The 113,594-nt window shown below is 40.2% G+C and overlaps 3 protein-coding genes across 3 annotated transcripts; 1 reads left to right on the forward strand and 2 right to left on the reverse strand.

Annotated features, from left to right (window-relative positions):
- Positions 1 to 2,948: 2,948 nt before the first annotated feature.
- LOC102107826 (nephrocan-like) lies at positions 2,949 to 12,560 on the reverse strand. Its single transcript, XM_005518306.2, has 3 exons — positions 12,375 to 12,560; positions 6,522 to 7,423; positions 2,949 to 3,396 (listed from the first exon to the last, which is right to left on the reverse strand). The coding sequence occupies exons 1-3, from the start codon at positions 12,558 to 12,560 to the stop codon at positions 2,949 to 2,951; spliced, it is 1,536 nt and encodes a 511-aa protein (XP_005518363.2).
- Positions 12,561 to 22,699: 10,139 nt separating this feature from the next.
- GOPC (golgi associated PDZ and coiled-coil motif containing) lies at positions 22,700 to 49,525 on the forward strand. The gene is made up of 9 exons (XM_005518304.3): positions 22,700 to 22,972; positions 36,135 to 36,299; positions 38,564 to 38,587; positions 41,894 to 42,069; positions 42,355 to 42,520; positions 43,737 to 43,832; positions 44,595 to 44,759; positions 45,434 to 45,614; positions 46,139 to 49,525. Exons 1-9 carry the CDS (start codon positions 22,700 to 22,702, stop codon positions 46,255 to 46,257), a joined length of 1,365 nt encoding a protein of 454 aa, XP_005518361.1. The 3' UTR covers positions 46,258 to 49,525.
- An 8,953-nt stretch (positions 49,526 to 58,478) lies between these two features.
- DCBLD1 (discoidin, CUB and LCCL domain containing 1) lies at positions 58,479 to 105,429 on the reverse strand. The gene is given in 16 exon segments (XM_005518619.3): positions 58,479 to 60,892; positions 63,407 to 63,526; positions 65,054 to 65,103; positions 66,125 to 66,215; positions 67,673 to 67,789; positions 67,870 to 68,017; positions 68,956 to 69,080; positions 70,142 to 70,357; positions 71,615 to 71,655; positions 75,646 to 75,779; positions 77,445 to 77,517; positions 78,253 to 78,304; positions 78,871 to 79,008; positions 89,130 to 89,342; positions 105,008 to 105,320; positions 105,322 to 105,429. Coding segments are annotated over 16 exon segments (2,457 nt in total). The 3' UTR covers positions 58,479 to 60,374.
- Positions 105,430 to 113,594: the final 8,165 nt, after the last annotated feature.

Genomic DNA, 113,594 nt, shown 5'->3' on the forward strand with positions numbered 1-113,594 from the left:
ACGTGGCGCGAGAGAAGGGGAGGGCGGGGCTAGGGCAGGAGGCGGGGCTGGGAACGGTGAGGGGCGGGGCTGCGCCCCCTGGCGGCCGCTGCTGGCGATGGCCCTGCGGGGCCGGGGCGGGAGGGCTCCGGGGCGGGGCCGGGGCGGGAGCTGCACCCAGCCAAGCTCTGCCCATCATCCCCGCTTCTTTCGGGAACCCGTCTGCAGACGCTACCTTGCCTATCCCAGCCCTGCTCTGCCTGGTGCCCGCAACGCCTCCTTCACGCTGGTGTGTGAAGCAGATATTGGGGGGGAGGAAGCATCTGAACAGAAGCAGCTGAGCCTCAGGGGTGATTTCAGTGAAATGCAGGTTTCACCCTCAGAGCGCGCTGCGAGTGCTCACCGGGCGGTTCCGAGAGGCTCGGGGACGGGGGCAGCGCAGCCCCCGACCCGCGGCGAGACAGCGCGGCCTGGGGCCGCACACCCCCATGTGCAGCCTTCCACAAGAGCCGCGGCTGTGGCTACCTTGGCTTGTAACGGGTCCGAAGATGGAAACACCGCTGTCAGAGAGATTGGCACGGAGATGTTTAAAGCATTCTGTTAAAAGAATCTGCCGATATAAAATTGAATGAAGAATTTTGTATCACGAAAATATTTCTGTTGCTCAGAAAATAACTGCTTTCCTGGCTTCTAATACAAACCAGCATTAGCCAGCAAAAACAACACAGTCGAGTTGCAAGGAAGGATTGTGCTATTTCAAAAATATCTAACTCTTTAGCTATCAAAAATTTGGGTGACTGACCTTAAAATCATAGAATCATTAAGGTTGGAAAAGACCTCTAAGATCAATTCCCACTGTCAGCCCAGCACTGCCAAGTCCTCTGCTTAACCCATGTCCTTAAGTGCCAAATCCACATATTTTGAACGCATCCAGGGTTGTGACTCCACCACTTCCCTGGGAAGTCTGTGCCAACGCTTGACAATGCTTTCCATGAAGAAATTTTTCATAGTATCCAATTTGAACCTCCCCTGGTGCAGCTTGAGGCCATCTCCTCTGGTCCTGTCACTTGTTTCCTGAGACTGACCCCAATCTTGCTACCACCTCCTTTCTGGGAGTTGCAGAGAATGATCCGGTCCCCCTGGAGTCTCCTCCAGGCTAAAGAACCCCAGCTCCCTCAGCTGGGACTCACTCTCCAGGCCCTTCACCAGCTCCATTGCCCCTCTCTGGACACACTCCAGCATCTCAATGTCTTTTCTTGTAGTGAGGGGCCCAAAACTGAGTGCAGTATTCAAGGTGCCAAGTACAGAGGGACAATTGCTTCCCTGGTCCTGCTGGCCACACCATTGCTGATACAGACCAGATTCCATCAGCCTTCTTGGCCACCTGGGCACACGCTGGCTCCTACCCAGCCAGCTGTTGACCAGCATCCCCAGGTCCTTTTAAGCTGGGCAACTTTCCAGCCCCTCTGCCGCAGCCTGTAGAGCTGCAGGGGGTTGTTGTGACCCAAGGGCATGGCATGCCACCTGGCCCTGCTCAAATTCACACATTTCGCCTCAGCCCATTGATCCAACCCATGCAGATCCCTCTGCAGAGTCTGACGACAAGGGAATGTAAAGAAAAATGAGCTCAAGTCTCTGTGCATTAAGCTGTCCAATTTCATAGCCCCCAATGTGCTGGGGGACCTAAGAAATGCGTTTGCACAGGAGACATAAGCAAATAGGTGCACTCCGACACCTGACAAATCATCCTCAGTGGAGATGAGTGATTACTGAGTTACTGAATGCCAATATAAGATAAAAAATAACAGAAACTGTTTGCTTTGAAAAGTAATTTGCTGATGTAATTACTCATCAGTTATCACCTAAGATCATGAACTAACTTAAGTGACTGTAAGTCAGTGGTTTTAGTGGTCTCACTAATCCAGTTTTGTTTAGTTTTCAAGCACTTTGGGAACTGCTTGATAAAATTTGTACATACATTAGAGTTAATGCATTAATTATATAGCATTTAGTAATTTTTTGTGTGTATGTGCACAAAAGTCTGGAAAGTTCTAGGCTAGTGAAGGGGGACACTTGCAGTGTGTACTTGCACATTAAGTATACCTAACCTAAAAGTATACACATGGTATCTTGAGCTATATTCTAGTAAATTAGCTATTCAGTTACCAAAATAAACTCTTACAAAAGCTTCACCTCACCTCATCTTATCCTAATATTTGCCAGGATCTATTTCCTGAGAAACTCCCTTCTTTTGTTTACAACACCAGAAACAGGTCAACTTGACGCCAGTGTTTTCATTCCTCACTCTTAATTAAGAACTACTATTAAATCTCATTAACCAGGACACTGATTCTTCTGTTTATTTCACTTACTGTGATGAAGATAAGCCTTCTGTGTTTTCCCTACAGCTCAGCTAATTTAGTCTAACAACATTTAAAATAGTCTAAAATAAACAAATAAGGGAAATGTTTCAGGAAAACTGAAATCAATTTCTCAAAAACAAGAATTTCTGAACAATCCCAAGAAATTGCTCACATCAATGTAACTCTCCATGTCAACCTGCAGACCCATGAGTTTAAGTGTGCTGAATGCCAGTGCTAGTAATAGGGTCTTGTGGTATTGTAGAATTTTATTTGTGGGGGTTTTATGCAACTATAAGAAATGTTCTACTATAAAAAGGTCCATACAGAGTCACAGACTGCTTTCCTAAGAGACAGTAATTGTATTCTTCCTTCCCTCAAACTACATAGTACTAATGGTATAGAGAAACAAATTATTTTTTTTTTACAATATTCAGTTCACAATGGCACCCTTATTGTAGCCCTTCTGTCACTGGCTATTACTTCTTGTAGTACAAATAGGGCAGGAAAAGCTAATGACAGATGAGAGGACTGCTTGTCAGTAGAGACACTGGTGTCAGTGGGCAGCTCCAGACAGCTTTAAGGTTCACTACAGATGGAACCGTGACATTAATCTAATTCATAATCGTAGTAATCCTCATCTGTGTTCACTCCAATGCTGGAGGCTTCGTTTGGTTTCATTTTCTTTCTGTCCTCTTTGCCTCTTTCCATGGAAGACAGATTGTCTTCACACTGCTGCAGAATCTTTTTGGAAGACATCCAACTTTCTCCTCGGCTTTGTGCTGGCGCTGCACACTGCCCTCCCCGGACATCCGTCCCTTTGGCCACCAGTGCTCTTCTGGTTCTGAGAAGGTCACAGGTGCAGTTCCAAGGGTTTCCATCTAAATACAGGTAACGAAGACGAGGTAAATACTCCAAGACTTTGCGATCCAATACAGATATCTTGTTATTCCGTAAATTTAAAACCTGAAGCTGTTTCAAGTCCTTCAGCTCTTGTTCTCCAACATCCTCTATGTCGTTTCCTTTTAGATCCAACCTAGCAAGGGTGTCTGGAAGTCTGAACAAAAATAAAACAATACAAAGGTGTTATGTTCATCATACTGTTTCTGTAAGCGGTATTTCATGGTGGATATTTGTCCAGGCACATCTGATGTACTAAAATAAAGTTATCACTATAAATGCAATCTTATGCAAAAGCAGATGTTCATATTGGGTTTGGGTTGGATTTATTTGTTTGCTTGCTTGTTTGTTCTTTGTTTTTGCATTATAGGTGTACTGTCTGTGCACCCTTGAACTGTTTTCCCAAATTGCTGCAGTTCTGACCTGTATTGACTGTTCATGCAGCTGAACTGAAAAGCAGTCCTGTGCTGTGCTATGAAGAAAACTAGCTGTTTAATTGACTGTCAAGTTTAAAAACAGTTTTTGTACTCTTCAATGCCAATGACCAAACTATAGGACCATGAAACATCAAAAGTTTAGACAATCATGGCAACACTGCTCCTTCAACTACTTCTATATATGATTTGTTTAAAAACATTATTTAGTTTTTAAAGAATTAGAGTTTTTCCATTTTGTTCTCCTGCTCCCATCAGACTCAAACTTTAATCATCACAGCAGTAATCCATCTGATGATAAGCTGTTAAGAAATCAGTAACAGGGAAAATATAAATGCTTTTAAAATAGTACTTTTGAGACTTAGAGCTGGTTACATTTAGAAGAAGAGAAAAAGCCGATAATCTCTGGATATGATACTAGACAGGTCAGTATAATTCTTATTTTCATATAAATTGCAAGTTTATATGAAAGGACCTTAATTTCAAAAGTCTTGCTAATTTATGATTTTTTTAATCTCCCTCTGATATAGTTAGAGGCAAGTGCATCACAGAAAACATAGACATTGAATATCTTTAATAAAATTAATTTGAAAGTATCTTTAAAATCACCTTACTATGGTAGTAGGCAAGGTGATGAAATTAAGAGTCAAGATTACAGATTTTAAGGAAACTTGACTGAAACTCTCAGGGAAATGATAATCATATTACCAAGATCTATTTAGAATAGAACATCAGTATACCACAACTGGTAAAGTTATGGGTTAGTCAGTGACTCTCCCTCACTGTTTTTTGTGAAGCCGAGTTTGAACATCTTAAGCTGAAAGATGGTTTCCACATTTGCGAAAACCTGGCAAGTTCAGTGTTACTATTTCAAGAGTAGGGCAGTTCTGTATTGTGCTATTTTTCTTGGGGAGATGAGAATTTCACGTATTTATATGGTGATTCACTTCTCGAAATCTGACCTTACTAAATGTTTGTAACTGCAATAAATCAGTTTTGAAACTTAACCACAGACAATTATAGTTGTCATATAGTTATAATGTCAGAAGGGTACTCTGGGGTAAAACCCTAGTGCCACTGATGTCAAAGGCAGTGGGAAATCACCTGAGAAGTTTGTCCATACTGATTGCAGTCCAAAGACTGACCAGCAAGTCCTTAAACCTGTGAAGACTCTTATTGTACTGATGTTAAACTTAAACTTTATGGCTATATTGTTTAACTTCAAGCTGTGTTGATCTACAGAAAATAATACCATGAGTGAGTGCCCTGCAGCTGGAAGAGGAGCCGAGCTCACATAGGAGCTGACCATGGCAGTCACACTGCACTACTGCCACTCTAAGGAATATCATCAGATTCTTCCCTGCATTTTCACCACACCCTGCAGATTTTATGAAGTACAGCTCTTCTCCAAAAGTCCTGAAAATACTTGGACTTGTGGATTATCTTCTTTTCAGAAAAGAAGAGAAAGGAGCTTTCTTTCTCCTCATTTCTGCCAAAAACCTGCTAAGACCTATTCACTTTAGCGTATTAGTCATATCTTTTAACCGTTACACCTGACAAGAGTTCTCAGATAAAAGTCAAAAGTAATTTTTTTTTCTATATATCTATGCACCTGGCCATAATCAGACAAATTAAGTACATAAATTTTATTTCTTGTCATTTTTTTCATCTCTTTTATGTTTACAGCCCTCACTGGAAATTTTTGTTTACTGTTGGAATGAAAGGTCCCCAATATCTCCTTAGAAGTCATACTTTAAAGGCTAGAAGAGAACTCCTTCCTGTTAATTCTCTTGACTATGAGGGTTGTAAAATAAGATGGATTAGACAATACTAAAGTAACTACAAAGCATTAAACATTCCTGTCAAGCTGTACTGAAATCAAATATTTATACACTACTAAATCACTTTCTGATTATAAAGCTGTTGCAAAATAGATTAAAATGCTAAATTAATTGAAATTTTACTGTGTTATTTATTTAGGCTAGTTAAACCTGTCTACAAGCCATAAAAATAAAGTTTAACAGTCCAGTTTTGTTAAAGAAGTTGATGTTAATGTAATTACTTCACTATTTTTATGCCATCTTATTGCGCAGCCTCTTGCAATAATAAAATTGCCACTTTGTATCAGAGCAGCCTCCATTTGGCTTAATATGCCATCTCTGATAATGGCCAGTTCCAGCACTCAGATGAATGTGAGAGATCCTCTAAGCAGATCATTAATGAATACAATGTGCCCAAGGGATGTTTCTCCTCTGCTCTGTTGACTGGAATTTTTCTTATAGCCTAAAACTGGAGACTTTATATGCATTCCAAATACCTTGTAATGTGTGAATTTAATGAAGTTGGGAATGCCAATATCACTGAAAAAGCACGTTCAGATGATCAGATTCAGCTCCCGAAATCTTAATATTTTAATAATAATAATAAACTTGGTGTGACTTGGTAGAAACATCAGCTTTAAAATTGTTATCTATCCTTTTTATCAAATGCTCTATTATTTTTCTTTTGTGGGGAAGGTAAATCTAAGTAGCAGTATAACCTTGATAGTAAGTCTGTTGCATTCTCCTAGCAGGCTCTTCTTATTGGTGTGCTAATTAAACAAAGTGGTCTCACTGGCAGGGACAGATGCAAAATGAGCAGATTCAGTGGGGCCAGAGATGTAATAAAAGCAGCTCTACTCTGAGACTGTTAACAGGAGCACTAATTAGTGTTAGTTACAGGGATGGGTTTGTGGTATGGAAAGACTTCTACTACGACTGGGTCTGAATACCAATTTTTGGCTCTCATTCTCATAATGCAGGTAAGGAGAGATGACACATTGGAACCAGCTGTCCTGAGATTCACTTGCCTCAGTGGAATAGAACTGAGGAGATTCTGTTCCAGTGCCAGATTGGAAAGCTGCGCACACTGCTGGAGAGCTCCCGCCTCGAACGTGCTGACAGCGTTGTTGTCGAGAAACAAGTGCTTCAGGTCTTGGAGTCCTTGAAAGTCCTGTGCTGTCACCCTTTGAATCAGGTTATTGCTGCAGTCAAGTTTTTGCAGCCTGCTGGGCAGCCTGAGGGGCACAGTGTGGAGCTGGTTCTTAGAGAGCTCCAGTGTTGTTAAGTTAGGAAGAAGCTGGGCACCATCTATTGATGTCAGCTGATTTTCTGACAGAAGGAACTCAGACAGATTTTCTAGGTGTTTCACATCTCGTAGTCTCACAATTTTAAGTTGGTTTTTCTCTAATTTTAGAGACAGCAAGGATTTAGGTAGGTCAAGGGGCACTTTTGTCAGAAAGTTACCACTTAAGCTGAGAAAATGTAGACTTTGGAAAGATGCAAAGAAGTTGGTTGGGAACGAATTCAATTTATTATCAGCCATGCTCAGATGTATCAGCCTGGGAAGCCTAAGTGGTGCAGTCACAGATTCCATGTTGTTTCCATCCAGGATCAGACTTTGTAAGTTGTAAAGCGAAGAAAATGCACTCGGAGGCAGAGTTGCAATCAAGTTGTTCCGAAGATCGAGCACCCTTAGTTTCATCAAACCTGCAAAATCAGATGCATGCAGAGCATTGATAGAGTTGTCAGCGAGTTTTAAAATTTCAAGGCCAGATGGGAGAAAGGTGGGTATTTGCTTTAGCTGATTTTTGCAGAGTTCCAGGGACTTCAAGGTGCTCAGAGCTTTGAAGGTGTTGTTTTCTATTGATTCTGTGCCACTGCATGACAGGACCAGCTCTTCAAGGACTGACATTCTCCTGAAGTCAGTAAACTTAAAAAGAAAAAAAAAAATTAATGTGGTAGTACATTTATAGGTATCCTCACTGGTTACTCCTTCTGGATGCTTCGACAATTGCTAGCATATGCTGAAAAACAATATATTTAGAATATAGTATAAAAATAAATGGTAATGGTACAGATATTACTATGGGTACCTGTGGTTTGCCAGTATTTATTTACATTTCTGGAATTTTGTGGTTTAAGTCTATGCTGTGTCAGGTTTTGAGCAAACACATACATTTGAAGAAGGAATATTCCTTTAATTTCCTCCTGGTGGATAGCCTACATAAAGTGGAAAGCTACTATCACCAGTGGCAGAAATATTTGCAGAGAGTGGATGGTTGTTAATGCTCATTGTGCTCAATGGTGCTTGCTAGAGCACTTTTGAGTTCATGATACAGCCATTTCCATATATCAACAGTACTGTCACTGCAATGTGTATTCCCCAGAGGGAGTACACATGGGTGTCTTTACCTCTTGCTACTGTTTTGGCAGAAAACAAAAATTCAACACTTTTCCCTCCCTCTACTTCCTTTTTTAATTTTTTTAAAATTTTTTAATTTTTTTTTTTAAATAAAAACCTCACATAGTAATGTGATCAAACCAAAAGTGTCAGATCAGCCTGGCCTGAAAAATCACCTCTGTGGAACAGAGTGTTTTCACAGAAACCTGGTTTTTATTAGTTGGTAATAAACAGATGCTTTGCAGTGGTAAATGGTACTTAGATGTTGACTGTGACTATAATATCAAGAGGCACGCAATTGTTTCATTATTTTTCTGCTCTGTTGGAAAGTGCTTGCATACAAAGCTTGCCATCGTGTGTCTCAAGCAGCAAACCTAAGTGAATCTGACAGCTTTCTCTAAATTGAGATAGGAGGAAGCATTCAATGAGGGTGAGCCAGGGAGTTCTCCAAGCACGCCAGTTGCTAAAACACTGGTTTTCTGAAATTATCAGATATGCTTCCCATTGACCTTGGTGACTGAGCCTTCAAAAATCATTTATATGGGAATACCCATATAAATGGGGATAAATAAAAAAGCAAGATGAGCAAGTGTTCTGCACAGGAGTGGTGGGAAGGAGTGTCCTTATCTGTTTTCCCTTCCCTTTCCCAAAACCATCTCACTGCAGGTCTTAGGGGTACCACACCAGTTAGAGACTCTAAAGCAACGCTGTGTTCTTCACACTATTTCCCTCTGGGCTTGGTAGCTCCCAGCACATTTTATTCTCAGTGGGGGAAGCTATACAGCCTGTTCCACAGCATAACCCCTCATTCCAGTCAAGGAATCTGCGTGGAGGGCACTACAAGTCCATTTGCAGTACAGATTCTGGTTAGTAATTTTGTTCCATGGTCCTGCTTGGATACATTTGACTATCATACTTGTGTAAGTGAAATCAGCTCATAAAGATGACGGTTAAAAGATGTCTTACAGCTTCATTTTCCCAACTCTTGCATATTTTTGGGCTGTATCTCTTTATCTTTGCTACAAACTCTGCATTTTAGCTTCTGTTAAAATTAAAGCCTGCACAGCTGTGAAAGACAAGCCATTTAATTTCATTTTGCTGTGGTATCCTTACTTTATTTTTCTGATTAACTTTATTCTGTCTTGCAAAGCAACTTCTGAATTGCAAAATTTGATACCATTACTGAGAAAGTATAGATATGGAACCTCTATTGATGCAGGTTTCTCCATCAATTATATTTAAATTCAATGAGGGAATGTACCTCCATTAAAAACCTTATATACTCAACAGTAAACAACAAAGCTGTCCAAATGATATAATTTTATTTTTCTATAATGCAGTGCTTTGTGTATATATAGCTATATAGTAATAACAGAACTGGTGATGTCCAGTTTTAATCATGATTAGGAAGGTGATCTTGTACATAGAAATGACCTGCATTAGACAAGAGCACAAAAACATAATCACATGTAATTATAAAACCATCTTATGGATATTGAAACAATTATGAATGTTCACAATTCAACACATTTTCTCCTATAAATTCAAAAGCAATGTTTTCTGCTTTTCCTTAGTTGATTTCTGTATGTCTCTAAGAGGCTTAATTTTCATCTTATTAAGTGACAAAGAGCTATGTGAAGGTCAATGGACAGACATTTGCTTAGTAATGATGTTAGGCTTCTTAATGTGGATTATTATAATTTCTATTTTCCACCTATTTGGTATGCTTTTGCTAAGCTTTGTGACCATGCTGTTTTGAGACTTAAACATATATCTATTCATGCTTTCATAAACCAGCCAGTCTTTCTAATACCAATCAAAACATATTTGAAAGCCCGCCAGCTCTTTCTTTGCTAGGAAGCAGTGTTTTATCCTCTAACTGGATCATCTGTAAAATGATACTATTATAGTTTTCTATTTTAAAGCATTGATCTCCTGTAAGTGGATCTAATGTGCTCTTATTTAATACAAATATTTTAAGGAATTTGTCATTTTAATTACTTGTTTGTTGGTTTTTGTTTTTTTTTTTTTGCTTTTTGAGTTGCTGTACCTGGGATATGTTATAAGCAGTTGTTTTTAAAACAGTCCCTTATCCTGGAGGCAAGGTAGATGATTTTCTTTTAGCATATATAACCTGACTTATTAATATAGTTAGAAATAAAATAAATTTTAAATTGAGAGTAAACAGGTTATAGCTGATCTTAAAATCAAGGAGGAAGAGAAAATATTGAAAAAAGATGTTGAAATTAATCTAGTTTTGTTATTATAAAATTACTAAAAGCAAAAATCCCAGCTGAAGTTTTTAATGCTGATCAGCCCAGTCAGAACAAATACAAAATTAACCTGGGTAAAAAAGAAGTTCTACTATTTTACTTTGTTGTTTGTTTGGGTTTCTTTAAACATACTGGATTTAGCATAAAAACATATATTCTTTTTTAAATTATTATTTCTTCACAATTTTAATAATAATCAATGCAAATTAAGGTGCAGAAGTATTTGAAATAATATTTTTTTTATTGTTCTGAGGCAGCTAATTACCAAACATAATATTTATGAATGCTTACACATGAAAGTCTCTTGGAGGTCAACTGTGGGAACTCTAGGCTTCCATTCAACTTTTTTAGGAAAGTATGGCATTTTCTCTATAAGTAGGTAAATAAAGGAACTTTAAAAACCAAGCAAATAAAAAAACCAAATCAAACCAGCCAAATGAACAAAAATCCCACAATAAAACCCTAAAATCCTATAGAGTTATTTCAGAGCTTGCAGACATGTACTTTACAAGCAGAAATGTTTCCCTAAGCGCTATAATATGTGCCGGTGGAATTGCTCAGCTGTGTAAAATTAAGCATAGGTATTTATGATGTCAAGACCTCAGAAGTATAATTTGTTGCATGGGGGAAAAAAAAGTGAAAAACATATCCAAAGACCCAGTATAATCTCAAGGAAACAGCTCTCGTAACTACAAGGACATAGTGTGAAAGGCTTTCCTTTGAGTGCAAAGTCAGCACTAGCAGTACGGCAAACTCATAGCCAGTGGAAATAATGTATAAAATGAAAAACTCTCTTCTGAGATTCACATACCATTCGTTTTGATCAGTCATAAAACATTTATCCCACCACTCCATTCACTTATATCCAGCATTTAGATGCTTTATGACACCTGTCTTTTTCTCTAGTCAGAACCTAAGGCCACTTGTAACTGAGGAGTTGCTGACAGGTATGGACAACTAGCTTAAGAAATGGAAAATGGCTCATCTTACTTATCTTGGAAAGAAAATAACGGGGAGGAGGAGGGAAGAGTTTGCGCAGAAAAGGTATTTCCTAATACAGAATTCATTTGGCAAATCTTTTGTTTACCCTGAGTATAGCTAAATCACACCAATGTTTGACTCTTGTGGGTGTGTGAGATAAAACAAGAAAACCAGAGATATTAGTAGCAGCTAAAAGAGTAAACTTTCTCAGAGGAAAACTGTACAATCACTGACTAATTCTCAGTGGGCAACAGATATTCTAGATGCTGCTCTAAGCTGCCTTCCAGCCTATTTCATTTAGTCCTGAGAGCAAAATCAGAGGCATTTCAGAGCAGTTAGATTCTTTGTAAGAGAAAATGTATCTCATTTGAATTGCACATCTCTTATTATTTGTAGTAAATTGATGCACAGCAAGCATGTGTACTACAGGTGGTTATATTTCCCTTGTGTCTATCTATACAAGGTGAATTTATTATATAAAGATATTTCAGGGTAGGAAACAAAGAAGCACCGTTCCGGAGTGCAGTACAAGATGAGCATAAGCCTTTAGTAATGTGAACCAGTGGTGCTTCAAGAAACCCAGAATAAATCTTTTCAGTAGAACAAATAGCTGGTATCTTTGGTTAGAAGCTGCTCTCACTTATGTGGGTTATCAGATAGGCCTGGCCTTGCTCTTAGAAACATCTCATGCTGTGCCTTAGACTCAAACTTACTTCCTCTGCCATTTCTAATATCAGTTTACCTGACATTTGCAGCTTCAGAGGGGAAAAAGAGCTTCAATTTCATTAATTAGGGAAACTATTTTAATGGCATACACCCTTTCAATTTTCTGTGAAAAAGTATTATATTGTATCAAAAACAGAAAAAGCTTTTAACAGGTTAAAAAATTACTCTGAAACTCTGAAAGTCAATGCTTATTTGACCATACATAAAACAAGTCAACCTTTGGTTGCTAGTTGTAAAATACTATTTTTTTGAGTTTCATACAAAATATCATTGTGACAGTGTGAACTAGTGCTTGGAGACTGTGGGAGCATGGAAACACTACAGGAATATATTTACATATCCTTAAAGAGTAAGTAAAAATAAAACCAGATCTGGCAGCACTTCATCAGTTTTTAGGACATGGAATAAGATTCTCTCCTCACTAGATGCCATCACCATCTGGGAAGTCCAACTTTCAGTTATGGTGCACTGCAAAAAGTACTTTTTCTGGGTTTTCTTACCTGGAGTTGTTTAATTTTGCTGTGGCTGATGTAGAGTCTTCTGGTGGTAAAAGGAATCTCTCTGGGGATCTCTGTAGCTCTGTAGCATTGCACTGACTGGGCAGGGTCACAGCTGCATCTTCTCGGGCAAGTGGTACTTAGAGTGCTGTGAAAAGACAAGGCAACTAAAAGGTAAGACAAATACATCTTCCAAAACAGGAACTCTGGAACTGCCTCAGCAACATACAGCTTGAATTAAGCACCAAAGCCCTTTTATACCATGAAATCTGATAAAAGGATATTATGACTGTGTATTTTATCCCAGTAAAAAAACAGCAAAAACAATACTGTAATTTGCCTGGGTTAAAATGTTGGCAGGCATTACAAAGAGTGAGAAACTTAAACAGTGATAAGGTGCCTTTGCATTTGTAGGTATGTGAAATTAGTGTAATTTATTACCTGACAGCTAATCTGCAAACATCCATATTATCTTCAGTTTCCTTGTTTTGTTAAATGTGACACCACAGAATTAGCAGAGAAAAGATAAAGAACTGTTTTATAGTGGGGCTGTAAAACCTTTGTATCTTCTGTGACCCAGTATTAGAAACAGTAAAAACACAACTACAGCCAGCACTGAAGCCTTTTTGCTCTTCCTCTTGCATTACTCAGACTACCACCCAAAACCTCAAAACTCAGGCTGCTATTATTTTAAAGCTAAGACATTCTATTAGTTTTCTTAACATCTGTGGTACAGCTGAGTGCTGCTGATTTTGCAAAAAATCACCTCTTCTTGTGTAATTCCCATAAATCAAAATGTAATTATTCTTGTATTTGAAAATTATAAATGGGAAATGCTTGAAAGCATTTAGTGTAAATCAAGTGGTAGATAATCAATAAGACCTATTTACTCCATGACAGATGGACAGAAAGATTTCCCCTAGAGTTTTCTCTGTGCTTATTAGTGCTTCTCTGATATATCTGATAGCTGTGCCAGCTGGAGATGTAAAGTTTTGAAAGGCATACAGTTTTGGTTGTGATCACTTTCCTTTGCACTCAAGCAGTTTACAACATACAAACCAGTGTGCTTTTGAAACCTTTGTATCTTATCACACTGATCTGCTTTGCACTGTTACCTGCTTGCCTCCATTGTCTCCATTATATCTTCAGAAGCAGGTAATCCTATTCCTTAGGTGTACACTAGGCTAGTTATTTTTCCAAGCAGAAGATAATGTCAAGTAGATTTGACAAATGGATAACAGACCTGGGGGTAGTCCTTGATGGGAATGCCTATTGGATGCAGCTGGGCTTACACTGGACAATTGCCATATTCCTTCCTGAAGATCCTTCTGTCTCCTTAATCCTCTATACTGTGAGTGCAGAACTGCAAACCAGCATCTGCTAAACTAAGCAGCAAGAGCAGAAACCTTTTCCAAAAGCAGTCTGTGAAACTGGCATGTTTAACAAGCTATGCAGAAAAATCCTGCCTGACTTATGCCATAGTGATCACTTGAGCAAAAATGAGTGAGTGAGCAGCTTTAGCAACTGCGCATTAAAAGAAGTGTTTTAATGTATCTCCGTCTCAGGGTTTGATACTTGGCTTGTGGCTTTGACTTTTTCTTTTTCCCCCTGCAAGAGTCAAAGTATTCAGACAAAAGTGTAAATCCTTTCTGCATACTGACAGCTACTTGTGGTATTTTCTTTGTTTCCACCTTTCCACTGACTTGGGTTTACATTCTGATGCAAGTAAGACAGTAATTCCCAGCATCCTATGTAGGAATTTGTCTTCTTTAAAAATGTCATCAAAAACAATTGCTTTCTCTTCCTGGACGATCAAAGGAAATGAAGATCCAACCCTGTGGTTTGGAGTTGAGAGCTCTAGAGTACTGCAGTCTCTGAAAACCCCTGTAAGAACCATAGATTGCATCCTTCCCTATTTTGTAAATTTTAGGTCAGTCAGCTGATGTCAGAATTCCCAGATGTGGTTAGAAGGTAATTACACCATAGTAAGGTGCAATAATCTTGGCTCTTGGCATTTTTATGTAATGTCTTTATCCTTGGTCTTTTCAAACTAATGAAAGGAAATGTTATTGGTTTAATAGTTCATTTCCATTATACTTGCAACAATTATTTAATCGAGAATGATGTTATGTATCCATTAATTTCTCATATATGTCTGCTTTTGGCAGCTAGGTAATTTAAAGCAATAGCTATAAAAGATGATGTCCTATTAAACCTATATCGTACAAATTCTCACACGAGAGCTGATGACTGTGCTTTTGCATAAAATTATGACCTGCAGGCATTTTATTGACTTTAGGAGACCTGATGGTAACAGAATAGACAAAGAGTCCCAAGGACCGTATGAGCTTAAGCTTAGCAGGCAGTTGTGAGCTATGCAACAATTAAAAAAACAAACAAACCCCCCACAAACCCAAACAAACAAAAAAACACCACCAAAAAACCAAAACAAACTTTCCCCCAAAAAAACATTTATAAACATTCCAGAATCTCTGTACTGGACGTAGCACTGCTGACCCATGAGTTCCACAACCTCACCGCACACTATTAGGAAGGTGAATCAGTGGCCATTCCCTGCCAGCAGTTCTTATGCAAACTCTCCCCTGCTTTTGATGGGGACTCCTGTGCAGGACTAAGGGCATGATATAGCACTCCATCACTTCTGTGTCAGAAAGAATGAGTAATAGCACCCAAACCTTCCCGTGTGAGAAGTCCCAGGGACATCCTACATGGTGTATGCTTTAACCAAGGGTAAACACTTCTGATCAAAACCTGCAAATCCCAGGTCTGTGTCAGACATTGTCTTGCTGGCACCTAATAAGGATATTGATTAAATATATTGGACAAATGTGGATAAAGCATAAGCTTGATTTACTGGAATTTAGATATTTCAGGATTACTGCTTTTATTTCACATTTGAAGTAGGGCTCATAAAGGACTGTAAAGTTTGGTGGATTTTTTCCAAATATATCAGTTAGCCAAATAAAAATATGCTATTTTTCTGCCAGCCTTGCCTCACACAATATTTCAGCAGTAGTAGTGAATGGGCCTTTTCATCACCAAAGTCATAGGTTTGACAAAAGCATACATATTTAGGTCAAGACATAACTTTTTAACCTAAGACGCAGAAAATGACATAAAAGTAAGATGACATTAAGATGGAAGGAATGGGAAAAGGGAAGAATGAACCTGCAAAACTCTTGTCATGGAGTGTTTAGAAATGTCTGAAGAGAGCCCTTAAAACCTGCAGGTGGATCCCTTGTAATGGACTTGATGGCACAGACCATGCAAAAGAAGATGCTGTCTTATCACAAAAGACCTGGAGAAGCTGAGTTCTTGTAGTTGGAGTGTCCCTTGCCTATGGAAAGGAAAAACTGCAGCAAAAGACCAGCTTAGGGCTTGCACAGGGCACGGACAGGAGCTTGATCCCTGAGGGATGTCACAAGCAGAAGGAGTTTGGCAAGTAGGAACTGCTAAGTGATGGCGTATGCTCTAAAGAATCCTTGGCATATTTAGGTGCCATATGCTATCAAGTGCCTGCCACTGAGTACATGTGAATTTATAATTATTTTTTTTGCTGGAGGTTTTTAATTTGGATTTGGACCAGTTTTTCATAGGGACAGCAAATGGCATTTTGTCTGCTGCAAAGGTTACCTCCAATCAAGCACAACTCTTCAGAGTGGATCAAGCTGCTAAAGGAAACAATCATAACATTGTTTTTCAAAACGTTTTGCTTCCCTTAATCATCTATTGAAATATCCTGAAATGCTTTACCGAAATGTTTCCTAAACAAAGAGCCTCAGAGCCTTACAATGAAACAAGAATGTCAGCAAATTGATTCTAAGTCAATTAATAAGACTTAATTAATGTACAGGTTATAAATTTATTAAAAATTATTTTGTGTTTTAATCCTACAAAGCAGAGTTTCACAAGAACAATCAGAGACCTGTCTGGAAAAAAAAATTCTCAATTTTCTTAAGCCAAGAATTTTGTAGAACTATTTCTATCCATTTTCATAGTATGTGGAGAAGGTGTGTTCTAACTCCAGGCAAGGTCATCTTCGTACACTGGAAACAGCTGCTGGATGAGCTAAAGCAGATTTTTCTTCCACACAAAAAGATTTCCTTTTCTCCCTCCATGCTGGCAACATAGAGGAGATGCAAGTGATAACCCCTTAGGAATTTCTCACATTTCACTTGTCCAGGGCACATTTGCATTCCAGAGGAACTAGCACGGTGAAACAGATTGAAAGGGATGAAATTTTGTTAAATGGCAATTCACATATTGAGGAGTTTTACTCATTGCCAGTTTTATGAGTGCTAAGGGATTCTAGTCCAGATCAGATGCATCTGGGGCAGGCACTCCACAAGAAACAACCCACCTGGAGGAGGTCAATTTAAATAATTTCATACACATATGCCACTAATAATGCTGTAACTGGTCTTCAAATGTTGTAGGCAATAGCATCCACTTGATGGAGTAAATGTTTGTCATTAATTGCACCACAGAGAGCTCTGCCCATGAAACAAGAGATTAGGGTATGGTATAATGACAGTTTCCTATAAATGACATTACAAGTAATTCCCAAAAAGGAAAGGTAGATCTGATGGCTGAGTCTGTCCTCAGCCTAGAATTAAACACAGACGTCTTTTGTATGTGAACAGTTCTGAAAGTAAAGTACCAGGGAAGGATTATCCAGTCAATAAGGGAACCAAAAAATCTACGGAACTTTGCTAGTCCTGTAGGAAACAAGTTAGTTCTGGCCTTTCTATTTCCTGTGAATATCTCTAGCTTTTAAGGCAGCCTGCTTGTAACTGCGTGTCCAACAGAATCAGAATGGAGCTTAAACTGTAAAAATTGTCTGCTGTTCAAACTGCAAGGCGCAGCACTCTGAAACAGCAGTTTTCCAAATTATACACACTGTGTGCATGGAAAGAGGGTTTTGTTCTTGTGTGCTGTAAAGCTGAACATTTTTGGCATGTCTTTTATTCATTTCTTAAAACAAAACAAAAACTCAGAATGAAAATAGCTAATCATAAGTGTATATATAGAAATAAGCATGAGACTAAGATCACAATAGCACTCTAACAAAGGAAAGCTGATCTGAAAAAAGACCAATACAGAATGAATATTCAGAATAGTCGGCAGTAAACTGTTGCACCCATGGACTCATCCATGGAGCGTAAAATGCAGCCAACTCTGAACTAGCTAGGCCTTCAAGGCAGAAATCACCTAAAATATAAAAACTAAAATCTCTGGGGTTTGTCAGCAGAAATTTTCTGGAATGACAACTGAAAATGTATGACCCTTCGAGTATCAATGCAGATGGCCAACTCCTTCCTCTCTTTCAGAAAGGTGTGTGCTCCAGACAGGCACATTCTAATCATCTTTAATTCCTTCTTTTAGAACATGAAAATTTTGCAGTACCATCTCTTGTTTTCTCCCACACTTTGATAGTGTTAGATATTACCCATTTTCTCTCCATTTCCCCTTTGGTGCCCCCACTTGTGACTGCACAAGCTCCCAGGCAATCAAACCACACAAGGTGCTTCAGCACAAACCACACAGGAGGTGGCCTTGATGCTGCAGCCTGGCACGCACAGCTGGGCAGCTGCAATTACAGAGGGTGAGTTGACCCTTGTGTGCAAACACATGTGTTTATATTGTAAATTCTTTGTGCGGAGGCTGGGGCTAACCAAAGGTTTGCATTGTATCTCGCACAACACTTTTTCAGTCTAGGCATGGACACTAGATATGAAATCTACAGCAGTGGAGATGTCAATCCAAGTAATTTATTTTTAAATTTTGACTCAAGTATTACTTTAGATTTTTTTTTTGTCTGAAAATATACCCTCCTCATGCTTAAGGTCATTTGCTCTTTAAGCTCAAAGCAAGTTTTCAGATGATTAATTAGGTACTCCAGCGATCAGTTAAAGTATGCAGGTTTAAATTTATGAAGGACTGTTTGTACTTAAATGTACTTAATAGCAGTGTAATGAGGAGATCTCATGTTCTCTATACCTTGTCTAAAATAACTGAAATTATGTACATAAATTACATGTGGAGGAATTATCTGGTGATTAGCTTCACCAACTCTATCACTTCATACATAAGGTCAAAGGAGCAGATCACAAAGCTTTCAGTGAAATCTCTGACATTAAAGGCAGCAAATCCAAAATCTTTTTGACATATAACTTGCTTCAACTATTTGATTGTTTAAAATGTGCCTTGTAGAAATGATTCTTACTGCTAGACCAGCTGACTCAGAATACTGCTGTTCTTTAGATGTTATCAGGGTGCTGTATGCTACAGTTTACTCTAAATTTATTTAATCTAATTGAAGGCCAAAATACTAGCCTTTCTTAGGTTCAATTCCATAATTGCTGCAAAGCTTCTTTACAGAGCAGAGCTACAGTTGCTCTAGGGGATTTTGGGAGGCATTTTAAGGGTACCTGGAATTTATCAGAATTTTCTAGGGGACCTGCAAGCATAGTTTTGAGATAACTAAATTCTTCATGTGTTTACTCTTAAAAGCAAGTGATGCTTGGTTTGCTTTCAACCCCTCTTTTACACAGTATTTCTGGTGAGGAATATGAATAGTAACTAATGATAGCTACATTTACTGATTTTTCTTAAAATATAAAGCATTTCTTCTCATTTATCCATAAGCCAGCAAGTATTAGACAGATATTATGTTGCAGGTAAACTTCTAAAAGGATTGTATTTGTGAAGCTAATCTTTGAGTGGAGTAAGTAGAGACAAAACCTTGTTTGCGTGGTGAGATGTAAGGACATGCAAAGCAACAGCAGCACTGATAAGGGATGAAAGAATTAAAAGTAATGACCACAGAACTCTGATAGCATTGTAGGTAAAGACAATTAAAGACAGAGTGGGACTAACCCCTAAGCTAAAGGAAAAGGACACTAAAAAACTGAGAATAAGTATATCTTTTAAAAGAAGCAGTCATACATAAACTACATTTCTAAGTTCTTGAAGGCAGCATTTGCTATAGATATGTTGCATAGTAACTATGGGAAACTTCTCTGTCAGGATAAGGAGATACTGTTCAAATGAATGACAGAGATATATGAGCAGAAACTGCCAATTTTTGGCTAAGTGATACATTACTGTTCCACTGTAAAAAGGCAAAACACGTAACAGAATTCTATAGGTACTTCTCCAGTGCAGTACCAGACTCCAAGTCAAAGCTAACATAAAAACTGGTAATCCTGAAATAATTAATTCTCTTGTGTGGCTGAACTAATTTAAACAATAAAATTAGTTTGGCTTTTGATCCAGCAAATACTTTGATTTTCTGTTGGGTGCTGTTGTGCAAAAAAGACAGTTGATACAGCTGTGAAGAATGAAAATCAGGATGAAGGTCAGGCAAATTCTCTGTGCAGCTGGACTCCCTCTAAAGCACTTACAGACTTTTCTCAGCTCCGGTTCTGAATACTCTTATTTGCAAAGCCAGAATGTTTTCTGTAGGTTTATGTAAAAGTGTCTGTAGCTTTTGTTTCCACCATGGATGTGCTTAACAGTAAGAGAATCCCCCATTAGCTGCCCATTTTGTTACCTTCACCTACCACCTTCCTTCAATTGCAGTGCAGACAATTTGAGTGGTGCGCTAGTTTTGTCTGGGCTAATTTTCTTCACAGATGTTAGTGTGGGGCTGTGTTTTGGATTTGTGCTGAGCACGGAGTTGATAATGAAGAAATGGTTTTGTTATTGCTGAGCAGGGCTTACACATAGCCAAGGCTTTCTCTGCTTTTTGTACTGCCATGTTGGCAAGGAAATTTGGGAGTACATGGGAAGCTGGGAGGAGACACAACCAGGACAGGTGACCCCAACTGATCAAAGGCATATTCCAGGCCATATGACATCATGCTCAGTATATCAGTGGAGGGAAGAAGGAGAAAGTGGGGGATGTTTGGAGTGATGCTGTTTGTTTTCCCAAGTAACCATTGTACATGATGGGGCCCTGCTCTTCTGGAGATGGCTGAACACCTGTCTGCCCATGGAAAACAGTGAATTAATTTTTTGTTTGCTTACTCAGCTTTTGCTTTCCCTATTTTTAAACTATCTTTGTCTCAACCCACAAGCTCTCTACCTTTTACCCTCCTTCTGTCCCTAGTCTTGCTGGTGGGGCAGTGAGCAAGTGGCTGCATGGGGCTGTGGTGAAACCACAAAAAACGGTAAAGGGCAAGTGAATGGGTTTGTAACAACACTGTCAGCTCCTTGTCAGAGCTACAACAGCAGGTCCCAGAGGAAATGCGATACCTACTGATGGTGGTGAGGTTTGCATTTATCAAGCTCTTCTGAAAGCATAGATTGATGGAAGTACAATTCCTTCCTGCTCTGACATATCTCTTTGTATTCCAGGTGACTGGTCTAAGCACTAAGCTATAAGTGGTATCTTTCTGTCAATCTGCGTTCCAATCAACTATTTATGTAAAGTGGAGCAAGGAAAGAAGCTCATCCCGGGATGCCTTTCAGCCCCAGAGCTATGTGTGAAGGGTGCTGGTGTCCTCACTGTTATTTTGGTATCACCTCCGCTGACTGGAGGGTCCCTGTGCTCCCCCTCTCTGGTGCTGGCAGAGCAGTTTGTGTAGGCAGGATTAGGGCCCTGGTCTGGGTTGAAGTGATCTGCTTTCTCTTTTGAGGTGGAATTACAACTTCAGTGCAATGAAAACAGCCTGCATGTGTTCTCCACAAGAGAAATAAACGTAATAAAGCTCCCACTGAAATCAACATCAGAGCTGCAGCATTTCAAGGGAAATGAGCTGTAACCAAGGAGAGTGCCTTGGAGAAAGCACCCATGTGCTTATTCCCTGGAATTTGTTTTCATTTTCAGAACCATGATGAGCTAAAAAAGCAAATACGTTTCATGTGGTTACAATTGCATTCATTGGTGCTTCTAGAGATGCGATGGTGCTGGCAGCAGTCCATTTGGGACTAGGTTAGATATTAAGAAGGAATTCTTTACTCTGGTAAATGGTTGATGAGGCACTGGGACAGGTTGTGCAGAGAAGTTGTGCCCCATCCCTGGCAGTGTTCAAGGCCAGGCATGATAAGATCTTGAGCAACCTGTTTAAGTGGGAGCTGTCCCTGCACATGGCAGGAGGCATAGGGCTAGATGATATTTAAGGTCCCTTCCAACCCTTAATGAACATTACTTCTATGATTTCATACAATACTTGCAAACTTGCATCTTTTCTGAGCACAAGCAATGGATGTGTCACTGCAAATCCTGCTGTGTGGTTTGCACATGCTCAGCACATTGGTGAATACAGTAGTGCAGACTTCTCTTTCCTCTCCCCCTCCCTTATACATAAAAATGACTATATATACTAAAAAATGACCCAGCTTTCCAACTCAGCGTGACTCCACTCAAAGTCTTCATGTCTGGGCAATGTGAAAGTCATAGATATCTTTTATACCTATTAGCTCAAGTGAAACTCTTGTCCATATCGCAGAAGTTACTGCTATGATAGCTCAGAAAATGAAAAAGCTTTTCCCAAAACTAAACCCATCGTCATTATTTTATCTAATGATGCCATCTCTCAGTTTGCCCCTCACTCCCCTGCAACTGCTTTCCCTATCAGTAGTAGAGGCCGTTTCCTGTCACCATGCTAAGTCCCACTTTCTGCAGTTTTCTGTTTCTGTGTGTTCTCCCTCATGCTTTAGATCTTTGAAGGTTGCAGTATTGCCATCTTCTAGTGCCTCATTCAAGCGGTGATACTTCTGAACAAAGCTGTGCTTTTAGCATGGCATCTGCTTCCTGTTGCACACTTCTGTGCACAGATATATCTGTAATTGTACTTCGCTGTTATTCTTCCTTGCCTTGATGTACTTATATGGTAAGTTGTTCAGGGGAAGGCCCGCACTACGTACATATTCTTTACTATGTACCAACTTAGCGTATGTCTGTATGGACTATATGTCAACATAAAAACGGCTGTAAGTACAATAACGCGCCCGAGGACACTCCCAGTGACCGGGACGGGGCCGCAGGAAGGACAGGGGGACACGGCGGGGACACGGCGGGGACACGGGGACAGCCCCGATCCCCCCGGCCAGGACGAGCCGCCCCATCCCATCACAGCCAGCTCGTGCCGGCCCGCAGCGCCCCCTGCCGGCGCGGGCGGTGCGCTCGGCGGCTCGGCGCTCGGCCGGCGCTGCCTGCCACAACACCAGGCGGCCCCGCGGCCGCCGCGCACGCGCGTCCCCGCGCTCCCTGCGTGGCTGCCCCGGGAGCGGGGCCGGGAGCGGCGCGGGAGCGGCGCGGGCAGTGCCGTGTGAGGGGAGCGGGCGGCAGCGGCGGCACCATGTCGGCGGCGGGCGGTGGTCCCTGCGGTCCGGGCGCGGCCGGCCCGGCGGCGGCGGCGGGCGGCGGCGTGTCCATGTTCCGCTGGCTGGAGGTGCTGGAGAAGGAGTTCGACAAGGCGTTCGTGGACGTGGACCTGCTGCTGGGCGAGATCGACCCCGACCAGGCCGACATCACGTACGAGGGGCGGCAGAAGATGACGAGCCTGAGCTCGTGCTTCGCCCAGCTCTGCCACAAGGCTCAGACCGTGTCCCAGATCAACCACAAGCTGGAGGTGAGGGGCTGCCGTGGCACCGGGCGGGGCCGGGCCGGGGTTGCATCCCCGGACATGCCGGGGTGGCCGTGCCCTGCCCCGGGGATACCAGGAGCTCCCCCGGGTTTCTTCCTGCTCGTTCCCTGCCCCAAAACAGCTACGGAAGATTCACCAGGCCCCGCGTTTTAGGATTCGGGCCTGGCCGCGGCCATCCTCCCTCTGGGTTTGGTAATTCCAGCTCTGGCATGGAGCGGTGCGTGCCAAAGGAGTTCTCTGTGATGGTGAAAGCAGGAATCTTGGGCAAGAGATGCTGCTGACTGATCTTCTCTTTTCAGTGAGTCAGGACGAGAGGACAGACTGAAGCTTAATATGCGCCGGGGGGGGTTTAGGCTGGACATTAGGAAGAAGTCCTTCCCAGAAAGGCTGGTTGGACATCGAAATGGGCTGTCGAGGGTGGTGATGGAGTCACCGTCCCTGGAGGTGTTTAAGGAAAGAGTCTGGTTGCCATGGTGGTGTTTGGTCACAGGTTGGACTTGATGATACCAGAGTTCTTTTTGAGCCTAATTGATTCCTAGATTCCCTGATTTTGGAAAAGCTTGTAAAAGAAAGGACAAAGACAAGATCGAAGTGCTTAAAGCTTAGAGTCAGTAGTCAAAATGAGGATATTGTTCCTCCTTACAAGTAAAGGAAACAGAAAAGTGGGTTTGGGATGGACTTTGACAGGTCTTCTTGTTTCTTCACACTTCAAAGCAGATCAAATAGCTCTCTGCCGAGCTTAGAAACTGAAAATAATAGCAGGGGTCACACATTCTGTGAGGAGAATAATAACTGGCCTTCCTTTTGGAAGGTTTTCTTCATGCCTGTTACAGAGTTTCAGTCAGTGGGAGAAAAAAAGCCAGAGCCTGGTCCTGATGTTGCCGAGAGGCAGGGCTGCAGGTCCTTTGGCCTGTGAAAAAACTGGAGTGCTGTGGAAGGAGGTTCTGGAGAACTTCATGGTCATTTTGTATCTATCGAACCCGAGTGTCTTTGGTTTAATGGGTTATTTGGGGTGTCCTCGGCAGGTGTGAATGTAAGCTGCCTCTTGTCTTTTAATCACAATTAGAAGGCTTTTGATGTTTCTTCCTCAGTTACCTTTTGACTGGACTAAAGCCTTCCATTTTCTTCATTGTCTCTTGTAGGCCATACTTTTTAGACTTATATTGCTTGTTCTTTTAAATTTTAAGGGTAGAGGAGTAAGAAGGGAAATTCTGAGACACCATGAAAATATGGGCTTTGTAAGAGCTTCAATAGACAGAATTCCCTTCTTTCAGTCCTCTGTGTTACACTTATTATAATAAAAGAATTTTAGAGTCTTCTAGCAGCAATGTGCTCTTCTGAAGGTGTGCCTTTCAGTAGGAAGTAAAGTAAGTAGATTGTCTTTCATTTTAATCAGGTTTCTTCCTGGTATGAAGACATTGTTATGGGAAAGAACCCATGGAATTTTACAGAGGAGTAGGATTTTTCAGAGTAGAACAAAAATTTCATTAGACTAGGAGTTTTTTGCATCTCATTCTTTATTTCACCAGAATGCTTACTGTAGTGGTGTTTGTGTTCCTCTATGTGTTTGTGTTGATATGTTGTCTTACATGAGATATATACATATATATATATATTTACACACACATACACACACACACATATACAGTACCAACCTATAAAGTAGACTTCATGAAGTATAGTAAAAGGAGGTTTATGAGTTTATGGTAGATAACCAGAATTTATTGCATATTGCACAGGCATGGTGGGTTGTTGTGTAGAGGCCTGTAAGCCAAGGGAATTTTCAGGTTATTTTAAGAGAATGGATTTGGATTTCTTTGAAAGGTCATTTCAAGCTTTAATATTTTGAAAGGAAGTTATATAACTCAGATCCTGAAAGGTTTTTTGTATCTAATTAAAATCATCAGGAGCACCTAAAGAACTGAAGATTTGTGCCTAATCTCTTAGGAGTTGAAGAGCCAAAAGCCCAGTTAGCAGTTGTTAATAATTAGCATATTTATTGTGTATATCTACATGATTGAGGTTGTTTGATAAAAATGATGTTGATAATGTAGAGTGAGTGGTTTGGAAGTGAATAAAAAGTCTTCCTTTGTAAAGTATTTTTATTACTCTGAGTAGTATTAGGCCTCATACATATAAAGGCATTTTTATCTTTCAAATAGACCTTTAGAAGACTTTAGTATTGCCTTGAATGTTGTTCATTTGAGGACCTCATGTTTATTGGAGTCATAAACTTGAAATGAAAACTGCCATTTAAAATCTCCAAAAGATGGAGCTGCTCTGTTGAAAATGAGTGTCTTGTCTTCTTACGTGCACAGATTTCTAGTCAAAAGCCCCAGTGACCAATATGAAGAGTACAATTACATATTTTGGAAGAAATCACTAACATCAATATGGCATTTAGGATGTGATTGGTGGTTTTACTTAGTTTTTATAATGCGAGTTACTGTACTTCATATAACTTTTAAGATTGCAATAATTTCCTAATAACTCACCATTGTAACTTAATACTGCTTGTGCATTTTAATACAAAGCTTTTGTCGCAGTCACAAAAATGTGCTCTGTAATAGTTTACTTATGTACACTTATTCAAGCCAATAAACTAGATCTATCTTGAGAAATACTAAGATACTACAAATAAATCCTTTATTTGGATTGAAATAATACTTGGACTGAATCTAAATTTGTCTAAGGTTACTCCTGCAGCTGCATTTGACTGAATTTGTCGTACTGAATAAGTGATAAATTTTCATAAAGGAAAAGAACAAAAAGTTATTAATATCATTCTGTTGTTTGTGGATACCGTTTCCTCAACCAAAATTGATGAGTCTTATTATAACACTGAAGGCAAGAATAAAGAAACGCAGTTCAGACTTTGGTTTATCCACTTTATCAGCTTAATACACATTCTCTGATGGGTACAACCGCTTTTAAGAGGCACAGCTTGAGGTATGGTGGATGGAAGCTCCTGCTGTAGGACTCCCCAAAAAAATTTTTGCCATCTTTCTGTATATCTACTTCTAGAGAGAGGAATTTAGGTAAAATACTGCACGAAGGATGTTCCTGGATAGTGAAAGAAGTGTTCCAGGAAGACAATAGTTTCCAAAGAGGCAGCTATATGTTGGTAATTCTGGGCCAGGTTATTTTTAGAAGGACCCTGAAGGTATTTCAGATGCAAGGGGATGTATGCAAATAAATTTACTTGTGCTTAGCGTGGTGAAAGTTTATAAATTTACTACTGTGCTAATAATATTTGCAGTCTTAAATTAAACTAATCATATGTGGAGGGTAGGATTTATTTTCATAATTTTCCTGCTGGTCACAGTAGGACAGAGTTGAATTAAGTAGCTTGTCAAAGAGGAGGAAAAAAAAGTCTTTGGCATTACAATCCATTGTATTTTCTGAGATCAGCTTAATTTCATTTTGAACAAATGGAGAAGTGTATCTTGTTAGTAGGATAGTAAGGCTCTCAGTCTTTTAGAACTGGTGACAGACATTTAAAGGGGATTTTTTGTGATTCTGTATTGGAAAACTGTATAAATCAGCAGATGCAGGCTGTGGTCAGTGTGTGAGACTTCAGAAAACGTTTAACTGAGAAGCAGTTCATAGGTTTTGTTTTTCCTGTTTGACTGTTACTTGACTATGACATTGTCTAAATGTCCATTCAAAAAATAAAAGTTCTGTGTATCTGCAGTTTTGTAGAAACAGAAGAAGTAGGTCAATGTGCCAGTGAAAACTGAGCTTGACTTTGACTGCCAATCTGATTCTGCAATTTTAAATGAACAAGCTAGAAAGGAATGTTTGGTGAAGCACACCCTGTATCTTGGCAGATGTGTTAAGCCTGTGTATATGCTGAAGCTAAGGAAAACATGTATGTCTGAGAAGTTAAATGTTGTTTTATGTCTCCGATTAAATTGGAATAAGCGTGTTCAGAGGAACATGTTTCTATAAGCTGAATTCTTCTGTAGGTAACTAGTAACGTATTCAGTTAAAGCACATATAGAATTATGTGGGTAATATGGAGATATATATCTAAAAACCCCAGCTGCAGTCTGGAAAAGCTAAATGTAGGTGGCTTTATGTGTGGTGACTTTCCATAAGCATTTAAGTCCATCTTATGGGACACACTGCTGAGGTATAGTCCTGCTCTGTTGTTAGGCAGTATTTTAATCAAGGTAGGACTATACACCTTCTTAGGAAGGTCTCTCTGGATTTTTTTTTCTGCCTCTCTCCTTTATTTTGTAGTGAGAACTTGTTGATGACCAAGGTATTTTTTTTGTCGATGTGAGATATGTATCTACATACATATAGAATAGTTGCAATAGCTTATTTACTTTTTTTTCAAATGTCATTAGTATTTCCAGTAGTTACTGAGGTATTATTTTATTAATTGGACTTCTAATACTTTTTCTCTTTTGGAATAGAGATCTGTTGGTATTAGATGGAGTATACTTTTTTTGAAATATCAGTGGAGTGAAATTTGGTCCAGCTAACTTGATATCTTAAAATGTGAGCATTTTTCACATATTAAGGAAATACAGTTTTACATACATTTTTCCAGTCAGCTTATATACTAAGTTGTCATTAGTGTGATACATCAACTGTATCATCAACTGATAGTGTAACTTCTATCAGATTCATTATGCCCTTTCTAATTACAATTATGCCTATACTTAATTCATGTTTTCCTGTATCAGAAGCCTATATGCCTCTATACAAATTTAACTAGCCTACTTAATTTTCAGTATGTGGTAAAGTGTTTTCCTTTTCTGTCTCATTTGTTGGGAGCTGCCAAAGAGAAAGTGAGAGGAAACCAGTATGCTAGTTTATATTTCTTAGGTTTTTTTACTGAGTTATGTTGCATAGGTAGTATAGATTTCAAAATAATGATAATAGTAAAACTATTGATATGACTTCTAAGAACAGATTTGTGTCTTCCCGATAAACAACTAGAAGCATGAGCAACCTGACAAAAATAGTCATTGTGAGGAAGTCAGAAATTTCTCCCTGTCAGTAAAGTGATTTTACAAAAAAGTGATTTGTTCTTCTGTGAAGGTGTAAACATAATAAAACAGTCAAGCACAAAGTAAAACAGTAGCAAGAAACAGTAGCCAGTATTTTAATGATAGAGCTGAAAAAGATCAGTCACAGGCATAAAATTGTTGGTGGATGTATCCATTTATGTAAATGGAAACCAAATTTTTAAGATGCTTTATTTAAGATGTGGTATTATTATTTATAGTTTAATTGTTGGGAGGAAAAATGTGCAGATAATTATATGTCCAGAATGGTCTTCAGCATCATACACTGCATTTTTACCAAGACTACTTACATAGCTACACTACCATACTGTGTATTTACGGAGTCATTAGTCATAAATTTTGTTGTTCATGTTCTTATTAGCTGCATGATAAAGACTGTTTTGTTAAATTTAGTGTTAGCTAAAAATTGAAGTCACAAAGGTCCTTTTTGGAGTCACAATAATAATGAAATAAAGGCTTTTAATATAATCTAATAATCTGTCAGTACAGTCTTTTCCAATATCTTGAAACATTTTTATTTTTGACAAGTGGTAAACACTGTGGTGAAATTGGGGGGTTATCATAAAAAATACGGTTTCCAAGTGTATCATCTAATCAGAAACTCATTTTGTGCAGTGCTGTCACATTGTTTGGTTTTGCAAGGAGCGCTATGAGATGAAACAGGGCTCTGCACTGTTCCATGGTTTCTCATTCAAAGCAGTCCATTAAACTTAATAGGGTTGTGTGACAAATTGCACCAAGTGCTGCTTAGTAGACTGGAATAATCAAATAGTCAAGACTGAGGAAGAGTAGAGTGTTCTTGTCTTTTGGAGAGCTGTAGGCAAAGTGGTGAAGTGATATTGGTGAGATATGGAGCCAATCCTTTCTTCAAGGAATTAGAGAAAGGTAATAATTAGGAGCTCCGACTACCTTCACATCAAGGGGTTGATGCAAAGTCAGGGGACCCCATGAAAAATTGGCAGTATGTGGGCTGTGCAGGCCAGGCTCTGTCGTTGTTATCTGGTGTCTGAATGTGTATCTGCAGGGTGTAGGAGCTGCAGCTGTCATGTTGTGAAAAATTGTTTTCTGCCCTGCACTTGTGTAATGTTATGGGAACACTAAGGAATAATGTTTTCTTTGTTTGTAAAGCATAATTAAAGATTTTTATTTTTTTTACCAGCATTTACCTTCAAATGACGTTTCTGTCTTCCGAAAAATCCCGCCAGAATGAAATGATAAGCGAATATGCTAGTGTCATATATTGATATTTATACTGCTTTTTTGTGCATATGCTAGGACAGAAGCCATGGAGTAATTGTAGCATTGTAGTGTGTGCTCTGTTGTGTTTCATGATCCTGGGTCCTGCAGCCTTTAAATCAGAAGGTTAATAATTCTGATCAGGAGTGAATGTTGAAATACATAAATGCATATGTTGGTAAACTTTATGGAGTCTAGTGTAAATTACATAAGGACATGCTGCTGAGGAAATAAAAGCACCTCATAAACTTGATTTGTCTGTGAATTTTGGTTTGATCCCATAATAAGATACATAAGGACCTGTCCTTTAAAATTAGCTATTAAATATATGTAGGTACAGCAGAGGTGTTTTATTAGTAACAGAATCAATGGAGCTTGGAAATCATGTGATTTGTGGGGAATGGAAGTGTTGGGTGCTTTCTCAAATCACTAAGACCTCCTGATTCAGTCAGTTCTTGTTCTCTTGGAAACTCTTGGGAGTTTCCACATCACAGCATCCTTTCCTTTGCCTTTTTGTCTCTACATTTTTTGGTTAGTTGGCTGGACACAAGACAGCAGCTCAGTCTTTAGCTCAGAGCTGCATGTGTGCTGCCTGTATACCAGGCTGTCAGCTTCTGTCTATGTATGGGTTAAGCAAATTAGCTAAAGACTCTTTTCTCCCTCTGAAAGGGCACTAATCTGTCACTACTAGCTGTTTAGTGCAAAAGTTGTATGTTGTAGGAACTTTAAGGATACACACCTTTACCCTTTTAATAGATTCATTTGTATCTTAAAATTTATTCAGTTCAAATCAACAGGGAAGGAAGGTGAAATAGGGAGAAATGTAGACACACAGATGAAAAGATGGCACTAGATGGCCTTGCTTAGGTAACTAAAAAATTCTGAAATGTACTCCTAGTTTCTGGCAATCGGAGATTATATGGTGGAAAAAATAATCTTCAGAAAGACAGTTTTCAGACCTTTATAAGTTTAGAAGGCTTGATATAAGAATGAATTAGGTGTACCCTAAAGACCTGAAATTAAACAAAAACTAAAGGCATTTGATGAGTGCTTGGCTTATGACTTTTAGTCATGCGAGGCTGGTAATGGATACTCTTGTATGTATCTGTCTTCCCTTTGCTGAAAAATCTGTGAGCTTCTACTATGTTTGAATTATGCTTAGACTTTTTTTGAGCTAGAAATTCATATACCATGAAGCGCATTCATTACACTTTGAGATAATTCAGGTCTTCCTCTCATTTTTACTTGGTGTGGTGAATAATGCCAGTCTTGCTCTAGTATTATGCAGGCCTATGACCCAGCTTCCCAATACAGCTTGGCTCCACTTTGAGTGCTCATGTCTGGACTATGTGTAAGTCATAGATATCTTTTATATCTATTAGCTCAAGTGAAACTCTTGTCCATATTGCGGAAGTTACTGCAATGATAGTTCAGAAAATGTAAAAGCTTATCCCAAAGCTAAACCCATCATTATTATTTTATCTAACGATGCCATCTCAGTTTGCCCCTCACTCCCCTGCAGCTGCATTCCCTATCAGCAGTGGAGGTTGTTTCCTGTCACTGTGGTATGTAAATCACCATCATCCCACTTTCTGCAGTTTTCTCAGTTTCTGTGTGTTCTCCCTCATGCTTTAGATCTTCAGAGGTTTCAGTATTGCCATCTTCTAGTGCCTCATTCAAGCAGTGATGCTTCTGAGCAGTCATACATAACTTGTGGTTTTAGCATGTCTGCTTCCTTTTGTGCACTTCTATGCACAGATACCTCTGTAATTGTACTTCTCTGTTACATTTATTCGTCCTTTCCTTGATGTCTTTACATTGTTAGCTGTTCCAGGTAGGGTCTACATTCTTGTTCTTTACAACGTATAAACTTAGTAAAAGATCTTTGAGTATATCTCTGAGATCTAATAGAAATAAATTCTTTTTGGGTAGTTACTCTAAATATTCTGGTAGAATAAGTAATGGTCACTTCTCTGTGAAAAATGTGCAGATGAGAGTACAGACCATCATATGAAAAATGTGATATTAATTAATTGAAAGAGGCTTAAATGCTAATATTTTGTTCTAAGACTCCTGATGCAAAACGCTAGTTAGGACTTTAGGAGCTCCACGACTATAAATGCAGTTAACCCCAACATTTAAGATGGCATTTATTTTATTGCCAGGTTAAAATACATATTCATTATAAGATAATTGTAACAAACTCAATTTTTTGATAATTTGTAACTGCTTGAACAGGAAATAAGAACTGTTGATTTCAAAGAGGACATTGTCTGGGCTCTTTTGCCTAGAGTTTTGTTGGTTTTTTTTTAATTTTTGACATGTTCTGTGGAATAAATATGAATTTCTTAATGCCATTATTTCTTTTATCTCATATGAGAATAGAAAGAGTAGTTTATAAATTCTTGAGTTATTTCAGTTGAAATTGGCATTTAATTTTCATAGCTGTAAGATCTTTGAGAAATACAAAATACCTGGGAAAGGGCAAAATATGTCCCAAAACTGACTAAATGTTTAGGTAGCCTTTCTAAACTATTTTTCTGGTATCATCTGAATCAAAGGGTTAAAAGAACTTAGAAGCTAGGAATGTAGCTAGCAAGGCAGAGGCAATATATTTTGTTTAAGAGGGGTAGTCAAAACAATGCAAAGGATTAATAATTATTAGATGGACCTAATTGAGATAGGGCAATATATTACCTGCTTGACTTAGTTGTGTTTATAGGAGACAAGAAAGATGAGCCATTGTGAAGATGAAGAAACTACAACTGCACCTGGGCCTAGAAACCAGACAGAACCAGGATAGGGAGGCCTGGATTATGGCCAAAGGACTAGAGAGCCCGCCCACAAAACAAAGGTGAAAAGTTTAACTTGAGGAAGAGGTTCCTGACCTCTTAGAAGACCACTGACCCTTTTCAAGACCCACCAACTCAATTAGAAAGAAACACTACACAGGCACTGGAGGACTTTGAGCTCATTTTAATATGAAGTGGGGCTAGGTGGAGTTAGGAAATGTATATGTATAGGCATAGTAAATGATTACCTGAATATGCAAGATTTCGGTAGATAAAAGAGGGCAAGAGCTTTGTGGTGTTGCGCACACAATTTTAGGAGGATACTCCTCGTGCTGCCTGACACTGTAATAAACATACCACTTTCTAACTTTAATTAGCTGGAGAGGCTTTTGTCTGTGTATCACATCTGGATGTTAGATTGTGTGGAAGATAAATGCTGAGTTTTGCTATTTGGTGAATTTGACCAAGATCTCCAGTTTACTTGAATTGTAGACTTGTATTTAGAATTTAGAATAGCCTGTGGTGATAATCTGAAGCAGTAGCTTCATGTCCTGCCTGCTTGATTCATGTACGTCTAGGTGTAGGTTTTCATGATTAAATACTACTTCCATGACCACAGTTTGGTCATGCTGTTTGCTGTGCATTGGCTGGGGCAGAGACACAAATGAGGGAGCAGAGAGAAACCAAGGTGTAACCTTGCAGCATGGTACTTGCTAATGTGTGGTAATTGCTGATCTGTATAGTTGTATTCTGCCCAGAAGGGTTCTTTTTTTGGCTGAATCAGCAAGTTACAGTTAAGAGGAGGTTATGAAAGTGAACACACTACCTTCTCTTCAACCTCTGCCCCTCATTGTTCCCTGCTGTTCAAAGTTTCTGTTCCGTTTTTGTTGTTTGGTGGCTCTTCCTGGCCTCATCTAACCATGAAGCTCAATGGTCTCCTGTGGCTGGATGTTTGTAACTTCTGCCCCCAGGTGACTTCTCTGCAAATTTTAGGGTAGTTGCAAGTGACCACCAAAATACATGGCATCTCTCTTTGACAGTCTTGTTGGAGAGTACATCCAAATTAAAGGATTAGTAAAGTTGCTTGTGCAGCATTAGTTTATCCTTGTGTTTATCCTATTATGTTTATAGAAATTGAAATGTAACATTATCTGGCACCATCTTTTTGTGCTGCAGAGCCCTTGCCTCATTCAGTGAATGCTGCTCTGGGAAGGAATGGCCTTACTGAGAGTCCTTGTTTGTGCTCATGATTTCATCTGCTGTCTCTGCCCCATTCTTGGTTTTTACTGAGTAGCTTCCAAAATTGAAGATAGGTTAAATTTCTAACAGTCTTTTCATATGTTTTCTTTATAATAAATTGAGGGATTTTGGATTTTAAAAAGTGCTATTAAGAGTAATATAAAGGAAAATTAATTGAGCCGGCCAAGCTGAGCATGGTAGGACTTCTGTGAAGTAATATAAAGATTTGTCAGTCTTCATAGAAGTAGATCACAGGATATGAAAGCAGCTTGTTTTGTTTGCATTTTGGTGTGACTCTTGTGCCTGCATCTGTTCCTGGGGATAGATTTATAATTTTCCTAATGTGTTAAACAGATTAATTCCATCATACATGCATTTCTCATTTTTCTTTTTTTATTTTGTGCTCTTCATTTATCCTAGCCTTACAGTACCTGGAGGGAGGTGACAAGAAAGATGGGAGAGGGACTTTTTACAAGAGCATGTAATGACAGAGCAGGCAGTGGTTTCACACTGAGAGTGCTTTGAGATTGGATAATAGGAAAAAATTATTGTGAGGGTGGTGATGCACTGGAGCAGGTTGTCCCAAGTACCCCATTCCTGGAAGTGTTCAAGGCCAGGTTGAATGGAGCTCTGAGCATCCTGGTCTAGTGCAAGGTATCCCTGTCCATAGCAGGGGGGTTGGAACCAGGTCTTTAAGGTCCCTCTCAACCCAGGCCATTCTGTGATTCAATGATTCTATGATTAAAACAGCAGGATATCAATTTAAATGTTAGGTTATATGTGGGGTACTATTTTTAATTTTTGTTAGTTTGACAGTCTTTTTGTGATACTTTTGGGGCATCATTTACCCTGCAAAGCTGGTGGTCATCATTCTTGCTGCTTTGTTAATTGCAAAGGGAAGTAAATTCAATTTTTTCTTCTCATCAGAACTCCAATTGCCCTTCTTCATTAGGTGAGGCTGGACAATATAAAATCGGTCTAATTTAGCTGTTCTGCCACTTTGCCATTCTACGGGTCTTTTGAATTAGAGTAGATGAGAGAGCATGTGTGTGTGTATAAAAAAACAGTGAAAGTCAGCATGTTAGCTGTTAGAAAGGAGCAAGACAGTAGTGGTCTTATTTTTCTTTTAAGTAGGCTTAATATATACAGTATGTCATAATAACAAAATATTGTTATTATGTGAAATTGTGATTGGGTCAAACTGTGCCTTCATTATTAAGGTCTTTGTTATCTGCTCTGTACTGAATCATCAGCTTTTATGCTGGTGATATTTTAATTTTCTGGGTTAGTTCAGGTGTGTGTCTGCTTTTGTTAGAAAGTAGGTAGACCACAGCAGAGAGACTTTAACTGTGGCTGGTCACTGGGGACAACAATGCAGCTTTGTAAGTAGCTAATTTCTGTGAAATTACTTGGCTTTGTAGTATTTTAAATATCATCTTACTGCAAAAGGCAGTTTCTGCTTTAGAGTTCTGCAAGGGTTTGCAAATTTTTCAAGATTTTTTTCCTATTCTGGCAGTTGGAAGGTGAAAATGCATGCAGCTCCATTTCTTTGGCAAGAAGTAAGTGCTGGCCTGATCTGCTGAGGCTCTGCCTCAAGGGACAGGGAGGTAGTTCTGCTCTCTTCAGTCCTAGAGATGTGAGACTAAAGGGCATAGCCAAGAGGCAGGAAGGGAGATTGTTCTTGGCAGCCACACGCTGATCCATCTCATCAGATGCACTCTGGGTGCTCTGGATCACCTCTGGAAGTGCCTACTTACCTCTGAATTACTCTGGGAGCTTGAGGAGGCTGTCTGTCTAAATGATATACCTGATTTTAGACCCAGTAAACCCTCCCCACTGATAGTCAAATCCTTCCTGCTTTTTTTTCATTAACAAGTACAGACGTTTTTTACCAAGCTGCCTTGCAACTTAAGTTTCACTATTAATTTGGATGCTAGTACAGTGTTGTTAAAATACTCTGCTTTAATATGAGAGGACATTTTTTAAGAATTAGTCACTTTTTCATTTTGGTCTTTAGTTCCAAATCTTTTGGATGCAAAAACATACTCTGGGAATTTACCTAAAAATACCCTGAAATTCTGCGGGGTCTTTTTTGGCAAATAGTAGCTTTAAAACTTATCTAAATGTAGCTTATCTTTTAAAATAGTGCTTGAACTTGGATAACAAGTAACTTTGTAAACATGTTAGTATTTGTTCTTTCATTACAGATTTATACATGAAAATGGTTTTTGAAATGTTTCAAAACCACTTTTTTCTAGAGTTAATAGCTATTTCTTGTTTTCTACATCTGCATTTTAGGGGCATTTCCTGGCTTCTGATTTACCCAACTAATTTGCTATTTCATTTAATCTGTTGATAATAGACCAGCTGTAAATAGGATTATTTTACTTCAGCATTGGAGAAATAATTGTCATTTTTACTTTGAGCACCTTTTTTCAATAAGATTTAGTAATTTTACAATTTAAAATTGTGTTTACATTGCTATGGGTGTAAATCCTACATAGTTTTAATGCCATTGCCTTGATTTGGAGTGGACAACAGTGTCACATGCCATTGTCTAAATGAGGGAAAGCTCAGCTGTTGTTACTCTTGGCAGTATGGTCATTTGGTGCTAGTTCTGTGGTTGCATGAATTTTGTGGCAAGAAGCTGGGGAGAAAATCCTGCAAATGATCCAGTGTTAAAGCTGGGCTACAGAGGAATGTGTGACAGCAGGTATTCTTAACCTGTGTTCCACTGTGTACAGCATCCATGGACCAGCAAATGCTGTTATGTGTCACAGTTCTGGTGACCTCATTTAATCCTTGTTCTCATTACTATGACGGATTGTATCTTCACAGGCACAGTTGGTTGATCTGAAGTCTGAACTGACAGAAACACAGGCAGAGAAAGCAGTGTTGGAAAAGGAAGTGCATGATCAGCTTTTGCAGCTGCACGCTGTTCAGCTTCAGTTACATGCCAAGACTGGTCAGAATGTTGACTCCGGGGCTATTAAAGCGAAACTGGTGAGTATGGAATTGAATGTGGCATTGTATTATTCTTCCTCTCCTGGCTGAAGTTCTTCCTTGGAAGGTGTGAATAAGTGGATTACAAATTTTTATGTTAAAAATATTAACTTTTATGCTTTTAAGTAACACTTATAGTTGCTTGTTAGCAACCATTAAAAGAAGATGAATAATATCAGAATAAAGAATAAGGATTTGAGAAGGTTTTTTTAAATAAACCATTTTTAGTATTTTCTGAAAGTAAAAAAAAGGAAATGTCTTTGTGATTTATAAAGCTTTTCTGAAGTCTGAAGTTGCGAAAGGTAATACAAGACTGTAATAGGAGCACTCAGTAAACTACATGTTTTTTTAAAACTCAGACCTTTACAAAGTCCACCAAAGGTTAACAACAATTAATCTGTGCAGTGAGTTGACATTGACTGATAGCCTGAGCATAGACTGCCTTGTTACTAGCCACACCACTGATTCGGGCTCTAATACTATGACTTTGAAAATTAAAAGGTAGAGTTGTGATTTCTAACTGTTGGTATGAATCAAAGTCTATCTCTGAACTTTCTACAACTGCTTCACAGTTTTGTTGCAAATACCTACTCCCAACATAGGTTGAACATCAGATTAGTCTCTTTTGCTATTTTGTCCTGTTAATTAATATACGATCAAACACAGTAGTAATCTTTAAGTTTTAAAGGATGTCTAGGCTAATCACTGGACAGCAGGAGTAACTTTATGTTTCAAATTCAAAAGCTGTAATTGATTAGAGCTGTCTTCCTAGGGCTACATAGTTGTATATTCAGTATAAGAGCAACATTTTCTGGATTGTCCACGCATAATTTATTCTGTACTGAATTATGGCTGCAGTATGGTGAAGTTTATTTAGAGTTTTGAATAATTCTCATAGCTTTTAAATAAGCATTAGTTAAATATCACCAGCATTTTGTAAGTGTTAAACAGCAGGTTTACACGTAGAAAATTTTTTAAGTTTTTAAATTTAACGCATCACTGTGAGAGATTTTGGTCCCCATATTTTCTTAGGCTTAACTTCTGACTAACACAGAGACTAATACTTCTAAGCTTCTTGTTTCTCATTACCTGGTTATAAATGATTTCTAAAGATATATTAAATTCCCATGCTATTGACAACAGTCTTTTTCCCACAGATGACAATAAATACATTTTAGATACATTGGTTCAGGTTTATGTATGTTGAAATTGAACTTTATTAACAGCTTAAATTGATATTCTCTGCTTAATTTCCTTTAGTTTTTCCTTTTTATAAATATGACAACTAGTGTTTTGAGTTTGTTTTACTTTGCCTTTAGGGATTCATAGCTTTAATGGACAGAAGCTCAACTTTAAACTCTTCTAGATAAAGAAAGCTATGAAATTTCACAAAGCTAGAACAAGCAAAACTGAGGCTGCTTAAATGACAATAAAATGGGACCTCTGATGTTTGGTAAATGAAACTGTTGTGTGGACCTTCTGGCAGTCAGAAAGTGTCTGAGGACAAAGAGGAACTGTGTCAACAGAATGTGCAATGGGGAAATAAAGTTCTACTAATTGACTTCCTGCTTTCTTGAGGGACAGACACTTGTTTTGTATGTAGACTCTTTAGACTTTTACCATAAATGTATCTTCTGTAATCTGTAAAACTGTACATAGTGATGAGCTAGGACATTTTAAAATATTTAGATTGCTAAGCAGTTGATAATTGTGTAGGTCAGGCCAAATCTGTTTTTAGGAGTCGGGAATCTTCATAGTCCAATCATAATAACTCTGTGAGAAAGAATATGAAGTTGCCTAGTTGAATTTTTTTTTTTTGTGTTTTTGCACTTGATGCCTTTTTTGATACTTCTGCCTGTCCTTTATGTCCCTCTTGTAACTCATATTATGTTGTTCTTTCTGAAAAGAAAAAAAAATCTATTACCTGTATAACATTATATTACAGGATGGATTTTCTGTGTTTATTTCATGTATATTGTATTATCTTGCTATTCTTTATAGAGATTCTTGGTATTTTAGGAAAAGGTATTGTTTTCAATACTATGCTAAAGCTAAGTTTTTAATAAGATTTTTAGTAAATTTCACTGCAAAATACCAAAATAGTTGCTAAATAGAATTGTAGCAGTGTGCTTGTTCTTTATGCCAGTTAATGAAATACATAGTCTGCTGGTGAAGTCCTTTTGGAGTAATGTATATTTTTGCATTTTCTTGAAGTACCTATTGCCTGTTTCTCTAATTATAGAACTCTTTTCTTCTGTCTTAAGTCTGTCCTTTCTGTGGATGAAATGGTAAGTATGCTGATTGCCTTTTTTTTATGTTTAAGCAGTGCTTTTTGTTTTGTGCAACAACTTATATCTGTGTTGGCCTCAGAAACTGGCAAAACAGATCTGGCTTTTTCCTTCTTCCCCACAGTTAGCATGATGCTGTGTAAAGAATTTCCTTTGCATTTTAATTTTTCTTTTCTAGATGTGGAGCCCTCTTTTCTAATTCTGTATGTATTCTGTTTATTATTGCTACAGCTAGTTTGGGGTGATATCTGGCAACTTGACATTCTGAAAGATTGTTCTGGCAGTGTCTCAAAAAATGTTAAACTGTTACACAATTGCTAAATCTTAAACACTGTACACATCTATGAGTGTAATATGAAGTATTCTGCATGTTGTATTTTTAAAAAATCCTGTCAACTCCACCTTTTTTCCTCCTTATTTTTTTCATGGACATGATTTAATGTGGTTTACACTGGCTGTTGTAACAGCTAAAAGCATATGAACTCAATAATACATAGATATAAAGAAAAAGTGAAGCAAACTTGACTTTTATCTTTTCACAGTGATAAACTTGAAAGGTTTTTAAACAGCTTTTCTGCTTTTGTTACATGCTTTGTTATTATTACTCAGTATTTGGTTTTTTGGAAAGCCACAGGATAGCTGGTAACTTTAAACTTTAGTCTTCAACCTTGCTGTAACTTTTATTTTTTTTACATTACCAACAGAAAATACATTTTCTGTTTTCAGAACCTATGCCTTACTATGAACACTGGAAAACATGAAACTGTTCTATAACTTAACTTTCTTGATTTTTTTTTAACATTTTTGAGACTTTTGTCAGATCTTTTGACAAAAGTTGTCGTTTTGTCATTCCAAACAGGACATGCTCTTTCAAGACATCTTCAGAGATTCTGTATTGAAAACCTTTTAATTTTTTTTTTTTTTTTTTTAAATTCATGTGGTGATCAGTTGGAGACAGTCCATAGAAGACTGGATTCTGGGTGTAATTTTGCACCTCTGTCACAAAAGAGTAGTCATAATAATGGAGAAAATAAGAAGAAGACATTTCTAGCATGTTTTACAATACAAGGCTTTTGCCTTGTATTTTTGGTGTAACATTTAAAATGCATGACTAAAAGTGATCCTACTTAGAAATTTAACATTTGGCTTCCTGTTTAATTTAAACAACAAATCAAATTCAGAGAAAATCAGTGGTCAATCTGAGTCTGGATGAGGGTATTTAAGCTGGCTAATTTGTATAAATACTGTAAAATGTGCTGCATGAAATTCACTGGTATAATAAAGAATCTTTGATCACTTCAACAATTCACTTTTCTGAGGGAAGTTGGAATATGCCTATCTTAAATTCTAGTCTTTGTATTTGTCAAATAAAAGATGTTCTAAAAGTAGACAAATAGGGAGCCTATACTACTATTTAGATCACCTTAATACAATATTGACAGTAGGAACAGAGCTAACAGGAACACTGTATTTGTATGTGGACTTTGTAGCTGCTGTAAAACTGGTGTTAAGTCTGAACTGTGACTGTTCTTACTCCTCAAGTGGCACTTGGTGGCACTCTTGAATTCTTGTACTGAAAAGAGCCCAAGACCAAAATAATAATAGAAAGAGCTGGTATAATCTTAGAAACTCCTGTTCCTAAAATGTAGATTAGTCAAAATTCTTGGCTTAAGAGTGATCCTGCAATTCAGAAAGAGATTTGCTGCAGAGTCATTTTCACAAGACAACTCCAACCCAAAGGCCAGAGACCAGAAGTGGCTTTGTGTAACATGTTTTCTAACATGCCTATGGAGCCAAACTTGATCTGAAAGTGGGTCATCATGGGAATTGCAGGAAGTGAAATGCTAGTGATTTCAAGCAATCCTTGAGCTGCTCCTGCTGAGCACTGTGCTGGGCAATTCTTGACCAACATGTACTCTCTTCTTCTAAACTAATAGAAATTTTTAACAGATGAGAGAGGTAGTAGAGTCTATCAAGTTCAGAGTTGACTTTCTGGCAAAATCAGTAAATACTTTGATATATCTGTTGTGAAAATAACTCCATTTGGAAGGACCAACCTTTTGTAATTTCTCAAATGTGGCAAAATTGATCATATTAATGGTTTTATATCCAGGCTTGGAATAGTGAATAGCATATGCACAATTTGATAACAGATTTGTCTTGCCAGTTCTGTAAAATTTTGTATCTGTCCTGTTGCTTCTTTAGTAGCAAAACTTCCTGGTTTTATTTAACAGAGTAATTGGTACATCTACAGAGAGGAGGTTTTTTTGGGTATTCCAGATGTCTTCAAAAATGCATTATGGTGAACTTAGTTTTTATTGCTGTTTCAGTTGACAGCCATTTTTGAAAGGAAACAGTATTAGACCCTGTGTCTTTACTATTTTCCTGGGTTTTGGTGGGGGGTTTCCCCCACTTGGTGAAAGGGATGCTGAGCAAGATATAAAAGATACAAGTTATCTATCAAGCATGCTCTCCTTAAAGTAGATTTTGTAGATTAGCAATCTAATTCCTTTTGCAGCAGTACCGTGGGTATTAGAAAATGTAATAACTATGCAGTCTCTTTACATTTGGGATGGAGCAATGTGGGACTAATTTATATTTCCATAAAACCTTTTTCAGGGGGTGAGGTATGGGTAGATAGCTTGCTTCAAGTGTGGTTTTAGTGTGGGTTTTGTTTTTGTTTTGTTTGGCTGTTGTTTGGTTTGGGTTTTTTTAACAGAGCTATTTTGCGCTAATTTTCTTCCAATTTTGAGACGGTGGACTTTGTGTGTAGAATCCTTGGCTTTATTTATGTGGTCTTCAGACTCTAATCTGGAAATGTCTCTGGCTGGACATTTCTTGGTTGTTTGCATGAAAATAATTTTAATTTTAAGGACATATGGGCTTATGTTTCCATATCATCATCATCATCATAATAGTTAAAGAATTTAGGTAAATTGAAATATTTAGTAGCTTTGTAGTTACTCTTTAATTTTAAAAACAGTATTGATTAACTTTGAATGTCCTATTTGCAAGACAAGAAAATGTAAGCATGATATTCAGGCTACTTAAATTTTACCACCTTTGTGTAGCATAGTATGCAAACCACTAGCTGTAGTGCCAGAGTCCCTGTTTACTTTTATCTTTTTTTTTAATTTCTCTTCCTGCATGCATGTCTTGTACAAAGGAAAATAATTTCAGATTGTGTATGCAGAAACAGTAAGTGTTCTTTCATTATTAACTTGGATAAAAGCTTTTTAACATTCTTTTCTTGTTTTTTTTTGTTTGTTTGTTTGTTTGTTTGGTTTTTTTGTTGTCATTGTAAAGGAGAGAGAACTTGAAGCTAACAAGAAGGAAAAAGTGAAAGAAGCTCAGCTGGAAGCTGAGGTGAAGTTGTTGAGGAAGGAGAATGAAGCCCTTCGTAGACACATAGCTGTGCTCCAGGCTGAGGTTTATGGAGCAAGATTGGCAGCCAAGTATTTAGATAAGGAGCTAGCTGGAAGGTATGTGAAGTCAATCCATGTCCCCTAGCATAAGATGTTTGTTGTTGTTTCCTTCCTTTGCATCCCCAAAGGCAGGTTCAAGGTTAATACTAAGTAGGAAAAGCCTCACGTTTCCACTTAATTAACAAAAGGAAGAGCAGCAAAAATCCCCAGGGCTCTTGCACCAGGTTGCTGCATGACCATCTGCTGTAGCCACATGAGGCTTATTGAGGTGTAGGAGTCATGCAGTGCCTTGCTTTTCCAGCTGTAATGCAGCGTTGTTTTACTCTCTTTGTCACTATGTAGGGTCCAGCAGATTCAGTTACTGGGCCGGGATATGAAAGGACCTGCTCACGACAAGCTGTGGAATCAGCTGGAAGCAGAAATACACCTTCACCGCCACAAAACTGTTATTAGAGCTTGTCGAGGTCGGAATGACCTCAAACGACCAATGCAAGCACCACCAGGACATGTGAGTTGAAAAGATGAGCCATTCCTCCATGATTTCCAGACATGAGTTACTTCTTCATCTTTGTGATTGTTTTCATTTCAGTGTTGTGTTTTTTTCATATGTCACTTGTAAATATGTTGTTCTTTTGTATGCTAAAGGACAGTTCTTTGCTGAATAGCATATCCCTCTAAATGGCCACGGAAAATGATACAATTCCTTTGATTTACCTAGGAGCACTCAGTCCTTTTGAAAACTGAGCCTCTGATATATATATATATATTTATGTGTATATTAACAGCAGAATTTTGTAAAGTAGGTTTCAAAATGGTGGATCTAACTTATTTGCAAACCAAGAATAAAGTTTTTAGCATTAGATTGAACTGAAATAGATTTTAATTTCTTTTCTTAAAAGGCCAGATAAATTGACACTGTAAAAGAATTATTTGTAGGCTTTTGTTTTTGTTCTTCCTAAAGGTACTTTTTGAAACAAAACTTTTAAACAGCATTTCACTACAGGTATATTTGGTAGAACTCACCCAACTTGGCACGTCTTGTTAATCATCCCAGTCTTCAGTGCCTAAATCCAGACATTTTCAGCAAAGTGCTTTGCTTTGATGTGTTCTAAATACCTTAGTTGGTCAGATGGGTCTTACTGCTTATGTTGCTAATTGCATATAAAACATTGGTGGACAAATACATGTATTTGTGATTTTAAAGGTATGCATAATGGCATCAGTGACTTAACAAAAAGAAAAAACAAACCTTGATTTATTTAGTCTCTCTTTTGGATTTGTGTTCAATGGCTTTTGGTGTGGTTTATTTTTATTATAATAAAAATAAACTCAAGCAAGCAACCTCTTCCTTGGGAGTATATTACATCATCTTCTGCCATTTGGTTACTTTTAGGATGAGTTTACATCATATAACATGTCATGTAGTGCCTTACTAATTTGTGGCTGATTTCCTTCTTTTGAAGTTAAGTTCTGGGTTGTGCATTAATCAGCAGTGAAGTAATTTAAATAATTATTCTCATCAGGGGTGCATAATGAGGAATCTTTTCTGATTTCATTCCCTTTCTGTAAAGGGGCACTGTAAATTTGTTCTGCCTGGAGCTAGTCTGACACTGTTGCTCATAACACTGCCTGTATATAATTGCAAAAACCCAAAATGCTGAAATGCATCAGTTTTTGGGTCACACGTTTATGTTTGTGCTGTGGTTTTTTTTTTATCAAATTAGGATCCTGATACCTTAAAGAAGAGTCAAGGTGTTGGTCCAATCAGGAAAGTTTTGCTAGTTAAAGAAGACCATGAAGGACTAGGAATTTCAATCACAGTAAATATTTGTATTTATTTTCTTTGACACAGAAGCAGCAATTCAAGTTTGTATTCCTACTTCTGTTAAATATGGATCAGTAAATGTATGGTTAGAACAAATGAAAAAGCATACACAAATCCGTAACTATGATCACAGAACTTTAAGACTCATTTTGATAGATTAGGAAACAGATAATTGCTACTTTATGTTAAACTTAGTATTTTGGCTTAATGTGTAGGTATAGACACTTTAGCAGATTAGCCAGTGGTGATTCCAGGTGTAAGTATTAGAAAAGCAGAGACAATCTGAGACCTGACTTCCAAAGTTTAGCTGTTGTGATTATAACTTTTTTTAAAGTACCTGTATTGGCATCTCTCACCTAACAAAGGCTATGTAAACTTTTTGCAACAAATTTGGAAAATTTTGACTATTATACTTTTATTTTAAATATGAATACTGTTTCTTGCAAGTCAATATGGTGCCTGATACGCTTTTTTTAGTGAGGTTTTCTGCTTTTCATTAGTTTATATATGATTTTATAGCTTTATTAGTATTCAGAATGGCGTGCTTTGACTTTGAGTACATATTAGAAATTTTCCATTCTGTGGAGAGAAGAATTAAGGAAAGCAGCTCACACATTCTTAAACATTCTTTGTTTGAAGAATGATTTCTAAATTTCTAAAATAGAAATTGAAATAAGCACTTTAGGAACTATATCTGAATGTCAATTTTATGTTAAAAGGCATCTCAGTTAATTAAAATTTGCTTTTTTTTTAATAGGGTGGGAAGGAGCATGGTGTTCCAATACTGATCTCTGAAATCCATCCTGGGCAGCCTGCTGATCGATGTGGAGGACTGCATGTTGGTGATGCTATTCTGGCAGTAAATGGAGTTAATCTAAGAGATGCCAAACATAAAGAAGCTGTAACTATTCTTTCCCAGCAGGTCAGTTTGGACCTCTTATCCATAGGCATGTTTAGGTGCTTCATGTGTTCTGCCTGCTGAATCACCTCAAATTTTAATGTTTCCTGTTAAGTACAGTGTAATCCTAAGCTACAGTGATTCTTGAGGCTCTATCACCTTACACTTAATTCTCTTATGTTTTGCAATTTAAGGAGAAAAAAGCTAGGTCAGTAGTGGTTCAGTTAAACATGTATTGGCTAATCATTATTCAGTAAGGCTGATGAGAATCAATTTATTACATTGCACAACAGAAATAACTTATTTAGTGACATATATTTTACTCTTATGACTGAACAGCACCAGCCAAACTATATTTCTCATATGCTTTGTGGTCTAGAATCTTCCTGATTTGCTTCCCATTTTCAGACAGTTAACAGGTGTGTTTAAATGATCAGAAAACTTCCTCTTTAGAAATCACTGTTTGAAATGTACTGGCAGATAAGAAATATGGGTAGTTTTGGTAAAGCTTAGCTATAGAGCTGTTCTACTTTAGTTGGTAAAAACTCAAATTCCTATCCAAAATATTCAACACAACTGTTTAAAATATGTGTTTACAACAGTAAGATGTATTTGTTTTACTAACCTAGCTCATCTTGGTAATCCTGCTGGGTAGCTGTGTGGTAGTAAGTAAATTTGTATTTTTGGCTGTATTTTAGAGAGGTGAAATTGAATTTGAAGTAGTGTATGTTGCTCCAGAAGTTGATTCAGATGATGAAAATGTAGAATATGAGGATGAGAGTGGACACCGTTACCGTTTATATCTTGATGAATTGGAAGAAGGTGCAAATTCAAGTTCTAATAGGAAAGATGCAAATGTGGATGTCAAACCCTCACAAGGTAAACCTTCTAAAATGTGTTAAAATGCAGTTTAATTCTGAAGTCTCAATATGTAAACCAATTTGTGGAAAAATACTGTTTTTATATTCATTTTAAAATTAATCTGCTGTCAATTCAATTAACCTACTAATAGACTGTCAATTCATCTGGTTGGTCCCTCACTGTTTGGCCTGGTTTACTTAGATACAGCTGAATTAACTGAATTAACTTATGAACTTTTTTCATGGGCATCTTTTCCCAAAGGTTGAAATTCAAATTTATTCTTATCTTTTCCTACCTCTGACTCGGAGTTGTTAATTCCCCTTAACACTTCATGTTGGTGGCTTTTTCAGATACATTTTTTAAATCAGAAAAGCAAAGAAACAGTTCCTATTTTCCTGCCATACTGTGTTCTGCTAAAAACCTGTCAGCTTTAATTTTAGTAGTCATTTCAGCAAACATTCCAGCTTTTGAAACAAGGATCACTGATCTGTCCTTCCCAAGATTGCTTCTTTCCTTAAATCGATTTTCTTTTTAACTTGCAGTGTTTGATAAGAAGCCAAGTATTGATGGACATGAAAATGGAGACCTGGGGAATTCAGTGGAAGCTTCATTAGAAGACACTGCACCCAAATTAGCCCGTTCTGCTGAGTCTTTATCCTAAAAACAAACAATCAAAAAAAAAAAAAAAAATCCTGGACAGATCCCATCTTTGGGAACAATTGATAATCAATATTGACTGCTTAAAGTTGCATATACTAGTGTAGGTTGTAAAAGGATGATTAAATGTCAAAAGGAACTGTATTACTGTTGCCTGGAAAAAAGGCAGTTACCTCAGGGCTTCATTGTGAGCAATTCTAAATGTGGAAAACTGTCTTTTGCGTGACACACAGTAGTTACTGAACACACAGCATGTAAAATGAATTTCTTTTAGTAATAAAAGAGTAGTCCCACCAAAGCGTGGGATTTTTAAAGTGGATAACCTCAGTACTTCCACTTTTAATCTCATGGATGTCCCTAAGGAAGCAGAATAACGTGTGACCAGCCTCATTTTGACCCTTGGATGTTTTAAAGGCACAACTGATGTTCACTTTGGTGTGAAACATGCTTTAACCCTAGACAGATGGGGGTGGGGGGATGGACACTTGTTCCATTGCATCCATTTGTTTTGTATTTAGGATTTTTGAACTATAACTTTAAAAAACACTTCTTTTTTTTTTCTCGGAATAGTAAAGATGAGAGCTTTTATTTGAGCAGACTATCAAAACCCACATAAGCAGTGGTGTGCTTGCTAATCCTGATCATTCAGCCCGTGGCAATTTTATGAGTGAAGTTTTTTGATTTGCTGTTTTTATTTAAATTCACCACCATTTCTTCCATTTAAAACTTGCTGCAAAAGTAGTTAAACAGAGTAGTATGGGGTTTTAAAAGTGAAATTAGTGGAAAAATTACTCACAATTAATGTGAGCCCTTTGGTATTTTTTTCTGAGCATCATCAATTTAGCGTTTGTTTTTGAATGGATATGGTTACTGCTAATGTAGAGTTGTTTGAGTTGGTCATCATTAGCTTGACCTTATGAAATGATGAGTGCTTTTGATGCGTACTGAACATACTCATTTCACTTTAAAATAATCCTTAAAGAAGTAGAAGTTGAGTGCACAATACTTTACAGGAGGTTCTCAGAATCATACGGTGCCTGGCCCTATCTGTGTTGTTATGGCAGTCCTGTTAACCTATAATTGTCTTACTGTTGAAGCAAAATGTTACTCCCTTTGTGAGAGCAGTGTATCTTAAAATAGTTTTTTATTGGTGTACATCTAAAGGCCCCTGGCATGGCTGCAGATGGGGAAGTTGAGGATGGTGTCTCGAACAGTTTCTCATGCTCCATTTGTAGCTCTCTTGGTGAAGTGCAGCACACTCCACAAGCAAACTCTACATCGTCTTCGCACTTACAATTTCAGCATGCAGTGCCATCATTCCTGTTCACTGCAGGCTGTTGAACTGTAACGTAAAATGGTTTTGTACATTGAAAGAGGAACTAATGTGAAAAGACATCTTTGCAAGTGTTAAGTGTAGAGTATAAATACATAAGAAAAAATCTCAAAGGCCTTTAGAGTAACATCAATTAATCTTATGTTCTAAGTTGTGATGTAGAACACAGTTACCTTGTCTCTCCTAGGAGCACTATATATATATGTTTATAGAAAAAGCCTAAAAATGTATATACTTTATTCAGAGATTTTGCTATTTATGAATCCCTTAACTTTGCTATGTACACGATCATTTTGTGTGTGTGTGTGTGCGTGCGTGCGTGCGTGAGTTCCACTTACTCAGTGGAGTAACATTATTTGGTTCATTTTTTGTACTAGTGTTTGTCGTACAGCATACTGTTGAAGGTTTTTAAAATAGTCAAGGCTGTACAGTTTTCACCGAACAGAAACTAGTATTTAAAAATAAAGCTGTGTGAAGAAGAAACAGGTCCCCAGGCATGTTTCTTTTTCTGAAGCTTCAGAAACTTGAGGACACATTGGCTCTGTGTTAGCAGATGAATCCACTGCCAGAACTTTTGCATACAGATTTGTGTTTTTCCCACAGCTACTCAAGCAGAGTGCCCTCTGAATCTGTCTGTGGCCTGGAACAGTCAGTGTCCTCTCTGTCAGGAAGGGACAGTTCAAAGCTAAGTTGTGGTCATCTTGTCTTTGAAAATCATTGCTGTGTGAAATCTTCCTGCAGTTCATAGAAATTTGTCCAACTAGTCTTGTAACTTTTTAAAAAGACATTCAATTTTCCTGTATAGTTTCCCTTTATTTGAGGGAAAGGTGAAATTTTTTATTTATTTTTTCTTCCTTACTTTATGGCACACTGTATTTTCTGTTCAATGGATTTGATCAGTTTTAGCCTGAAGTGGAAGAATGTTTCTAGAGTTATTTTCCTAACATTCCTAATCTGCCAGTTTCACATGATGCTGTGCTCTCTTCTTCCTCTGCTGGACCTTTTCTCTTTATTTTTATCTCTGTATGAGATCAACAGAAGGAACAATTGCTGAGGAAAATGACTGGGAGTAGACATATCAGGTAGCAGTAAATTATCACCAGATTTTCTTCCCAGCAGTTTTTATAGTCCTTGCTTAGGAAGCTGTGGATGGGAGGATTTTGCTCAGACACTGCAGTCTGTCTCCATGTACACTGTACTTGTTAGCAGTACAGATTTAATATACTGGTTTATTTGCAATCATACTGAAATGCTTAGAGATTAATATTTAAACTGAGAAGTTTTGCAAGTTGAGGTTTCCAGATTCAATGGACAAATGTGTATTCTCCCCTTTGTCAGTAACTGGAAGACTCAGTCCTGCTGAATCCCAGAGGCTGAATGAGTTAGACTTGGAAAAATTTCTAAGGAAAGTCAGTGTTCAGACTTCATTTTTATTTTTTCAAGTGTAAAACAGTTTACTTGTGTGTGTATATATATTTTTACTTAAAAAAATAAAATAATATTCTAAAGATGATTTTGCAATTTTTTTGGTATATAATTCCTTTCCTATTAAAATCTTCAGTAAGACAATTGTATTTTACGCTAAGGGTGGACAGTGTTTGTTGGCATCTGGGACCAATGTTAATTAAAAGCATGTAAGATAAGGAAAGTGTTTTACGGCAATAAATTTAACTCTGATTTAAGGTTGTATCTAGTATTTCCTTTGTAGAAGTGTATTCTTGGTGGTGAAGAGGGTTTGTATCCATCTCAATATATGTTAATCCACAGTTGTATCAAACAAAATATAGGTATTTATTGTATTTGTCCAAACATAATTACATCATGGGTTACTCTCATTTCTGTAGCAGATAGAACATTTTGCAAAACATGTATACACCTGGCTAAGCTGAATATATTTTTATTAGCCTGTAAATAAATATACTCTTCTGCATTGCACTGATTTCTGAACCTAATTCAGAGTTGTATTTCATTTTCTTCTCTTTTTATATATAAAGAAGACCTAATCCTGTGTGTTTTTTGTCTGTTGAGCATGTAGTCCACACCTGGCCAAAAAGCTAATATGGGGGAAGCCAAAACAGCATAATGTGAAGTTTGACTCTAATCTAGTCTTGGCTGGCAATAGTTAAGAGCAAAATACATTTTTTGAAAGACACAGTTACAGGACATGTCTCAAATTTCGTTGAGATGCATTTTCTGCTGAATGTTTTTTAGTTAAAAAACAAAATAAATTTGCAGTATCTGACTGTATAACAATACCATAAATATTCTGAAGCCCTTGACTAGGAAGAGCTACAAAGACCCAGACCTGTCAAAGGGTTAAGTCATTTAGCAAAATGTGTAGGAACTGCCCTTTCTCTCTCTTTGTTTTGGTTGATGTTTGTTTTCAATGCATTTTGAAATATTCTAAGTTTTTCCACTGAATTTACAAAACACTTCCCTTTTAAGTTACAACTTTTAGTCCTCATTTAAGTCCTTTTGTTCAGACTGTCTGTTTTGTGTTTTAAATTATATTTTAAAAGAAATAATCTCTCACCTATACTTGAGTGGTCAACTCACCCTAAAGCATGAAGTTCCTCTGAATGAGCAGAGAGCTCAAGTGAAAAGCAATGGTGTGGTAACTGGTAGTACTATAATTATGGTAGTGCTTAAGGATTTATTGGGAGTGTGTAAGCAGAGGGCAGAAAACTGTGAGCGTAGGAACTGTCTCAATAGACAAGGCTGAGTCATGTTGGATGAAAAGATGTAGAATGTACAATTGGTGAGGGCTGAAACTGTTAGCTATTTATTTTTTAGCTCTAAATTTTTTAGGAGGCTTTAGATATGGGTGACTTCAGCAGATGGAAGGAAGAGGGAAAGCAGAGAAATCTAGCTCGAGTTGTAAAACAAGCAGAGGACTAGAGGCAGCTATGAATGAAGATGATAGAAAGAGAAGAAACAAAATTACTTTGTTACCTGAGGTCAAAGAAGATGATTCAAAATTTCTTTGTGTTCCAGTGTCCTGCTGAAGGAGCTCAGAGGCTGCTTCCAGTGACTGTGGTCATTGAATAGTCCTCTGCATGTTTTTTTTCCAGAGACCCATGTGACAGAAGAGAAACACGTCCTGACTTAGGATGTGTAAGAAGTCTGTTTTTGCTGATTAAAACCTCAGCTTAATGACCTGAAAAAAATGGGCTAACATATTTCAAGCTTGCCTTTATAAGCTTGAACTTACACTACAATAATTGGAAAATATTATCACCTTGTCCAGTGTGTCTTTTCCAACAGGACGCAGTTTCCAATTCTTTAGGAGTTTCACAGTTGTAAGGGAACCGAGGAGTTGAGAAGTGGAAAACATGCTGACTTTGAAAGAGAAATACTCGATTTCTTTGGATTTTCTTTTCTCATAGATTTTCTGTTCTCATGTTGCTTTTAATGCTTCAGAGTAGCCTTGTCCTAGCTACTCTGTTCACCTGATATTCCCTTCCCTCAGAAGTACTTTGGAATCTGCTTATGATGCCTGCTGCTGTGCAGGATGTGTTGCTTCTGAGTCAAATGGAAAAAGACCAAGTAGTATTTTTCAAGGATTTTCAATTCCTAGGTGAAAACTTGAAGTCACTTGGGTAAATTTTCCATGCTCTGTACAATAGTGTTTGATTCAATCAGCTGCCCAAGTTATTTGGTGTCTCTTTGTCAGCCTTCTGCTTCGTGTGCTAAGGTTTGTGTTTCCCAGCTCTACCTAGGTAAGCATTGGAGCTGCCAATGTTTTGAAGGCTCTGCAGGGCTATGCTCTTCAGTCCCCTGTGAGAGGTATGTTAGAAGTCCACCTATTGATCCCAGGAGACCTGGCTACAGTTTTACTTTGTAACTTTTTACTGGGAATTGCGATCATAGTTCAGTTTTTGGCACTCTGTATTTCTTAAAATTTCCTTTTTGAAGTGCAAAAGTACTGCAGTCTTAGCTGGCTCCTCAGCTTCCCCTGCACCTGTTGTGGGGTCATCAGCTCTCTGCTGCCTGGTTTTCAATGGCTAGGTCTCAATTAGGAGGTTAGGAAAATGTAAATACAAGTGAAAGTACAGGCATTCACAGACATGTTTTGATTGCCTGTAGTGCTGAAAGTCAGGGGTGCTTTGGAGACAGCTGGTAATTTTTCTGTTAAAACTGCAAGTCTTCAAATATATTTGTAAATCTCTGTACAGCCTGTTGATTAAATCTTAATTTGCCTATGAACTGTCTAAATATTTGCATAGCTATTACTTCTGTCAAATGAAGTAAGTCAGATTCCCATGAAAATATTTTTTCTAATATTACTTTACTTGCTGTTGTCCAAGTGTTTGTCTGTCATCAAATTCTTTAGGGGAATGTAAGCAATAAAATGCTACTGAACTGGAATACTTACATATTTGGTCCCCTGGGCATACACTGCTGGGAATGTCCTTGACATGAATGCTTTCCCTTCCAATAATAAATTGAGTGTCCCTATTCAATCCCTGCTGGAACAACCTGTAGAGAGTTTGCCACTGTTGACTCTTCTTCTGCTAAAGGTTGGGGAAGAAGGTTTCTATAGGTTGGCAGTGCTGATCCTCTCATAGAAGTGAGGCCTTTGAGTTACGTCCGTAAATGGCACCAGTTCCTCTTGGTTCAATTTATAATTTGCATGGTAGTTTGTGGTTCTGTGAGAAGGGATTCCTTATGGGTGCTACAATTTAAGCCCTGCAGTGGTTACCTTCAGCTTCTGAGGGTGGCAGGTTTGGGCTTGGAACCGAGAAATTGTATAGCTGTGAATTGAGTGCTGCTGCAGGCTTTCCTGTTTATTTGATCTTCCTTTTTTATCCAGTGTGGCAGTTTAGGTGTTCTCCTAATTTGTGAGAGATGTGAGGTGTTTTAAGGCAATTCAGGAGGCCAGCAGAATTAGGGTGCTCCTTTAAGTATTATTTGAAGTGTTATTTTAAATCCAGGTCCCATATTACTAACTTCTATTTTAAAATGAAAGACATGACGATTCTATGTATTACGACCCCCACATCTTACTAAGTTAATGGGGTTGAGTGGTCTGGGTAAGTAGGCAAGTGTACTTGGGGCCGTGTCAGTTTTATGCAGTTTTCCGTGTCCAAACTTGTTTATTACTTAGTAATTGCAATTTGTGACCAGAATCTTCTTTTTCCTGCAAAGTATCTGCATTTGTATGTGGTGCCAACAGGGGGCAGCAGCTTCCTTCCAATATTCAGCATTAACGTACCTTTGAGAAACAGAACCTATTGTTTCATGGGTTCATTTTTTTGTGGTTTAGTTGGTTGGTTGTGGTTTTTAATTAAAAAAAAATAGAAAAACTTCATTCATTAGAACTATTTCTAGAAACATGTAATCTTAAAATAATTGACATCCAGTCTAATTGACATCCTGTAGCAAGTAGTTTGCAGATGGCACATATTACAGTTAAAAATTGTCCTCTATATATCAGTGAAGCATATGTCCAAACACATATAAACACAGACATACATAATTACATACAGATCTGCACTCATGACTTGCTAAAAAACACTTGATTATCCCCATCAATTACTTTAAAAAATGAGTGCTCTGCTTTCTTACAAGCTCAGAGACAAGCAGTGAAATGTTTTATCTCTTTGTGGATGTTTAATCTGTTTGTGGATGGGTTAAGGCTTTCCAAAAGAAGGGACAGAATGCACTGATAAAATGTGAAGTGAGATGGCCAGGTAGGTTCGTAAATACTCCTGCCTGTGCTTCACTGGTGCCCTTCAACCATGATACAGAACCAGCCCTGTCACATTCCTGGAATCTTTGCTGGAACAGAGACTGCCCATGGTCATGTCAGATGAGAAGAAATGGGAAAAAAAGATGTGTTTTGCTCTAGTCCAGGTTCAGACAGAAGCCTCTTTGGTTGGAGAAAGAAGAAGGTCAGTTCATGTTGACTCACCTTTGTCTTTTCTCTCCTGGTGCTCCTTTCCAGAGACCACCAAATGATAGTCCAGTCCACAAACCTTGTTTGTTGTCATTAACCAGGTGATCAATAGAGCTGTCAGCAGAGACATATTTATGTCCTTGGTGCTGGTCCTTGTACAGTGATGTGGTTGTATTATAAAAAGGAGAAGAGGGACCATGACTTCATATGTTAAAAAGTTACCTATATACATGAATACTTACCTTAAAGGAGTATGAATGCCAAGTGCAAGGTCTTTATAAGATAGTAGAAAACTTATTGCAGCATTGTTATCAAAAGTCTTGCTTTGTGTTGTGGCATGTCAGAAAAGGCTTGTGTGGCCTTTTATGATGAGATGCTGAAAGCGCTTGATGCACGAACCATCCACAACCTTTCCACATCCATGTATGACACCGACATTTCCATATAACAGGCATGCTTTATCCAGGTCACCTTATTCAAATTTTATAAAACTGTCTGTCAGAACAGATGGTGTCACTTAAGGATAAAAAGCTTAGCCATAGATGTGAAGAAAAGCTGCCTCTTCAAGTGAGGTCTGCTAGCTCGTCTTAGTCTTTATCGCCCCTGTCTTTCTTTCCCTCCTCAACAGAGGACTTTTCACAGGTTTGCGGCTGGTGTTTTCAGAGGCCTTTGCATTTTTTGGATAGGTTTGATTTGTTGCTACAGCTCTGGACAGGTGGCAGCATATCTGTCTATCTCAGTTCGCCCATCTGCGAAATGGTGTTTGCCTGGGCCAGAGAAATTAGGATGCACGAAACACATTTATAAAGATTGATTTCTAGTATATGCTCAGGGGGTTAAATTGTTCAGACCAGGGGTGGGGTGGTGGGTAATATTGCTCTTTCTGGGTCTTTTCTCCTCTTGTTTTATGGCAAGCATCCCCATCTTCTCTGCTATCTGCCACTCATCACGGAGGAGGACTTCTGATAAGCTCCCTGTCACAGCTCAGGCATCACCCATTGCTGTATGTTTCTATATTGTTTGTTTTAAATTGGTCTTGGTGTTTCTTTTAAGCCTAGGATTTTGGCTCCCTCCCTACCTTTTTGCCTGCCTTCTAGCAGGCAACATACATGTGTTTTTAAAGTCTATTATTGTCTGTTGTCATCTGATTTGGCTGAGAGAATGTTACAAGCTTTGAATAATTTATGTTTGTAAGTTTTCTCATTCTTTTTGATAGCTCAGATTTAGTAGGAGGAAATGCTGGGTATTCAGGGTACTGTTACTCTTTGGGTTAGCTAATAATGCAGATTATTAATACATTAAGGGAGCTTTTCCAGTAAAGTCTGTTAAAAATTTTGTGTCTAGTCAAAATTATGGATTCTTGAGGTCTATTCAGGGTGATTATTCAGGGCACAAATGCCTTAGTAACACTGCTATGTCATATTTGTTGACTTATTTTTTTACTATGGTAAAAAATTATGTTGTGTTTTAACTTGATTAAGTTGTCTCCTTCTTGGATTTCTCTTTTTTATACTTGTGACTGTATAAAAATAAACAGGATGATAATCTTGGATGTCACATGGCAGAGCAGTAGCTGTGTTGTGAGTGTCTAAGTAATGAATTAACTCAGCCCAGGACAAGAGGTTACTGAATAACCTTTGCCTACTGTAGATGGCAAAGGTTTTTTAGGACTTACAGCCTCTTAATGTGAGGCGAAGCCTAAACAAATTGGTCACGTTTGAATGAAAAAGTCTCCAAATTCTCATGTCCAGACTATACAATGAGATAGCACAGAAAGTCAGATGTGAGGCATCCTCCTTATCACGGGTAGCATGAATTTTCTCCAACTAAGGATGTCTTCCCTCTTGTCTTTATCTAGTTTAGAAATACTTTATCTGACTCCTTGTTGTGTGTCCTTAATGGATTGTAGGACTGTACTGGGGGGAGGAAGGGGGCTTCAAAAAAAGGAAGCCCTCAGGAGAGGTTTCTATTTTAAGTTTGAAACTGATTGTGCAGAAATGGCACCTTCCTTTTAGATAAGTATGTTCTGTGAAACTCACTCTCTTCAATAATTCCTAGGCATTGCAATGGTAGTCCTGTTAACCCCACAGAGCTATGGCAGGGTAATTTTCTGTGCAGGTATCAACATCACTGATGAGCTTCAAACAAAATGGCACATTCTGCTTTCACGCTGTACTAATCACAGTGGAGGCTGGAGGTCAGTACAAACTTACATCATAGCTGATATTGGAAAGAAAAGGGCAGTACACAATTTTTATTACGGAAAATAATAAGGAAAAAGGAATGCAACAACATAACCTTGTCATTCCTTTTCGGTTTGGCCCGATTACAGGCTGGGGAGCCTTTAAGAGGCCCGCTTGCTGAGCAAAGCTAACCTGATTTTGGAGAAGGGGTGGAGAAGAATACAGATGTATTTCTACAAGGTTACTTTTCAGTGGACATCTGATCCTGCAGGACTGCTGTGAGACCACAGACTCCCATATTAGAACTCTCTTAATTTTTTCACTTTTTGTTGTAATGATAGTGATCTACCAAAGAGGCAAGCACCGTTACGTATCTGTTCCTGTAATGGGACCTATAGCCTGATATTCCCATCCTGTGTAGAGAATTTTTTGTACTTCAGACAGGGTTCCACTAAAACCTGCCCATGGAGTGAAGGACTGCCAGTTCTCTGGCAGACAGTGGGAAAAATCTGAAGGAAGCCTGTATTAAAAACTTAATCCTCCCAGGTTTTAGCCATGCCAACAGTGCAGACCAGCCATGGGATTCACAAGCTGCTTCTAGTGATTGGAATCCAACCTCCTGTGTTTTTTCAAAATAAGGAGACAGGGATCTGTCATTACACACAGGTGCTAGAGACACTGCTGTGACTGCTGCCATTTTAGCTCCGTGCTCACAAGGCTCCTCAGATGCCTGGGGTGCAGATTGGCCTCAGGGCTTTCCCTGCCTGCCCCATCTCTGCAGGCTGCTGTAATGAGTGGGCTACTGAGCTGGTTGAACCCATCCTGTGGATGGTGAGGGAGGTCTGGAGAGGGAGGTGAGGCCAGGCTGTTGATCCAAAGACCATAAAAAGAGAGCAGGTGATGTTCTAACTAGGACATACTCTGAGCCAGGAAATCCAAATTCCCGTCTAGGGCTACTTTTAATCTATTGCCTGTTGGAAGTAAACATCATGGTAGGTGCTAAGGTAAGGTTTACTATCTGATGTTTAGCAACAAAAAGAAATAGAAAAATACTCTTTAGGATTACACTTGATAGGAAAAAATACTTTTGTATGCATTAGAAAGGTACTTGATAGAAGAAATAAGAATTTATGATCTATTTGCCAGTCTAAGGAGGTCGGGGCAAATAAAATTTGTGTTTTTGCTGTGGTATTTTTGGAACCTTTGTTGTAGATGGGGGCTTTTTGTAATTTTTTTGTGTTTTAAATATAATGCACCAGCTGGAAATGCATGCTGTCATTTTTTGGTTTGGGCTGTAGGTAGCTGACGCCATTTTTAGTTTTATACTTTCCTACCTCAAGAGCCACCTTCTTTGGTTCCCTCGGTCAGATGTGCAGTTACAGAGCTGTCCCTGTTCCCAGCAAAGTCAGCGACTTGCTGTCAATAGTCAATGGGACAGGCAGGTCCTAATTGCCAGGAGCAGTTAATATTTAACCTTTTTGTGGACTCTGACTTGGCTTTACTGTTCCAACCCACTGGGAGTGGCTGCTTGGGGAAGAAGTTTGGTACTAAAACACCACTGAAAGTCTCCATTGACCAGAGGATCAGATCAGACCCTGCTCTCATACAATCTCTAGAGATGCTGGAGAGAGATCCAGAGCTAACAGGCCTTCTGAATGTGGTAATCTCCCAAAATGGTGCATACTCTAACCTTCACTGTGGGACAAAGGTTTTTAAACCTATGGTGTTTTATAAGGCTGTCTGCTTGTGTTCTATCTGCATCTGGCTTTGGCAGAGGACAGGCTGATGTAGACAAGCTGGAGTTTGATGTATCAGTATGTAAAAAACCATTCAGAGGATGGATGGATGGGCGCGGGCACTGGTAAGATTCAGGAAATCCTCTTTCATTCCTACACAGAGCTTTGTATCTCGACCACCATTAGGATACAGAGACGTAGAGTAGGAAGTTCCCTTGTGTATCTGCTGCTAGGGTTGCTAAAAATTTCCTAGGCCAAGGTGGAGAGGCCCGAGGCTCTTAGTGTTAACCAGGCTCAGCAGTCACTCAGATGTGAACCATGAAGCACCGTGGCAGTGACCAGGAGATGTGCTGCCTCTGTCCCTGTCAGCACTAATCTGCTGTGAAGGGAGGCTGAAGGTGTTTGGGGATCTATTTTATGCCACCTTTGCAGGTTTGTTGGGTTTCTTTTGAGGGGGGTAAGGATGAAGGCAAGGTGCAAATTGAGATCAAACTTTCCATTAGGCTAAATCAGCTATGTTAAGATGGATTTGAGTGACAGCAGAAATGGACAGATGTTGCCAAGGAGCTTTTGACACTTGCTGCAGATGTGCCAAGCATGTGGCAGAAATATGCAAAAAGTTCATTGTAATACAAGTACTGTCATCTGCTGCCTGGTCCCCTTGCATTGCTGTGTTACTTAGCTGCCTCATTAGGTGGGGAGTAGGCCTAATTACTGACTTGTTTGTCAAGTGACAAGTCAGGCTAATTAGTTGTGTGGGCAGAGGATTGGTTTCAAGCTCATCAGGAGGGCATCCTCATCCTTTCCTCAATCATATGCACCCAGCATCAGGGTTTGGCACAGGAGTTTGTTTGTGGGCTCTTCTCTAGAGCTTATGGACAGAAAATCTGGGTTAAATGGGGCACTGAGAGAATCTTTTTTTAGCCTGTCACACTGGGGTCGTGAATTGCAGCAGCGCAACTGGCACTTTTGCAGGGCGTAAGGAACACTTCCTTCTCACCCTGCAGGGTATGTGGCGGGAGTGGGCGTGCAGCGATGATCGAGTCACCGAGTGAAGTGGCAGGGCTGTGTGGCTGATTTACAAATACCAGTGTTCTTTATTTACACAGACATGTAAACAACAGAAGGTAAACAACACCGCCCAGCTCGGTCTAACAAACAGGCTGCTGCTGTTTCACTTCGGGACCTGAGGTGTTTTAGACATTTCACAGAAACTGTATTGACAGCAAACACAGGAAGGCTACGAGGTTACCTTGACTCTTTCTTCTTTGCATGGGAATTGCATGCACGGTGCGGCAGCGCGGGGGAATGCCACCACCTGAGGCCGCAAAACAAGGGTATGCAAAGAACCCACTCAGAGCTTGCCTTAAGTTCAGGTCTGGCTGGAGTTAGCAGTATTTGTGAGCAGTACCACTGCAACCACTCTGTCCTCTGAGAGCACTTTCCACCCAGAGAGCTGAAAGCACTCTGCAAACAGACTGATCAATCTTCATGGCATCCTTTGCAAATCATCCCGTTTATGTACAAGAAAATAAAGCGAGGGCCTTCAAAGAGCGACTTTCCCAGAGCTCAGGTTTCACTGGTCTCGCTTCCCAACCTTGTGCCTTAAGTATAGCACCATTCTTTCTTCACAGAAGTATATAGCTTCTTGACATTTTAGGACAAGCTTTTGAATTCAAAGAAATGCCCCAAACACTGGAGGTAGGAGGGCAGTGGACGGTCCCAGTCATGACCAGAAGCTGTTCTGCTCCAAAAGCTGCCCCTGCTGAAAGAGGAGCCCGCTACTGTGCGACACATTGCACCCAACCCCAGGCTTTTTCAAGTTTGTCTGAAAACGGAACTAAGGGAAACATTAGCTGCAAAAGAAAAACTATTTGAAAACAACAGTGCTGATCTTGCTGGTCTTGCAGATTTAACTGCAACAGTAACCCATACACACACTGTGTTTTAGGTAGCTGAAATACTTCTAGCAGAAATGTTACATTAAATTTGTAAGACAGAAAAATACCTAGTGGAGTTCGGGAAGTTTGCTGCTTTGTGCCAAGGAACAAATTTCCTTATAGTTTAGCAGCAAAAGAATCAATGTGGGCTTGAACAGCATTGAATTATCAGCTGTAAATTCACATTTTGGTTACAGACACACTTCCTAAATAAAAAAAAATATAATAAAATAACTTCCCCCAGATTAACTGGTATCGGATATGTTGTTTTGTTTTGTTTGTTTTTCTGGTTTAGGTTTGCTGGGGTTTTTTTTCTGTTGTGGAGTGAAAACCATGGCTTGAACCCAAAACCAGTTTCAGCCTTTATACCTGTTTTCTAACATGAATTGCAAGTTTCATGGGCTCAGCTTGTACGCTAGATCAAATTCAAGCATGTGAGAATTGCTGCTAAAAAAGCAGCTGGGAAGTTGTGTTTGAGCACAGCATTTAAATACTCAGCTGCCTTCTCTCATGCACATTATGCAGCAAGTAGTTTAACTTCTATCCTCCCAGTCAGAATTGCAGCCCTATCTTCAGTTATCATAGGAAAGGAGATGAATCAACACAACTGTAAGATACACCATTTACAGCTGCCAGCACAGCAGCAGGTAAGATAAAGACAGAAAAAGAGGACTGTTTTTCTTAAATAGGCATTCCTGCAATCCTTTCAAACCCCCAGGTGAAAAGGAAACCTAAGAAATTCTCCTTAAATAAAAGCTATGTACAAATTGCACACATTGCAAATGGAGCACTGAGATCAGTTACAGAAAATAAGATGTACAGTCTTCACTGATAACATCTCTCTTGCTATAAACAGTGATAAACAGCATATGCTTTCTTCAGATGTCAGAACCCAGCAAGACAGCAATATTATGTACACAGGGCTTGTTTGCCTTCTGCCTCCCACAGCAGAGTCCCTCCAAACTCTGTTTTCACTTCAGAAAGCTGTGCAGTGACGTTCCTGCGCACCGTGCCGCTCCTGCTCGGCAAATCACAAGAGAGCTGTCATTGCTGTCTGGCTTATGGGCTTTAGGCAGTCCCTGGGCGTGGAGTAACCCTCGCCCCCGAGAGCAGTTTGCTGGGGCTTCTGGTAGTCTGTGCTGTAGCTCACCGAGGTCAGAACACCATTAACTTTGGGTTTATCGTAGTTTATGACACTCTGGGGTGTCTGATAGTCTCCGTTCCTGGTGTCGGTTTTACATGAACTGGAGAAGCTGCCAGCAGGAAGGGAATGTATCTGAGAGGAGGCGACAGGAACGTTGTAGCCATTCTCAGAGGGGAAATTACTTTCTCTTGCTATGTGCCGTTCTATGATGGGGGTGGCGTACTCCGGCTCTTGGCTGGTCAGGGGCAGAGCATATTCGTGCCTGTTAGCTCTGTGAGGGCAGTGATAGTGATTTTCGAACTCACAACTCCCCCTTCTTCCCTCCTCCTTGGTGTCCATGGGGCGAAAAGTAGATCCTTTACGTGTTACCGTCCCAGTCCCAATCATGAGAGGCTGCTGATAATCTAAAAGAAAGCATGAAATAAGGCATAGATTGGTTATCATATATATATATATATATATATATATATATATATATATATTACTTAAGCATAGATAGGTATTTTATGTTGAAAAACTACACTGTTATTTTATGAAATGCATGGTTATTGGGGACGTGGGGAAACCTTTCCCCAACACCGATCCTTCAACTTCCTTCAGCCAGCAAGAGTTGCACAACATGGCAGAAGCTCTTCCACAGAGAAGCTCCAATCTGCCACATTTTTTCCTCCTCCCTCCCTCCCTTTCCCTACCTACCCTCTCCCAAATCAACTAACATTTCTGGAGTATACTTGAAAGCCCTAAAAAAAAGAGTGAGATCAACAAAGTATTAGCAACAAACTGGACAAAGGACACTTCAGGAAGATCCACAAGCCAGAAGTTCTCCAAAATGAGTGTTCCACTTTCGGAATAATTAAAATGCCCAGAGGATTCTTAACGAGCCGGCTTTATTTAAAAGGCATCTCACAGTAGCTGACTGACAAGAAGGATGAAGTTAGGCAAAACGGCAGCCAAGAGAGTCAATGGAAGTGTGAAATGTGCTAAGCCAGCTCAGCACGGCTGCAGGCATGCCAGGGGGGATGAGCTTGGGGGGAGAAGCAGGAATGGTGCTGCCGGAGGAACTGGGCAGTCACCCAGTCAAGGGGGATGGCAGGGATAGAGCTGGCCTAGGGCAAACGGCCTGAGAAGGAGCAAGGAGTGGGGTGGAGGAAACAGAGCCTCAAGAAGTGCGTGTTTGCACCTCTAGTTAAGGTAGGTGCCAGGCTGCTGTGTGAGGAGATCTGAAGGAGAAGGTTTTCTGAAAAATCCAGTAATACTATTATGAGAAAAGTGAACGTTCTAACTTTCTCGCTTTGGCGCTGGTGACAATCTCTTACAGATACATACAGTGGCCTGAACAGCTCTAGTAAATGACACTGCTAAAGTATCGTGTTTTCATGCAGGCGTGAAGAAGTTAGCTCGGTTTCTGTTCTGGCATCGCGGTTCATCTGACATGAGCGTCGAATTCGATCCCATATGTCCTGTGAATCTTTTTGGCAGTTTCTGGCTGTGTCCCAAACTTCAGCATGTAGGGTGAAGGTGTTATGATATTTCACTAAGTAAGTAGTGCAGCTCTCCCCAGCATCGCTGCTGCCATCCCCGGAAATCTCTCTCGCTCAGGATGAAGCATCTCGACTTCCTCCTGGCTGCCTTTGGGAACCGGCAGGCAGCTGGGGGTCCCAAGTGAGGAAATTTCATGTAGCATGATAACTTATATGCAGATCATGAGCTCCCTACAGTTAAACTATTAAATGACACATTTCTAGGTTGCATTCACGTTCTTATTTTGTGGTTTTTATTTTTAAGGAGACTGCAGGTGAAATGCTAAGGCTGGGAATATGCCTGAGGCAGGCTGAGAGCTCAGACTTCCCAAAAACACAGCAGGAGGGGATGGTGGAGAGAGCAAAGACTGCTCAGATGTGGCCAGGGAACCAAATAACCATATTTTGTGAGGAACCTTTATTCATTCTCTTTCCTTAAAACTGCTTTATAGGTCTCTGCATATTTATATTGGAAGTTTCTATAAAGGATTGAAACTGTCTTTGAAAGATATTGAGAGCAGCATCATATGGAATTACAGTAACCATTCATTTGTTTTATAAATGTATTTCTCTGCCAAACACAATGAAGAAATTCTAAGGAATTTCTAAGGTCTAGGGGCTGAAAACAGCAAACTAATCTTTCTTCAAGAGTGCTGATCACTGATCCCATGAAATGGCTGGTCTCACTGGCCTTACCAGACAGACTAGACTAGGCGGGGATAAAATGTGCTAAGAGGATGAATTAAAAAAATCATCCCTTTGGGATGCAAATAGTACTGATGCTCTTTCATTGGGATTTGCTCTATCCAAACAGTGACCTGGAGCCAAGGTAGCACAGAGAGAAGTGCTGTGGTTGGCTTTCTTCTCTCTCATCCACCTGCCTCCTCTTTGGGAGGCCTCATCTCCCATGCAGTTCAGGAAAGCTGCACAGGGATCTCAGCACAACTTCCAGTCAGGCATGAAATCCCACCACAAACCAACTAAGTAACTTTTCTATTTGATCAGCAGCAAGGGGCATCATATTTCCATTTCCAGAGACACTTGTGTTTGAATTGAAACACAACCATTAGTCAGCAAAGGGAACCAATGCTATCCTAGGCACATTCTTACACTTCATCCACGCCTGAGTGCCTTCCATCATTACCTTCAGCTGTAACTATTTCAGAGTCAGGAAATTTTTCCAACAACTCCAAGAAAACAAAAATCCAAAATAGTGAGTCTTTCTTCTCCTAATATATTTAGCTGCTTCACTATATGTTTGGGATGAACATGAATAAATCTGGACCTCAGTTTACATAAGAGCTGAACCTTGTAACATTGCTGGGCCATCCCTCTCCCTGCTACTGGCTCTGCACACAGAGAAAAAGGGATGCAATCTAGGGGGGGAGCAGCTGTTACCTGCCATGTCACTGGTGACCAGATCCAGCTTTTGTGGTGTCTCCTTCTCGTTGTTGTAGCTGATGGTAAATTCAGTTGACTGATGTCTGGTAAAGGGCTGCTTGATTTGTTTCCAACAACCTATGAAAAAGAAGTAAAAATAGAAGGCTTATCAGCAAGCTAAATGCTTAGAATCAGAAGACTTACCAAAAAGTTTAATTTTTGGTATATTCATTGCTCTCAATATATTGAAATAGTTAAAAAACATGACTAAAATGGGCTGTTTGTTTAAAAAAAGCCCCCTAAATATGGAGGGTGAAGGAAGAAGTGAATCATCAACTGGGATTTCCAAGTTTATATAAGATTTTCTGGCAAGAAGGGCTCAAACTCTGTAGGTGCCTACAGTGATGCCTTAACAAAGTATATTGATAAAATACCAGCTTTAAGTCAGTTATGTTTTGGCATTGAATATGTGGCAAAAATAATGCTTATAATTTCTCCTTTTTTCAGTAGATTAGGGTGGCTTCCATTTCATTGGTATCTGAGCACCTGCACTCATCAATTAGCTTGTTCTCACAACACCCTTGTAAGACAGAAAAGAAAAAAAAATCCACAGTGTCAAGGACTTGCTGGAGCCTGCACCAGGAGGTCTGTGGAGAGGTGAGTTTGACTCACAGCTTCCTAAGCCCCAAGCCTGGTTCACAAGGGCTTAGGAGCTTGAATAATGAAGCAGACATACAACAAATGAACTGACTGGCTAAGAGGCTATCTTCAATTTCTTGGGATTTGTCCTCATTAGCAAGTGAGAAAGGATTATGATGTGACCTTGAAAAATCATATTAGCAAATATGATGTTAAGTACAAATTAATTTTCTAATGAGGGCGAGCTGCAGTGGGTAACAGCATTCCTTTCACTGACGTCAGCACCTGCTGAGGGATGAAATTTTGGAGCTGAGCAAGAGACTTGTCAAGAGACATATGAAGTGCTTAGTGGTTTGGTTTTTTTATGGAAAACAAGAGTTTCAGAAGCATATTCCTTCACAGAACTGTCTGGCCAGGAAAAACACCCCAGCTACCAAGCTGATGGGAACCCCACTCTAGGAAATGTTATTGAGCAAGACAAAGAAAATATTTCATTGGGGTTTTGCAGTCATCTCCTAAAGCAGTGTGCTTAAGCCAATCCTTCATTCAATACAGTTCACTGTTGTTAGGCTTTATAAACACAGTTTCAACCAGGGAGGGCAGTGAGAAGAAAATATTAAAGCCGTAAAAAATTATTATCCCTTGTTCTCTTAGAGAAAGGCAATCCCCTCTGCTGTGGGGAAAAGAAAAGAAAACGAGCAATTTTCTGCAAAATAGGTATTTTGGAAGTGGGAAGGAAAAGGAGGGCACCTGGGAGCACTCTTACATGCTAACTTATGCACTCTGTATAATAGATCTTTTGTTAATTGCCTTTCTGTCATAGAAACTAAATTATATTGTTTCTCAGGGCACTGTGCTAGGATGACACAAGTGGGACTATCACTTGCTGTTTCCCTGGTATGAAGAGGTGAATTTGAATGAGGAAATGTGGATTCTATTTCACAAGCATTAAATACTTAGTTGCATATACTCCTTCCTGCTGGCCCAGGGGACAGGACAGGACAAAGTGCATGATTCTCCACTAACCTGATTTCTGAGTACTGGATAATCCATAGGAAAGTCCTTTGGCTTCTCGCCTGCGAGGAGAGGAAAGGATTTATGAACATCAGTACTTACAGCATTTCAGCTTCATGCCTTAGCTCCAGCAGAGCCTTTTTACTTAGTGGCTGAGGACAAGGCTTCACTTCGAGTTCCTGGAGGTTGCTGTTGACCAGAACATCAGGCATGCAAACCAGCACTTTGACATTTTCTTTTCCTCCATCTATGTGCAGGTTGTGAATTCTGGTGTTCACATTTCTGGGGCTGGCACTCATCAGTTTGACGTGTCTATGCCTACATGTGTCACTCCAAGCTATGTTTGGGTCTGCTCTTCTCAATTCTTTGGCTATTTTATGGATTTACTGGGAATCCAGGGCAGAGCTGAGTATCACTAGTGATGAAGCAGCATCACCAGAGCATTGCTTACACTTCCAAATCCCCATCTGCTGCCAGAAGAATTTCCTGGTTCAACATGAAAGTGCAGATTCATAGGAATGGGCATCTAGCAGGAAGCACAGTTAGCAGTGCTTCTTCCAGTCTTTTGAGATGAAATAGCTTACTTTTAGCTGCTTACATCAGTGTATGTGTGTGACTCCAGAGCCGAGCTCTGCTTTCAGCCTGCTAGGTTAAGTGCTCTGACTTAAGGGACTGGGAAGCAGAAACACAACAGGAGGGAAATTAAAGAAAATTATCCAGATAGATAGCTCAAATCTTCCCTTCACTGAATTTTTACTTGGCTTTGGTGTGGAAAGTATCCTGTTTTTGATTGCTTTACACCTCAGTGCTTGTCAGTACATGTAGGGTGAAGAGAACAGCTGGTTATGCACAGTTCTGACCTGCTTTACCTTCATTTTTCTCTGACTAGGGGAGGCATGCAGTAAGAAATATAATTTACAAATACAATTTACAAAGACAGGTTAAAGACTACTTAAAAGAAAGACGGAAAAACAGGATCAATTCCCAGCTCCCTGGTAAGGAGGCTCTGGAAAGAAGGCACAGAGTTGGACATGCTAGCTAGGTACCCACAAATGCCTCCTTTGACAAAAAACAGTATCTTACTTGCGTAGGGCTGCGCAGATACAAATTCCAGAGAACAAAAAAAGAAACAGCACGATGAGGATGGGGACAATTATAGCTGTAAGCTTTAAACCTGCATGAGAAAAAAAAGGAATAAAAGTTTAAAAGGTACTCTAAAGCTGGTAATTTTTACTATAACAAAAGGTAGATAATGTTGCAGGAATGCTTCTTGAAGAAAGCATGAAAATGTACAGTTATAAAACAAAAAGACCATTCCTCAGCCATGGTTGGATGCCATGTACCTGTGTGGAAAAATGTTGAAACAGAATAGTTGAATGTACTTTCTCAAGGGTTACACTTGACTTGGCATCTATATGCATCATTACAAAGAGCAGTTCTTTCTTATTACACACTAGATGACTTTTAAAAAGCCACTCATACACACTGTTTGCAGTTGCTTATAAATCTGCTGGAGGAGACTGCAATTTTACATGCCAAGTATCTCATGGGTCGTGCTGAACTGGCTGAAACATTTCAGTCAAAATAGTTCAAAGATTTCCATGAGGGAACATAGGGAAAAACCTGTTTAGCCACTCTTAAATTCAAATATGCTTTAGAGCAGGGATTTGAAAATTAGCAGTGGGCTAGCTCTTGTGTCAGGAGTGTGCCATTCCATTTCTACAGACACTTGCCAGCTGTGAGAATAAGGCAGTATAAGTGTCTGCAGGACATTTACAGTTTAGCAGATGAAATCTCAGTAGATTTCATTTTCAGTGAACATGGATATGGTTTACTCATACTGCTGCACAGATGAACTGAGTTTTTTTTCCTCTTGGCAAGCAGTTTCAGAATTTTGTTTTTTCTTCCACTGATTGCTTCTTACAACCAGTTTTTTCACAGAGGCATTTCTACAACTCTCAGCTACCTAGTGGGTACTAGCATTTGTGGGTCTGGCAATTCCTGCCTGGCTATGAGCCCACCAAACAGTCAGTATACCAAATTTTGTTTGCTTTTTAAAGTCTAAGAAGTTAGCTCCACAACATTAAAGGATCAAGACTGCAAATTCAGGGAGAATTACACAAATTGAGGTTGTCTGAGCCCCCATGAACGCAGGCATTATGGAATAGTGTTTAATTACACAATCAGGCACTACTCTATGCTGCTTTCAGCTGGGAACTCACTCTAGAAGGAGTCATGCTTGTGTGGAGAGATGATAACACTTTTGTGAGATGACTACTTCACATACTAAAAAATTCTAAAACACAGGATGAGAGTGAGGAAGAACTCTCCCAAAAATTGCTGCTGAGTGCTCACTGTATTCCCTTGAGCCACCCACCAAGCATGGCACATCAACCAGTATGACAGGGAAACCAAAGCCCAATGTTTAACACATCAAGGAAAATTAAGGCTTTCAATCTCTTTCTGTGCCTTAACACAAAAAGAACCTATTGCTCCTCCCTCTTCTCTCTGTCATTAATAAAGTCTGAAGGGAAAATAAAAGTTTTGATTTGTGAAAAAGTTTAAAGTTCACTTAGACTGGGCTGAAGGCACGATGCATCCTACAGAAAATGCAGCACTAGGTAGCGTTACCCAAGTTAGTTTCTTCGGAGGGAATGGGCTCTGTAACAGTCCTGTCTTCTTTTCCAAGGGAGGTTTCTGTGCTCTGACTCGGTTTCTGCCACATTGAATGCGTGAACGAGCTGTTAGCTGCAAGAGAGAAGGGGGGGTCAGCAGCACTGGGGCAGCACAGTGGGCTTTAGGGACACCATGCACTGCTTACCCCATACCTGGCATTATTCTACAGCCCATCAGCTCCAGCTTCAGTGCTATTCTTTGGTTCCAGGTTTGAGGGATAATCCGCACATAGCGAGCCACTATTGGAGGGATGAAGTTGTTGCGCACTACGTCACCGGAGTTGGAGTTGCCTTGGAATACCTGCAACAAAAAGTGCACATATTGTTTGCCCTGTTTTAAAAGTCTCTTTCTTCAAAGTGCTCCTGACATCCAATTTCAAAGATTTTCATCCTAAGACTAACACATTGATAACCTGGGATTCAGCTGCAAGACTTTAGGAATTGAGAGTTCTGGAATGAAATAATCTTTTTAGTTGTGCCAGATGATCACATTTTTCTGTTAGCTCGGTGGAGAAAGATTATCACCATTTCAATACTGTGTAATTTCCAGCTAATGTATGCTGGTTTAATGCTATCATTTTTTATTTAAGAGCACTGCAGCACCCTTTCTTGGAAATGGGGGGGTAGAAACATAAAAACGAAAAACTGAGGTGATCCACTTCTAGACATTTTAGTAAAATGGTCTGTTTTCTATATCAAGCTTGCTCCTGTGGGGACAGGGAGGAAGGCTTTTGGAATTTCTTTTGTTTGGAAGGAAACATGAGTTTTTTAAGGGAAAATGTTTTCAGACAAACTCCACCAGCAGCTCAGCCCTTCACCCGAGGGGTTGCTTCACTTGGCAGAGGGAGATGGTTTGACCATCCTGATGCATTTGGAGCTCAGCTTTGCTGGTGCCATACCAACAGCATCCCTGGCACGGACAAACACTGAGCTGAGCTAAGGACTTGCCCCAACAGCTGCTGTACAGCTCCAATTACTCTGCTTTTTTAAAAGATGGGTGCAGACATACACATGCCTCCCTGTGTGTGTCCCACAGCTTCACCAATCCCTGGATAACTTCCTTGTTTCGACAAGCTCACTATCTACTCTGTAGCCATAAATTACTCTGGTGAAGACAGCCCAAGTCTAGACAAGTTTGAAACTCCTAATCTTTCTTAACAGTGAAAGTTTGCCCTTCAATGTCAAGGCAGCATACGCATTATTGTTTTGTGTTTTCCTACCCTTCCCACTTTCCCTTACCTTTTCTTCATTGCTCAGAATCCCTTTGTAAGTTCTCCATTTTGAGTTGTTATTTTTATAGTTCATTGTAAATGTCTTCACATAAAAGTTAAAATTCATGGATCCAGAACCAGTGGTCTTAATCCCTTTTAAGAAAATGCAAGAAATGTTTTCATTTGCTATGTGCCTGTTTTAAAGGAACATTTTCAAACACAAACACAGAAGCCAAAACAATTTAGAAAACTTGGTCTTCAAGGTGTTTATTTTTCAAACTCTTGAAATTGAGTTTAAAAGTTGGATGAAGAATGGAAATCTGTTTTAAATTGTAAACTTGGAGCAACAGATATTTTTAACAGAGCACAAAAGGCTGAGGGAGCTGGGTCTGTTCAGCCTTGAGGAGAGATGACTGAGGGGACCTCACCAATGTCCATCAGTATCTAAAAGGGGGCATGACAAGAGGATGGAGCCAGGCTGTGGTCAGTGGTGCCCAGCAATAGGACAAGAGGCAAAGGGCAGAAACTGGTGCACAGGAAGTTCCACCTGAACATGAGACAGAACTTCTTTACTGTGCAGGTGGCCAAGCACCGGAACAGGTTGCCCAAAGTGGTGTGGGGTGTTCCTCATGGGAGATATCCAAGAACTACCTGGACACAATCCTGTGCTGTGTGCTCGAGGATCACCCTGCTTGAGGTTGGACCATATGACCCACTGTGGTGACTTCCATTTTCACCCATTCTGTGATTCTGTGACTCCAAAATGAAAATTACTTTTTGATATTATGGTCTGTATCGGCCATCTTTACATCTTTTACAGCAACTGTAATTTACATTTTTACAACTAAACCAGGAGATGGAAACGGAATTTCTTTCACCTAGGCCTTGTTTCAAAGGCTGTGACTTTCATGTTTCTTATTGATTCCAGATCATCCATCCAGACTCTACTGCTCCCTGTGTTAGTATTTTGTCCTGTCAGCATGTTTACAGATCAGATGTGCATGACAGTCGAGTTCAATCCTATATCCCCATAGGAAGATCAGTCTTGTAAATAGCTATGATGTTTTAAATAGGAACATAATATTCCTGAGTGCAGAACATTTCATTACATTTAACAAAAGAAACATTGCCTTAGTGCATTATCAGCTTTTCAGATGCATTCAATTTCTTCTCCAGCTGAAACACCCATTTCTAATAACCAGAGAGGGACATACCTGTTATTCTCTTCTTCTCTCCCAGGTCTATCTCCAGCCATTCACGGTTGCTGCTGTGGTTAGAGGCCCAAGACCATCCCGGGACTTGTAGCCAAGCCTTGTCTGGGGACCACAGGAGTAGTTGCCCAAACTCATTGGTCTCCTCCCAGTAAGAAGATGCAGTAACCTGGCTCTTGGAGAGGAATCCCTCTTCCAGGCTGAGAGATTTGTTGCAGCCTAGGAGTCCCCACACAGACAGGCAGAAGGAGTTATTTTGCATTTTCACAGGATATTTTTATATTAGGCTAGCAACATTTGAAGACCACCCACAACAGCAGAGTCAGACGTTGCTGAAACTAGTGCTAGCCTGATGCTCTCCATTAGCTGTGGTGTTTACCAGTCAATTTGTAGTGTATGATCCAGTACCAGAGTGCTGCAGTCCCAATCCTTTACCAGTCTAACTCCTACATACATGACACCTTCTGACTACATCTGCTATTTTTGCCATTTAGTTTTTTAATCTCTGCACTTTTGTCTCATTCCTGTGAAGACATTTTTTATTTTTAATTTTTTCCTTCTGAAACATAATATTTATGTTTTGAGACTGGCATTAACTAATTCTGCTGAAAAAACATTTCACAGATGAAGGTACTGAGAGGAATACTTTACTGTAAATATTTCATGATTCCCACCTGCAATTAGGGCTAGGAAAGTTACTCATTAGAGAAACTCCTTGATACTGCTGCCAAGATGTGATATCATGAAGATAATATCTGTGGGTAAGTACTACAAACTCCACCAAAGAACCCACAAAGTCTCTGCACATCAAGGTTCTTCAGAGAAAACAGGCCAGTGGAATATGGTTCAATGAAGTTAAAAATAATTCCTTGGCAGATTCAAAGGCCTATACATGCTCTACAGTTTTCAGTAGAACAGTAAATGATTTTATCTCAAATGAGTGAAATATAATTCAAATGAACGAATGTGAACTTTTCCCCCCTCTTTGCTGTGTTTTATGCAAATTAATGGCTTGACAGATTAAAAGAGGATTTTGCATCTTGGAAAGCCATAAACAAAAACTCCTTCTGTATCACTGCAACATAAATATATTTTCATTTCTCCTATGTTTTCTTTCTCTGCTTGTATGATGAAGATGGAAATTACAAATGTCTGAAGAAAAACTGCTTTCATTTTCTATGGCCTAAAGTACATAAAAATGGGATTATCTGATTGTCATTTTTCATATGCTGGCACCAGAAATGTAACAGCAGAATACTATTTCTGTTTCTCATCTATGTGCATATGACCGCACATATTCTGTTTTTTTTCTAGCTCACTTCACATCCCTTCAATTTTTTTATCCACTTGCCAATTTTAAAAAACTGCTGCCCTAAAATATCCTTCCTAGACACAGCCTGACATTCTCCTGATTATTTTTTTAAAACTTTTCACAGAAAATATTTAAATAGCTAAAAAGAAAGCAATTATTCTTACCATTTGAAGTAAATGTAAACCGCTTATCTGATAGAGAACCACTGTAAGAAAAGAAGAAGGTAATTCAGCCTTTCATGAGGTGCTCACAGGAGTGCCAAGGTAGAGCTTCAGAATCACTGTTCATCCAGCAAAATATCTCTGGCCAGACAGCCACTTTCTCTGCTGGCTGGATACTGACCCCTTTAAGAGCACTCAAGTGTGTCTCTTACTGTGACTGAACTCAGGTAATTTTTTAATGGTTTTGAGCATTTTTTAAATCTTTAAAGTGACTTCTCATTGCATCATGGAATTCCTGCTGCTTGTGAAGATGGAGATGGAGGTGAAGATGAAGACTCCACACTTGATGGAGACTAAACCACACCAGCTCTGGCCATACTTGGGCTACAGGTGTGTCATAGGATGAAAATGGGATGAAAACTACTCCTTGTCTTAACCCGGGTGGGAACCACTTCTGTTATAACCAGGGCCAACATCTCCCATCAGGAATGGTTCTTTATGCTCCATTAACCACATCTATGGCTCCCTTCTTCTTCCTCCTTCTGACATGGACTGTTTTGCTTCAGGGGAAAAGCCATTTCTTGGGCCACTCCACACAGCCCTGCACAATGCAGGACAAGATAAAATCACCACTCTAAGGGAAAGCTGAGTTTTCCTTGGCCTCTCAGGGAGCTGCTTTCTAATTCTCAAGGAGATGCCCCTGAGGTTTCATTCCAGAAGCAATGACTCCAACTGGCTGCCTATTAAAAAGAAGAGCCAGGGTTTTAACGTGAAATTAGTTTGGATTTCTTGAAAACCTGCCCCCTCCGCTGTCACTTCGATTAGCTGCACGCATCACTGGCCCCTTTTGAAAAGCCTTGGCCAGCGTGACTAAGCAGTAAAACAACTTCTGCACTAAGCATGGAGACAGTTCCCTTTCGGGCTGCCTTTTGTTTTTGGCCAGGAAAATTTCCCCCAAGGTACTGTCTTTGGCCTTAGCACAGTGTGCAGAGCTATGTGTTTTGAGAGCACTGCAAATGGGGAATAAGAAAGTAGTCCCATGTCAAGGTCAATAAAAACACTGCCTTTTTTTGTCACTGAGGGAAAACTAATGACTAGAGGCAAACGAAGCCCTTCAGAGCTCTGGGTGGGAGCTGATTTATTTGGGCATGTAGGCAGCTGAGTAGCTAGAAGGGGAAACACAAGCCCTCCCTCCCACATCTTCCCCACAGGCAATCCTCAGGGGTGATCAGATGCACTATGCTCACTTCAAACCAGTTTGACATCACAGCCAAAACAGTTTTTGATTTCTTAGTGAATGCAAAGCAATTAATTTCAAAGAAAAAGAAGAAAATAAATACCTATGTCATCAGTAAAACATATCCAAAACAGCAATCACAGTGCTCCTTGAATACTTAAAATGAAAAAAAAGTCAACCAGAACCCTTTCAAATAGAGGGCTGCAAATTTAGCAAATAGAGGAAGTTAGCATTTCTAAGGTCTACAAAGCTATGAAATCAAGCTGATAAATTTCTGCCGTAATTCACTAAAGAGAACAAGCCAATTCAGTAAGTGGTAATTCATCAGTTTCCTAATGTGACTGCTCGAATTTGTCTCACAGGTTCAACTTTGTCCTTTAAGGAAGGGTATCGCCCCATGTTCATCATTTGCCTGACAACATTCAGGACTCCATCATTTATTTTTTTTGCCAGAGTTGGTCTCAAGCAAACTTTTCCTAAGCAGTGCAGGTTAACCCTGAATCTCATCTCTCACTGTTGACAAGCACACAAATGTCTTGCATTTTCAAAGGCAAAAAATTTCATGTGTGCAGATGTGTAGTCACAGGCCAGGCCATGTCACAACACCCTGTGTATTTGCACTGGGGTATCAGAACTGCCCAATAAATCCAGCCACTCATCTGGGGATGCAGGTCTGCACATGGATCATGGGAAGTGGAAACCTTACAAATGCTGGAGCGTTAACAAACACACTGAGAAATGGAGTGGGCAGGCCAAGGTCAGCTCTTGCAGGGTGGTGGGTGAGCGAGACATAACTTCACGTTAACAACACAGATACTTAACAGCTCGATGCACTCCAGCAGCAGCTTTTGATGAGGTCAATTTCGGCTAAAGTCGCTAAATAATTTGAACCTTTAATACTGAAATCCACTATAAATTAGATTTTAAAAGCTTGAGCAACCTCTTATTTAAGGGCATCTAAAAAGCTCTTAAGGCACTGCTGCTCAAGCACCAATTTTTTCTTGCGGGAACTGGCTCATCTGCAAGATTTTTTTTCAGCATGTAGTTACTGCAGAACTGGGAAGCCCTGCAGCTTTGTAGATACCTCTTATAAAAGATTTTTTAAAGCACAAAATGCATTGGTTCATTTTCTTAGTCAACAGGCCTGCTGTTTGTAGGAGCACTTTTTCATGTTTTGTAACAAAAGCATTTCGCTACATACTCCAGTTTCCCTCTCCTGGGCTCACAGCAAGAGTTCATCTGTTCTAGAGACTGTCCCAGCTGCCAGGTGTGGCAGACACATCCTACGAATCGCTGTGCTGACACTATTTTTCTCAAACTCTGTGCCATCTAGTTTGTAGGCATCCAGACCAGTGTGAGCCTGTGGCTTCCTGTATAACCTGCAGAAAGGTATGGTTGTCTTCTGGGGGCAATTCTGTTCTTTGGAGATGTTCATCATGCTCAAGCAGTGCCTCTGTCTGCCCCTTTAGGCAGGAGAGCTACAGGGGCTCTGCTTCTCCTTAGGGTGCTCTCTCAGGGGCCTCACATTAAATGGGCTAAACCCCCCAGCATGTGTACACTTGCAGTTTTATACACTTCTTTGCCCACTGGGCAAAAAAATACAAATGGGAATCACAACTCCCTTTCGTTATAAAATTTAATGTGTTACTGTCCGAGTTACTCCACTGGGATTATCAAGGGTCACAAGCATACGAATGTATGTGAATGGTTCTGTAACATCTTTAGATAAGGTACAAAATATTTAATTTAGGGTTTCATTAAGCTGGCACCTGTGATGGAAAGAGTTTGTACTGTTTGTTTTATGGAAGGTCTTGGTGCCTGACCAGAGTTTTCAGTCCTGCTTTGCTTGAGACAAGTTTATATTAATTTTCTTTGGCAAATAACTTTCAAAAAAAATCAAAAATATTTAGGATGTACAGTTCTACCCAGGATGTACATACTACCCAGCTTTGTATACTCTGGTGCCATTGAACATGAAGCATTTCAGTCTGTGCTTAAGTTTAAGCACAGCAACAGAGCACATGAATGCCTTTTTTTTTAATGAATGAAACCATGATTATAAAATTATCAGGAGGGTGTGAGAAATCATGGAGAAAACAGGAAAATAGTATAAAAAATACATATTGCCTTAGCTGTCATAGGCTATGGGATGGAAATTTCCCTTCTTAAAAAAGAATAAAGAAGGCCTCATGTAAAATCCAGATAACATTTGAAAATTAAAAACTATAAACCAACAGGAATGACAGAAGCAGTTGCTGGAAGGTCTTACTTTGCCGGCTAGAGATTAGAGGATTTATTTCTACTTCAACAGCAGTACAATTAAAAGTCAGAAGATAAGTGGTAAATATAACACCCTTACTATAAATATTCTAAAAGAGAAAAACTCTGAACATGTCAAAAGCACAATGTTTAAGAAGTTGTTCATTAAATCCCCTATGGCTCAATGGCACTTTTTACTTACTCATTTTTCCCAGCTTCTTTTAAAATTCAACAGGAATTTATCATTATTTATTAGCAGAAGGATTAAAGCTGTTTGTTGCAGAACATCGTACTCTTATGTATCTGCTAACAAAGTAATTTGCAAATATGTTTTGGAAGGAACAGAAGGAAAAAAAAAAAAAGAAAGAAAATACCACCCTACATAGTATGGAGCCACTGAAAACCTGGAACCTCTTTCTATCTCCATTGCCAATGCTGATTTAATAAAGCCCTAGAAACACACCTAACATCTTTTCCTCCTCAAAAGGGTGCTCCCACAGTCCTGTGCCCCAGTGCCAGCCCCTCCCGTGGTACTCACTCGAGTGAGGGAACACCATTGGCGACGGCGCCCTCGTAGCGGCTGATGCCCTTGTGCAGGGTGACGCTGATCTGGCCGCCCAGCTCGTCCGCCACCACGCCAGCATGGATCGCGGATTTGCACAGCAGAGACGTCTGAAAGGCAGGAGCCAAGGCTCAAGAAATCAATCTGACAGACTGCTAATGCCTTCCCTTCCAAGCCACTGGTATACAGGTGTTACAGCTCATAAAATCCAGCAAAAGCTCAAGAGGAATAAGAGGCAGGGGAGGGAGAAAGAACAGTAATCTTTGAAAAATATACATCTCTCAAAGTAATTTTTCTTTTCAAGTTAAAAAACAAATAATCTGCTTCTGAGAAGGTGCTGTAAGATTGTCACTTATCAGGACAAAGAAGTCAAAGGCAAGGCAACATTTCCTTGGGAAGATAAATCAATAATTCCTTGCTGTTCTTGCCTGAAGGCAGACCTATCTATTACTGCACCTTAGGATCTGAGTTATGGTGTACATTAGGGGATTTGGCTATGTGTTGAGTAGCTGCTGCTGGGTTTTAGGTGCCCCTTTCCCAGTATCTTAGGTGGGATATGCTGAAAAATACAGGCAGGACAACTCCTCATGTGCCAAGTAGGTGGCAAAAACAGGACTAGGGCAAAGCAGGAAAGGGACAGAGAAAGGTACGAAGGAGACTTTCCTACTGGCTGCAGGCAGAGGCTGGTCAGGTTCACACTGGCCCAGTTTGGGCTGTGCTACTGGACAAGCTGGAGTGCAGAGTTGTCCCCTCCAGGGAGGGGTGGGGAGAGTGGAGGCACAAAGGCAACACATCTCCAGGGGAGCCCTGAAGGTTCTTCCCATCAGAAAATCCTCCTTAATGGTGGAGGGAAAATTTCTTTTGCAAATTCCTCAGTGCAGATAAAATCTGCATGAGGTCATGCCATGTGCTGCTTTTCTGCTCTAATCATTGGAACCAAGGGCAGAATAACTCCAGCTAATGAGAATGTAATGTGGCTTTTCTTTGTTTCTTCAGCTCTGCCACTTTCCAGGCTGGAGCCAGCACACTTGAATAACTGGATGAACAGGTTAAACCTGAGCACTGACTTTTTGGAAACTCAGTGACTGTGATAGGGTGGGATTTTTCTTCAGTGGTATGATTAGGCTTACTCCTCCAGAAGAGAGGTAAAGATTTCACAGACATGACAGGAGAAGAGAGTCCAGGGCGAGGGGCACAGAGAGGGCAGAGCTCTGAGTGACATGAACTGTGGATAAATGCAACCACTTCAACTTCTTCAGTTTAAAGAACAAGAAGTTAAAACAACCCACGAGCTTGGTAGTTACCAGTGGGATGTGGTTAGGAAGTGTGTAATATTTATTTCATCTCAGAGCACATGCTAGGATAGTGCAGGCATAACTTAGAGAAAACCCACATGTTACTGAGATGTATCTTTTTCACACATGAACACCAAACAAGTAAAAGCTAAAATCATAGAAATATTTCATACATGGATGAACACTGCCTCAAGAAGGACAAACACTAGGCAGGCTTTTTCCAGAAAGTCAGAAACCACAAGTCAGTAGGTATATTTGACAATCAGTGGACTTTGTTCTCACACAATTGATTTGTCTGTTTGAAAAGTGTCTCTGTGTGCTTATATACTGATAACTTACTTATATACTGATAATAAAGGTATAGCAAAACAGCCCAGAAGAATAACTAACAAAAGTCAAGCATCGAAAGTTGAAACCAAGTTTTTCTATTCTTGTTTCTTTTGTCTTTATAATCTTTCCCCCATTATCCTGTGTACTTACATCTCTGTATCCTTCTCCAATATTCCCAGAAATGTCACCTGCTATGTCTCTGCAGCCAGCAGGACAGTATCTGCTGTAGTGACAGAAGAAAGGCTTGTTTAAGGCATGAACTGTAGTGACAATACACACAAACTCCTACGAAAGAAATGTTCTCAAAACAATAAATATTTTAGCAGTAATTTCTGGCTGATGCTCTGTTAGTGAGTCTAGGAGCTAAATAAATGGGCCCTTGAGTTCCTAGGTGGACGGAACACAGCAGCACACAAAGAACCAGAAAAGCACTTTAGCAAGGGCATTTATTTCTGTTTAATTCTCTTGTTCTAGAAATGCTACCACACAACTCTTCAGAGTAAGATAAGAAGCCTATATGCATATCCAGACAGCAGCCAGAAGAGCACAAGTTATTACCATTTCAAACCTATCACAAAGTTCAAGGAACCGAGAAATTATAGCTTGTCCTCAGATAATCTTGTATCAGCTGGGACGTGATCTGCTCCCAGAGGAAGCACTAGAATTTGAGCCTACTTTGAATTTCAAAGTGGAAACTCTTTTTACATATACCATGTATATGTATGCACCTAATGAGAATTGCTGAGAGCTCTGCAACTCCATTCTATCATTTTTCTGGGCCACAGTCTTCCATTCTGCACTACTGCTTCTCACAACCAGCATTAGACCATTACAGCACTGGAGCTCAAAAAAATTCACTCCTCCAGAAAACCAAGACTGTTTAACATTTTCTAACAATTTAATAAGTTGACAGATACTGTAAAGCAAGCCAGAATGGAGAGCTGCAAACCCTCTTTACCTGAATTCAGCCTTTGTGTAGTGGTTTGCTCGTTCCAAACAGGTGATTAGATCTGTGAAAAGTTTACGAATGTCAATTCCCATTTTAGAATGTAAAAATACAGACAAATATTTCCCAGAACATGAAATTGCATTTAAAGACCTCTCTGTATAATACTTGAGCAATTTTATTAGACAGGAAGCAACAGCTATGGTTTTCTTTCATTCTTTTCAACTCCCTCTTCTACCCTTCTTATGCTTTACACCTTCTTCAAAGTTTTATAGACCTCTAGAACATTAAATGTGGGAATGAAAACTTTAATCCCTCCTACTCCTCCATTCTATCACAGTGTGATGGATGCTAGAGCTCAAAACACAGTGGAGCTTCAAGGAGAGGGCACTATTTTCCCCTCCATGGGCCCTGTATGGCAAATGGTCTAGGTAGGCTTTCAGCAGCTATTATCTCTGGCTAATGTTACAACTGTTATAGCACACATGCTATTAAAAATACCATGGCTCATGCTAACCTGGAAATATTTAGGAACAAACATTTAGGCTAAAGCTCTGTGTGTGTAGAGATGATAATTAAATAGGGGGAACTATGCCACTCATCTTCTACTACTTTTGGACATCACCTTACCTGGATGATCACTGCTGGCATAGGACAACAGAAAGCCTCGTCCCGACACGTGGGATCCACTCTCAAAGTGAATAGTTGCCTCATTGCTATCTAGAATGATTTCTTTGGGGACAGGCATCACATTACCACAGTACGGTCCTACAGACAGAACAAAGAAGATTTCAAAAGCTTAGATGACATAATTAGGCTGGGAAAGTCTCATGATTAGGAAAGAATTTCATAACACACTCATTCTCTTTCAGTATCAATCCAAATGTTGACAAAAGGGTTTTGGCTTTAGTCCTTTATGGGTATGAGCTCTAAAGCTACCCTGACATGGAGTGGCCAGGATCCAGTTGTCTCTGCATGGCAGCAATTCCAGCATCCACATTTCTCATCGCATAAGCCTTAAGAGAAAGATTAATGCCCTTCGACCTTTGAAGTACAGCATGCTTACAACCAGCAGTAACTCATTAGAGAAAATGACACTACATTCAGAAGCAATCCAAGGAATCTAGGCAGGGTCCCTGAGACAAACCCTCCAAACACACACAGCTCATGCCACAGTGGCACAGCAGCCAGTCAGAAAGGATTAAGATCAGAAGCAGAGCACCTGGTTTTTCAAGGACCCACATGCCACAAACTGAATTGTACAACTAGGCAGTAATGCTTCCCTTAGAACATTTCCTAATATTTTTCCATTTAAAAACACCATTAGACCATGGAAGTATACGGTTCAAGTCTCTAGAGTGTTAAGCAAAAAAAGGAGAGGGAGAAAAAGGGGAAGATGAAGGGAGTGGGACAGAGAGACAAAAGCCTCGTGCTCACAGTGAATTAGATAAGGGTTTTATAGCTATCAGCTGCAGTATCTTGGAACAGTCTTTGGGACACTCCTTTCTTGTGACAGCAGGCGTGCTCAGGACTCCTAGTAATTACATTTGCTTCCTCAGAAAAATCAGTTCCTGAGGGGAGTGCTCCTTCGAGACTGCCACAGTCTTTGCGCTTGCCTTCTGTCACCATACCTGGGTGCAAACACTTGTCCCTAGCTGCCCTCAGGCACAGATAATACAGAAAATTCAAATCAGTTTGGATATACTTGTTCAAATTTATGAGTCTATTTACAACATAAACTGAAAAGAAGAGGTTTTTGTAAGATGGCAAACAGACTTTTTTCCCCAGAGGAAAAAAAAATCCAAATGACCCTTTACAAGTCCTCAGCCCATCTGTTCTGCTGAGGTGAATGACAGCTTTTGTGTCCTAAAGCAAGTCTTCTGAATGGAAAATGATTACTTTGATTTTTCCTAAACAGCCTCATCTTGGTGGTTGTGGCTACTTTAGGGCAACTTGGAACTACTTCTGAAACACAAGAAATTACATTCACATCATGACACAAATCTGATGAGTGATACCCATCATAACAGGCTCCTAAAAACCTTTTTCATTTTGTTTGATACTCAGGGTTAGGGAAGGGGCTCTTTTCCAAATACTTCATTTGCCTTATAACAACTATAATGTCAGCCTATAGAGGAGCCCAATCAGAGCCAACGACAGCCAGCTGTCAACAGAATGGGTCAAACAAAAGAAGGAACTCTTGTCCTTTTGGCTTATAAAAATCAAATGGTGAAGCCAGGCAGGCAGAGAAACAAGCGACAAGTGTGACATTTCCCTGGAGTACTCATGTGTCGAAAAATGACTCACGACTTAGTCAGAGAAAACAATGTCTATAAAAAGGGTTAAACAAATTGCTTAGGAAATGAACTTATCAAAAAGACAGCATCTGACACTGTGTCATACCAGACAACTGCACGAGTGATTTATTTGAGAAGGTCTTTTGTGTCAGGTTGCAGTGGGAGAAGTGCTAACTTAGATATTTTTTAGAGAGAGAGAAAAACGGGGAAAAGACAGAGAGCATTACACATCTTCAAAATAAAACACCTGAGAAAGCTTTAGTCCTTCTCTTCTCTCAAGGACGGTCTCTACATATTTTCTCACAAGTGTTCTTTGGCTTTCTCCCTTGCAGCAATTGGCACTGACCTATCTACTCTGGAGGTATAATTTAGATGGCTGATTCATGCAACCGCACATCAGCTGGATCAGGGATGAGTGTCTCCTCCAGGAGCAAGTTTACATATGTTCCAGATAATTATATGAACAAATCATACATCATGAGCAAAACCAACAAAACAAAATAAAATAAAATACAAAATAGTCTAGACTCACACACAACTGTATAATCCAAATTAAAGCAAGAAATTCAGAAGCAATCAGTTTAAGAAACCAACGTTCAGTGTCTAAAGACAAGTTTCTACTGTTAAGTAATAAATCAAAAAATGTTACCAGGCTATGGTTATCTTCTGCTGAGAGCAGCTCTGGTGAACCAAGAGATTCCCATGGGCAGCTCAAAATAAAGGGAGCCTAGGATTAATTCCTTGGAGGATATAGAAGCAAAAGTATATACTCAAGGAAGGAATATTTTCCAAAGGTTTCTAAGTTTTCTGCAAAAATTTGTAAGAAAAAAATGGGTTCACTTGTTTGTTTGTTGTAAACTGAGGAAGCCTTGCAAAACATTTCAATATATTTACTCTCAATAATTCAGGTAATACCATATCTGCACTACACTGCCAGGTCCTCAGATTTCCCTGGGATTTGGCAGAGTTTATTTCCATGTTATCAAGTACAGAAATAAGTGCTGAGAGGGAGGGTTCAGGAAAAAGTATAAGCATTATCTCACCCCTAAACTGCAACTCTTAGAGAAACTGATCAGACACCAGTTTGACTCCAAGGTGCTTTACTCCCTGAAAGAACTAGAGACGTGTACAGTCTGGTTTTTAGGAAAAGGTGTTAATCCACTCTTTTAGTGCTTAGAGTGTTTAGAATGACCAGTGTAAAAGCACCCATCAGATTTGCTTTATCTGATAATACAGGTTTTGGTTAAGCAGCATCTCTCTCCCATTTTGCCAAGTCTTTGCAGAGCGGCCTTTCTGACAATCCTCTGGGTTCAGTTTTGACTGATGAGAGACATGCTTTCATCTGTTTTTAAATTTTCTTTAGAAAAGTAACATCTTTGTTTTTATGTACTCTCTTCCCATGCACCTCCATACATCAATCCTCTTATTTCCCTTCACGTTGCAAAGCCAGAGACAGGACAGTGTCCCAGGCTCTCTGCATTTTGGCTTGTGGTGTGCCTGGTTAGATGCACTTGCTATAGACACAGTAGTGCCCGGTAGGTTTGCTCTCTATTGACTCACAATTACCTCAAATACATATATTTAATATGAGAATTTATAGACATTAGAAGACTAAACCCAGCCAGCATCTGTACACGTTAGACTTCATCTGAAAATGTATTTCATCTACTCAGTAATTTCCATTTGCAACTGAGGTGACAAAAATGCTTTCACTGTTTACTTTTAAAACTCATATGTGCTCCCCATTTTGACTGTCCATTCCACCTGAAATTCATGGATTTCCCTGGGCTGTCTACAAATACTGTACAACCATAGTGAAGATGAGAGACGATGGAGAAAACCCCGGTATGAAAATGAGAAACATGCTTATAGGGGCCTGTTAATTTTTACTGCAGCATTTGGACTTGACTCTGGATAAATATTTAATTCCTAAACCTGGGACTTAGCCAGAAGTTTTTTAAGATCCCTTTTGAGAACTGCCAGATCACATTATCAGTTTTTCATCTTCTAATGTTAGTTGTGAGGTGGGTTGTTTTGCATATTCGGCTTGAAAAACGAGTCATGAATGCTGATCTCTCTCAGCTTCCTGTTAAAGTGACTTGGCTGGAGCTCTGCTGGGGTACGTAGGCAGGATTATTTGGTTTGTTTATAAGAACAAAGGAAAGAGTTTGATTTAATAAACAGATGTGTTACATGTGATGAAGCTGAGTAGGTGTTCTCCATATTTCAATGTGACTATATCGAGATGCCAGGGCCTTTTCTTCTTTCCGTGTCTCATTAAGAAGTTGACCCAACTGTGGTTCCGTCTGTTCACTCCAGATTCCTTTTATATATATTTATAAAAATTCTGCAGGAGAGATATTAGAGGTCTAAGGACTTCAAGTATACTAATTTTAATATTCTCCATAATTAAACTAACTTTTAATGCCTTTCATGCAGAACATTTGATCTATTGGTATGGTTTAGGTGGCTTAAATAAAACACTTTTGTCTCCAAGCAGTATTAACATCCTGCAAAATACACAGTAAATTGTCTTGTGGATATCCTTTGGCTGGCCCCCTCTGGAAACTGAAGAGACTATTTTACATGTTGTTTATTTTTTAAATGTTAGCAATAGCCTAATGCTTTTGTCTTTTTTCATAACAGTGTTGTTTTGCAAATCTGATGATCTTTACAGCATTGTCTGGTTTTATGAGGTCTAGTTTACTTCTACTGTCAACCAGGATCTGGCACAGCTCCTGAGCTTTCTTTGTTGAATTATGTTCCTTTATTTTTTTCTACTTCCCTTAAGAAGTACTGTGCCCAGAGGACTCTCTTCTTTCACACCAGCTGGCAATGCCTACATGGTGCTTGTTTCTCTAGTTCTTAATACTTTCTGCCTCTTCTGTACGGCTTTTGCTTCCTTTTAGAAGCAACTATTTCCCTCTTCAGCTATTGAATGGCTGGTTCACTGTGCTCATTCTGCTTTCAAATTCCTCAACTTCATTTGAGATTTGAAGCTGCAGACTTCATTTGCAGCTTGACATTTGCAGAGGTCTTTAAGAAACTTGGTTTGGATATTAAATAATGATGTCCTCTGTTCAACAGAGAATCTTCTCCCTTTTTTTCAGTCTTGCAGAGTAAGCCATGGTTAGCAGGCAAGACGAGCAACAACCCATGGATGTGCCTCTAAAGGATTATCATGTCTTAATGCATTTGTTTGGGGGAAACTGTTTTAAACTGTAGCCTTTTCTCAAATAAATAAATTTGGAATTACCTCAGTATCTGGGGAAGAACAGGGGATAAAATGAACACAGATTACACTTGTTTCATTTCAGAGCTGGAAACTCATACAGAGTGCACGTCTTCCACAAGTAGTTAACAAAACCAGCAAGGATCTGTTGTATGAAAACATCTTCAGTCTCAAAACTCATCTCCATCCCACATTCACATAAATACTTCGATAAGCAATCACTCTTCCTCGCCCCCTTACCAAGAGACGTCCTCTTTGCTCCAACCCTGACACGCACATGTTGAGTGGGAACCAGCAGGACCCTGCAAGGACACAGAAAGTGCTGCTCTATGTCCTTCCTTGCAGGATGCAGGGAAGGTGGTGTTTAACACTGCAGATACGAGATGACAGAGCAGTCAGCATGAGACAGCCTGGTTATTCAACATTTAACTCTGTGCAATGCAGTCTGACCTCAGGCTGAGAGGTAAGCACTTCTTGTTTTAGAAAAAAACAAATATAACATTCACTCAACGTTTCTAAAGGGTTGCCAAAGACTGCAATAAAGGAAAGAAAAAGGCATCTGAGTTACGCTGGGGAAGGAATCACAACTTTAAAATGGAGTGTCTGGGCCACCTGCACAGTCTGATCTGCCTGCTTGACCTCAGGCGAGATCCCCCCTTTTAACAATTACTGTGGTTTTAGCCAAATCCAAAGACAGAAACACAGCAACAACTAGGAAACATGGGTGTAGTTTAACAGAAAACAGAGACTAATTCACTGTATGTATGCAGCTAACAGAAAAAAAGGTCCATTTGATAAAACAAAACGCTGACATTCTTTGTTGCATCAATCCTTCCAAAGCTGAAAACTCAGGCTACTGCAACCACTCAGGTAAAACCCAACTGTTAAAAGTGTTTTGACTGTGGAGAAACTGCTCAACTTGATCTTCAGCAAGAACTTGTCTGGGCATTTCTCTGGGTTTCCTGAAATACCAGAAACAATACAGTAATAACAAGTTTCCTTTGAGGGATGAAAAAGAAATCTGGACACACCCTTTATTCAAACGATATTTATTTCAATACATAACAAGGAGAGACTGGTTTGATGAATCCCCTCAAGTCATAATGACAGGTAGTAGGCATCCAAAGGCACTCTGTACCTTTAGTGATGAAGTGTGGGGAGAAGAAAGCATTTTCAGTAAATCCTCTATTTCACATTAGTTACCAGCTGTAAATTATGCAAGAACAAGTCAACTGCACTAACTCTCCAAATTATTACTAGTCACTCAGCAGCTCTGACATCCACCCCAGAGGAACACATCAACCTCCTACTGACTGCAAGTGAATGAGGAAGTAAGTAGGCACTTATCTCTTCTTTTGGCTTTCTCTCCAGTCAAGACTGATGATCATCTCACAAAATTAGGGGAAAAAATACCAAGCCATTAGATGGGGAAGAGATAGAAAAAAGCAAAAAAAGGGGGTCAAAACAGAAATCTGATAGAGACATGAAAAGAAGCAGACTAAAAGCAGTTCCTGTCAAACTTTTTAAACATTTATGATCCACCTTCGTAAGTAGTGCAAATTTTGTTCTTGAGAACTACAGGGCTGACATGGTTAATCTTGTTTTCACATATCCCTTTAACTAATTAAAAAATCAGAAGCTCTACTTCAGAGCTCAGTATTTTTAATATGCTCAGATAATGCAATTAACTCGAGAAGAAAAGCATTTCGGTAGAGGCTGCACCTTGTCTGCACTGTGAGATTATGCTCATATTAATTTTCTGTGGGACAAAAAACACCACATTTTAATCCAGTCAAAAGCTGTGCCTTTGAAACAGACCATGATCATCTATTTATTTCTCCTAGAGACAACCCGTGCAAAGCTGTGCTAATATTTAAATGTTTGTCAGACAAAGGTGACTCAGTTTCACCAAAACGGGTGTTAGACTCCCTTTGCTGACTGATGATTAATATTTTCACAGCTATGTCTGGATACAGAGCTAACAGCTTGAAAGAAAAGGCTTTCTGCAGGTTCCTTTCTTCGGTGAACACTAAAGAAAATAATTTGCAGAGTAATAAGATACAGTGTTCAGATGCCTTATGACTCTGGTTTCAGAGCTGCATTATGATTATTTAATTGTCATCTTTTAATTGCAATATTGGAGAAATCTAAATTCAATAGCTGCTTTCACAGGTCCATCATAGCTGAGAAGTACCAAAGGTGAGAAGAACTGTAGTGTCACATTTGTGTATTAGCTGAGACTGAGAAGGGCTTCAGTAGATCAGCATATACAACAACACTGCACGCTTTTCTAGGAATGAATCATACTCTTCTATCCGTCTGCAGAATTCAAGGAATGTCCTGAACTTTTATAAAATTTGCATGTAAGTGCTCTAATCTGTAGTCACCAACTTACAAAAGTAGCATCAATGTTCCTGCTAATATAAATCGATTAATCCCTTCATTTGTATTTCAAAGATTCCCTTTGCTGAATGGAACACAAATACCCCAAAGACAAATTGAGTTACTCCTTGCTGTATTGCAAGAATCCCTGCAGATGGTTATAATGATGAATGAATCACAGTTAAATGTAAAGACTGAAAGAAATCTGAAAGGAAAACAATACTTTATCATCTGGAGTCTTCTTCACACTAATTTTATATTTGTATGCATAATCTAGTATTTTGCCTCTGACCAATTTTCTAAGCTTTAGATATACTCCTCAACAGATGTTTGTACTCATACTGACATTTATGCTGTTGTCTTCTATGGAGCTGAAGAAATCAGCATGATATTTAAAACATATTTCCCTTTGGACCTTATTGTCTTGTAATTGCGAGCCTCCTAAATAAAGAGCAAAGGCTGCTCAGACTAATTTGAAAAATAAGCAGTATTCACATTGCCAGCTTTCATACTTTGCTTTTTAGGTTTTCCTTTTTAAACCCAGGTCAAATACAGAAAACACACAAAGATTAGCTTTCAATTGCTCAGATGTTTTCAGTGCTTGCAAAATATTTTCAACTCTCCATCATCCCGTGGAAGAATTTCGATGTCTAAGGTCAGTATCTCCTTGGCCAGAGGGAAGATGTTGACCTGCCTGTAGATGTTCATGAAGAGGGAAGGGTTGCAAAGAGGAGATGTGAGTTCAGAAACAGCTGTCTAAAAGGACACAGGCTGAATGGATGTAGCAGTGTTTATTCATGGGCCTTCTTTTACTTGCATAAATGCATATTGAAATCCAAAGCTATACCAAGACTGTTGAAAAAAATGACTTAGAGAAGCTCTAATCTCATCTAAGAATTCACGTGTCTTTCAAAACATAAGCAACATCATGAATTTATGCCTACAGAACTATTGCCACATCCATTCTGCGTGGATTTGCCTGAATGTAGCATAGACACTCTATAGGTATGCTGGTGGGAAAGTCTACAGTGAGACCACAAAAACCATTACAGAAGGTAGATCTGCCTAAATTATAAAACTAGTTTAATCAGATAGGAGCAAAATCTGCTAATTGTGCTGCTCACTACTGAGAATGCAAATGACAGTCCACATGCATCAGACATTACCAGTCCGATCTGAAAATGGGTGTGGGAATACTTTAAAAAGATTAATTATGTGAACTTGATTGCATAATACACAGCTATTCTGTGCTTATAGGCTGAATAACTGCAGTATAAATGATGTGAAGATGATGCCTTCAGGCTGATCTGTGAGGAGCCAGAATTTCAATCAACATCCAAGCTTCATTTTTCACTTCAAAAAACAATATATTGATTTTTCCCTGTTTCTGAGAAGATCCTTAGATTAGAAATGTCAAGGAAGTATCAAAAAAAATTATTCAAACATATGCTAGTGCAATAATAACAATAATAACCACCTATTTCTTACTGCCAAGTAGAGACAGACGGCTTCAGGTGAACACAACTCATTTCTTAGTTATGAAACTGATCACAGAACCATAGAATGGCTTGGATTGTAAGGCATCTTGTAGAGCATCTAATTCCAGCCCTCCCTGACATGGGTAGGGACCTTCCATTAGATTAGGTTGGTCAGGTCCCCATCCAACCTGGCCTTGAACACTTCCAGGGATGTGGCATCCACAGCTTCTCTGGACAACCTTCCTCCAGTGCCTCAGTGCACTCACAGTGAAGAAAGAAATAAATAACATTAAAAAATCCCAGCACACATGAACAGAGATATTCCTTATGCCTCAAATCAAGCTCTGTGCAGGCTTAGATATCAGCATGTCACTGCCCACTCTTAGTGAAGGTTGTTTCAAATTGTAATACCTCCCCCATGAGAACAATAATTACCTTTACCTTCCTTTGTGAGCAAGCCTTTAATACCTCACTTGATCTTCTCTTACCAGATGAGTGATAAGCCTATCATGCTGATAAATGGAAGGCAATCAACCCTCCTTACTACTAAGATATCTTGTGAGATCTCGTCTTTGGAGAACCACATACTTTTCTGAGCCAAGCAGCGAGGTGGAAAACCTGCAGAGGCTCTGTGCAGCTCATATCTTCATCACATTTTTCCCTTGAATCCTGCTTGCTAAGTCCAGTACAGCACATTTAGCCTCAGCTGACTGAAGGGCTGCACAGCCCACTCCCAGCAGGAAAAAATTTATGAATTTTCAATTCAGGAGTTCATTCCCACATTGCAGAACTCCTTGCAGCTTTGAATTTAAATTGGATTTCTGAAAAAGGGTGCATGACTTGAAAATCAGTTTGACTCTTCTAGAAAGTGCAGATCAAAAAATTCAGTGACAATCGGCTGGGAAAACCATTTTGAGGAAGGCCTCAGGTTCTCCCTGGGGAGAATCCTGTTGCCGTTATGATTGTTTTAAGTGCACAGCTGTAGCAGATTATTTGTTTATCTTCCTGTGCAAATCTCTTACAGGAGCGCAGTCTGGCTGTATGCATTTAATATCTGCAAGTATTAAAGCCTGTACATTAGTAAGGCGGCTAACAGCTAGCAACAGTAAAGGTTATCTCCTCTGTGAGCCATGGACTGCCTAGGAATAGAGACACACAATTTCCCATCTTTGGCTAGTTTGTGAGGAAGCTTTTCCCCTACACAGAAGGGAACAGGGATGATACAGATCTACAGACTTGCTGTACCAAAACTGCGATGGTCCACAGGTGTGGAGGCAGAGCTCTCAGGACTGCTATGCCAGAGCCCCGGCAGCCCCTCTGCAGCACCTCAGCCTTGGCAGAACTACACACAGCGGGACAATGACTTCCCACACAGAGAACAGAACACTTGGATACAGAAAGGAGAGGACAAAGGCTGACATTACCTGCATTTTCCTAAGCTGCTTTTTACTCACACTTTTACCAGCTCATGCATCGACCGTGGCCTTGTCTCTTACATACCGTGCAATGTTGAAGAGCTCTGGATGGTAAGGTAGCTGGACTCGCATTTCTGTGATTCTATATCCAGGTCTCCAATTTTCAAGATCAGGCGTTTTCCTGGAGGCACTTGGATTTTCTTTTCACAAAGAGTGTAGTTTGGGTATGTCCCAGGATAGTTCTTGGATGCCAGTGTCCCACTGTCTTGATACATCACTGTGTGCCCACATCCATCCCCTGCAGTAGGAGAACAGAAAGGAAGAGAAACAGAATGAATTTCTCAATTAAAAAAATGTAAGAAAATACTGTCTATATAATGTCTTGTGCGCGCTTCCCTTTTAAGTAAGTATTTTGCAATATTCCACCTCAGTTTTGCTGTTGTTGGAACATAGGTAATGGAAATAAATATAGTCACATTCCTCTTGTAAAACAGTAGAAACAGGGATTGGAAACACTCATGAACTAGAGTGTACTTGACAGAAATGTACAGACATTATCTCTCTGGCTTTCTGCTTTATTGACAAACCCTACTAAATCCCTGAAAATGCAATTCCACCTATAAGAAGCAGGATCCTTCCTTAAGTAATTTTCTCCCACTTATCAGTCAGCATTTTATTTCCATAGTAATAGCCATCACAGAGAGGTTAACTGAGTCATACCTGAAAGCACAGACATGATTTAACTGCGTGCTATCACAGACCTGACACATCTTATTTTCTTCTTGTTTTTCTCGTGCCTCTTGCACAATACTAACAGCACAGGGGACCAGGTGAAGACACAAGAGGGACCTCCAACGTGGGGTGTGCACAGTTAATGGTACACAGGCTAGTTTGCAGCAGCATGCCCAGAAATGCATATGCTGCTGCCTCTTTGCTCAAGGGGTGAGAGTAGGGGTCCTCAAAGTGTGTCTTCACGGCACTGTATGGGAGCCAGCCCGGCTTTGGAACCTTTCCTTGGTGGAGAGGCATCTGAGGAGCAGCTGCAGCAGATCAGAGGACAACAGGAAAAGGCACATGGAAATACACAGGGGGATGTGTGGACTGACATGGAAAACAGGAAGCATCCACAGAGAGGGAAGGAAGCAGGTATCAGATAAGAGACCTTGACTACTAAAGGAAGCAATTTTTACTGAACTATTTAAAAGCATACTAGTAACTTAAAATTTGTTTACCAAAGCTTAAGCCATTTTGTTCTGCTCAGTCTTCCGAATAATGGAAACACTTGTGACAGTGGACTAGTGTCATATACACATAGATATTTAACAGGCAGTCCTCAGTTTCAGGTCATTTAGGGCATAGGCATACTTTCCACAAGAGTCTTGCATACTGTTATCCTTTATCTTGGCAAAACTGAAGCTAATCAGAGAAGTGTTAATAAAATAAAGAAACCTGCAGAGCTGGGAATTCACAACGTTCACTTTAACTACCCAAATTTTTCCTTTTGGGGATATCTTGGTTAAACTGTTTTGGTCTGTGCCATTTTATTTACTATCTGAATTTCCTTCCAAAATCATTAGGAACAACAAACTTAAGGTTTGATAGGATTATTTAAAAAGGAACAACTAGGAATGAAGTGTTGAAAAAGAAACATGCCATACCAAGGGGGGGGGGGGGGAAGTGGCATGCTGTGCTAAGATAAGCTCCAAGCTATCAAACTTTGACTTGCTACCGTATAATTACACTGCCATTTCATCCAACTCACTCAACTGCTTTTTCACAAGCAACCACATTTATTTTGAAGCTTTGGCATTACTACTAGCTTTGTTGCCTGTTATTTATTTTTGTCATGGGTTCATGCTGGGAATAGAGGTGAATAGAAGACACAGATCCAAAATTGTATCACCATAAAACATATTCAATATGTATTTTTCAGATTTCCTTTTTCACATGCTTTAAAAACATCTGTTGTTCAGATTTTTTAACCGAGCACTATTGATTCTAAAATCATGCCTAGGAAAATACTCAAGATGAAAGAAAGGCAAGCTGGCCTTACAAGAACAGCACCTTTTAATGGAAATTTTTGGCAACAGAAATGAAGATATAAAGAACATTATAGTAGATGAGCTGTCAACTTTCTGAACAAAGAGAGGTGAGTCAATAGAGGTCTAGGCAGTGCAAAACCAGATCACTTCCAGCAGGACACAGAACAAACCTTGATGCCCATGTAGCCAACTGCTGCGCAGTAAAAAAAGAACTGCCCATGGCCTTTAATTTAAACTGCATGTTTCTAAGTGTGAGAATTTATTTTAGCTGCAATAAAGAAACTACAATATTGAGCTTTGCTTACAACTTATCCTTATTAGGGAAGCAAAGGAAAAACAAAGGGAAAGTTACAGAACCACATGGGGATGAGTTCCTTAAAATGGAAAGTCCAGTGTTCACATAGACTTCATCTTACTGGGCTATGTTCTGGCCTCTGTCACCTTTGTACAACACCAAAGATCTTATGTGGCGCAAAATGCTGCTCAAAAGACTGTAAAGACCTTGCTATCATGATAAGACCCAGACGACTGTCCGTGTCACAGAGCCTTCTATTTCTGCAGAAAGTGTGCAGGCAAAACTGTGCATGAGAGACCTCAGCCTGCCATCCTCCTCTGTTAAGGTTATACAAGGTCTTGTTCCTAGGGAAACTCCTTTTTTTTTTTTTTTTTTTTTTTTTGTGTGTGTGTGTTAAATCTGCCTTTGAGTGTGAGCATTAACACCAGAATGTCTTTTGAGCTAAGAAAGCATAAATGCTATTTTCTGACTTTTCACTGGTAGAGCATGGCCATCCAAACACTCCAGCTGAGGAGAGGAAGGCTCAGCATCAACTTGCAACGTCCCTTGCTGCCTCAGTTCCGCCTGCCTGCCATGAAGCAAAACCTAATGATAAAAGCTTGTTTGCCACAAGATCCAAAGTAATGTCCAAAAAGTCAGACCAAGTCCTAGTAACTATTGTTTCTTACAAAGAAAGCTGGCTGCAGCTCTGAATTCTGAGTTTCTCAGCAAGATTAAGATTTTTCTTTGCTCTGGTGCACTGAAATTTGCTGGAAAGCACACCCTAAAGAAAGGGTCAGAAGGTATAGAGGGAAGGTAGAATAAAGCTCAGGATCTGACAATTCAAGGAGTGAATTAATGACTAAATGTTAGCAAAAAACTCACAAATATCACTGAATAACAAGGGCTCAGAAATGGAGGCAAGTTGTAAGGAATTCAAAGTATATCCCTAGTCACATTATCAAATGTAAAAAGTGAACAATAGTGTCATTATTTTTGTTATTATTTTCCACAGGAAATTTTGATTTTCAGTAGAAATGTGTTGGCTAAACTTAGAATACACTGAGTCAAAACCACAACTCCTCGTCCTTATGAAACCTACAGTTTCAACACCTGATGTCACACTCTTTTCTATAGGCACAGCCCTTCTGCATGGAAATATGTTTATTTAACCAGTCAGTTTGACACAGACTTTCTTCCTGACACTAAATTTTCACTTATCATTACTTCTGAGAACAGTTTTCTATCACCCCATTTGGCAAGAAGCTGGCAGCCTTGCCTCAGACATCCAGGTTTTGTGACTTCTCACTGGACAGGAGCAAAGCAACATATTTGTGAACAAAGGTACTAAACAACCACAGAATCTAAACCTACTCAGATTAATAAAATCTTCCCCCAGCACCAGGAGGTATTGAAAACACATCAAACATGCTTTGTAGAGCACATTCCCACGGGTATTTGAATCAAAACCAAGATCATGATCTCTGAATTGTGGGCGATCACCTGTTGGCCTACATGCAGGTTGTACCAAAGATCACACAGCACTGAAATTAAGGCTGTTTACCAGAGATAAAAATAATCTCCCATGGCAGGTGATGGAAAGAACTCCCCAAGAAGAAAGAAACACAATTGGCATCTTCTGCCACAGCAGCCGGCACGCCACTCACACCTTGCCCTCTCTCACAGGGTGCTCACCAAGAGCAGTGCATGTTTGTAAACCCAGACCCAGGAGCCCACCAGAAGACACCAGCACATGTGGATGTGGAGAGGGCAAGAGGAGATATCAAGGGGCTGGCAGGTATCCCCACCCTCGGACACACGGACGGGCTAAGGTGGAGAAGTATCTCCAAGCACCTGTGTCTGGGCCAGGTCTGACCATGGCTGCTGGCACACAGGGAGGAGGGCCCCCTCCAGGATCTAACCTGCCAGGAAGGACAGAGGTGATGGAACCAATGCCCACAAACAAGTTCTGGCCCCATCCTGCGAAGCTGCCTGGGACACAGCCCCTGAGCTTTAGCAAAATGGTGGTAGTGCCAGAAGCAGCACACAAGATGATGCTGGTTCCTTCAGGTACCCTCCTATCACCCACAACCACCTGACTGGACTGACTCTCTCCCATCCCCTCCTAGGCCCAGCACACAAGTGGAGGCATGGTGTGTCACTCCTCTGCTCCCCGGGCTTTTCCAGCCCTTGACTGCACACACATGTGGATGCGCACAGTGCCTTCATCCAACCACTCAGCACATTCCTTTCTGAATAGGGAAAAGGCTACAGTTTTTCACATCAGTGCTATATAAAGTTTCCATGTGCTGCACCTTTCAGAAACATGTTGATTCGGCCAACTCCAAAACAGCTACAGAGTATGATATCAAAGCATTTTCAAAAGCATTGCTACAATATCCTGGCAGCAAACAGCTGCCTTTTTCATCCTTCTGATTCACCCTCCCGAAGCAATTCATAACAGCCTTGGACTCACTCCAGTGCTAAATACGTGTTATACCTAGGCGTGATCACACACTCAGCCTGCGGCACCCTGCCCTCTTCCATTCCATTGGATGAGCCCTGTGGGGCCCCAGCATTTCCCACTTGGTCTCCCTGGTTACAGACTACTGCTACCTGGTGTCCCTTGGCTGCCCACTCTTTCCACCAGGATGGAGATCCCCCCAAAGCAACCTTATTTCCCTCCCTGCCTCTTCTCTCCCATTTTTTCATCCTTTTGAAGATCAACTTCACAGTGGTGCTTGGGAGAAGGCAAGCTCCTCCTACTCCACATGGAGGACAGGGAATAGAGCTGTTGGGAGCTCATGGCCTGTCCTTTACACTCCTTCCTTTAAGAGGAGACCAAAAAACTGGATTTGAATACCTAAACACTGAATTCAGCCAAAAAACCCAGCATTTTCTGAAGAGCCACTGCAGCAAATGGACATAGTCAAAGGGAACAGAATGCCATTGAGTCAAGGCTATGGCTCTGAGAGCTTTGATGAGAAGCGTCACAAGGGAAAAAGAGATTTGTCTCATCTTCCACATTGCTTTCACTGAAATAATAACTCCAGCTTATTAAAAGATACAATAATAATTGAGTCAAGGAGCTTTGCATCTGTGCTTTAAATAAGATTTGAGTTATGCATAAGAACAGTTAAGTATCTTAAAAAAAACAACTCCTTCCAGTCAAACCTGTGCCCTCTCTGCTCACATGGGATAGGAGAAAAGAGAGAAAATCCAAGTTTTCTTGCCAGATGCCATCCAAATCCACCGATGTGGTCTGAAAACACTTTGTTTTCATACAGCAACTTTAACCTTCATCACTAACAGAACCATGCATGCTGCAAACACAAATGGGTTCACGCCTTCACTGCTTTCAGAGGGGATGGAGTAAAATGCAGAGTTAAGTGCTTCACCTCTAACCTCTCTGCTGCCAAACCTGGGTCAAGGGCATCAGCTCTTATCTGTGCAACTATAACAGAAGAGGCACCTCTGCACAACCAGGACCTAAACCCATCACTTCTACAGAGAATGGTGAGAGCTTTGTGCTTTCCCTGGCAGTGAGCTCAAACAAAGGGTAACACCACAGCCCTGAGGCACTGGTGGGCAGGTGAGGAACCCCAGTCCTCCCCCAAAGCAGTGTGGTGTTCCAGAGCCACAGTCACCATGGGAGAGGTAGAGGGAGAAATGGACACACATTTGGGGATTTCAAAAGCCCCTGGATTCAAGGCAGATGCCATTTACACCAGCCAATCAACTGGTTGAGCCCTGCTTCAAAAGTATATAAATCCAGGTTTTTTTCAGAAGTCCAGCATTATATCCTTCACAGTATTTTGTGAATGCAGAAAAAACTATTTTCAAATGAAAGAAACCATTAGAAATTAAGGCAAGTCTAAGAAAAAAAAAAAAAAAAGTGACTGTCATCCTCCATGGCCTTCAAATTAGTATTAATATCTTTTTAAGGGAAAAAGTCTCCCACATCACAGTATGCCCTGTTGCAAAAGGAAAAACAAATACCATGTACATATTTTCTTCGACTTGCATTTTAATTTAACTCCATTAGGAAGTCAGGAAACATTTTATCCTTTGTGCTCCAGCAGTTCCTAAGGACACTAATTTTGCTGCCCAAGCTAACCAAGTGGTGGCTGGCAGGAGCGCCAAGAGCAGGAAGGGAAGGTAGAGCAGCAGAAGAAACAAAGCAATACTGTGGAGTGCTGATTTTGTTGCCCAAATTATTTACTTACCAGCTTCAAAGGGATGCAAAAGGAGAAGGAGGTCAAACCAACCACAGCATGTTTTCCCCTCCTCTTCACAGACATTATTTACTGTAGCGTCCCTCTTAGAGACGCAAAAGAAGCAAATGACCTCCAATTGGTTCCGCCGTTCCATAAATCACAAATTCCCACCACGTGCCCAGCTGCAATCACCCCCACAGCCATTCAGACTGGGGATGGGAACTGGCTTTCCTCAGGATGTCCCCTGCAGCCAGCCTCAGGAGATGTTCTGCCTCAAACATATGAAAAGTTATTTTGGTAACTAGTTGGATTGCCATCATCAAGTAAAGAAAAAAAACCCTGACAACCCTTCTGAATGTCTTATCTAGCAATGTAGCTTACATCCATACTACCATTTTTCAAAGCTTGAGTTTTTTAGCAATTGCAGCACAGCCATCTGGGAGCAGTGAGGGAAATATTTCCAGCTACATGGCAGTGACTTTGCAGGATTGCTACAACTGACCTGGGCAGCCTTTACAACCCCAGAAACCTCTCACCTTTGCAGAAGTTCACAAAGACAAATACATATCAAGATCTGAGATTTTATTTATTTAGCTGTTAAAAGGTCAAAAGAAAGCAGATACTTTCTTATTAGCAACTTCTATCAACAGTAAGCCATGTCCACTAAGAGAGAACTTTACACTCAGCATGCAGGTTTGAAACCTGAACGAGTAGTAAAGCCTTTCTTACACTAACACAAATGTGAATCACGATCTAGTTCCACTATCTGTGCATATGCACATATGCAATCTGTGAAAGACAGGCAGTACCAGAATACATGTCAAAAATAAGCATGTTTTAGTCACTGCTTCCAGGACTTAGGCACTATACCCAAATGTAGCCCGCCAGAGAAGCGAGCTTCAGTACTGGAATTTGCTTTTCAGCACTCTAAATACAGCACTCTTGAGCTTGTGGGTGTGAGAAAACTTCTATGCCTTTTTAACTGCTGAAACAAAAGAGATTTGTAATTTATTTATTTACTGCATAGCTTAATTTAAATTTTTTCAATGCTTTCCTTTTATGATGGTGGCATACTGCTGCGAGTGACCACCTCAACATCTTAGTGTTGTGCAGGTTTGGACAGATATGAGGATGGAGCTACACATGTATGGAAATTTCAGAGGAATCTCAGAGTCCCATTTTTGCAAATGGGAAACTGATTTTTTGTTTCCAAATAAATGATTACTGTGAGATACAAGTTTGTATTACACACCTCAAGTGCAGAGAAGGCACCGAGTCTATTGCCAAGCACTTCTTGTACCTGCATGCTCAGAAAGAACCATGAAGGACTATAAGTAAATAGGAAGATGGCCACATTCTCCATCAGCCACCCATGCAGGGTAACTCAGGACCCTGGTGATGGTTCAGAGCTGTGAAGACTATGAGGAGCAAATATCCCACAAACAGCAGCTTCCTCCCTGACCCTCTGCCTACAGCATCCCGTAAATGTATCAGCAACACAGGGCTGGAGCTCTCTGCTACCCTGTGCTGGGCTGTCCCTGGACTGAGGGGACATTCTGCCATTAGGGCATCTCCTCCAGTTCTGCTGACTTGAGGCAAACATGAAGTTGGATTTTTATTAAGGGCTTTTCAGGCAAAGTGGGAAATGCTAATCTTAACTAAGAGTCATATCATATATATGCAAATTGTTTGCTCTACTTTCTCCATCTGTTTTCTTCCCAGGTTTTTCTCTGTGCTGTGCTTTACTGGAGATTAACTTACAGTATATTGCACCAAATTTGGACTGTGTGGGAAACATATGCTGCAAGCTCAAGGCCAGACTCGAATATTGGGTTGCACAGGAATAGGAATATTCACAGCAGTGCTAAGGACTGACAAACCCACAGGGACAGGAAATTCAGAGACACCAGGGTAAGGAGAGGCTGAAGCAGAGCTGTTCCAGTTACAGTAGCAGGTGGGAAGGCAAGATTTCAAAACAGTTTTAATTTGGGCAAGAGGAAATGGCTGAACATGATAGAATTAAACCACACACTCCCCTTATTTTAATATGCAATTACCTTGTTAGTGTGATACAAGTCGAGCAAGATAGACAGTTATCAATGGTGGAGGATGGTCTTTTTTTCTAGAAATCAAACTTGTCCTGACTTACTTGAAAAACCACATATCCTTCTATGCCTGTACGCCTAGATGGAATATGCAATTTGTTAACAAGAAAAGACAAAAGAAAGGATGCTACTTTTCTCAAAGTGAATTATACAAACACCCCATTATTCCCAAAGTGTAAATCAACAAACATCTCAAGAGAAAACAAATTGGTTTGTAATGGAAACAATAATTGTCATTTATCACCAGAAAAAGGTTTAATTATGTCTTCTGACTCAGTGAATCCAGTGTCTAAGGAACTATTTCCTCCATGACTACTGTGAACTAACAACAAATAGTTTCTTGCAACTCCAGTAGAAATGAAAGCAAACTTTTACTGAACTAAGATGAAGAAACAATCCAGGAACTCTAATCTGATACACTGAAAGCAAGAAATGCCTTTTGTCAGTATTGTCACACAACCAACCTGCTTGATACTCATCCTCAAAATACTAAACAAAATGGTACATGCAGAAGCTCCATCAGCTTTTGTGATCTTCCTAATTCATTGTGGTGATATACAGTTGTTGTGAAAGATGTTTTAAATTAAAAAAGGAAAAAAAAAAGGAAAACAGCTACATCATTACTTAAGTACTACAGTGCTGGTTGTGGCACTGCATGTGACCCACAGCATCATTTCTGTGTCTTCTGTGACACGTTAATGAGTCTGCATAAAAGGTATTTGTATATGGATGTGGAAAACAGCAGAGAGGAGTGTATTTTATGCCACCCTGTGTACACCACTTATGCCGAAACTCCGTAATTCCATTTGGACCAGATTTTTTTCGATTAGCAGTAATGTTAAACAATCACATTCTCAACTTTTGAAACAGGATACAGCAGAAAGGTCTGAACAGTTTTTCATTCAACCCAAGAGTGAATCTCTCAGTGTAACTGCTTAGTTTATTTTGATACAGTTTTATTTTGCTTTCCACCTACAAACACAGTCAATTAAGTTTCATCAAAAAAAAAATAGCAGATAATTTTCAAAACACAAGCACTGGCAAGGACCATGAGTTTAAACACTTCTCTCCTGTCTGTGCTAAAACACTACTAGATAAGTACGAGCTGATTCCTTGGGTCTGAAGATGTTAAAACCACTCACAAAGCCTTCAGCAGCTCAGAGGCATTTGAACTTCAATTCCCCTGTAGCACGCTGACACAAGAAACATGGGTTAATACAAACCCCTGCCTTTGGGAGAAAGCTGAGACAAAGACAACAGCTTAGATGTGAGCCATGGACCTTGCTGCTAAAGCATTCCAGCAGAGGGAGACCCACAGTATACCTGAATCTATTTTACATGTCAAAATATATTTTTGCATAGCTGGAGGACAAAGCGTGGACTTTTGTTGTTGTTGTTATGAGTTCATTTTACAAGTGAGGCGCTCCTGACTATCAAGTCAAAACAACACACCAACACAGAACTGGTGTGGCACCAGAGCAAAACACGAGTCATTTCAGGCAGAAGCCACACATCTCATTTCTGCACAGTTACTGCAGCTGCAACAACAAAGCTCAGGCACGTAACAAAGCCATTCTGTTCGGGTGGGTGAAGAAATCCACCTATGTTTCCAGCTTTTTGAAGTCTCTGCTGCCACTCCATGAAGAAAAGTTTTGTTTGATTTCTGACAGGACACACACAGGCCTTTGTATAGCATGAGAGATCACATCCAGAATTCCCCATGTGTTTTTGTAATTTGAAATAAAACAAACAAACAAATTTTTTATTCAGTAGACATGAACATCTGGAAGATGACATCAACATGACTTCAACTTTAATGTCAAAGCATTAGACTGAAATCCAATATTGTTGAACAATTTGTGGTGGAAATGCCAGAAACTTGAACATCGTGGAATAAAACCGTGATGGATATGAGGTTTCTGCACTAACTGAGGGAAGAAACAATGTTTTAGAGCTTAACTAAATGCCCGATGAACAGTAATGTAATCACAGATGCAGCTTGGGCTGAAATGCGTGATACTAAATATAAAAATGAACACCCTGGTCTGTTACAGTGCGTGCTGCAACGAGACCCCAGAGAGTGACCTGTGTCTCTGAGCCCTGAGCACACCGTACGAAATGCTGACAATTTTAGATGAAGGGATGGGTTCTCGTCTGGCAGTCCAACAACTGCTTTATTGAACACAGCCTCGACTAGGTGCAGGGACAAGAACCAAGGGTTGGGCTCAGGGCACAGGGTTAAATACGGGGAAAAAGGGGTGGATCTCAGGGCTGAGGTCCAGTAGGGAAAAGTGGTGCAGGGGAGTGGATAAGAGTTGGGAGAACCAAGGGGATAACGGGGGTGGAACAATGCGGCAAAACAGAGCCAATGGAGGTTAAGGGAAGGAAGGACATTCTAGGAAGAGTACACGAATGGTAAAAGGGGGCTGAACAAGGATGACATCAATCCCCACACACTATTAGAACACCAGAACCCAAAAGGCACCAACATGTGGCTGCAAAAGGCCCATGGGATGGAGGCCTTTTCTTACTCTGTTCTAGAGGGGAGTCTCTCCCCTTTTGCCTCTGCCCCTCCAGGGTTGAGGCATTTTGGTAGCAGGCTGCTGGGCCTCCACACTGGTCCTGTAGGAGGCCTGGGAACTGGGTTTCTATCCTTGCCCTGCTCTGCTTTCCCCATTTATTCTCCTTCAATTCATCACGGTTGGCTCAAAAACACCTTCTCTTTGCTCTTTGGAGATGGGCAAATACTGCACAACATGGGTGCACTCATCCTTCTCCATGCCTAGGTGGGGGAGAAGAATGGAGCTGCCGTCACACAGCAATCCCATCCCATCAGGGAAATGGAAATAACTAATACAGACACACTGGAACTGGAAATCTTGCTCAAAGAGGATGAGAAAGTACCAGCACCTCAAAACTAAGCCTTCTTGTCTTGGAAGGAAACTCCTGAGAGGCAAGTTCTGGCTCTGTCAAAATTAGGGAGAGACGCAACGAAAGACCAAAATGCTTCCTCTCCTCAAAACACTCAGCTCCCAGGCCTAATTATACAGGATCAACAATCCTAACCATAACTACTGGCAGCCTCTTTCTATGTACAAGCATACAGCCAACCTCAAAAATGTGGCTTTAGCACTCACACAATTTTCACAGACAAAAATCAGTTTAATTAGATAGTTTGTAATTTCTTTTGAAAGCAAAAATGAAGCTATCTGTATACTCTTAAAACTAGTCAAACCACTATCCTTTTTTTATTTAAGCATCACTATTAGCTTGTCCCAGTTTGAAGTTTCCCACTCCCAGTTGTAACACTAATTAAACCTTTTGGGGAAGTGGTGTGCTCATTCTTATGCATTGCTATTAATATTTTTTATTGCAGTTAGTTGGGATCCAACACCATTCCGCTGAATCCAGTCAGAAGGATTTTATTTTGATTTTGTCTGGCTTGTTTTATTCTTAGCAGATGGTGCAAACCCATATGTTGATGAGTACATGCCACAGGAGAGCATCTGATCTGATACAGCCAGCCCCAAACTACAGTGATGCCTATACTGAGGACTTCAGTGCCTGCCACCACACAGGACCACACTTCTCAGCAGTGTGAGAGCTCAGATGGGCTTTCAAAACTATACTAGTCCTGGTACCTAAGACACTTTTGAAAAGGTTCCTTAGGCATCCCTACACAGGAGCATGACTGTCTTCAAAATTGGTATTTTTTTCCAAAGTAATTTTTACTGCGCTACTCACGTAACTAAGATGGACTAAAGGTGACACAGTTTTGATAAATATAAATTAATATATTTTTGCATATGCAAATGAACAACTAATTTTCATGAAATATGATTCAACAGCCACGAAGGTAACAACTTTCCCAAAGCATCTTTTTCTCCCTGAATTGTCAGAGAGACTCCTGCTGCCCTCCCTGTCTTTGAATTTGTTTGAAATACATCCCCTGATAACCTAAAGAGAAGTACTTACGAAGAGCTTAGAGCTATTTATAGCAAAGTCTGTGTGACTGAAAACATTGCAGTTTTCTTGTGGTGGATACGCGCATTGCTTATGAACTGCAACTGGAAAACTGTTGCCTCCCTCTTTAGCAATTCTAGTCAGCATTCCCAAGGCAAGAGAGAAGGAGCCAAGGAAGGAAACAGACATAAGGACAAAAAGCAAACAAACTGAAAATTTACCAATCACTTATATTCAGAAATTGAAGTGAGGGGTGGGGGGTTTGGGTAGAAGAAAGACTCATCTCAATCTGCATTTCAAACTGCTGGAAATGGGCATACAAAGTGGATTACCATGATCACACCAGTGTTCTTCAGCAAGGGTTTTGTTCAAGCCCCTGAGAACAGGCATAATCTCTGGTAATTACTGGATACACTGTTGTCACACTGAATAACAGCCTTTCCTCAAAACGTATAAAAGTCTGCTCCCCATCGATTCTTCCAACTGGGCATTGGGTGCAACTGCCAACAGATCCAGGAACACAGCAAGCACAGCTCACTCCTGGATGCTGATCTGCAAATCCCACATGAACTACTTTCATAGCTGTGTTTTATTTGAAGTGAAAATAAATGAGGTACAGCAAGAGCAGTGGCTTAAATCTTGTACTTAATAGATTAAAATCCCCATTCCTCTTATGCCTTCCTACAAACAAACAACCTTCGGATCAGTTTTAAGTCCTACTGTACGGAAATGCAATAGAAAATGAGTCGAAACTCTGAAAGACTCAGATTCAACTCTGATTTCTGCTGCCCACAATTACATGGTTCAAGGTCTTGCTCAACAACACCTGAAGAAAAAACAGGGAATGGTGAAAGGCAAAGATAATGCCTTTCTGCCTTGGATTCTAACTGCTGCAAGAGATTTTTAGAAGAGATACCAGGATATGGGATGGCTGTGTGAGGTTGGCAGACAGGGAACAAGATATGTTTTGCAGTTGTCAGCAAAGAACTGGCAACTGAACCCCCAAGAGAAGATCAGTGTACAGAAGAATAAAAAGAGAAAATAACCACCTTTTATTATAACTCCCAAACCTATTTATTACTCACGGACAGTCATAGATGTAGCATTTGTTCCAGGTGAGACCTACTAAGCCTGTAAATATTTTTTAATTAAAGTAATTTCCCTTAACACTCAGCCTTTCTCATTACCATTTTATGGACAACAAAATCCCATGTTCGTAGATTCCTCGCTCAACACACACATTTAACATATTTTCAAGAACAAAAAGAGTGTTGACACCCAGACTCTACACAACCACAATCAAATATGAGCCATTCTCTGAAATAACTGAACCATACTTAAAAAAGGCTCTTTCCTTAATTTGAAACTAAAGTAAAAGAACAGAAGCTATAACAGCCGCTTCATCCTCGTTCTGTAGCACCCCTCAAGAAAAAGTTAAGAGGAAGGTTGTAGTGGTTTAAACTACCACAAAGGTAAAGGCTATATGTTCTGTAGTCAGGTCATGAGGAGTCAGAAAAATGTAATGCTTCATTTTTTTAAAATCAATATACTTAAACCAGTGCATCTTTCTTTGAACCAGCTGGTGGGAAACACCAGTGGTGACGAGATACAGAATTATCTGAAACTCAAGCCTGATTCACTCTGGCACTTCTCCTGCTCCATTACAACTTTTAAATCAAGTCAAGAAGCTTGTGTAACAGGAAGTTTGTATCCACTTATCCTTATCTCCTTTCTCCACTGGTGTGACTTTAGAACACTTAGCCTGCCCTAATTTATAGGGTAATAGTAATAAGCAAACACAGAAGAACTTCCCCTATGGAGAAATTAAGTGGAAGGGGGGAATCAACATCTTTTCTGCTTTCTAGACACTGGACAGATTATCTTTTGAGTTTGGTCCAAAGAGAACCAGGCAAAAGAGTATTTGTGTTTCCATTCTGTTGATTCGATAGTAGAAATATTTTTAACATGAATAAAAAAAAAAGTGCTTTTACCAATTAATTTGGGAATATGGACAAGCAGGGACATTCGTACTTTCTACGGTGTCATTATACACACCAAAACCCCCTGAAATCCCAGCAGACTTACTATTACTCACTTGCTCCCCAAATGACTTTCCTGGTGCCATTGAGTGAGGGACAAGCATCGGTGAAAGAGGAAATAAACAAAAAAAAAAAGCCTCAAAACACTGATGAAAATAGGGGATTAAGGGAATGTTTTCTCTTTGCTACATATGTTTCCTGGAACGTATCAAATTGGTATCCCAGCACTTCAAGGACAGAACTGCAAAGCGACCACGAAGCTGGCAAGTGGCAACACGACTCATACCAACTTCTCCCTTTTGTGGAGATGCATATCAGAAATCTCTGTTAATAGGAGGCTATGGGAAGAATCAGGCGAAGTACTTTCTGCCAATGCTTGTATACAGCTAATTCACAGCGCTGGGTTCGGGAATTCGCAGCCAAGTCGGAACGCTAATACAGGACTTCTAAGTTATCTGAATGCATTGACAAGCTCATTATGATGCTTAGTTTCCAGTATTAGCTATTTTATCGGTAGCTGCCAGTGAAGTCTTCTAAGACGGATACATCAGGCCATGCAATGCAACAGCCAAGAGGTTGCAACTCCGCAGCCGGAGATGTCAGCTCTACTGGTAACTTACACAGGAAGCTTAAAAACACAGGGTAAAGAGAATGGTACCCGCACTCTATTTGCGACAGACAGCACTATCACAAAAAGGCTCGTAACATCTCCTGGAGATGCCTACGAAACTTTGTCCCGGCACGAGTTATGGGCATTTCGCTTTCTCCCCGAGGCAGTGGAAGAGCACAGCAGCCTGTAGGCGGCTGTGGGACAGCGGCTGCGGGCCCCAGCCCCAGCCCCGGCCGGAGCAGACGCGGTGCTGCCGCTGACCGAGCGCCGCCCGCCGCGCCCGGGGCTCCCGCCGGGGCTGACGAGGCGCGGCCACAGGCGGGCGCCCAGGTGGCCTTCCCCTGCCTCCTGCACGCAACTTGCCGGAGACTTTTTCGCCGCTTATCTGACTTATTATTAAAAAAAAAAAAAAAAAAGAAAATAAATAAATAAAAAAAAAGTCCCAATTAACAAAGATCAAGAAACTCATAGTATACATTTACCGTAAGGCTGGTTACCACTTTAATCTCGCAGCTACTCAGACACAGGGATAAACCCGGCGAGGATTAACCAGGTCAGCTATATACAGCCCTGAGAGCAGCTCAGGCTACGCTCCCGCAGAGCGGCGAGGGGAGGACGGCGGGGGTAGCCCGCAGCACCCCTCCGCTCGCCCCCAGCGCGGGCAGCCCCCGGGGCCGCGCCTGCCGAGCCTCCCCGCCCGGCCCCGGACTCACCCAGCGTCTCTGCCCGCAGCCAGAGCGGGGCCGAGGCTCCGAGCAGCAGCGAGAGCAGCAGCGAGGGGGCGGCCCGCGCCCCCCCGGCGGGGCCCATGGCTCCGGCTCTCGGCGGGGCGGGCAAGGCACAACTTCCCCACTTCCCTCCTGCTCCTTTCTCTTCCTCTCCTCTTCCTCCTCCTCCTTCTCGTTGGGGCGGCTCCGGAGCCAGCCCGCGCTCCCGCGGAGGGGGGCGGCCACCTCCCGGCATCCTTCTCCCCCGCAGGTGCTTCTGCGGAGGCGGAGAAGGGGCCGAGCGGGGCTGCCTCTGGCCCCGTGCCCCGCCGGCGGCCGGGCTGCAGCGCTGCCGCCTCCCGCCTCCCCGGCCTGGGGCTGGGGGTGGAGAGAGGAAACGGGAGAAGGGGAAGCGCCACTATTCCCATTGGGCTGCCGCTCGGGGTATCTCCTCCTCCTGCCGCGGACCGAGGGGCCGGCGCGGCCCCGCCGCCCCCTCCCCTCGCCGAGCGCTGCTTCTCCCACCCACCGCCGCTCTGGGGTGCTGCACCGGGGCCGCGGCGTGTCCCCAAAGCCGTGCAGCCCCCAGCATCGCCTGCGAGCCCCCGAAGTTGGCAAGCCGTGTACATGCCCACATATATATTCACACACACACCCTCGTATATACGTGTATGTTCTTGAGGAAACGGGATTATTTTGCCGTTTGCAGGCTAATTCCCAGGCGTCGCTCCCGCTGGCAGGGCGGGAAGGGACGCGGGAACGCCGCAGGGTGTGGGCGCGGGAACGAGTGGGGCAAGCGGGAGTGTCCGGCCCCCTCAGCACAGTCGTGATCCGGCTTCTCGGTCCCGAGGAAGTCTTTCCATGCAGGTTTGCAAACCGTATGCTTAATCTGTGCCAGCATTGTTTGCTACAATTATGGGCTGAGTTAAATAGGAGTTTTCTAAAGTGTGCCGTGGGCATCTCTCTGGGTGGCACCTTGACTGTCCGGCTGTGAAGAAACCCGTGGCACAGGGAGGGCTGCAGATGCACGACACTGTCAGCTGTCGCAGGAGACACGAATGTTAAGCAGGCCCCAATGGTTTGCCTTTTAAAAGTACGCTGGAGAATGGAAGATGGGCTGTCTGACTCTGTACAGCCTTTTCGGGGATGGGTTGCTGTGAGGCAGGTGGATTCACACTGCTGGCAGGTCAGGAGCACTGTGCTGCTGTGCTAAAATGAAGTACAGAATTAACTTGTATGTCAGAGACAACATTGCTAGATTTTATATTATGTTAGAAAGAGTTGAGTTTGGTAAACCTTTATTCTAATTGAGCTCTTGTTTTGTAAGTGTTAATGTCTGTTTTTTAACTTTTCAGACACCATATGTGATCAGGCATATTTTTTGCCATGTACCCAGTACATTATATTCTTGGTGTATGTATTTAACACACGTTGTTAGTATTTGAGACTTACCCTTCTTTCAAAGGAGAGTTTGAAATCTAGACTAAACTGTTAGAGATGGAATAAGGCAGAGAGAGCATTAGTGCAGCAGTTTGGTGGTCAGATTAATCCTCACTGGATTTTGCCAACAAATGCCAGCATCCTTCTGGTTGGAGGAGATTGGGATGGGTCACTCTCTGCAAGACTCTGAAGGCTGAAAGACTTTTAAAGAGGAGTGTGTCCATGTGAATAAATGTGGCCTGTTCTTGTAGTTGTCTCATAGATTGTCAGGAGAAAATCCATACAAATGAGGGTGATTATGGAGACAAAGGGGCCAGAAAGTCAAACTCTGCAGCAGCCTCAAGACTGGATTTAAAGACCCCACAGAAGTGATGAAAATATTGTGGTCCTGGAAAATAGTTTTTCCAGTACCAAATTCTGGTTCAAAACCTACAAATGAGACTCAGTATAAATGGAAACATGAGGGAGATGCATAGGGTAATACATATGTTGCAAAACATATATCATCTTTGAAAGAGTGGTAGCTGTTGAAAAGCCATATAACAACATATGAGTGTGCATTGTTTTGTATTGGTCTCAGCAAGCAATCAAAAACAGTCAGTCCTACAGGGGTTGGTACTGGGAATCATACTGATTTGTATTCCATCAACTGAGGTCTAGAATATATTCTCTAGTAATAGTGCCAGGTTCTAGTAATATTTGTTAAGGGCTATGGTAAGTATGGACAGAACAGTCCTGCAGGTCAATCCCAACTAGCCTCAGGGAAGCTCTGTGTACTGCGACAAACCATCTTTAGTGATCTTGAGCAATTTAATGTGCAAAACGCTTTGCCATGGAGCTTGCAGATAATGTCACTAGTGCTGATCTCTCCACAGAACTTGGATGGTTGGTAATTGGTAGAGGCAAGTTAGGAGCCTTGGAAGGCCAAAGTGGTTTTTGACTGTCACACACTTCTAGGAGGCTGAGAACAAGAGGGAAGGTAGGTTGGTAGATACCATGAAAGGAGGCTTTCTTCGTCTCCTGGGCACTGGAGGCTTGGCAGTGCCCTCTGAGACAGAGAGATAATGATTCAATTCACAGTTATTTTTATTTCAATGATTCGTAGTGAAATGATAAGTCATGCCCTTGAGACTGGGGCTGTAGAATATCTGGGAGTGGTATTTGTTTTCCACTCATGGCCAGTAAGGAGAGCACTGGTGGAGGGAAAGCGTGCAGGCTGTGCCTTTTCAATCTTCTCACCACGCCGGGCTCAGCCGCAGCTGGTCGCTTGTCCAAGGCCACGTGCTCCCTGTTGCAAACCTGTAGTGCTCAGGAAGTAGTAGTGCAGGGGGAAGCCCTGTTCCTCTCCCAGGTGCTGGAAGCACAGCTTTCCTATTGACTTCAGCAGGATAATAATAACAATGCAATCAGTGAAGTAGCTTCTGTATTATTTATTTTGCTATTAAATTCTCATTACTATGCCCTCTCTCTGTCAGTTTTCAATATGCTGTAGGCAAAGAACTTACTGTCAGCTTCCAAGATTAAATAATCATTAAGATGAATGAAATACTTCATAGCTCTCAAAGTTGCTATTCAGAAGGAGGACTGGTGTAACCCTTGTCACATTGCTACACTGGTTCACGTGTACTTTTCCAAATTTCCTTTTGTAAGGAGGAGAGTAAAATCCAGCTTTTAAATAAATCTAGTTTTAAAGGCAAATGCTTTAAGGCAAAAGATTAGTTCAGAAAGAAAGCATACATTGAGCTTGACTAATACATTGTCACTCAGTGGGAGCTTCACAACAGGAAAATTCCCTGCCAAACCACTTCTGACAGCTTAATGCAACTGATTTTAGTCACTAACACTGACTTAATTTGGAAGAGACCTGATTCACCCAAACACATAGCTACTTTTTAGCATGAGCATATGCCTTTACAGGTAGTTTTCCAATGGTATGAGTTAGGAGTATTTTGTGTGTTGGAAATGGTATTAACTGAGTCACCTACAACTAGATAATGTGTCTCATCACTCATTGTATGGATGCCTTTACTGTGCAGCCACCTGCAAATGAGCAGTTGAGTTTTTACTCCACAAACCTTTGACCTCAGAATGAAGAAGCAGAAAGTGAGGACTTCAGGACAAAATCAGCTCAATCAGAAGATGGATGGTCAGTATGGGGACATACCTAGGTTTCATTTGTAGACTTGCACAGTCTAGCTTCATGGATTTACTTTCTTGACCTGTACTTTTAATATACTGTTGCATAATTGTATATAATACACAGAGAAAGAGCTGCTTCTGAGCAGACCTAAATCATCTGATGAGCCTTTGTGTTCCTCGTGTGATGCTAAACTGGTAGTTTGTCTGGGGCAAGGGGCAGGGGAGGAAGGAAGAACACATCACAGAGTTCACCTAAGCTTATCTTGCAAACTTGACACTGTATATATCCTTCCTTTCAAAAGCATCTTGTTCTGTATAGGTTCTAGGGAAAAAAATAGAAACCAAAAACTTAATTTATACAAAGAGGTTTAAGTTTCATCTTAATGGAACAGTCTCGCTTTTGTGCAGCTAACAGGAAAGTTTGTATTCTTAGTAAATGGAAAGCTTTTTCTTTGCATAGAAGAAGGGGGAGGTATTGAAAACACAATGAGATGGAGAGGACCCGAGGTTACAAATTACAAAACTCAAGAACAATTCTAGACATTGAGAGCTATGTTAATCTCTTCATTAGCAGAAGGATAGCTTGCAGATTGAGAGGCCTTTTAGCAGTCTTTATACACGGGCGGGTTTTGCATTTTCACTGGGGCAAGAGCAAATGGTATAGTGGATTTACAGGATAAAGCTGAGAACAAAATGCTGTGGTTGCTGGTATCCGTGTATTCAGGGATAGTGATCTGCCAGAAGTGTATGTGGTGGTGTTGTGAATTCATATTGTGATATTGGCTTTTCACAGTGGTTATAAAAAAAAAAAATAATCAGAAAATAGAACACAAAGTAAAATCAAGAAATGTGTCTAGATGCAACATTTGTATACACTGTGTGAGGAGTCCTCTCTGTTAAAAATGGTCAGACTACAGCAAAGTCAGTGCTACCACAAGGCTGCAGCATGGCTTAGGTAGTCTAGCAAATTCCTTGAAATATACATGAATTATTCTGTATATGTAGAGTATTTTATAGGCACAATGCTCTATGCTTTGTTTTTATCATTGGAACCTAAGGCATTGCCCATGGAGCAGCACAGACATTTCAGCCTGTAAAACACCACCTTCCACTAAGGTCTGCATACCATTAAACCATGAGAAGATGGACTGACCTCCGGGACTCCTCTGAATATTCACCTAACTACTGTTGCAAAAAATTTTGCAATTTACCCATTGCAAGTAGAAAAAATCTACCCGTTTGTAGTAGACTGTGGGATTGTGCCCTCCATCTCAGAGCTGGCCTGGGTTCTGGTAAATTTCATGTTAGCAGCTGCCCTCCTTGCTAAATGTAAACTCTCCAGGTGTGAAAATGCCCAAGAGAGAAGGAGTCGGTAAAATAACATTTCCACTTTTCAAGTAGTTCTGAGCAAGCAGCTAAGAGGATATCATGACCGAATGCTTCCTCAGTACTTTAAGGCAAGCATGAGGCAAGAATCAGACAGAAGAAAAATCTGATAGAAGAAACAGTTTAACTTTCACTAGAGCAGGCCACTGCCTGCACCCATATGGATGAGTTGGAACCATATAGTGTCATTATGTAATTACACTGGTAGCAAAAATCCCCAGGGGGGAGAGACCATAAATATTCTTGGACCATAAGAGCATGGAAAAAGAAATTGCAGGCAATAAATTCTGGGAGACAAAACTAAACTACAGCAGGCTTCAAGACTTTTGTCTTTTCAGCAGCTGAGAACTAAAGGTTTTGTCAGCGTGGGGGTGATAGCAGGGCTCTTCCCAGCACTGGTTGGGAATGTCTATGGGATAATTGGATGCTAAGAGGCAGCCTCATTCACTGCAACAGCAGCAGTTGGGTGTAACTCTAATGAGAGTCATATAGGGGATGAATGTGCACTTTTCATCACTTTAATTGCTGTAACCTATCCAATCATGTCACCTATTATGATGTAATTATGAGATCAAGTTGAAGACTAATCATTTGTCCCACTGCCACATATTTTGCAGTTTCTCACAGCTGCTTGGTAGTCTTAGGTCATAATTTTTCATACTTTCAAGGAAAAAGAAATAAAGTTGCTAATCATCTGGATTTTGAAGACAATCAACCAAATATGCTATGCTGCTGTCAAGAAATATGGGGCAGAATGTTCCTTTTCATTTAAACATATTGTTTTAGGGTTGCCTTGAAAAATATTATGATCTAGGGATTCATGACACTGTCAAAACAGTAGTAGCTTATAACTTAGTGGTTGGCAGCATCCTTGGTCATTGTCAGTGACAAAGCTCTGATTGATTGTACAGGTGTTTTAAAGAGTCTTTGTGTTTCTGCAAGGTATTAGTCCGTATACTCTTAAAAAATGTCAAATTTTGCCCATCAATACATAGGTACTATGTAATTTTTAACGGTAGCATGCTTGGGATTTTCAAGAGGGAGTTCACAGCTGAATTTGCACAGTCTGCATTTTTTTTCCATGGGAAACAAGGAGTCTTAATCAGTTGCTCGTGTTTATGAGGTTGCATCCAAGTAGGAGCTAAGAAGTTACTTGTGCAAAATATGAAGCAATCCAGTGGTCACTTCCAGGAATAACAAACTATGTTTGAATTATATATATTTTAAATAAAGTTGGCAATTGATCTAGCTATAACCTTTCCCAAAAGGTGTGGAGTAATGGGAGATGAATGCAAGTAAGAAGGGCTTGATAATTTCTAATATAGAGAGTGTTCCACTTGTGTACACTGGAGAGGGCAGTTTATGTGCTGTTTTATTGATCATGATATCCCTGGCTGTATAACTAAGAGAGCTGAAAGCAAATATGAGCTGAGTGACTGCTTGATTTAAAAGAAGTCATCCAGTTTATTCCAGATCTAGCTCGTCTTCCTAATTTCAAGCGTTCATGCCATGATGCAATTTTTTTGAAGGGTATGATATGAACTCAGGCTGAAAGTCTCAGGAGTTGAAAAGTAAGACCTTCTTTCTCTTCAGTTCATTTGTTTCAAGAGAGAGGGATGGTAATAATGCTTATTAATTTAGCAATTATGATGTGTGGGACTGTGGTCCCTCCCCCCACCCCATTCTCTGTGCATGCCCTGTGGAAGTCTGCACAGAAGTAAGCCAGTTATACAGAGTGGAAGCATAGCTCATAAATCTGCAATAATCATTACGTATGGAGAAAAAGCTTCTTGTGCAACTTTTCTACATAGCATTGGCCCACTACGCCAATGAATCACAAGGTCAAATTCTTGTAATTCATTCTGTCACAGCTGTGGATCACAACTGTAGTGATCTTAAACTACAGTCTGTAGTTTAAGGATTCACTGTGAATTCTTTTTGAAGCCAGGCTATTTATTAAATGTAAAAGCCTGATCAAATGTAAACTGTCTCTGTCAAAAATTTTTTTCCTTTTTGCAAATAATTAGAAAAATATGGGTTTGAGCGAATATTTTCTCATATTTTAATATTTAATTACATTAATTTTAATGTACTATTGTGCCTGTTTATGAAATACAAAAGATTAGAGCCTGCTTTAGGTTTCTTGTGAAAGATAACTGCAAAACAGAAAGTAAATACAGCATGTTGGTGAACACTCAAATCAGTTTTGAACATTCCTTCTTCATAAGATAATAAAAGATCAATAATTGAAATTTGTTGCCACCTGAAGTTAGGTTTGTATGGACAGTATAATTTCTCAAATATTCCTTCCCAAAGCAAGAACTCTTAGCTTTCTTATTTTTTCATTAAGGATACTGTATTCTTAGTTATGTCAGACATGCATACTGGTAGTTGTTCTAGGCCTCAGAGTTCACAAGTGGTCCTAAAGGCCTTTTTCCAAATGTGATATGCATAGTTAAACCCAAGTTAGGTCTGCCTCCAAGACTTAAATTCAACCTGTATTTTAATATTTTGCTCTATATCCAGTATGGCATTTGTCTACCAAAATCAGACGTTCTTACCCTCGTTCCGTTGAGCATGATGAAGGTTTTGGTGCAGGGTGGTGGGGCTGGGCTGACTGTCCATGCGGATCCAGCCCAGGCATTCACCTCCTCTGGGCTGCTCAGCTGCACAGGTGAGAGATGTTACAGCCAGGGCCAGGCATTCACCATGTGAGCAGCTCTGCTGCCTCAGTTTCTAGCTCCTGCTGCCTGGGCATGTTGAGTTCCTACACTAAGCGTTATCTATTTGTCCCCAATACCTTAAAAGAGTTTGAGTGAGCCCTTCATGGCTTCATTCTCCAGTGGATGAACAGTGCTGAGCATCTGGGAACAAGAAAACCTTTATCTGTCATGACTAGCAGTGGCAGAGAACAACTGTCTGTGGCCAAAGTCCCCCTAACAAGCCCCACCCAGCCACAGTTCCTCGTGTGCCCAGAGAATCAGGCAGCCTCACAGAGGACATGCCTTGGGACACTTGGGATTAGTCTGGCACAAAAGGATGCAGGATGCACACCCAGAATGCCAGATGGTGAGCATGGTGCTGGTGCAGTCAGCCACAGCTAAGATTGTTATTGTCTGCTCCAACCAGGCCAAAACTAACCCTGGTGATAATTACCTGCTCAGCTTCTGCAGTTACCTCCTCTCTCTCTCTCAAAGACCTGAGTCCCTGCAGTTTCTGGCTTTCTCGTGCAGCACCCAGCTCATGAGGGATTTACAAGGACTCAGCACTTTTTCAGGAGTTACCATAATCTTTTAGGCTCAGATTTCTGCTGTCTACATTTGAATACTGTACCATCCAGGCATTTATAGGTATTTGACTTACTGCTTCAAAAAAGATGAGCATGGTATATTAATCAATCGTTGGGATTCATGTTAGCATGCAGAACTGTTTTCTAGCTGACTTTGTAGCTTTTACTTGGAAAAGAGAGAGATCAAAAGGATTTTGATTCATTCTCATGGCATTATCTGATTCCTCTCCTACACTCCCAACAACGTGCTCCTATTACTAGGCATCTAGAGAGGCCAATCCTCTGGTCTAAATGAGCAGGAGCAGGAAGCCTGGCTGCTCTTCAGTCTCGGTTACAAAC

This window comes from Pseudopodoces humilis, chromosome 3 (genome assembly GCF_049639895.1).
Source record: "Pseudopodoces humilis isolate 2021_Gansu_Grassland_sample_001 chromosome 3, ASM4963989v1, whole genome shotgun sequence".
In the NCBI taxonomy this organism is placed as follows: domain Eukaryota; kingdom Metazoa; phylum Chordata; class Aves; order Passeriformes; family Paridae; genus Pseudopodoces; species Pseudopodoces humilis.

Coding starts and splice junctions, on each gene's coding strand:
- LOC102107826 (XM_005518306.2), bottom strand. CDS start 12,560: ATGTATTTGTCTTACCTTTTAGTTGCCTTGTCTTTTCACAGCACTCTA. Junction 7,424..12,374: donor GCAAAATTAAACAACTCCAG/GTAAGAAAACCC, acceptor TTTCTTTTTAAG/TTTACTGACTTCAGGAGAAT. Junction 3,397..6,521: donor CTCAGTTCTATTCCACTGAG/GCAAGTGAATCT, acceptor ATTTTTGTTCAG/ACTTCCAGACACCCTTGCTA.
- GOPC (XM_005518304.3), top strand. CDS start 22,700: ATGTCGGCGGCGGGCGGTGGTCCCTGCGGTCCGGGCGCGGCCGGCCCG. Junction 38,588..41,893: donor TCCTTTCTGTGGATGAAATG/GTAAGTATGCTG, acceptor GTCATTGTAAAG/GAGAGAGAACTTGAAGCTAA. Junction 44,760..45,433: donor TAACTATTCTTTCCCAGCAG/GTCAGTTTGGAC, acceptor GCTGTATTTTAG/AGAGGTGAAATTGAATTTGA.